Source organism: Rosa chinensis, chromosome 3 (genome assembly GCF_002994745.2).
Source record: "Rosa chinensis cultivar Old Blush chromosome 3, RchiOBHm-V2, whole genome shotgun sequence".
In the NCBI taxonomy this organism is placed as follows: domain Eukaryota; kingdom Viridiplantae; phylum Streptophyta; class Magnoliopsida; order Rosales; family Rosaceae; genus Rosa; species Rosa chinensis.
Genome location: NC_037090.1, coordinates 2,727,398 through 2,857,435, shown reverse-complemented (window position 1 = coordinate 2,857,435; position 130,038 = coordinate 2,727,398). Strand labels below are relative to the sequence as shown.

At 37.3% G+C, this 130,038-nt stretch overlaps 17 protein-coding genes, 1 long non-coding RNA gene, 3 other non-coding genes and 1 pseudogene across 27 annotated transcripts; 10 read left to right on the top strand and 12 right to left on the bottom strand.

Moving 5' to 3' along the window:
• The first annotated feature begins 17,437 nt into the window (after positions 1-17,437).
• On the top strand, positions 17,438-20,166 carry LOC112191635. 2 transcript variants are annotated; one of them, XM_024331018.2, is made up of 6 exons: positions 17,438-17,928; positions 18,460-18,562; positions 18,979-19,034; positions 19,163-19,324; positions 19,677-19,790; positions 19,882-20,166. In XM_024331018.2, exons 1-6 carry the CDS (start codon positions 17,536-17,538, stop codon positions 19,972-19,974), a joined length of 921 nt encoding a protein of 306 aa, XP_024186786.1. In that variant the 5' UTR covers positions 17,438-17,535; the 3' UTR covers positions 19,975-20,166. The 2 variants fall into 2 exon arrangements, with proteins under 2 accessions (XP_024186786.1, XP_040371743.1); XM_040515809.1 differs by having other exon boundaries at positions 19,702-19,790; positions 19,882-19,932.
• Positions 20,167-20,826: 660 nt separating this feature from the next.
• LOC112192564 (uncharacterized protein DDB_G0271670) lies at positions 20,827-24,167 on the top strand. Its single transcript, XM_024332357.2, has 6 exons — positions 20,827-21,741; positions 22,193-22,295; positions 23,268-23,323; positions 23,503-23,667; positions 23,823-23,936; positions 24,036-24,167. The coding sequence occupies exons 1-6, from the start codon at positions 20,827-20,829 to the stop codon at positions 24,126-24,128; spliced, it is 1,446 nt and encodes a 481-aa protein (XP_024188125.1). The 3' UTR covers positions 24,129-24,167.
• A 9,656-nt stretch (positions 24,168-33,823) lies between these two features.
• Positions 33,824-37,305, bottom strand: LOC112192711 (probable serine/threonine-protein kinase WNK9). Of its 3 annotated transcripts, none has more exons than XM_024332564.2 (7): positions 36,946-37,305; positions 36,802-36,839; positions 36,434-36,661; positions 36,104-36,327; positions 35,806-35,966; positions 35,243-35,687; positions 33,824-35,144 (listed from the first exon to the last, which is right to left on the bottom strand). In XM_024332564.2, exons 1-7 carry the CDS (start codon positions 37,018-37,020, stop codon positions 34,111-34,113), a joined length of 2,205 nt encoding a protein of 734 aa, XP_024188332.1. In that variant the 5' UTR covers positions 37,021-37,305; the 3' UTR covers positions 33,824-34,110. The 3 variants fall into 3 exon arrangements, with proteins under 3 accessions (XP_024188332.1, XP_024188333.1, XP_024188334.1); XM_024332565.2 differs by having other exon boundaries at positions 35,806-35,963; XM_024332566.1 differs by lacking the exons at positions 36,434-36,661; positions 36,802-36,839; positions 36,946-37,305 and having other exon boundaries at positions 35,806-35,990; positions 36,104-36,245.
• Positions 37,306-42,188: 4,883 nt separating this feature from the next.
• On the bottom strand, positions 42,189-42,261 carry TRNAK-UUU. Its single transcript has one exon. It is a non-coding gene; the product is annotated as a tRNA-Lys (tRNA).
• Positions 42,262-43,488: 1,227 nt separating this feature from the next.
• On the top strand, positions 43,489-44,241 carry LOC112194639. The gene has a single exon (XM_024334854.2). It carries the CDS (start codon positions 43,564-43,566, stop codon positions 43,972-43,974), a length of 411 nt encoding a protein of 136 aa, XP_024190622.1. The 5' UTR covers positions 43,489-43,563; the 3' UTR covers positions 43,975-44,241.
• Positions 44,242-44,594: 353 nt separating this feature from the next.
• On the bottom strand, positions 44,595-50,550 carry LOC112191675. 2 transcript variants are annotated; one of them, XR_005807869.1, is made up of 10 exons: positions 50,384-50,550; positions 50,146-50,291; positions 49,923-50,029; positions 49,524-49,589; positions 49,363-49,445; positions 48,917-48,963; positions 48,246-48,324; positions 48,024-48,145; positions 47,842-47,935; positions 44,595-44,952 (listed from the first exon to the last, which is right to left on the bottom strand). XR_005807869.1 is itself a non-coding variant. In XM_024331065.2 (9 exons), exons 1-8 carry the CDS (start codon positions 50,438-50,440, stop codon positions 48,059-48,061), a joined length of 693 nt encoding a protein of 230 aa, XP_024186833.1. In that variant the 5' UTR covers positions 50,441-50,550; the 3' UTR covers positions 46,965-47,935; positions 48,024-48,058. The 2 variants fall into 2 exon arrangements, 1 of the variants encoding a protein (XP_024186833.1); XM_024331065.2 differs by lacking the exon at positions 44,595-44,952 and having other exon boundaries at positions 46,965-47,935; positions 49,524-49,610.
• Positions 45,697-46,692, top strand: LOC112192563. Its single transcript, XM_024332356.1, has one exon. The coding sequence runs from the start codon at positions 45,697-45,699 to the stop codon at positions 46,690-46,692; it is 996 nt and encodes a 331-aa protein (XP_024188124.1).
• A 1,471-nt stretch (positions 50,551-52,021) lies between the features above and the next one.
• On the top strand, positions 52,022-53,272 carry LOC112192307 (DNA damage-repair/toleration protein DRT102). The gene has a single exon (XM_024331967.2). It carries the CDS (start codon positions 52,170-52,172, stop codon positions 53,103-53,105), a length of 936 nt encoding a protein of 311 aa, XP_024187735.1. The 5' UTR covers positions 52,022-52,169; the 3' UTR covers positions 53,106-53,272.
• A 219-nt stretch (positions 53,273-53,491) lies between these two features.
• LOC112192306 (zeta-carotene desaturase, chloroplastic/chromoplastic) lies at positions 53,492-58,126 on the bottom strand. The gene is made up of 14 exons (XM_024331966.2): positions 57,760-58,126; positions 57,114-57,238; positions 56,750-56,884; positions 56,537-56,609; positions 56,302-56,375; positions 55,922-56,026; positions 55,520-55,764; positions 55,332-55,419; positions 55,121-55,163; positions 54,874-55,030; positions 54,613-54,741; positions 54,220-54,292; positions 53,929-54,093; positions 53,492-53,853 (listed from the first exon to the last, which is right to left on the bottom strand). Exons 1-14 carry the CDS (start codon positions 57,893-57,895, stop codon positions 53,692-53,694), a joined length of 1,710 nt encoding a protein of 569 aa, XP_024187734.1. The 5' UTR covers positions 57,896-58,126; the 3' UTR covers positions 53,492-53,691.
• Positions 58,127-65,907: 7,781 nt separating this feature from the next.
• LOC112193423 lies at positions 65,908-68,107 on the top strand. 2 transcript variants are annotated; one of them, XM_024333571.2, is made up of 3 exons: positions 65,908-66,342; positions 66,634-66,741; positions 66,856-68,107. In XM_024333571.2, exon 3 carries the CDS (start codon positions 66,905-66,907, stop codon positions 67,811-67,813), a length of 909 nt encoding a protein of 302 aa, XP_024189339.1. In that variant the 5' UTR covers positions 65,908-66,342; positions 66,634-66,741; positions 66,856-66,904; the 3' UTR covers positions 67,814-68,107. The 2 variants fall into 2 exon arrangements, with proteins under 2 accessions (XP_024189339.1, XP_024189338.1); XM_024333570.2 differs by lacking the exon at positions 65,908-66,342 and having other exon boundaries at positions 66,406-66,741.
• A 3,033-nt stretch (positions 68,108-71,140) lies between these two features.
• On the top strand, positions 71,141-75,826 carry LOC112191717 (protein NDL2). The gene is made up of 11 exons (XM_024331118.2): positions 71,141-71,417; positions 71,615-71,714; positions 72,323-72,420; positions 72,553-72,641; positions 73,270-73,330; positions 73,412-73,498; positions 74,156-74,233; positions 74,328-74,384; positions 74,490-74,545; positions 74,915-75,050; positions 75,212-75,826. The coding sequence occupies exons 1-11, from the start codon at positions 71,358-71,360 to the stop codon at positions 75,449-75,451; spliced, it is 1,062 nt and encodes a 353-aa protein (XP_024186886.1). The 5' UTR covers positions 71,141-71,357; the 3' UTR covers positions 75,452-75,826.
• Positions 75,827-77,674: 1,848 nt separating this feature from the next.
• LOC112192561 (aspartic proteinase CDR1) lies at positions 77,675-78,520 on the bottom strand. The gene has a single exon (XM_024332354.1). It carries the CDS (start codon positions 78,518-78,520, stop codon positions 77,675-77,677), a length of 846 nt encoding a protein of 281 aa, XP_024188122.1.
• Positions 78,521-80,435: 1,915 nt separating this feature from the next.
• On the top strand, positions 80,436-81,831 carry LOC112192101 (protein NDL1-like). The gene is made up of 6 exons (XM_040516455.1): positions 80,436-80,446; positions 80,683-80,743; positions 80,825-80,911; positions 81,503-81,580; positions 81,662-81,718; positions 81,802-81,831. Exons 1-6 carry the CDS (start codon positions 80,436-80,438, stop codon positions 81,829-81,831), a joined length of 324 nt encoding a protein of 107 aa, XP_040372389.1.
• A 3,297-nt stretch (positions 81,832-85,128) lies between these two features.
• LOC112195263 (40S ribosomal protein S3a-2) lies at positions 85,129-89,992 on the bottom strand. Its single transcript, XM_024335635.2, has 7 exons — positions 89,913-89,992; positions 89,777-89,824; positions 89,567-89,672; positions 89,071-89,208; positions 88,785-88,970; positions 88,176-88,376; positions 85,129-88,045 (listed from the first exon to the last, which is right to left on the bottom strand). Exons 1-7 carry the CDS (start codon positions 89,921-89,923, stop codon positions 87,956-87,958), a joined length of 780 nt encoding a protein of 259 aa, XP_024191403.1. The 5' UTR covers positions 89,924-89,992; the 3' UTR covers positions 85,129-87,955.
• A 2,196-nt stretch (positions 89,993-92,188) lies between these two features.
• On the bottom strand, positions 92,189-93,690 carry LOC121052142. Its single transcript, XR_005808168.1, has 5 exons — positions 93,559-93,690; positions 93,300-93,377; positions 92,862-92,969; positions 92,488-92,576; positions 92,189-92,236 (listed from the first exon to the last, which is right to left on the bottom strand). It is a non-coding gene; the product is annotated as an uncharacterized LOC121052142 (long non-coding RNA).
• A 1,089-nt stretch (positions 93,691-94,779) lies between these two features.
• LOC112193004 (ER membrane protein complex subunit 2) lies at positions 94,780-97,876 on the bottom strand. 2 transcript variants are annotated; one of them, XM_024332997.2, is made up of 9 exons: positions 97,563-97,876; positions 96,994-97,058; positions 96,677-96,725; positions 96,431-96,529; positions 96,234-96,315; positions 96,084-96,143; positions 95,914-95,995; positions 95,543-95,656; positions 94,780-95,271 (listed from the first exon to the last, which is right to left on the bottom strand). In XM_024332997.2, the coding sequence occupies exons 1-9, from the start codon at positions 97,747-97,749 to the stop codon at positions 95,101-95,103; spliced, it is 909 nt and encodes a 302-aa protein (XP_024188765.1). In that variant the 5' UTR covers positions 97,750-97,876; the 3' UTR covers positions 94,780-95,100. The 2 variants fall into 2 exon arrangements, with proteins under 2 accessions (XP_024188765.1, XP_040372461.1); XM_040516527.1 differs by having other exon boundaries at positions 96,234-96,319; positions 96,435-96,529.
• A 3,960-nt stretch (positions 97,877-101,836) lies between these two features.
• Positions 101,837-110,019, top strand: LOC112192779 (multisubstrate pseudouridine synthase 7). The gene is made up of 20 exons (XM_024332648.2): positions 101,837-102,032; positions 102,242-102,320; positions 102,414-102,611; positions 102,711-102,925; positions 103,604-103,676; positions 104,156-104,212; positions 104,484-104,563; positions 104,649-104,711; positions 104,824-104,911; positions 105,835-105,937; positions 106,062-106,165; positions 106,678-106,751; positions 107,024-107,088; positions 107,332-107,525; positions 108,146-108,213; positions 108,301-108,361; positions 108,480-108,517; positions 108,601-108,669; positions 108,776-109,121; positions 109,633-110,019. Exons 1-20 carry the CDS (start codon positions 101,842-101,844, stop codon positions 109,657-109,659), a joined length of 2,193 nt encoding a protein of 730 aa, XP_024188416.1. The 5' UTR covers positions 101,837-101,841; the 3' UTR covers positions 109,660-110,019.
• A 259-nt stretch (positions 110,020-110,278) lies between these two features.
• On the bottom strand, positions 110,279-110,351 carry TRNAF-GAA. The gene has a single exon. It is a non-coding gene; the product is annotated as a tRNA-Phe (tRNA).
• Positions 110,352-110,429: 78 nt separating this feature from the next.
• On the bottom strand, positions 110,430-110,502 carry TRNAF-GAA. The gene has a single exon. It is a non-coding gene; the product is annotated as a tRNA-Phe (tRNA).
• A 1,254-nt stretch (positions 110,503-111,756) lies between these two features.
• On the bottom strand, positions 111,757-112,200 carry LOC112192560 (mitochondrial import inner membrane translocase subunit TIM23-3). The gene has a single exon (XM_024332353.1). The coding sequence runs from the start codon at positions 112,198-112,200 to the stop codon at positions 111,757-111,759; it is 444 nt and encodes a 147-aa protein (XP_024188121.1).
• A 4,967-nt stretch (positions 112,201-117,167) lies between these two features.
• Positions 117,168-119,696, top strand: LOC112193149 (trihelix transcription factor GTL2). The gene is made up of 2 exons (XM_024333201.2): positions 117,168-117,756; positions 118,145-119,696. The coding sequence occupies exons 1-2, from the start codon at positions 117,305-117,307 to the stop codon at positions 119,499-119,501; spliced, it is 1,809 nt and encodes a 602-aa protein (XP_024188969.1). The 5' UTR covers positions 117,168-117,304; the 3' UTR covers positions 119,502-119,696.
• Positions 119,697-126,072: 6,376 nt separating this feature from the next.
• LOC112192559 lies at positions 126,073-127,159 on the bottom strand (annotated as a pseudogene).
• Between the last annotated feature and the right edge of the window lie 2,879 nt (positions 127,160-130,038).

Below are 130,038 nucleotides of genomic sequence, written 5' to 3'. Positions count from 1 at the left end.
TTGGGAGCGACCTTTGTGAGGGTCAGAGAGATACCCTGCATCAGCAAAACCCATCAAAACATCATTATCATTTTGATGGAGGGGAGGAGGAGAACGTCGGCCACCATGGATGGTGTCGTCGACGTTCATATTATGGAAGGTGGCATTTTGCCTTGTGGGATCTAATCCCACACTTCCGTCCTTTGTTTTCTCCTTGTAGGGATAAAACAAGCCCATATCGATCGTACCTTTTAAGTATCGAAAGATTGTCTTTATACCAATCCAATGGCGGCGTGTTGGCGAGGAACTATGTCGAGCCAACAAGTTCACTGCGAATGAGATATCCGGTCTTGTGCATTGAGCTAAGTACAATAATGCACCTATTGCACTTAGATATGGCACTTCAGCCTCTAATAAGCCTTCGTCCTCATCCTTTGGATGAAATGGATCTTTTCTGGGCTCAAGACTACGGCTGATCATGGGAGTACTCACAGGCTTTGCTTTATCTTCATTAAAGCGCCTTAGTAATTTTTGAGTATATGCTGACTGATGGATCATAATCCCATCACTACGGTGCTCGAGTTCTATTCCGAGACAAAACCGTGTTTTCCCAAGATCTTTCATCTCAAACTCGGATTTCAAATATTTAGCAGTTTCTTTTAACTCATTTAGAGTTCCAATTAGATTCATGTCATCGACATATACTGCTATAATTGCAAATCCGGAACTTGTCCTTTTAATGAACACGCATGGGCATATTTCATTGTTAATATATCCCTTCCTAATCAAGTAATCACTTAGACGGTTATACCACATCCGTCCGGATTGTTTCAATCCATATAGTGAGCGTCTCAATCTTATTGAAAACGCGCTCCGTGGTTTAGAGCCATTTGATTTGGGTAATTGAAGTCCATCTGGAACCTTCATATATATCTCTGAATCTAGATCCCCATAGAGATATGCTGTAACCACATCCATAAGCTGCATGTCAAGTTTTTCGGAAACTACCAAACTGACAAGGTAGCGGAACGTTATAACGTCCATTACGGGAGAATATGTCTCCTCGTAGTCGATTCCAGGGCGTTGTGAGAAACCTTGTGCCACAAGGCGGGCTTTGTATCTAACAACCTCATTTTTCTCATTACGCTTTCTAACAAAGACCCATTTATGGCCAACAGGTTTTATATTTGGTGGTGTCAGCATTATAGACCCAAATACCTGTCTCTTTGTTAGTGAATCCAATTCAGTCTGGATCGCATCTTTCCATTTAGACCAATCTGCTCTTCGTTGACATTCTTCAACGGAGCGAGGTTCGATATCATCGTATTCTATAATTCCTTTTGCAATATGATATGCAAAAGCATCATTAATAGTCATAGAATTTCTATCCATCACCCCATGAATACTAGTGTAATTCATGGAGATCTCTCTATTATCTGGGATTGGTTCTGTTATTGGAGCGTCCTCCAATGATGTCTCTTTGACATAACCATAATCCGGAATATTTTCATGAGATGGATTAATTGTATCGATGATTAATGGATTATTCTGTGCCAAACTCGCTTTCTTTCTTGGGCGAGAATCCATCGAACCTATGGGCCTCCCGCGCTTTCTGGCGGGAGCCATGGGTCTAGCCACTACGTCACCCATATAGGGGACGTTGGTGCCATTCTCATGTACTCTTGAGATGGCATCATGTCCTCTAGTGTTAGGGACATCAATCCTTGCAGGCACATTTGCAGCAGGTATATGTGATCTTGTCACTTTAGCGATATCAGAAAACGCATCAGGCATTGATTCTGCTACGTTCTGAAGATCGAGAATCCTCCGCACTTCTATTTCAGATTGTGCTGTTCGGGGATCAAGATGAGACAGTGTGGGGACAAACCACGACAATTCCTGTCTTTTCTGTTGAACATTATTGTTCATGTCTCCCCCTAATGATGGGAAGACTGTCTCATCAAAGTGACAATCCGCAAATCTAGCGGTAAATAGATCACCTGTCAAGGGTTCTATATAGCGGATAATGGTGGGAGAGTCATATCCAGTATAAAGACCTAATCGTCTTTGAGGACCCATTTTGGTGCGCTGTGGCGGCGCAATTGGCACATAGACTGCACACCCGAATATTCGTAAGTGTGAGACATCAGGCTCATACCCAGTGACCATTTGGGAAGCAGAAAATGGTTGGGTGGCAGTGGGCCTCAGACGAATAAGCACAGCTGCGTGCAATATTGCATAGCCCCAAGCAGAAATAGGGAGATTGGTGCGCATAACCAATGCTCGAGCAACCATTTGAAGTCTTTTAATGGCAGCTTCTGCGAGACCATTTTGGGTGTGTACATGAGGTACAGGGTGTTCAACCTCGATCCCAATGGACATGCAATAATCATCAAAAGTTTTTGATGTAAACTCTCCAGCATTGTCAAGACGAATTGACTTAATAGGATGATCAGGGTGGTGAGCCCTTAATTTAATGATCTGTGCTAGGAGTTTAGCAAATGCAGCATTTCTCGTGGATAATAGCATGACATGTGACCAGCGTGTCGATGCATCAACCAACACCATAAAATATCTAAATGGTCCGCAAGTTGGTTGAATAGGTCCACAAATATCACCTTGTATTCTTTGCAAGAATGGTATATTTTCTTTAGAGTCCTTTGCATAGGATGGTCTTGATCCTACCTTGGCTAAAGAGCAAGCCTTGCAAAACGAATGATATGAAGTAGTTCTTTCGACCAATCTTTGGTTCGTACTTCTTTTCGTTTTGAAGAATGGATGTCCGTGTGAAGTTTTTAATATACGGAGCATCATATCACGACCTGGGTGACCCAAGCGGTCATGCCAAAGTCTATATGTGTCAGAATCCCATAAATTTTCATTCATGACATGGTTGGATTCAATTACTCTGATAGTGGTTGCATATAATCCACTAGAGCGACACATAAGTTTCTCTAATACTCGTGTATTTCCGTAGTTATTAGAGGTAATGCAAAGGAACTCTTGTCCATTCTCACAATGTGTTTCCACATGAAGGTCATTGGCTCTTATATCTTTAAAACTCAATAGGGTTCTTCCAGCCCTAGGAGCGTATAGAGCTTCGATGACATTAATATTCGTGCCATTTGGCAACAAAAATTGAGCTGGTCCTCGACCATGAATCAATTGTGATGATCCTGCCATCGTAGTTATTGAAGATCGACTAGGCTTCATCCATAAAAATAATTGCATATGTCGTAATATAGTATGTGTGGTGCCACTATCAAGAAGGCATTCCATTTCTCCGGAAAACATACTGAAAAAGGATAAAGTTCGGAATATTAACACATGTCCATGACATTGAATGCGATACTTTATTGATAAGGAAAATAACCAATGATTACATCAAGGTTTCCAAAGTCTATTCCAAAATACAATCAAACTTTATACAAATTGTAATTGCTCATTCCGTTTGGTAATTCCAATGAAATATGACCAGGGAAGTAGAGAGATGTTGGTGGAGCAAGGCTCGCTTAAATACCATGATCTCAATTACTTTCCTAGACATCATATTTCATTGGGTACGCCATATGAGAAAAAGTCAATACAATTGTTATTGATTAAGGCACATTTGCCCTTGGAAAATAGAAAAGGACTATTCTAATCAAAGTCTGCTACATCCTCGTGCATTTGTTCAGCTTTGAAGTCCTCTATTGTGAGATTGACATCTTCACTATCTTCATTTTCGGCAAGGTTGGATTCTCGCTCCCTGTTTTGCCTATACTCTTTGTAGCTTGCAGCTAGTTGAGTACTTGCACGGCATTGTTTGAGCCAATGCTCGATTGATCCGCATCTATGACATACGTCATTATGGTTGCCTCCTTTCATTGGAAGTGCAGTTTGTCCATGTTGTGGATATTCCCTAGGAGGGTTACTGCTACTACCACGCCTTATGATGCGACCTCCACGGCCCATATTGTTATTATATTCACCTCTCCCACGTGTGGAGTTGCCACCACGTGTGAAGTTGCCACGTGTGGAGTTACCACCACGTGTGAAGTTGCCACCACGAGTGTCCGCTTTAAAGTTGCGGTTTCTCTCTTTATTGGGGTGGTTATATGGGCCCGTACGCCTTTCTTGTCCCTTATTATTAGGGTATTGCTGCTTGCGCCCCTTTTTGGGTGCATTATAATTTGCCTCACGGACGCTCTTGGTTCCAATGGGCCTAGAATGATAATTCTTTACAAGGATGTTGTCGTGCTTTTCAGATACCGACAAAATATTAATAAGCTCATTAAACCTTGTAATTCGTCCAGCATTGACTTCTGTGCGATATTGCTTTGATATCACAATTGCTGAGACGGGAATGGTGGAGAGAGTCTTCTCAAGTAGCTCATCTTCTGTGAGAGGCTTTCCACAGAACTTCAACATGGCTTTGAGTCGAAGAGCTTCCGAATTATATTCTGCAACAGACTTAAAGTCGGAGAAGCGTATATTATTCCACTGAACCTTCAAGTCAGGGAGGAGGGTATCTTGGATATTACCAAAACGCTCTTCTAGCGCTACCCATAAGTCTCGAGCATCTTTCATTGACATATACTCTAGTCTGAGAGCTTTATCCATATGGCGCCGCATCAAGATAATAGCTTGTGCATGCTTTGTAGGTGTTCTTTGGAACACAAGGCCTGGATCAGGAGCTTGAATTATGGGCAATATCCCTCTTGAAGTGAGGTGGTTCTCAACGTCGGTTACCCAACTATAGTATTCCGAACCCGTTGAGTCAAGCATTTGAAAGTCGAGTCTAGGTTCATTCGACATCCTGAAGATAAGAGAAGATATATTAGTTTCGGAGTTCAAAACTTCCACGAAATCTAAAATCAATAATCTTTAGATCAAAACAATGATGTTTTGTGGACACTCTTAGTCCAAATATTATGAACACTCTTAGTTCATAATTACGAACGCTCTTAGTTCGTTTAGCGTGAATTTCTTCGAATTCCGCTTTTGATTGTAAGTTCCCGAGAAAAATAAAGAGAAGAAGAATAGAGTAAAAACTCAAAAGCGGGAACTTTTAGTAAATAATACCTTGGAATAATATTGCCGGAAGTTGTCCAAAAGTCGCCGGAAAAGTTGTCGGAAAGTCGCCGGAAAAGTTGTCGGAAAGTCGCCTGAAAGTTGTCCGAAAGTCGCCGGAAAAGTTGTCGGAAAGTCGCCGGAAAAGTTGTCGGAAAGTCGCCGGAAAAGTTGTCGGAAAGTCGCCGGAAAAGTTGTCCGAAAGTTGCCGGAAAAGTTGTCGACAGCTGCTCGGCAGATGCCCTGCAGGTGGCTCGGCAGCTGCTGCGCAGGACTCGGCAGGGGCTTTCGGCAGCACTTCGACAGCGGTTCAGCAGCGGTTCGATTTTTCCGGTGGCCGGTTCAGGCTGTTTCCGGCCGGTTCTGGGGGTTCTGAAACCGGTTCTGAGCTTCTTGAATCAAGGGCTTTGATATGAGCTAGGGTTTGGAGGTTTTTTGCAAGTGTGAAAAAATGACTTCGATCGGAATATGAACTACCTCTCCTCTTTTTAATTTCGATTCTAATTCTAGAGCAATTTCGTGCTGATAACGTGTTTGGGGACAAGTATGAAATGATAAACAGAGAGAGAGAGTAAAATTTCTGTGAGAATAGAGATTCAAGTGTGTTTATTCATCTCACACAAAGAGGTATTTATAGGAAAATATTACAAGTGTGAAAGCTCAAAGAGTAACTCAATTTGATAACCTCTACATTTACAGCTGCAGCCTTCTATGGTGGCTGTGATGATGATAAAATGCCATGCTTGTTGCCCTTTGGCATAAAGCTTGTCACACAAGTCATAATACCTACATTATACACTCAAGTACCTATTTGTATACATGATATAGACATTTATACTATGACTCATGTTTTGTACATGTGAATCATATATACTACAACAAAAACATTTTTTCAACTCACCTTGGGCAACTAAGGAAATCATTGCAGCTGTTATTTTCCTCTTGCTCACTTTCTCACAAGCTGTGTGCTCTGTTATTATGGTTCTTAGATCTTAGAGGTTAAGTAAAGTTCGATTGTTCACAGTCGTCACTTTGTTATTAATTAATAAGGAAAGTTGAACTTCAAGTTCTCCTTGCAACTGATATGGGAATATCTACCAATGAATTAATGTATCGAATATTAATGTACTAGTTGTTGCAACATACTCACAATCACATTGGACAACATATGGGAAGTCACTATAGCCTCCTCAAACAAGCTTGTGCTTTGCTCTCACTTCTTAGATGTCAATTAAAGTCTAGTCTTTGTGTTGCTTATATTGGTAATATTGTTGTTGTTTTTTTTTTTTTCGGTACATATATTGGTAATGTTCATAATCAAGGAAATCAATAAGTATTTTGGTTCTTCCTGCTTTGTGCACTTGATCTATCTGTGAAATCCTGATAGGGTAAGCATAATAAAACCAAATCCATCAATTAAGGAACTCATATATAAAATAATGTTTGGGTCTTGGGACGACCATCATTTTTTTTTTTTTTTTTTGGCTTGGATCGATAGTTAAAATTTTTGGAGACCTGAGTGTGAAGAAACAGAGCAGAAGAAAAGGAAAAGAAAAACTATAAAGTTACCCAAGAGGCAAGAGCTATCGTAGTGTGTGATTGATTGAAGCAATAACAAATCCAAACTTTTCATACGTAACCCTAAACTTTTGCATGGCAGTGCCAACTCCCGTAATGTTGTTCGGGTTGTTTCTGATTCACGGCCCGAACTTCTCATTTGCCTTCAACCGCGGGCCGGTCGGCGGTAGCTTGTTCCCGTCTTCCGGCAAGTCTCCATCGAAATCGTCGCAGTCTCCTTCGTCTTATTCCCACTCGCCGCCGCGATCTTACTCAGCTCAGCCTTCAGCACAATCGCCGCTGCCCACATTCGCACGCTCTCCTCTGTACTTGCCTCCGATTCCGCCGTCCAAAACGACGCCGTCTTCGTCTTCTCTGTTGACCTTTGTGCGCTTTCTTGACTTTCTTTGCAATTGCGGTTGGTTTAACATTCTACGGTTTCTACCGGTACTGGACTACGGCGTAAAAAAACAGCTACTGCTGTCGTCAAGCTTCAAGTAGGTTGAAACTTTCTGTGTTATTTGTGTCTTTGATTATGAATTATATACTGCTAATTTATCCATTCAACTTATATTTTGGGTAATATTTTTATCTCATCGTTACGAAGGGATTAGAAAGGGCATACTTTGCCATTCATATTTATATCTCATAATTCTATTCATACCTCCAAATACTTTTTTGAAGTTAACATTGACTTTTATCAACTTGTGTAAAATGACCGAAAAGGGCATAGAAGGAGCAAAAAACAAAAATCAATGCTAGCCTAAGAGATGCAAATCGATTGATAGTTTTTGAAAAAAAAAAAAGTAAAAAAAAAAGGAGGAAGTAGAAGAACCAGAGAGAATTTGATTAAGAAAGAAGATAACTATATTATATTCAAAATGCGACATATATAGCTTGTGAAGTCTTTTATAACTTGGATCAATCAAATTTTCTTTCTTTCTTTTGATCAAAGAGGTAGATCAATTCAGGTTTACATAAATTCTCTTTTTTCTTCTTCTGCTTTTGGAGTATCAACAGCAAACGGTATACCTCGATTGTCTACTTCATCTATGATGTATCTATGACTCTTTGGTTATACTTCATGTTGTCGTTTGCTTTTTGATCAAGAACTTCATGATGTCATTAATCCTTGAGAGTTATAAACTTATGAACCAACCTTATTATTACGAATGTAAACATAACATTGAATTCTCCACTTATCAAGATCAAAGGTACCATCAAGTTACAGACAACATAGCCTACAATTTTTTTTAACAATAAAATAAAATGATGAGTTAATAAGATTTGACAACTAGAGGAAAAGGGCGATACGCAGCATGATTGCAGCAACCTCTTTGCAGTCACTGCTCTTCTTGAGTTCTTTTTTGAAACCCTAAGTTTGGTTAGGTTTATGAGGTAAGGATATTTTGGGGATGTTAAGGAGGTCTAGTTAGCAAATTGGGTATTCAAAAAGTAAATTGGGGGTCTACTAAGTATAGGAGGTCCAAATATCAAATTTAGAGGTATGAATAGAAGCACACGATTACAAATATTTAGGATTGAATGTGGAAAAGTATGATAGGAATTCCATTAGAACTTCATTATTTAAGATTGGATAATAGACTACAATTATGCTACATTTAGTGTTTGGGATGGTGACATTGTTCTAGAAATGCAGGTGATTCTTTTCGAGAATCAGTTATACAAGCCTAGAATGTATCCGATCATATAATTGCATTTAGAAGTTCGTAGCAAAGAAATAAGGTGGTTGTAAGATAAGCATCATGCCATCATCAAGGATGAATTGAGTTTTATGCATGTGTATCAGTGTATATATTCTGAACTTGAAGGAGAAAATATATGTGAAGCTATAGCTACTACCTATATGTAAAACTTAGAAAAGTATAATCTATATATATGTTGTTTGTGATGCCCTTTTAATGACTTTTCAGGTCTATATGCTGGATTGGTGGGGGATGGACAAGTGTTCTCTATTAATGTTGTACTCTGTATTAGTCTGTAAGGTTGGTTTGTTAGGCAAGGCATGGTGCTAGCATTGAAGCCACCCTCAAGTGCAAGAGGTACAAGTTATAGAATAGGGGATTAAGTAAGGATGTCGAACCACGAGGATTGGTAAATCCTTTCCTAGCTAGGGAAAATCTAAGGAAAAAGTAGAAGAATATGCAAATGTACAATCACAAACAAAGGCTCACAAGTGAACCAAAGTTCATGGTGAGTATGTGCAAGATGGTGTGCAGATATTTGATTTTGATTTTGAGATTGGTTTCTATTCAAATTGAAACAATGAAAGCAAGTAATATAAACTAAGCTAAACTACACAAGTTGTTATCAAATGGATGGGAGTTAGGGCATCGGGTTTCACCTTTTGCCCCCCTTGCAAGCATTAAAGCAATTGAATATGAATGATGCAAAGCTAATTGTCCAACTACCCTCTTAGCATCTGGATAGGACTACTAAGGCTTAAACCCCTTTCATTTTATTAACTCTAACTGGATAAGTCTAGAACTAACTACCTAGAGACAAATTCAATTACCGGATAGGTCTCAATCCTTTGCCCCTAACTGCATAAAGCTTAGAGTTTAGGTAACCAAGCAAGCAAACCAATCCTATCTCTAGGTGATTTTAGCTCACTACCCTCACATGCACACATGGTGTGCTTTCATGCTCCCTTTTTGCCTAAAAGTAATCAATCTCTAGGAAAAACTTCATGTCATGGCAAACACATAACTCAAATTGATTAGGTCTAAGTAATGCATTCAACTATTGACTTAGCATGTGAGAATGACAATATGAATTTGCATCAATTTAGAAACAAAAGCATCAATACAAGCAAGTTTGGCTAGGGTTGAAGAGTAATGCATTCAACTATTGACTTAGCATGTGAGAATGACAACATGAATTTGCATCAATTTAGAAACAAAAGCATCAATACAAGCAAGTTTGGCTAGGGCTTTCAACCCTAGCCCCAACTAGTTCACTACTCACACATAGCTAGATACACAAGCTTCAACATTCTATTAAACATCAAATACATAAAGAGATAGAGAGTAAAGGGTGACTATTGATGATGCCGGAAGAGGTGGTGGAGATGGGTCTCCAAGAACATGATGTGGTGGTAGTCACCTCCTTCTCCTTGCTTCAAGCTCTTGATATTGGTAAGAATAGTAAAATTTGGAATCTCTAAGGTGAGTAGTGGTGTTGAGTGGTGGAGGAAATGGAGATTGTAGTGATGGAAATGGTGGTTTTTGTGGTGGAGATGGTGGTTTTAGTGGTGGAAATGGTGGTGTCTTCTCTAGAGAGAAAATGGATATTGGATAGGATGAAGATTATTGAATGGAGTCAAGAAGTGCTGAAATAATTGGTCTTTGGCATCTCTTTGATCAGCTATGTATGTCCTCTTTGGTCCCAAAGTGTGCAAGAGATGCTCTTACACCATTGTCCCCCAAATGGTCCCAAATTGGCAAGGTGACAAAAGGACAAAGTGTAGGAAGATATTTAAATTTCAAGTGATGGGATATTCTCACAACCATGGTCCTCCTTTGCTGGAGAAAAGGCCTCCATGAGTGGCGGCTCGCTGGAAAAGTCGCCGGAAAAGTTTGCCGAAAAAATCACCGGAAAAGTCAATTTGCAATTTTCTTCCAATCTCCGTGTCTTCTTCCCCTAGCTTCAAATCTTCACATTTCAAGCCTCAAATAGTCATTTTATTCTCAATGTAAGGTTTCCTACAAATAAAAGGAAATGGATTAAAAATGGTAAAATAGCATGGAAGACAAATCAATTTTCATAATTATGGGGCACAATTACATAAGTAATTTGTGACTTAACACATGGTCACTCCAAAAATATCTTAAATCAAATTACTGAAACTGCATATACATCTACGTCTACAGGTTTGAGCTATGTTTTGACTGGTGAACTACCTTATCTACCAGTTACCCTCTTCTCATTGGTTTTTGAACTTTTTTCCACATTATATATGCAAGATATATATCTATATATATATATATATATATATATATATATATGTATCATGCATATATAATGTGGAAAAACACAAACTATAACTTAATTTAGATATTACAAATGTTCAGGATATACATTATAACCTATTGCGTACATGCTTCTAGGCTGCTCAAAAGAATGAGACAGAAGATGCTAAGGAATTCTTCAGACAACTTTCTATGGAAGAGAAGGCTAAATTTGACGAAGAGACCCTTGTCAATATGAACAACATGAAAAAGCGCTCAACAAGCCAATCCACTGATGCGTTACACAGAGAGTATATGTGGTAATAAGGTCCAGATGAGATGACAACTTTCCTAATTTCATTGTAGATTCTTTCATTTATACTAAATGGCAAAACCCCTGCATGTTTTGATGTAGATGTGTGATAAAGTAATTTGGGGTTCACATTCAAAACCAATTGGTAATGGTTGGAGTGGCCCAAACCCTTATAAACTCATAGGTAAGGTCCTATTTTTCTCATGTGGGATGTATAATCTCAACACGCCCCCGCACATGTGGCGAATTTTCAAGCCATACACGTGGACAACATCGGGTGACGTGGAGCCTGAATGGAGTGGCCCAAACTCTTATAAGCTCATAAGGAAGGTTATTTTTTTCCAATTTGGGAGTTATATTTTTCACATTCTCAATACGCCCCCGCACATGTGGCGATTTCTCAAGCCATACACATGAGCAAGTTATATTGGGTAACGGTGAGCACATGTGGCCATCGCTGAAACCAAACACGTGGGTAACCCGCTCTGATACCATAATAAAGTAATCTGGGGTTCACATCCAAAACCAATTGACAATTGATTGAGTGGCCCAAACCCTTATAAACTCATAGGTAAAGTCTCATTTTTCCCGTGTGGAATGTATAATCTCAACGGTGAACATTATCCTGTTTAATTTGATTTCGATGACCAGGTTACAATTTTGGTGGCTGCTCAAGGAGTACCTAAGGTGCCCACCATCAATGGCCACTACAACAAAATAGGGTATTAGTGACCAAATGTCAGTGACCATTTCAATAATGGTCACAAATACTATTGAATTAATGACCAATACTATTGGCTGGTCACTAACACTTTTAGGACCAACTAAATTCATTTACCCACCCATTGTTCAAACTTTAATGACCAAAAATTTTAGTACTAGTGACCATTTATTTTGGATCACTAACGTTTTGAACTAATTAAAAGGTGGTTTCCCTTTAGTGACCTAAACTTTTGAGGTGGAAGGATTTTTTTCTCTTAAATCTTGAATAGGCGGGTTCTTAAAACACGCTTTTCAAAATGAAAAAATGGGGGTATTCTAAAGCGCTATTTTGAACTCACAGACCCAAAACATAAAATCCCTAGCTCACAGGCCCTCTTATCTTCTTCGACCTTTTCCCTCACTCCATTGTTCTGTTCTTAAGTCATGGTGGGTTGAGTCCTGAATTCCGATCACCTTGGACCACCCATTCGAGCACGTACGGGTGTCATTCTACCTCAATTTGCTGAAGAACGATTCCAAAGTTAACGGTCATGTTATGGGCTTCGAGCCCGAGCAAATTACGATTCGGTTTCGATATCCTGGATTACAGGTTTGTTTCTGGTAAGTAAGCTTTGAGATTTGATTTTTGTAGTGGGGATTTTTTGAGATTTTGAAATTATGGGTGCTTTATTGATTTTTGTTGCCCATAGAGAGCCTCGACTTCGACTCCATCGGCGGCCAGGGCGAAGCTCTCGTCCCTGTCTCCAGGAAGTCCCCGCCCTCTATTTCAAAGAGGACTTCGCATTGGAAGACGACGCCACCTTTCGCTCCACCTACCCCTTCTCCGGCGTCACCGAGAACCTCGTCCTCCAGTAGAAGCTCTCGCATTACTTGGACCCAGAACTGTGTTGTTGGAGACACCCAGAGCTAGAAAAGGGGGCCGACGATATCACTATCGGAGCAGTGCACAGACAACAAAAAGACAAGGTAAGAGCTGATTCTAATTCCAATAAACGAATTTGAGTTTCATAAATTGCCTTTTGCAGCTCAGCTGGCCCAGCTCAGCTGTAAGAGCTCTATGTATGTATTTATTTAGATGTGCACTGGAATTAGGACCTCTTATGAGTTTGCTTCCTATCTGGCTTTTCTCAAGTTTGCCTTGCTTGGACTGTTGAAAGGTGGAAACTTTCGATCATAAACCTTGGTAAAGATTTCTTCTTTTACCTCATGTAGGCCTGCAATACCTAAGTTTTCAGTGCCTTATCATCCTTGCCTTGGGAAAGGATAGGCTGAACAAACAAAGTTAGCCGCGAGCTTGCGAGCACCTCGCAAGTGCTATATCCACCTCCTTTATAGGAGCCTTGGGTATTTAAATTCATTCTTGTCACATGTTGAGATTTGGTTTTGTGATTTCGTGTTCAAATAGGTTGCAGTAGGAAAGTCATCAGTTGTCTTCTGTGTTTACGCTATCTTATATTAGTCACTCAACTTTGTTCCAATAATGGATACTAGCTTAACAATATAACTTGAAAGCCCAAGTCAGTACTTGGACTAATATCTACAACTTCAAGTCTCCATTGGTGACTTTTTCCTTCTCTATACTCCAAACCGCCACCAATGATTTCTAGAATGACAATACATTTGGAACTGGTGGAAATATGTGAAATTCGTAAGGGTTCTTTCAAGGATAGGCAACTAGTAGCAGTAAAGCTGCTGACTACCAGACAAGAGATGAGAAATCTGCAGGCTTTCAATCTGAACTTGGCATTATAGCTCATGTAGACCATCCTAATACTGCCAAGTTAATTGGCTGTTGAGTTGAATAAGGAATGCACCTTGTTTTCAGTTACCTCAACTTGGGAGTTTAGGTTCTCTCCTGCATGGTCCAAAGAATGATATTCTTGATTGGAATAAAAGGTGTAAAATTGTTTTTGGGGCGGTAGATGGTTTGCTGTATCTTCATGATAGTTGTCAGAGGGGATCATCCATAGAGATGTCAAGGCTGATAATATTCTACTGACACAAGATTTTGTGCCTCATATATGTGATTTTAGCAAAAGTGGCTACCGAAACAATGACTCATCACAATGTTTTTAATTTTAGGGTACATTTGGTTAGTTTACTCCTGAATATTTTATGCATGGAAAAATTTGATGTGTATTCTTTTGGGGCCCTACTTTTGGAACTTATAACTGGTCGTCCATCTTTGAATTATCCTCAACAAAGCCTTGTTATTTGGGCAAGGCCCTTGCTTAATGCAAACGACCTCAAAGAGCTTTTGGATACTTATTGGTATTGGTTACAACTATGACAGCACAGAGCTGGATCATATGGTGTTGACCTCATCTTTATGCATAGAACAGTCTGCTATTCTACATCCTCTCATGAGTCAGGTTGTGGTACTGGAGGTGATGATTATGTCACGAAGTGTGCCAAAGAAATGAAAAGGAGGTCCCTACAGAGAACATACTAAGAAGAATGTTGGATGCACAAACATATAACTCAACAAACTATCTGAGGGATCTCAACCGAACAAGCAAATTGCTTTTGGCTCTTGAAAACAGATTAATGGAATCTTCTAGAAACAAATGTTAGTTCATTCGTCTAGTGTGCTTGCAAAGACCACATGGTAATCTAAGTTGGTTTTTTTTTTTCCATGTTATTTGCAAGCAGTCTCATTACCTGAAACTGTGACTTTATTCATAGAGTGTCTGATAAGTTTTGTGACATGTATACTGCAACATGTTATGAAAATAGTTTACTAGAATTTTTATTTACCTTTTTGAATTAATTAAATTGTGCTAGCTATGTTTTAGTCTGAAACTATAAAGACTGAGTACTTCAATTTCTTGTACTCTCACAGGTGGAGCTTCACCTGGTGAAGGAGATCTAGGTCCGATCAAACTCCTTCTTTGAGGCTCAGAGCCAGTTGGAGGATTTGAATGTGAAGATCGTTGAGGTACGGAATCGGATTCGGGAGCTTAAGGAGACCATTTTGCTGTTGGATGTGGATTTGGTGGACTCTGCGAGGCAGATTCAGGAGCTCAATGTTACCAGGAGTAATTTGTTGGCTCTTCAACAGAAGCTGAGGCTGATTCTCTGTGTCAATCAAGCTCTTTTGGTTCTCAAACTGGTACTTCCATTGCACTTTATCTCTTCGGTTTAGTAATGCATATCGATTCTTGTATGTTTTCGACTTTACGACAATTGTTAGCTGTTTAGTGTAGAACTTTATCTCTTCGATTTAGTAATGCATATCGATTCTTGTATGTTTACGACAATTGTTAGCTGTGTAGTGTAGAATTCTAGAGTTGTAGTAGCTGTTTACGATTTTAGGGCCAGAACAGGTAGAACCTGGTGCTTCAGATATATAGATGGCAGTTGCACTATAAAATGGCAATTTGCAGTTGGTAATGTTTAGGTATATAAGACTTCATGCAACCTCATAGTTCAACCTCAGTAGCTTTGGTCTCGGTCACTCACTTCATGCAAAATTAGCTCCTAGTATAAGACTTCTTGCTAATTGGCACATATCAGTAACAACCGATTGACACAATGATATTTGATTACTGGTATTTTGAATAAATCTTACTAGGACTCAATCTAGGAAAGTCTGTAAGATTTATTAATGTTAAGATTTTTTTTTTTTCCTGGCATTTCTTCTCTTTTCTTGTTTTTGTACAAGTACGTAAAGTTGTATCCCATTCTCTATCTTCTGTTGTAATATTCTTAGTAGAACTAGAAATATGATTATATAAAAAATGTTTTTGATTAACCTGGCTGCATTGTAATTTGTACAGTTACATCTTATGACTATAGGCAACCACTTTGTTGATATAAATTGATATACTTTTTTCTGTCATACAGCTTGTTGCCTCTGCAGATTGTGCTGGAGCTTTGGATGTCACGGACGACCTACAACATTTGCTGGTATTTTTCTTTTACTGTTTCATTGTTTTGTTTTGTTGGAAAAGCTAGTGTTTTGCAATATACATTCCTATGGGCAATGTGCAAGTGTTATTATATTACTGATGTAGTAGTACCTCTTTTGAAGGTGGCAGGTGATCTGTTATATGTAATTTTAGATATTTTAATTTGTCAGTCATCTTCTGCTTGCATCCTTGATTTGATATTATCTGTCCTTGTATATCACCGATAGGTTGTGAGTCATACTGATCCTCAAATCTGATATTTTCGGTGGTAATGCGGGTGTTTGTGTTGAATATAGATACTAGAAGATTATTCTCACTATGTGTTTCTGATCCACCGTCTTCCCTGTCTTCCCTTAGTCCCAAAATCTTTTTGTACAATCTTTCAATTACTCAATTGAGTTTTCTTTTTTATCTAATGCCATATTGTTTGTGTTGAATAGAGATACCAGAAGATTATTCTCACTATGAGTTTCTGATCCACCTCCCAGGATATTGTCCAAGTATGTGGTTTTTGTACAACACGAAGACACCGTCTTCCCCGTCTTCCTTTAGTCCCAAAATCTTTTTGTATAGTCTTTCAATTACTCAATTGAGTTGTGTGTTCTCTGTTTATCTAATGCCATACTGTTTGTGTTGAATATGATTTATGATTGTGTCTTTCCATTGCTGGCGGGATTGTAGTTTCCAGTATGGTAACTTAGTTGATTTGGTAGATGGACATACATCAGTACTTTATCATAGGCGTCGGCCACTGGTTACCATTGTATACGTGAAGGTATGCATACACAACTCATTGGGCTTTTGGAATTATATTATATTATGGAAACATTATTATAGTGTATGTAGTGAATACTAGGCCTTTTTAGATGCAACTCTTACTACATTAGGATAAAGGTTATAACTTGCTATATATGTTTTGTTATATTGCAGATTTGGTCTAAGCTTCAAAAAGTACGTACATCTTGCAAACCCTCATTGAAGGCTCATTGAACTTCTAGAAAGACTTGAATGTATTTCTGTTTATTTTGAAATTGTTATCAAGGATGGATACTAACATCTCTATATTTTAGATTTGCGAATGTAGTATTTCAAGATGGAGATATTGATAACTAGTTTTAGAGTACATTTCACTTTCTGGTGTTGGACTACATACTGAATGCTACTTTTAGCAGGTTATTGTATGAAAAAATGTTTGAAAATGTAGCGACACACTTAGTGATCAAGTTTGTTAGTTATTAACATCAAACTTAACAACCTATAATAATTGCCAATTTAGTTACCAAATTATCAGTAATATGGTCACTAAAATTATTCAATTTAGTGACCATTGGTATCACAATTTAGTGATGAACTTGTAGGTCCCTAATGTCATTATCATTTGTGACCATATGATCATGGTCACTAAAGACGTTTTGAATTAGTGACCAAAAATTGTGGTCATTGAAGACATTTTGAATTAGTGACCCAACTTACAATTGTTGGTCACTAAATAGAATCAGTGAGGGACTTATAGTGACCACCTAGTGACCACCCGAATTTGGTCACTAGCCATATTTAGTGACCAAATTTGCTAGTTTTAATGACCAATGTAGTGGTCACTAATACCCAAATTTGTTGTAGTGGGCACTGGTGACTTGAAGAAGGCATTACAAAATCTTGGATCCATTCCCTTGAGCAAAATAGTTGTAAGAACAAAATTACTTCGTGTAGTAAGTTTCTCCTTTAAGATTTAATTTCTGTTCTTTTTTGTGCAGGCAGTAGATGTCATACGAAAATTTGTCGATATATTTATTTTATACACATTTTCTTATAAGAATAGGAAATGAAATAGAGATACCTTAAAATAGGGGTTAAGTATAATTTTCAAAAGTTATGTATAGGAAACCTCTTGATGCTCTAACACTCTAGGAATTACGTCCCCAAATAAATAACAGCTGCGTTGCTCGTAGCGACACCACAACAATCACCACCTCATTTCTTCTTCAATTCTTCTTGTCCTCCGAGAAAGCCACTGACGTGAAATCCGAACATGGCTCTCCGTCAACTTTTTATCCAAGGAACATACTTGAGGTTATCGCCTATAAGATTTTTAAAAGCTCTCAGGGTGTTTAGGAGACTCACAATGGCAGCCGTACTGTTGTGTTTTTTGTTGATGTATCATTTGAATCCAACATTGGCTGCCTCAGGTGGATCGGTCGGCGGAGATTCTTGGTCGGATTCCGATTCCGATTCCGATTCGGATTCGCATCTGTATTCCTCGGATTCGGATTCATGGTCGCACCCATCATCAAGTCCTTCGAAAACGAATTCGCCCGAGGAGCGTAAAGGTCAGGCAGTTTTTTGTTTGTTGATTATGGGGGCAATTGTGGTGTTGGCATTTACATGTTCATCAAGATCTACTGCCACTGTTGTCAAGCTTCAGGTATGTTTCAATTGACTCTGTCGTTTGAGTTTCTGATTGATTATCGTTTATCTAATTTTTTATTTTTAGATTTAGTTTTTTAGGGTTTAGGACGTGTATATATGAGAAAGAACAATTACTTCTTTGATAGTTTTAGGGTTTAGGGAATGTAAGGTTTTGTCGTTAGGATAACTTTGGCTTTACAATAGGAATTAGGGTATAAATGTTTAACTTTCTATGCTTTAAACGCAACCTAGGGTTATTGTTCCTGCAATGAGTGCAGTACGACATACTCATTGGCGAGGTCTAATATAATCGAATTTGTAAGTTAGCATCTCTTGTAAAGTATATGTAATACGGTAACAAACCCCACACAAATCGATTGGTGACGACCTAAAAGTTAGATAGATATGTTCTATGAGTGGGCCTTCTTGATGTTAATCGGGTAATCGGTGATGCACTTCATATATAGACTCTGGTACGTAGGATTTTACTTTTCACTGGACAAGTTTTACTCTTAATTTTCACCATCTCTCTATCACATCTTCTCAGGTTGGTCTGTTGAGCACAGCGCGAACACTCCTAAAGGATCTTGATCAGATAGCTGAAACTGCAGATACGTCTACTCGCAAGGATTTGAGCCGTGTTTTGACAGGTAAACCTTATAATCAGTTATTCTTTTCTAAGTTGGTGAATGGAGAAAATGGTAGTTTCCTAATGCCACGGTTGAACATATTTTTGTTTGAAAGAGTAAATTTTCAACAGTGGAAGTTGTTTGACTTTGAAAGAACTTATTATTCATTACTGGGTAGACAGCTAGGTTGATAGGTTATGATAGATATTGTAGTATTCGTAGTTCAACATATTATTACCATATGTTATTATGTTTATTGACATTCGGAACCCTAAAAGTACCTTTAATTTCCATTATAATTGAAGTTTTCTTAAGATGGCGAGACAGAGGTGGTTTGGTGCTATGAGCAAACTTTGACATGGAACTGATCTTTGATATTCCATAACTGTTTTAAATTTCTGATGTTTTTAGAGTTTTTCTTCTTCCTTTGGTTGCAGAGGCAACAGCAGCTTTGCTTCGCCATCCTCATCATTGTATCTCAGGCTATTCTTCTGTAAGTTAAAAATCATCCCCTGAAGTAGTACTTGGTTGATCTTCTAAAGTGATTAACGAATACAGAAAAAGCTAGCTTTAGGTTAGAAATTTTTAGACTGGGACTCATAACTTCTCACATGCTTTTAGGTGGCTCCCAAAGAAACTGTGAAGGATGCACAAAAATGCTTTAATCAAGTTTCATTGGAAGAGAGGGCTAAATTTGAAGAAGAGACACTTGTTAATGTGAACAACATAAAAAGGAAAAGTACAACAAAGAGACCTAAGGGATTGCACAATCAATATATAGTGGTAAGTTCAACTTGAGATAAACTGTTACTTTCAAAATGCATTTCCTAGTTTATAAGTAATCCTTGCTTCCGTTTCGATTAAACAGGTATGTTTTGTATTTGATTTAATCCTTGAGGCTAGGGATATCTTATTGGTATTTGCAGTACATCTTTGAAGTTATGTAAATCTTGTTTTCCTTAGTTTATATGTTTTTGGAAAATGTATCATGTAACATACGCATGTGTTGATGTATGAAGCTCTTACATTGTGAAGCTTTTAATCTTTTATGGTAAATCTGATTTGGTACAATATATGATAGACAATGTATAAGCTCTTTAGTTTTTCTTTTTCTTTGATTCAATTTAATGACTAGGTTACCATTCTCGTGGGTGTGAAAGGAATGCACAAATTTCCGGGCATCAATGATAATAGTGACTTAAACGAAGCCTTGCAAAATCTCAGATCCATTCCCTCACGTGACTTATTAGTAAGGATAAATTTCTTACTTCAGTAAATTATAAATTTCTCGTTTGGATATGTGCTTGTTAATGTACATTTACTTTATCTTTTCCCTCCAGGCAGTACGAGTGTTATGGACTCCTCAACAGGAAAATGATACTTTGTCGGAGCAAGAACTACTTAAAGATTACCCCCTTCTGAAACAATTTTGAAAGAGGATATATATATATATATATATATATATATATATATATATGTATATATGATGTACATACAAAGTTCGTAGGGTTTAAGAATTGGTAATCTATACACACATAGAGCTACACCCATTCTACCTTTACTGTATAGTTTTACATAGTCAAGTTACAACAAGGAAAGCTACAGTACTTGGATAATGAATATTAAACTTGAGGTTCTTGCTAATACATTCTATTTCTCATATTGACATTGTGGTTTTGGGGTTATGAAATGTCCAGTGCAAAATCAAAAGGGCAAAAGGTTATCTAGCCGTCATCTAAAAAAAAAAGTTATCTAGCCAACACCGAAAGTTACCTTCTACATTAGTTTTTGTATAGATAACCTTTTAGTGAAAGTGCATTCATTTACGGCATAGATTTGGTGTCAAGGGTTGGATTCAGCTCGAGTTACAACGCCGTCGTTAAGATGATTCTCAGCAGTAATGAGTAGAGTATGGGCTACAACTATAAACAGAACGCAAGTAATCATACGATATTTCCGCTATTATTTACACAGATTTCATACCATTCGATATTTCCATTTCCATGGATATTCAATAATAAGAGTCCTAGGAGGACTATCAAAAACGAAATATCAAAAACACCCTCGGGATGATAGTTGTACGTGGATAGCTATGCCAGGGGTGGTTTATGGGCCGACATTTTCTTTTCCTATTTAGTCGGGGTTAACCAGAAAAGGAAGAAGAAAAGAAGACAAAACCCTAATTAAGGGTCAGAAGCCACAAGGGTTAGAAACCTTAATAAACTACAAAACCCAGTGCCACAATAAAACCCTCCTCCGTCCTTGAAAATACTCCAACAACTTCCATGGCTGCATCTGCGTTGCTCGGAGCCAACTCCTTGATCTCATTGAAGCAAAACTCCCCAATCCCCTTCTCCCGTCTTCGTTCTCTCCCCACCAAACCACTCCAGTTCACCTACTTCACCACAGCTACCTTGAAAACGCAACCCTTCTCTTCTTCTTCTCCCAAATATGATCTGAAACTTAAATGCTCCTCGGAGAATAATCACTTCACATCAGACGATGCCTCTCAGTCAGAAGTCAACCCAACACAAGACCCACTTGAGACCATCGCCAATGAAATATTATCGAATGTTCTCAAGGGACTGAACACACCTGCAGTAGAGAACCCACCATTTGATGCTATCTTCAATGAAACATTCTCGAACGCTCTCAAGGGACTCAAAACACCAAAAGAGAATCCTAACCCACTTGAGGCTATCTTCAATGAAACATTAGCGAGTGCTCTCAAGGTACTCAAGACACCTGCCATGGCTGCCGTGTTGTTGAGTTTGTTATTGACGTTTAACTCGAACTCGTCGTGGGCCGCCTCGGGTGGTCGGGTCGGGGGAAGCTCGTTCTCCTCACGCTCTTCGTCATCATCCTCGTCAGGGTCGTCGTCTTATTCTTCTTCATCATCGTCGTATAGATCTTCAAGTTCTTCACCTTCGTATTCGGACACGTCTTCAAGTTCTTCACCTTCGTATTCGTACACGTCTTCAAGTTCTTCACCTTCGTATTCGTCATATTCAACGCCTTCATCATCGAGTTCTTCGTCTACTACCTCAATGTCCGAGGCCGTAATTTCGCTGTGCATAATCCTTCTGATTTTGGTTCTGTTGGCTATCTGTGTGTCCTCTGTGGGCGAGGGCGCGGGCGCGGGAGCTGGCCTGGCCGCATATTCTAGTGTTGCTGCGACCTTAAACGTTGTTAAGCTTCAGGTATTATGGTTGGACTGACATTCTCTATTGTTGATGTCTTGTTACTTTTCATTTCTCTGATGAATGGTTAGTGTACGGAGTAATTTGAAAGGTTATTACCTAAAAATAAACTTAAACCCTGAACCCTATGAAATGCTACTTGGTTAGAATGAGTAGAAAACTATTTGCTCTATTGTTCCCGTGAATTTGCTAATATAAACAAAATTGAAAAGTAAGTGCCCGACATTCAAATCTACAATCCAACCCCAGACTACTTGGGATATAGATTGGACGGGCAGTTAACCCCTCCCCCTTTTTAGTTATTGTTTCTCCCCGCTCATTGAATTTGACTCCAATCCATGGGTTCCTCAATTCCGGTAAGAGAACATATCATTAACCTAATATTTATTTTGACTTTTTATAAACGTACAACTTCCTCTTTCTAATATTTCACTCTCGTTTTGTGTCCAAGGTTGGTTTGTTGGGTACAGCTCGAGCACTCCAAAAAGATCTTGATCGTATCGCCGAAACTGCTAATACTTCTACCCGCAAGGGCTTAAGCTATGTCTTGACAGGTTTGAACTGTATATAATTGAAAATTTTATATTGTACCCTTAATGTATCGATACTCCATGTTCGCCATGTCATTACATTTCATATGTGCCTCCATGACACCTCCCAACATATCAAACCATGCAAAAGACCAATTTTCTATTCAAATTGTCATGTTTTTTAATTTCACCGGTGGAAAATGGTCTTTATAATATGTTCCAATTTTTTCTAACAATTTTTTCATAAAATAATCTCCTTTATAATCAGTTTTTCTCTTTCTCGTTTAGTTTTACATTTTCTTTTTATTTTTTTTGTCTTGATAAGTTGATATATAATGTCTTGACTTTTGGAATTGATACTCCCCTGTTTAAATTTATGGGACATAAGTTGAGACAAAAATAAGATCTAGATTCTGTGGATGAGCTTTCTGCATTGGGTTTTTGTACCAACATAAATATGCACATATGTATAAATATATATATATATATATATATATATATATATACTAGTCTGCAATCACATACTCTGCATGTGCAAAAAAAATTTCACTAAAAAATTAATATTTGTAAATAGTGTTAGATATATGCAGATAGTGGGTAGGGGAAGTAAGGGTAATGCAGATAGTGGGTCGGGGTAGTTATCTACATAAGAAATTTTTTTGTTTTTTGTTTTTTGTTTTTTTTTTTTACTTTTCTGTTATTTTGTTAATTACATTTATATCCCTAATTTATTAAATATTAATTTAATATAGCTTATGGTGTGAGGGTATTTGAGTATTTTTATGTCCACTTTGGCTAACAAACCCTCTTTTCTTAATAATAGTATAGATATATATATATATATATATATATATATTTAAACTCTTAGCCTACCTCACTCTTATATATGTCAGTGAGAATCGAACCCATCACCTTTACGATATATGTATATAATATACACGTTCATTTCCAGAAAAGTCTAGTTCTGAAATTTTATTTAATTTCATTTGATTGCAGAGGCAACTGTAGCTTTGCTTAGACATCCTGATTATTGGATCTCAAGTTATTCATCTGTAAGTTCAATATCTTCTCTTAGACGTACTTGGTTGTTCAGTGCAAGTCAAGGTGCACCAGTGTTGTGGCCAAAATATTAGAGACGGTGGGAATCCATCACTAATTAGGCGGTATAGACCACAAAAAGAAATACTGTATTAGATTGCTCAAATTTATAATGTTTTACATACTTGTATAGGTTACTCCAAATCATAACATGGAGGATGCGGAGAAATGCTTCAATAAAATTTCTATTGAAGAGAGGGCTAAATTTGATGAAGAGACGCTTGTCAACGTGAACAACCAAAAAAGAAAAAGCTCGACAAGCAAGGCTGATGATGGATTCCAAAACGAATATATAGTGGTATGGTAACTGCATTTCCCAATATTAACATTATCTCTTCTGGCCTTTTAGCATTATAACGTTAACAAAAGAATAATACGTTAAGTATTTAATTTCCGGAATTTTTTAAGATAAATGTTCATTTTTTTTGTTTCTAACTGAATGTTGATGCTCAGGTGACATTATTAGTTGCGATTGAAGGGAGGCATAAGTTGCCCACCATCAATGGCAGCGCTGACTTAAAGGAAGCATTGAAAAGTCTCGGATCCATTCCTTCAAAGAATATACTGGTGAGAATGAAATTATTACTTTGAGCAATGAACTGTGGATTTGTCCCTTTGACAGTTTGACCGATGGTTCACATATATTTTTTGTTCGTTCTCGTGTAGGCAGCAGAAGTGTTATGGACTCCACAGGAAGAAAATGACACACTGTCCGAGGAGGAACTAATAGAAGATTACCCACTTCTGAAGCGTTTATAGGAGAGAATATGGTTTGCAAATTTAAAAGTTGTGTTCAAGCAAATGATGTTCTTTTGAATTACAGAACTAGAAATTTTAATACTTAATCGTAGATTTTTAAATAAATTAATTCAATATGGCGAAGTCGATCTACAAATCAAACAACAGAACCTACTTGTGCCCTTTTTTGGATTGTAAGTGAACATGGCTTGAAACATCATATCTTGTTTTGTGTCTGTAGACACTAAAAATTTAATGAAAATAAAATTCATTAAATAATTCGATCAACACTTGAAATTATGATCGAACAAATTTAGTCGGCATGTGGGTCTTATAAAATGTGCACGTAGCTTATGAGTAAACAGAACCAAGCAGACTCAGGGAATGACACGTGGCGGCATACAAAAAGTCTGACAGCAATAAATAAATTTGTTCCAACTTAATTAGCTGATATTAAGGCGGATCAATTAAATTAAATAAATTGATTCCAAGTCAAATCAAGTATTAAATTTCACGCTGATTAGATGTCAATTTATTTAAATTGATAATCAAGATGAAAATCAACCATCAAATTAATTGGCTAATTCCTTAATAGTCGTGATTAAATCAATTAATTAAAGCTGATTGATTTGATTATACTATTAATGACATACAATTAAAATCAGCCATCAAATTAATTGGATAATTCCTTAATAATCGTGATTAAATTAGTTAATTAGGGCTGATTGATTTGATTATGTTATTAAGGAAAATACAATTAATTACGTGTCATCAAGGCATTCCAAATGAAGAGAGACGCCGACACTATAAATACCCTCTCTCAACTCGAGAGAATGACTTCAGCCAAAAATAGAGAAGAAGACACTCTCAAAATTTCTGAAGACTCCCAAGCTCGTGTGAAGAACCATCAAGCTGCTAAATAGCCGGTTCCTCACCAACATCAAGTTAAAACGTTCGTCACTTGTCAACCCTCGTGACCACCGTCCAACTCAAGATCAAGCATCAAGCCCTTGAGTGAAATTCATCGTCAGAGATCGAATCATAGGATTACCAAAGATTGTAACCCATACTTAAATTAATAAAATTATTATTTTTGTACACGTATCTGCATCTTGTTTGTTTTCAGATTTCCGTGTTTACAGTGTCTTTTGCTCCATTTCTGTTATATTTTTCTTTGGAGGACGTTTTATCTGAAGGGCTTTAGGACGTGCTCAATCTTCATCAAGCTAACGTGTTATATCTATCTTATTTTCATTTTTTAGTTACACTGATGGGGAGTCGAACCTCTAATTTAACATAATCCTGACTTCTGATCTTTAAGAAACTACTATTATTTGGTGATAAAGTTGACTGACAAAACCTAATGGAAAAAAAAAAATCCGCAAGTAACAAAAGAAATTCAAAACTCACTGTATTTATTATAAGCCCAAATAAACTCAATCTCTAGCCGACACTTCAGTTACATAATTTTTAGCAAGAGTAAAATCACATTCCAAGGGCATTACTTGTAAAGAGTTTCAATGGCAACCGCCGCCTTGCTCGGAGCTAATGCATTGACATGGAAGCATACCTTCCCAATACTCTTGTTTCGCCGTCTTCCTCCTCTGCTCACCAGACCAATTAACTTTAACAATCAAGAACTAGGGTTAGCTTCTCCGACTCAAAATCTGGCCATGTCACTCAATCGCCTCTTATCAAAGATTACCCAAGACGCCCACGAGAGGTTATATACTTATCTCCAATAAAATATTGTCAAATGCTCTCAAGGTACTGCGGATGCCTGCTATGGCCGCAGTGCTGTTAGGGTTGCTATTGATGTGTGGCCCCAATTCGGCTTTGGCAGCCTCCGGAGGGCGGTGCGGTGGAAGCCGATCTACGTCATCCTCCTCGAGGTTCAGGTCGTCCTCGTCAAGCTACAGGTGGCGGTCGTCATCAGGGTCAAAGTCAACGTCTTCCAATTCGGATTCGTCGGAGGCTCTAGCGGAGGATAAATATTTCTGTTGTTTTTTTTATCCTTCTGGTTCTGATTTTCTTAGGACTTGCTATCTTGTGTAGCCTTAATTCAAGGGCTACCTTGACCTCAAGTGTTCTGAAGATTCAGGTATGGTTGTCGATATTGTGAACCATTACTAGGAATACTAACAAATTAGCAATAAAGATATGGCCTGTGGACATTTCTTAGCCAAATCACTAGTCTCAGCTCGATTAATCTCTCTACTATTTAACTCTCTCTTGCATATCAATTTGCCAATATCAAAAATTAGAAAATGTCATTGCATTGATCTGCATCTTCCATAAGCCTCCTAATCTGGTCACTGACACCTTCTAGATGATATTCTTGGTGTTTCATTGTTTCAAGGCCTCGGAAAGTTGTAAAAGCCAATATGGCTTGTTAGTTCCCACCCCCTCCCCCCCCCCCCCCCCCGGGGGGTTTTTTGCCTCCATTATACCCAAAAAAAAAACCATAACTTGCATTGCCAGAGTTGAATTTTTAATACTAGTCTGCACTCTCTTTCCAGGTTGGCCTCTTGGGCACAGCAAGAGGACTCCAAAAGGATCTTGATTGAATTACTGAAACTGCAGATACATCTACCCCTGAGGGTTTACACTATGTTTTGAGGGGTACTGAACCTCAAGCATAGGTTATTCTTCTTCATCATTGGTTTTAATCTATTTTCTCTTCAGTACATGTTTTTTTTTTTTTTTGGAATGATCAAATAATATTCATTTCTGATATTAATTTATTGTTTTCTTTTTCTTCCATCAATTAGTGCTTACAAACATTTGAGATTTCTCTGTTTTATGGGACATTTTTGGCGGAAAACAAGCTATATATGTTGGCAATGAGCTTTTACTATAAGGTTTCTGAACTAACATTGTTTTTATTTGGTCAATTGCAGAGGCAAAAACAGCTTTGCTTCGAAATTCTGATTATTGGATATCAAGTTATTTATATGTAAGTTCAATATCTTCTCCTAAAGTACGTGCTTGGTTGAATTATATTAGAGATACCGGAACTTCCCTCTCTAATGTGTATACATAGATCAAATAGAAAACATAACTAGAGTTAGATATGAGGAATGCTATGGACTGGAATCAATAACTCCACCCATGCATGCAGGTGACTCCAAGTCAAAACATAGCAGATGCAGAGAAATGCTTCAATAAAATTTCAGTTGAAGAGAGGGCCAAATTTGATGAAGAAACTCTTGTTAATGTGAACAACAAAAAGAAGAAAAGCCCAACGAGCAAGAAAGACAACAAATTCCAAAATGAATATATAGTGGTATGTTTATACAACAATTGAACAATACAGATATGTATAATGTCTCACTCTTCTAGTGTTTTAGGAATATAATTTTCAAAAGAAAAAATTTCATGATGTTGTCTATTTCCAGGTTTACCTTGGGTAATAAAATGTATATTTGTAATTTTCTTTTGTCATTGAATTTCAATATCAGGTTACACTATTGGTCGCTACTGAAGGCGAGCATATGTTGCCCACCATGAATGGCAGGGCTGAGTTAAAGGCAGCATTAATGCAAAGCCTCAAATGCTTTACCTCAAAGAATATAATAGTAAGAAAAAGTTTTATCACATTGATCATAAACTTTAAACTTCTATCTGTTTTTGATGGTGCAATTCACCTAATTTTTTTCTGTTCTTTTTTGTACAGGCAACTGAAGGGTACGTTATGGACTCCACAGCAAGAAAATGACGTGCTATTGGAGCAGGAACTACTGGAAGATTACCCACTTCTGAAGCGCTTTTAAGGGGAACATATATGGTTTACATTATTTGGTGCATGCTAGGATCAGGATCCGGCCAGCTAATTATGTTTGTAAATGAAGCATGAGATACTATTTCTTCTTCTGAACCTCATGCCTTCCGGATTTGAATTAAAAGAGAATAGGCACATACAAGTCCAAGTCTTTGAATGCAAAGAGTTTGAGTACATATAGGAAACAAGGTTAAATAAAAGTTAAAACCCTAGCAAACTACAAAACCCACGTCCCAAACTGAGCCTCCCAGCCTCCTTCGAAACACCACTTTCATGGCAATAGCTTCATTGCTCGGACCCAACCCATTGAAATGGAAGAAAACCTCCCCAATTGTCTGGTCCCATGTTCGTCCTCCTTTGTCCACCAAACCAATTGGGTTCAGCGCAGCGAGATTTAACAACGAACAAGCTAAATTTAGTGTTAAACTCAAATGATTCCGCTCCTCCTCCGCAGAGGAGAAGAGCCACCTTTCTTGTTCTTCACCATCTTTCTCTTCTTTGTCATCGTTTTCTTCTTCTCCGCTGCTCGGGCGCGTGGGTGGAACCCTCCCGTGGCTGTCACCCGACCCACCACCAGAGATAATGTTCTTAATTATGTGCTTGTCGGCCACTATTCTTTTGTTCTTTGCTTGGTTTAGTACTGTACATGGCGCGCAAGTACAACTGGTTGGCTTTCCAGGTTTTGCTGGCAATTTGGTGGTTTATTTGGTGTACCATTGGGCCAAAACAAGCGTCGTCAAGCTTCAGGTATTATTGAATGATTGATATTATCTAAGGATAGCATAAGTTCCCTGTGGACTGTGGTTAACTCCTCGTCTCCTCCCTTGTTTGGGATAATGAGAGATTGATGGTGACTGGCAAGTGCGGGGGGGGGGGGGGGGGGGGGGTGGATACTTTTTCCCATCTGTGATGGATTTGCAAAATGAATACTTACTTTGTTGAGTTGCAGGATCATAACATGTTGATTTTCAACCTTTGATTGTGCATTGATGATAATCACAAGCTCACAACAGTGTCAGTTCTAGTTATAATAAAGATAGAAGGGTGGAATATCAATATATAATTATATAGAGACACTAATTGCCTTGAATCAGGAGCACCAGATCTCCTAGATTCTCAACACTCTCGTCGGAGAGTGAATTATGAAATCCCAACTGAATTGGTGAATGGCTTGATAAATCAATTTCTTGAGGAAATTACAACCAGCATTATGTTTGTATATGGGAATGCGTGACGATCAATTTCCACATTCTTAATCTTCCATGTAAACGAAAGTTTTTATAGGGACATAATAATTCTAAAATATGTAATTTTGTTTATTCTAAAGTGAGACAACATGGGAGTTGGACCAATTATTCTTAAGTAACCACTGTTCTGTTCTGTTACCTAACAATTTCCAATATTGTTATAATCCAGTTGAATTATTTTTCCTTACGTACCTGAAAAAAATTTATGTTCTATACTAATGTTCATATGTCCACGTTCTTTTCAAGGATAATCTGTTGGTAACGGGGCGAACTCCAAAGAAATCTTTAATCAGATTGCTGAAACAGCAGATACATCTACCTTCATGGGTTTGAGCTACGTTTTGAAAGGTAGTATGAACATAGCTTACCCATTCCCTTTTCAATCATTTTGTTTTCATATATATTGGCTTCCGAGTACGGATATTTCAATTCTTTTTGTGGCAATTATTAATGACATATATATATATATATATATATATTTTGTGCAGTTTGATAACTTGTTGCATATATTAGTTCTTCAAAGATTAGAATGTGAGATATATATGTATATAGGTTTCTATAAATTATAGCAAAAACTTAGATGGCAATTTGGCAATTAGCTGATAAAGTACATTCTCAAAAAGTCAGGCTCTTGTTGTATATCTTTATTTTTTCTTCATTAATCTAGCTATATGCAAATTGATGCAATTTTTTTTATAGAGACAACAATAGCTTTGCTTCGACATTCTGACCATTGTGTGGCAGGCTATATTCATCTGTAAGTTCAAAATTATCCCCTAATAAAATAGTATTTGGTTAGGCATGCATGCATGAGATCCAGCATGATGAGATATAACACACACACACATGCACACGTCAAAGTTAACTATTACATAAGGTGACTCCAAAGTTTGGCATACATGGTGGCAGAAGTTTACTTCAACCAACTTTCTTTCCAAGAGAGGCTTACATTTGAAGAAGAGACGTTTGTCAATGTAAACAACATCAAAACGCAGAATTTGGCAAGCCAAAGAGCTAATGGAATCCACAATCAATATATAGTGGTAAGGTCACTATACACATTGATTTCATGATGAAGGTGCTGGCTGGCTAGTTTGCTAATTTTTTCGTTTAATTTTTTATTTTTTTATGTAGAGTTTTTGATTGAATTTCAATGATTAGGTTACAATATTGTTGGCAATTGAAGGAAAATATATGTTACCCAGCATCAATAGCAGTCCTGAGTTGAAGGAAGCACTGCAGAAACTTTCATCTATTAATCGAAAGACTAGTAAGAACAGACTTGAACTAGTTGTTGATATTTGTGCTTGATATATACGTAGATCTATATATGTATGTTCTATGTATAGAAATCCTAATTTTGAGTTTATATATGTTCTCTTTTCAGCGGGCAGTTGAAGTGTTGTGGACTCCTCAGAATGAAACAAACACTCTGTTAGAGGAGCAACTGCTTAAAAGTTACCCACACTTGAAGCACTTTTAGAAGATGTGGTGTACAGAAATGACATGTCTGAGAAACTCCTCGATCTATATAGAAGTTTCCCGCTGCAATATATCAGATCCGTTATAAATGAGTTTCTTACTTTCTTATATCTCCTGGTAGTTTGTAAATTCGATCTGTTCTGAATATTTGTATTTTTATTTCCTCAAAAAGTCATACTTAGTACACTTGACTACGTACAACAACTACATCCTCTCATTCATTGCGTAGATTAGTAATCAGAGATCATGAACGTATGATTTGGGAACTAACCAAACTAGCAATTTGTTGAATAATTCTGCCTCCCCACGTACGATTAAGAATATCTGCAATCTATTCAAGCCTTTAGGCGGCTTAATTTAGCAAACTTTAATTTTTTTTTTTTAATCAAGAATCATACATCATTCCATAGCTTTAAAACAACTTAAGATCAATAAGTGTATAGTGGCCTCGTTAATCCTACCACAAAGTGGCGAAGGAAAGATTACCACACTCGATTACAAATAACTTAAACACTCAACTCTTTAGAAATGGTTGGAGCGAGCCAGTCAGATATCATTTTCCATCAAAGAGTTGCAAAATTAAGGTAAGAGAAGGGTGGTCTTAGCCACTCAATGCTTCACTGGCTCATGGGACATCAATATTTATAACGTCAAAGAATTTGTTGAAACGAAGGCCTAAGGTTGGATCTCCAACCGCTTCTCTTCTAGTTCCTCAGTTTCATTCACTGTAGAAATTGCCTTGGCTTCAACTGCATCAACCATTATGAGGCTTAACCCTTTCAGATTTGCATCCAAGCTGCAAGGGTCCGATTTCAGAGAAGAAACACAAATATTCTAGTTTTGTTTTTTTTTGGCATGCATTTTCAATGAGAGAGGTATATATCCATTGGTAGGAAAACGCCGGAATGACTTATTGGAAGAAACACAATTTTAATGAGAAGTATTTGATCAGTACCGCTATCTTTAACAGCTATAAACGAAAATGTAACATTAGTATGTAATAGAGAACTTAACATGTTGGTTGCGATGTATTAAAGTTCCGAAAACCTCTATCTCTAAATCAAGGATATGTTCATATCCAATTTGTGATGATGATCCCAAAAGAAAAGTCTTCATATTTAAATAGATATCTAAAACTTCACGCATTTATATTGCAATAGATTTCCCATAAAGTGGCAACTTTGAAACCTTTTGAGTTGGTCCAAATTCAACAGCTTGGCCAGGAAATACATAAACAAAGAAAGTATGGTAGGCTTCCACTTTGCTACCCCATGCCACTTTTACAAAACCAAAAGGCAAAGAAATTAAGAAAAGAAAAGAAAATGGTGTGCTTAGTCTCCTAGTAGAAGAGCAAGACATGGGTAGTCCAATAGCTGCAGCTCATCTCATATATATGTGATTTGGATCATCCTACATGTCACTGTCTAAGTCAGCTTAATCGAGTTTGATTAGTATGTCGACATTTCTTAAATAAAAAAATTGAGAAAAAGTTTTAAGTCAGATAGACATGTCATATGACGTAATTGATTCATCATTAGATAATAAATCAATACAAACCAAATTTATTATAAAATATTATAAATTTGTATACAACTATAAGCTAGACTTAATCACTTATTATGGTACGATATAACTCTGTTTCAAAAAAAAAAATGGAAAAAGAAGAACAAAAACTACTCTGTCCAAGTCTTACTCAGGTTTGGCCATATTGGGGATTATTGGCAACAAGATTGATTGTAAATAGATCAGCATGGAACATGGAATATGATTGTTTTGGGAAAACCCGCTCCATATTATTGACATCTCCCTCATGGGGGTCCCTTACAGATATCAATCCTGATTGATAAAACCTCTCATTGGCCAGCCAAGCAAGAACCGACTCTGCTTATGATCCCATGCCAATAATTCAATTCATCATCACTTTTCAGCAGTTCATCTCTCCCTCAATAATGTCTCACATTTTCAGAACACAGAATCAATAAAGCAGCAATAAAATATAAGCTTTTTAGATGCTCCATTATCCTTTTTTTTTATAATAGAAGTTGATTGTTATTCAATAACAAACAGCTAAAACGTCATAACTTACAAAACTTAAATAAGAATTCCTGCAAGAAATTCCGGTAAAACCTATCTAAGCTAAAGCAAACTAATTAACATCAATGGGTAGCTCACATTTAAGCAAGTCTATCAGAGAATGTCAAAGTTTCGCCTCCTACGGAAAAACATCATTCAACTAGCTTTCATTTGTTAATCACGCAATTGTGGTACAAGTAAGAAACTAGAAACGTCATAGAAGATTAATAGAAACTAAATCATACTCGCACAGGCTTAAACCCTAATCAAAACATTTAAATAATAAACAGCTCCTTCCCTGACGAGTTGGAGCTCTTATCCACACCTACATTATTACCTTCATCTCTTGCCAGAATACATTTGTGTGGACGACCCTTTTTCTTTGGAGCTAGCCTCATAGAAATCGAAACCTACACCAACTCGCCCAGCTGAAACTCCTGTGGTAATCGCCAAACTAGGTTTGAATTGCCTCTTTGGGACCTTGGAATGTTTGTCACCAGAAAAAGGCCCAACATAGCCCTCCATGTTTGCCCCATCATCATTAAAGCCCAGCCCAAATCCCTGCAACCTTGACCTAGTAACAGAACCCACCTTTGCCCCATCAGCATTAAGGCCCGGCCCAAAACCCTGCAGCTGTAGCCCTGGCCTAGTCAACATGGCGGTCAACCCTAATTCAAAATTAGGGTTTCCCGCTGGTTTTTTCGAAAGAACCATCGCAGCACTCCCAACAGACTCGATCAAATTGGACGGCTAGGCAAGAGAAACCCTAGCAGAGCAAAAAGCCGACTTTTTTTTTTGAAACTGGAAAGTTTGGTTTATCCAAGTTATTAAGGACTTAAATAGCCATGTAGGGAGTGAGTTATTTAGCAAACTATGATCATGTTAGTGGAAATTATTCTATGCACTTAATGTTCTCTTATGTTAGTTTTTCACTTTGAAGAAGTCTTTGAGCATACCATGTGGTCTCAATAAAAAATAAGTAAATTTTTTTTTTTACTTCTTTAAAGACAATTCGTCAAATATTTTGTCTTAACATTCTTTCAAGCATTTAGATAAACATCTTCCCCTATATTCCAACATATAAAGTTGCTAGAGCTTTTCAATGACGAGAGATAAAATTGAGACGACGAACATAGGAATTGCCTTCATTGGCACCTCTAGATCCATCAGTCACTACATGACTAATTGATCACACCTTTACTTTTCACTACTGATATCCAGAACAATATCAAATTGGACTTGAACAGAATGAATCTTATAGGCCTCAAAACTTGCATTTTCCCTCATAATTCATATAAATACTAATACATATTGTTACATTATCCCATTTCCTCAGAGAGCCACGTCCCTAGGTCAAGAAAGGTCAGCCCTTTTGGTATGGAACTTGGTGAAAGCATACAAATGTGGTACCTCTGCAAGTTTACGAATCAACAGCATCAACGGGGAGAGAAACTGTCCTGCAAAGAGAGTGTGGAAGCAGCTGTGATTGGGTGTAGAAACTGTTGGCAGTACCCACATCATCCTCTTCTGCATCTGGACACTCCAATATCGCCTCACATTTTCGGACCCTTTGGGTTTCCAAACTGGGGCAGCTCTTATTAGGACTAGGAAGGCAATTAAAAGTTGAATTTCTGTCATAGTTGTTCCCTTTCATGGTGTTTGATACCAGACATGATAAGCTCCCATTGTCTCTCCCGTGTTCTTTGTTTGAAGATTTTGAGACAAGTCCTAACTGCTGCTCTCTAAGCTCCCTCAACTCAATCTGGTGCTTTGCTTTGAGCCACCTCAATTCCTTCTGAATTTCATGCTCAGAATTGTCTGAGAGATCACAGTATATCGAAGGGACAGTGGAAAAGGGATGTGAACTGGATAAATCCCGGAGAGAATTTCTTGCATCGGAAGCAATGGTGTTGTCCAATTTAAGATCCTGCATGACTGTGACTAACTGATTCATTTTTTCATATTCTTCATCTGAATGGCTCTGTCCAGAGCCCACTGAACTAAGCTCACGACTCTCATGCTGTCCCCAGATTTCTTGGTAATGTAGGCAGTCTGATTGGCTTGATTCATTTGGTATATCCTCCGTCACACGATGCTTTGACTCGTCTTCTTGATATGTAATCTCCTCAAAACGACCATGCATTGAAGCACATCCATGCGTACAATCTTGAGTAGCTCCTGGGTTATTAGACAGAAACTCCATGAAGGAACCACTAGAGGTGTGGTTGGATACACAATTGTGACAAAATTTTTGATTGGAAAAACGCGGTGATTCCACTATTCCTGGCCCCGACTGCCAATCAGGTACCAAGGAAGCAATTTCCCCATCAATCATATCTGCTATTTCGGTTACATCATGATCAGTGATATCCAACTCTGCCACCATTTCAGTTGCAACACTTAGTGCTGTGTCTGTCTCAATGTCAAATGGGAAATAAATCTTCCTAATATGTCCTGCAAAGTAAAACAATTACAATGCTAATTTCCACAAGTAAAGAATGCATACATATTTATTTATAAACTTTGGGAAACAAATTAGAGACAAATCCAACCTTCTTTATCTGCAATTCTAAGTCTCAGAATGATGCTACCATCTTCTTCTTTTCTCTTCCCTCTAATACTTATGTCCACATCTTCACCATGTTCATCATCATCATGATGCTCAAAGAGTTCTATTCCACTTGATTCAACCTCAAAAGGATGATACCCCCATTCGTTTTGGGAATCGAAACCATAACCATTCGAGTATTCATTACTAAACGAACTGTTGCTTTGATGAACCTCGTAAAGAGGCTGCCTTACAAGAGGATCAATGTCATCAAGCTGCCTGCCGTAATTCACTGGTCTCAAATCATATTCACCTTCATCTATTCGGAGAAAATCATCGTTCAAAAGCTCAATTGCGGAGTGCCTCACAGATGCAGTTGCCAAGCATTTCTCAACAAACTTCCTTACTTCCGGATCTTTCACTTTGTACAAAGCATCTGGTTTTTTCCCCTAAAAAATGTCAAAAGGAATCTTTTACTCAACTTTTTCCTATAGAAAGTAAAGCATGGCACTAAATGGAGATAAAGAAAAAGTCTGAAAGAGATTTATAGAAAGAGAATCCTCTTACTGATACAACTTTCTTGTAGATCTGAGCAGGATGAGTGCATTCACTATAAGGATATTCAAAAGTCACCATTTCCAAAACGCACATCCCAAACGAATATATGTCAACTAACTCATTATATGCCTCTTCATACACTTCTGGTGCCATGAACTCTGGTGTCCCTACTTAACAACAAGGAAAAAAGGAATCTAAAACACATATCAACTTCCAATCTTAGAATTTTCCCTTTTTTCCAATCAACTTGCAAATTACCAAATCAACAAAATTTTGAATTTGCACAGTATGAATAGGTTGAACTTACCAACACAGTGGGCAGCATGTTGTGATTTCCTTAAGATCGCTGCTAAACCAAGATCACCAATCTTCACTTCCCCTTGATTTCCATTAACAAAGATGTTGTCACATTTGAGATCTCTATGAATCACAGGAGGGTCACGGCTATGCAGATACAAAAGCCCTCCCAAGATCTGCCTACACCAATGCTTCACAGCTCTGATGTTAACACTCTTGTGCTTTAGCCTGTACCTAAAAAATCCAAAACAGATCATCAAAAATTGACCCCAAAAAATGGATTTAGGGAGCAAAAAGGCATAATTTTTTTTTTTTTTGTACAAAGTCACACAGTACTTACTGTTTAAGAGTCCCAGAAGTGAACATTTCAGTGACAAAATTGATGTTTCTTTTTGAAGTATCAACCCAAGAAGTGTAGAACTTCATAATGTTCTTGTGCTTGAGTGTCTTGAGGAGGTGAATTTCACAGTACAGCCTCTCAAGATCTTCAGGACTTTGAAGAAAATCATAAAGCTTGACCTGGTTCCAAGCAACTTCAATCCCATCATACTCATCAAATGCTCTGTATCTGCACCAATCAAATCCAAACCCAAACACTCAGTTATTCCAAATTTCTCACACAAACACCCAAAATTAACTCCAAACTTTGGGAAATCCAAACTGGGTTTTCATCAAATTGTAAGAAACATAAGGGCTTTGAGTACATACACTGTCTTTGAAGCTCCTTTGCCTAGGATTTCATTGTACTGCAACCAATATAAACACCCATTAAGGACCAATTTCCAAGCAGAAGACAGAGTTTAAGACGCACAAAAATAGAAAAAGAAGAGAGAGAGAGAGTTATTTGCTTACTCTGCCATATCTGCCAGTTGGATCTACTTCAACAAACTCAGAGTAATCCGGTTCAAGATGTGAGAGACCATTCATTTCTCTAAAACCAATCTCAGTTTTTTTTTTTCCTTTGGCTCACTTTTTTCTGTGCTATGATTAGTTAAAGGCTAAAGCTTTTTCCCCTTATGGCTGGCTCTTCTTCTTGTATTCTGACACACAGATAACAAATGGAGAGAAAGGAAAGGAGATGATTATTAAACAAAAAATATTGCTTTTGAAGGAAGAGGTTTCAGGGCAAACAATCACTTGTTTAATACACATGAACAAAGGGAAGGAAATACAAAAACAGAGCAAAACCGCGACGGTACGTGACAAATAATAGAGCAAAGTCTTCTTCTTTATATATAAAAACGATGTTAGTTTCTTTTCTTTTTTCTTTCTTCTTTCTTTTTCTGCAGTAAACGGTGGACATGCAAAACTAGAAGTGTAACTGATGGGGAAAAACGAAGGGACCCACGAGATGAGTTTGATGCTTCAGCTAGCTCATACCTGGACACCATGGACCATGCTTGTTCTGTCATTCACCGGACTGGGAATCAATTTTTGGAGGAGACCCATCAAAATTTCAAAGTCGTCGAATGAAGCTTGAATGATAGCAATCTTTTTATTTTTCCTTCTTTTTTTTTTTTTTTCAAAGTAGGAAGAAATGTAAGAGAGATTTGATTATAAATAATCAAATAATCCATATCTTTGTAAAAAAGTTATTTATGAGTATCTTTGAAGTTTTAATTTAGACGTATTTACGGACAGATAGTGAGTAATTTTTATTCGGAAAGTGTGTTGAAGAAGTTTTCAAATAAGATTCATTATCACGAATGTTGCGCCCTGTTTCTGTGAGCATTCTATCAAACCCGTAGTCTTTTTAGATACAAATTTTGTTGGAGAAAGTCATGTGAAATATGAATATCTTTGAGCCGGGATGCATATCATAGTTCAAAGATTCAATTTCTACATGAAATTGAGATGAGGAAGTTTTCAACTAGAGTTTAATCTGTACGGATGTCATATTTTTTTGAGGCATTTTATCAAGCTAATTGTCTTTCCAAGAAATAAAATAAATATAAAGGGGACATATTCAAAAATTTATCAGACAACTTGGGATGCATGTACGGATAAGCAGAGCCGCAAATTAAAGTATTTTTCTACGTCAGAGTACGATGATGAAGTTTTCAAACAAAGTTCATCTGTACAGATGTCGTGCCATATTTCTTTGCGAGATTTTATCAGATTAATTGTTATTCTTTTTTTCTTTTTTTCTTTTGCATATATCAAGTTAATTCTCTTGAAAAGTTAATTAATGAAAGCATTTCATTGATCAGTAACTGTGGATATCAAAAGTTTCCTCCATGGTCAAAGCTATTATCCAAATTTTATCCAGTCCAGATGTTTTCATTGCAAATTGATTAGGGTAATTGAAAATGTGCAATGATGTTGATGATTTCACCAAATCAATAATGCAAGTTATTATTCAAAGCGCGCAACGCGTTTGGGGAAAGATTTTCCCAAACCTATCGTCAGTTGGCCTTAACCAGTCCATGATTGTTTGCCAAAAACTACTATTTTGCGTTGAAAATAGTCACAGTATTATCGATACGTAATGAATAGTTGTTGAAGATTTTTTTGCAGCTAACTGATCGAATAAGATAAGTGTCTTGTTCACTTGGTATTATTACTTTGACAAAAAAAAAAACTGATCGAACAAGATTAAATTGTCGCGGTTCTAGATGATAGTAACCATTAAGCCATTAAAAAAAAACTTCAGAACAGAAACAAACGGACATTGCATGAAGTTTGGACACATATATATCCATGTGATTTTGTCAGAAATACACAGTTTCTGTTGTAATAATATTCTTTTCAAAGTGACACTTGGTTTTAATCTGTTTAATTATTTACAATCCTACGTAGTTGTTGGTTTTGGCGCTTACTTCCTTCGGACTTGGAGGGTATGGATTAAATTAATTCAAAATTTCAAATGCATTAATTATTAAGACTGTATTACCAAGAAGCTAGCTAGGGTTTCCCCAACTGCTGCATTGATGAATATTATTTAAGCTTGTGAGGATATTCCAGTCATTTAGCTGCTCAAAGAAACCGACTATTCTTATGTTCAACCAGAGAGAGCAGTCAGAGCACATGAGTAGTTAGAAGATGAGTTTTCAGTTTGGTGACATGGTCCACCCAATTTGAAAGCTCATAGATAATAAGGTAGAAGGTACAAATCTGTGTTCATTGAGTTCTTCAACTCCAGAAATCATGAAAAAGAAGTTCCAACTAATCACTAATGCCTCTGTACAATTGTGCATTGAGACAATAAGAAATAGGATAAGATCATAAAGATCAGTTTGAACACCAACAGAACACATGAGTTTGTCTCGCCGAAAGTTCGAAAAGAAAACAGTGTGGTCACGGACGATGTTATAAGTCATACATCTTCAAGAAAAGATGGAATTCGGTAAACCTAATTTGATCGGTTCAGACCAGAGTTGTCGGTTGAGCTTTACCGGATTGTTATCATAGGCCGACATATAATTAGTTTAACTTATATTATAAATAAAAAGAAAACTAGCTGTTCTGTGTTGCAGAAGAAGCTAACAAATTGAACTACTGATTTGATAGAGCACATGGAGAGCTTGGGAGGTTAGGGTTCGGTATTTGATCTCGATGTACGATGACTATGATCCATGCATGAATGCACGTACAAGTGGTGTATCACTGCATTCAGACAACTCTAATGTCTGGTCCTTTCACAACTTTTAGTACTTAGTTTTTAGCCTAATTTAGTTAGTTGTCTATGCATATTTAGGTCTCTAAAAAGCTTAGGTAAGATCAAATTAACGTAAAGTCATGTCAATATGAACTACTTAATCATATCCTATAAATCTAGCGAGGCTAGCTCGGGGGTCCTATAACTGTGTAAAAATGTACAGTAGTACTTTAGGGTTTACTCTAGGGTTCAGATGTATAATCTAGCAAACATCTTGTATATTCTATATTATATGTTCCTCAATTGTGTCATTTGTGTGCCTTCGTACGGAAAAGTGTAATTTGATTGCTTGTTTCAAAAATGGGAAAATGACTCCATCGATCACTAGCCTACTTGTTAATTGTATGCTGGTAAAGGCCAAAGGGCAAAGAAAGATTCATAAACAATCAAAAGAATGAAGAATCACCATAAAGCCAGAATGGTTTATGCCAGAATACCTTTCAGAATTCCAATATCATTTTCAATAATTAGTTTACTAAGACATTACATCATGTTCAACTAGCAACTTATGATGACATCCACTTTATGAACCATTTAGTAAGTCTATCCTAATCTCTTACAAGTTTTATTGATCCCTACATTAAGTTGAATTTAAAAAGTTACGCAATACAATATACTTGATATCATTTTGATGCCAACCTGTAAAATGCATCAGGACAACTGGTCGCCAGTTTTGTTATTTTTAAGAAACGAATGGAATTGATGCACGATTAAATTTATTACATTAAAACAGTCAAAACTACTTTATCACTTTTGAGTTTTGACATAAAAACACCTTGATGCAATTGATTTTTACCAATATTGAATTTTTTAAAGTTATATAACAACGTACCACATGTTTTTTTAATCGTGTGATGCTTTCTGCATGGCATTTCTTGCTTTATTAATATTTAATAACACAGCAAAGGATTAACAATAAAGATTAATAATGTTATGAGGTACCATCAACAAATTCAATATTCCTAACTTGACAGGTTGATGTTGAACCCATGGATTCCGTACACACAAGGGTCAAAAATATACGAAAGGGTTTGTGACTGACTCCAAAAATGAAGCCAAAATCAAATAAGTACTTGGAATTGATGCTCCATATATATTTTATAGGGATTAATTACGACTTCTATATATAAAAATATACATTAATCTCTAGGTGATCGATCTTTTATTTATCATCTTCTTGACCAGTGACTAAAGTACAAGCCGCGAGTTTAGATTTGAACAAAAATTAAGAGATTTGCAAATTTAGATGGTTGAATATACTGAAGTATTAAACTAAATATTGTATTGCCACATATGAACCCAAAAACACGTGCATTGAGTCATGCATTTGACTCTTATAAACTAGAAACAAAAAATGAGAATAAATTTTAACCTAGTAAAATTATGGCTTATTACTAGCCAAAAATAAAAAATGCGGGTATTTAGTGGAATGAGTAACCATTCCACTATTTGGTTGAATAAGGAGCAATCCTGTATTTCCCCAAAACCATAGATTATAAGATTGTTTATCAACAAGTACTCTCCAACTTATAAAATTTGGATAATTTCGATTATCTCAATCTTCATTTTATTTTTATCAATTTAAAATTAAAATATTCCGATATTAATAAGAAAGAAATGTCAATGAATTAGATTAATTAATTTTTATGATCGAGAGACCTGATAACAAAATTAATACTGCCTCTGAAATCATCATTAAACAAGCATGCAGACGAAGATAAATCATTGCTTCATTCATCATTCAGTCACCCCCAACTTTCTCTGAGAACATTTATGTAAACACCTAATTTCTTTTTAATGATACTTTGAACAATTGTAGTAGCTCCTCTAGAACACTACCACAATTACAGGTCATCAAACATATCTCATGCAGAGCCATCAACTAGCTAGCCCACAGATTAAGCCATTAGATGTAATGAAAGGGTTCTCAAATTTGGTTGGCTACGTGATATGAATATCTGTAACACCTTTGTGTATATATATAAAACAATTGTAGAGGCTGCATGAAATTTTTGGAGTCATATATATATATATCACAATCTGTTGGTATGGATATTGGATAATCAGAATTTGCCACCAAGGCATATATGCATGTGTGATGTTTGGAGGTTAGGTGGCACATAAACAAAAACAGTCCACATGCAGACATATGTTCAAGTGGGGATCCTATGCTCGCTCCTTCATTGTCACTATTATAAGAGCCCTGCAGCAACCAATATTAAAGAAAAAAAAATTTCAGAAACATTTTTAAAATTTGGGACATGACGAGAAGCAAGCACAATATAACTATATAAGTCCAAAAAAAGCACCCTAACCCTGGATATTTTCATTAAAAAACAAAAGAAGAAGCACCCTAGCCCAATTCCTCAGGCCCGAAATGTTTTGGGCCTGATCCTTAAAATAGGGAAACTAGAGATACACAGATTGTGACCCAAAACGCCGTCTGTGGGAATCGAACCCACGACCACACGGTTAAAAGCCGTGCGCTCTACCGGCTGAGCTAAGACGGCTGTTGTTGATTTTTGTTGAATGATGAACATTTATATTTATATAAATAACTTACAAATCCACACCACTTTTGAGAAGAATTAAATATGGAACAAAATGTTAACAAAAGGAAGATCCCTTATAAGTTACTAGACCAAAACACACACACATTTTGTGTGTGGGTATTTTTAAAAGAAAAAAAAAAACAAAATAATCATTGGAGAAATGTGGGGAGTTTTGAAATTTGTATTTTTTTTTTCCTCATCTTTTGCTGTGGAACTGTGGAAGTGGGAAAGTTATAGAGAGAGATTTTATGGGGAAATAAATTAAAATTTTATTCTATTATTTTGTTTATTACGATTATGACCATCATTTATTAAAAAATATTTTTAGATAGTCTATGGTCTAAGGATTAAGTCGTCTTTTCACGCACACTTTGGCTAACAAAGTCGTTTCTCTTAATAATAAGTATAGATTTTTAGATAGTCTATAGTCTAAGGATTAAGTTGTCTTTTCACGCCCACTTTGGCTAACAAAGCCTCTTCTCTTAATAATAGTATAGATAACTGTGACATTTACATATATATATATATATATATATATTGTGGCAATTCATCGACAATGTTAGTAGTGTTGTTATTAATAGTCTCATATTGTCAATCTACGCTCTTTTTGTAATTTTTCTTGTAACAAAAAAGAAAATTCTAACATAATATTAGATGGTAATTAAAAAATAATATGTTGGTTGTACGTAGTTTTTGACTTCTACTATGCACTTTTTGTTGTTTTCTTTGTTTAAAGGGCAAGCTTATGAGCAACGCTGTTAGCTTGTCATTGTACATGGGATATACTCACTTAAACTCCAACACAAATAGTGATCGAAATCTTTCATTTCAAAGTAGAAAACAAAAGAAAACTGAGCGAACAATAATCTCCTATATTGTAAATTTGTAAGCTCAATTAGTTTTTTTTAACCCTTCTCCATTAACTATTTTACAGCAATAGTTACCAGGCAATTGCGCAACCATTTTCTGGTTGGGAATTTATATTTTTCTCTTTGATACATAAATGTGAAAATTTGGTGGAACGTAGGGTTCTTAATTAACTTCTTTTTTTGATAAGATCTTAATTACCTTGTTTGTAAAGCAATATTGTAATCACACGCCCCTCACTAGTGACCCAGTAGCTAAGCCTCTACAATGAAGGCTCATCAACCACGCGTATCCTAAAGTTAGGAACCAATCAACTTCTTCTATATATACCACCAAACTGACCGAAAAAAACTCCAGCTCAGAAAAACTCTTTGAATCTCCGATCACTTGAGAATGAAGATCACCAGCGTTGTTGTGCATGCCCTAAACGACTCCACGGTGGCCGGATTCGTGGACGACACGACGCCTTTCGAGCAATGCAGCAAGGAATGCTTCGACGAGCTCGACCTTAACGCCGACGGCGTGTTGTCGAAGGAGGAGCTTCGTTCGGGTTTTGGTAAGCTGCTGCCGGGCATAGGGTACGTGTCACAGCCCAAAGAGGAGTTGAACGGTTTGCATGATGAAATATTTGAGAGGTTCGATGCGGATCAAAACGGCGTCGTTGACCGGGGTGAGTTTAAAGAGCTGTTGAGGGAGATCATGCTCGGGGTGGCGCGTGGGATTGGGGGGTCGCCGGTGCTGGTGGCGCTTGAGCATGGGAGTCTGCTTATGAGGGCAGCTCAACACGAACAGAATAGGGGATAGGGAGGCTTTGAGGGTGGATGTGTTTGTTTTGAGAGGCATGTGAAATTTGTGTTATGATGTTTGCATTTCTCTAATTGGCTAAATACTTCCGAGATTGTATGAATTAGGGATTGATTTTGCGAATGACGAGTTAGCAAATAGGAAAAGAATTCATTTCTTATGTTTGGTAAGCAACTTGGAATTGTATGGGAGAATGAACGAGTTTTAAACTTTCCATCCTTGTGCTGATACTCTTGAGAAATGGAATCCTCTCGGCTGATCTAGCAACCACCTTGTTCTTGTTTTTTCCCTGTTAAGAGATTAAATCATTTCCATTTTGCCAAACTAATCAAATGAGACCTTATCATTTACCTTTTCCGAGGATCTCTTTCAACATTGTATAGATTTCTTTGCTAAAATCTGCTAATTCTTTGTTTTAGTACAGTAGGGTCCTGGCATATATGTTAATCGGGCTATTACCTTCTCTTGATTCCTAGTAGATTTCAGGTTTATAAGCAATTTTGGGCCTGACGATCACAAATCTTCTCAAAGTGTCGAGCAAAAAAAAACGTTTTGAATCTATTGATCTTGAGGTTAAAATCTGAAGTGGAAGTTATTTTGAACTTCTGATCATTAGTATGGTAGAATTTTCAAAGTGCAGAATGTCAAGCCTCTTAACTCAGTACTAATCTAGCATTGAGATTGTTTTACATCCTTGATCTCTTCCATTACTGTTTTTCAAAGAAAGAAAAATGGTTGTAGTAAGAACTCGAATTAGATACAAGAACTAACCCTTGTAGGTTGTGCAGATCAGATTAGTATACACAAAAGTTTACAAGGCTAGGTTAGTCGTACATGTACTATATCTTGATCAACAGGACCAAAGCCATTCACCAAAAGAAGAAAACATATTTTTAGGCTATGAAATAGGGATGTGCTGGGAATGTGCCCAGCAGCATTGAACCCAAGAGAGCTTGCCTCAAAAATCTGCCTCAAAATCTGCAAGCCACACTAGCTAGATCAGAAACTTGTATCCTCTACATTAGGCCAATGAACAGAATTATCCACAATCTAGAAGAAAAGAGTTATATGCATGGTTTTGTGTAACTGTCAATTTATAATGCAAGAAGTTACATGCCATGTATGCTTTGTCTTCTTCTTTAACTAAAGTGAAGCGAAGCGAAGCTAGCATACAAAAGTGGTTGGCCGGCCCTCTCCTCTTTTCCCAAGGCCCCATCTCCTAGACTCCTTTTGATATGGCATAGGAAGAAGAACAAATACATAAAGAAGAAGACTTGATTAGTGACTTACCCTTAAAGTAAAATAAAATAAAACCATGGTCACCTGCAACTGTGACCCAGAAGCCACAGTGCAACCCAGCTCATTACTCCCCCATTTGTATATGCGAAAGAGATAAATTTAAAACCCTTTCAAAGGCGCAAATTAAGGAGGAAATAACATGAAACAACTGTAGCTGTATGGCTTAGCTATTGGTGCTGATGATGGTGATGATGAGGGCCTTGTATTTTTCATCATCAAGATTCAAAGCATAAACACACCTTTTGCAGTTTTGCTTCACCATCTCACCAAAAACCAAAAGCCAAAAGCTCTTCTTATACTACCACTACTACTAGCAAAGCCCCAAAGACAAAGGCTCCACTTCTTCAGCTTACAAACTTCATTCCCACAATTCTTCAACTGCTTCATGGTTTGAGTAACAATTAAGCCCCAGAATTTGACACCATGATCCCAGCATGTTTCAGCCAACCCAACACAATCTCAAGCAGCTCTCAAGTGCCTCAAAACCTCATAACCTGCATATACCAAACTCAGCTTTGCAACTCGCCCACATATCTCACTCTCACTTGGTCCAAAGCCCTCTTCTCTCACTCCCTAACAATACATGCTCCAGACTCTTTTTCCATCACCATCTCTCTCAACCCAACAACCTTCTCATTTTTCCGAACTAAACCAGGTTCCAAGTCCATCCATCTAACCCACCACCATTACCAGAGAATCAAACTGTACTGGGACTTCACTCAGGCTAACTTTGCTCACAACTCGGCTGAGCCCGATTCTGGCTTCTATATTGCCATTTCTTGCAATGCCAAAGTTCAGTTCTTTCTAGGGGATCTTTTGGATGAGTTGACTCGACGATCAGGGTTGGTTGGAACTCACCAACTTGAACAACCGACCCTACTGTCAAGGCGAGAGCATGTGTTTGGGCATAGGAATTACATATCTCGAGCTCAGTTCTTGGGGTCTAAGCATGAAATTGGCATAGAGTGCAGTGAAGGTACTCTTAAAGTAAAGGTTGATGGAGAAACTAGCCTAATTGTGAAAAGGTTGGCTTGGAAGTTCAGAGGCAATGAGAGAATTTTCGTTGGTGGAGTCGAATTTGAATTCTATTGGGATGTGTTCAACTGGGTTAATAATCGTACAGGTACTACTAATGGCACTGGACATGGTGTATTTGTTTTCCAAGTTGGTGATGGTGGGGTGTGGCCAGAAATGGTAGGTACTGAGAAGAGGTTGATGAGGAAGAGCTTGTCCATGTCGGCTGCTTCAGCATCAATGCCTTCGATGGTCTCATTATCGCCATCCCCATCATGCTCAAGTGTGTTGCAATGGGCTGAGGAAAGCAGTGATGGTGGGAGGAGTTCATGTTCTTCATCCACTAGGTCCTGTGGTAGTAATGGAGGGTTTTCTTTGTTGCTCTATGCTTGGAGGAAGGATTGACAATGCAATATGCATTATGATCTGATACTCTCATTTATTAATTTCAATGTAAGGAACTGCTCGAAATCGGAAATAATTCCTTCTGGATGTAAATTTTCTTGTGATTTCTTGTGTGTATATTATCAGTATATCATTACTTTTAGCAAAATTTTCAAATTTTGAAGTCTATTTCCCATCACTAACTATTCAAAATAATTCAGGATCATGGGCATAAGCAATAAGCAACAATCAAAGTCCACAAGGCCACAGTACTTTTTAGTATTTTTCCAAAACTCAAACCAAAGGAACTCAGAACTATCATAAACATAAGCACATACACATTTGCATCTTTGGATTCTCTACTAGAGCACTGAACCAACTCAGCTGTGGTGCACATATATCTTTTGAAGATCCATTAGCCTTTTTTATTTCCCTTTAATGGAAAAGCCTGGACTTTCTGCAGTAAACCATGAGGAGCTTTCATTACTACTTTACTGTCCCTATAGTTTAGGTCTATAGTCTCTTCATGACTGTGTTCCCTATCATCATTGCAGACATATGCTTCTTAGTTCTCCCCAGTTGTAATAATCATAGCTCCTAAAAAGTTGATTTTTTTTTCTTAGTTTCTCTTGGAAAACAAATTAATATGCAGCAACTTTTCTGTGTAAATTTTATGATCTAGATCATAAATTTTGGACTGCATACTGTCTACAGTAACTAGAGGCAAAAGGTTTGAGGGAAATTTTGCCGGGTTTCTAAGAGCACATTGTCTGGCCTGATTGACGATACCAAATAGGGAATAGAATAGCGAAAATTCTAGTATGGACCAAGGTGCACGTGGACCACAGTGTAATTCGGAGCGTGAACAGTACAATGGGCATGAACGGTACGCAGAATTAACTCTTGGTGCAGGTGGACCTTGGTCCATCCAAGACTCTTTGAATAGCACCAAACCAGTACATATTAACAAGTGACGGTCTCAAATTAGCTAGAGACAAGTTGCTAACCTAAAATACAGATACAGAGATTCACCAAACAAATATTCAGCTATAAACTTCTATATCTGAAGCCCTCTACATAGAACAAAATGGTAGCTGAAAACAAGTCAAAGAAAAACCAGAAACAACATGCACCCTCTTAAAGTAAGATTTGGTAGAAAGCAACACTAACCGGAGTAGCGGACTGTAACATTTTTCTGAGATGTAGGATGTCATATAATATTGGTGTATGGCCCATTGAGAATGAAGAAAAGTAATGGCAATACCTGTTCCAAGAGTATACATGGAATAAATAGAATGCCAACCTTCCAGTGAACAGATCAGCAACTCATATGGATTTAATGTTATACAAACCTGAAGCTCGTTCTGATTTCTAAGACTTAACACATTCAGTCATCGGACCTTCCAGAAGGTCTGAATATCTGGCCAACTGCCTCAATTGCAGAAACATTCCAACTCTCAGCATGCCTTACAATCTGTAAAACCAAGAGTGGCAGGTGCCCATTAACAACTTGGAAATAAAGATCATACATGAAGTACCAATGCATAGCACTTAAAAATCTTTTTTACTCTTACTTTAAACTTATCATCCAAGTCATAGACTGTACTTCCATCAATAGAAATCAAAGGCCTCCATGGGAGCTTCAGGTAGGTCCTGCATATCAGATAAAAGAAGTTGGGATGAGCCAACAGCTAGGGGCAAAAAGAATGCAATAAGATGAATGCAATCTAAGATAACTGCTTTGAACAAGACATAAAAGAGCCATTTTTTGAAGACCCCTATACTTTTTTAAGGTGCAAGTAAGCACCTTGCTCTGCGTAAATTAGAAATATTTACCAAACATGGTCTACTATAATAGGTTGTTCTTACTCTTTACTTCCTCAATATCCTTGTCCATAGACATACACAATGGCTTTATAATGATCAGTTATCTAAGGAAGAGATACACTATGGCTTTATCATGTAGTAGTAAGTACAACTTCTCCATCACTGGTGTGTGATATTAGCTAAGTCTCCAACTAGCCAAATTCAGATGGAAGGGTATTCAAAATCTAAGAACATCACATTTATTCTAGTATCAGAATTGATATAAAAAAATTGTATGGCATTCTTTTCCATGCAAACCACTCTGCCAAGCATATACCATACATAAGAATGCAGTCAACCTCTGACACCAAATCAGCAGTATCTTTTCAGATTAGTAGTCAGTCTTTTACTTATAATAGCACTAGACCAAGTTAAGCACCTTAGTTTCCATGTTGCTAGAACAAAGTTTGCTTCAGAATCAATACCCTGCAGATTGAACAGAAGACCGAGTTAAGAACCTTTGTTTCCTTGTTGGTAGCACAGAGTTTGCTTCATACTGTCAATCATTTATGAACCTGTTCAACTAATCATTTATCAGTCATTACTGATCCTACTCAAATATAGAGATGAAGATTTTCACAATGAAAATAGTCACGACAAGGAAACCATAAACAACCCAGACTATCCAAGGAAGATTAAAAGATTAATTTCCAATTCACTCAAATTCCATCTCGTCTAGAGTCTAGACTACTCTACTGACCGACTTCGGTTAAACTAAAAGCATATTTACATTGCTACAACATAAATCTGTCTACCTCTGGCCTCAGATAAAGAAGAATGTATGTCTCAACTTATACTACTGAAATCAAACTAACAATTGACTACCTTCTTGATCTTTTCCAATCCAATTGATGGAGAGTCAAAGAAAGGAACAAGCAATTTCAAGTTGCGAGCATACAACTCCGTACCTAAACAATAAAAGCCATGTCAAACAAAAAGATGCACACACAAACAAAAACATGTACTAGGCTAATATTAAAACTAACCTTGAAATCTAATAGTTGGATCTTCAAAGATACAGTCTTCAGCATAGATTGCGGAGGTGAAAATGCCTATTCCAATGGAAACTATCACTACATATAGAGTAGCAGAGAAACCATACACCCCAAAAATCAACTTAAACACATTCAGTTGCACACATAGACAAGGAAGGTCTGTCTCAAACAATTTAACTCGAAAGTATGTAGCTATATAACGGAAAAGGTCCGACAAGTATAACATACACACAATATTAAAAAAAAAAAAAACAAAACCGAAAGTTTGAAACATTTTAAGAGCATAGTCAATAATCAACATATAATAACTAATGTGTCCGTAAAATGTAAATTATGTAATGATTAGAACGAGCAACTAAAGGGCAGTGTCACAGATGCAAAACAATGTACCTGTCACAAAATACGCATTCTTGTAATCCGCTTCGAGAATCATCAAAACATCATCTATTCCCACATCCGGAAACTCATCCCTTCGTTTATCAGTCGCTTTATCCAATCTGCAGGGTATTAATTGAATCAAACCCTAGCCGCGGAAGCGGAAAATGATTGAAGACAAACTAAAACACAAAATCTTATGCTTTTTTGAAATGGAGGGACAAAATCGGAAACTTACCTGGTTGTTGTTGTTGTGTTGAACGGAGATAGAAGCCTGAGGAACTCGGTGACTCCGGTCACTGCGAGTTTCAATATCTGGGGAGTTTCTTCTCTCTTGGGATTGTTATCGGGTGCTTTTGCGCAGCACCGGATTCCATGGTTTGTCTGAAAAACGAACGGTCGGAAGTGGATCAGAGAGAGCCAGAAGATAAAGGGAATTGAAAGTTGAAGATTGAGTGGTGGAATTCCAATGTTACCGTGGGGAGTGAGAGCAGAGGAATCTGTAGTCTCAGAGAGCAGCACACTCCCGCCATTGTTTTGGCGGGTTCGACTACAGGCGAGTCTGTTATGCGGTTGGACAGACGGTCGGGTCGGGTTTGAATTCGGGGTAAAGATTCGCAGGGTTTAGTTATTTTCAGGGTTGCACGCATGCATCCAAAAGAGTTTTTCTATCGAGACCCTACATTTATTTACCCATGCTTTATACACTTTCTATTTGAAAATGGAGGTGAATAATAGAAGTAATATAAATTTTGATTTTATTATTATAAAGCTTTGGAGAGAGAACAAAAAAATGTATATATTTATTAATATTTTGTAGTCTGTAACAGTCTTTTCATATAAGGGACATATAGGTCATTTAATAATTAAAAAATAGGAGAATCTACTTAAGAGGTCCCAATAGAAAGTCTCACCCAAAAAATATGGTAAAATCGATCACCCGATTGAACAACGAACAAACTACTTCAGTTCGGTTTGAAAATATCCACAAACACGATATGTACATGTTAGTATATTATTGTGTTAGTTCGGATAATTTTTGTATTGTTAAATATTTGAACAAATTTATAGACACAGATATGTCAAGTGTTGTATACTATCGTGCTGGTTTGAATAATTGTATATTTTGTTAGTAAAAGATGGTGAAACCACATAGGACCAAACTATTTGCCAGCTACGAGGCATACGGTTTTGGTCTCAGTGTGGGGATATAAGACATTGAACTCAATTGTATTAAATTTTTAGTTCAGTTTACAGAATATGCTCTTATGTTTATTTTAACTAATCTGCAATCACATGTAAAAGCATGTGTAAGAAAAATTTTAATTGTAAAAAAAAAAATTTAAAATCTGCAAAAGAAATAGATTCAGCGGGTAATTATTGCAGAGAGAAAATAGTGGGAGAGAAAAGTTGAGGTTGTGAGATCATTTCTTTTCAATTTTCTTAATAAAATATTTTATAATTATCTTATTTACCCTTGTGATTTAATTTATTCTCAAAATTTTTTAATTTTTCATAGTTAAATTTGTTAAAATTTTTAATTTTAACTAACAAAACATAATCTCTTAATAATAGTATAGATATTTAAAAAACTGATGCTTGTACTAAACATATACTAGGCTGCAATCACATGCTCTGCATGTGTAAGAAAAATTTTAATAGTAAGAAAAAAAAAAGTTATCTGCAAAAGAAAATAGATTTAGTGGGTAGTTACTGCAGAGAGAAAATAGTGGGAGAGAAAATGGGAGGTTGTGGGATAATTTCTTTTCAATTTTCTTAATAAAATCTATTTTATAATTGTCCTATTTACCCTTGTGATTTAATTTGTTGTCAAAGTTTTTTAATCTTTTAGGGTTAAATCTGTCAAAATTTTCAGTTTTGGCTAACCAAGCCTCTTCTCTTAATAATAGTATAGATATATATATATATATATATATATATATTTTAATAAAAAACAACTAGTCTGTTGTAAATCGAACTCACATTCTTACTCTTTAGTTGGAGGGTAGGAGGCAGGGGGAAAAAACAAACGACACTGGGTTGCTAACAACGTTTCCTAGTTAGAGTCAAATGGGTCCTACGGTAGGACTCCTACAGTCCTACCGTCTCCGTCAGCTGCAGCGCGAAGCGAACTCCAGAAACTTGTTTGGACTTGTAGTAAAGCCCCGTCCAGATTCATTTTATATATAGATTTATATAAACCCACACTCTTAATAATTATCACTCTCTGAAACTCAAAGGCTCAAGCTTTGAATCTCAACAATGGCGGAAACCACCACCACCACCACCGCACGGCCGCTCAAAATCATCGCCGGCGCCGACTCCTTCGGCTGTTCACTCAAAGACGCCTTGGTCTCCCACCTCCGCTCCCTCAACATCGACGTCGAGGACCTCGGCACCTCCTCCTACTACTCCATCGCCGCCGACGTCGGCCGCCGCGTCTCCTCCTCCTCCTCCGCCGCCGCCGACACCGAAACCCGCGGACTCGTCGCCTGCGGCACCGGCGTCGGCGTCGCGATCTTCGCCAACAAGTTCCCCGGAGTCTTCGCCGCCACGTGTCTCTCCCCCTCCGACGCCCTCAACGCCCGGTCCATCAACAACTCCAACGTCCTCGCCGTCTCCGGCAAGTCCACGGCGCCGGAATCCGCGATCGAGATCCTCGACACGTGGCTCAACACTCCCTTCAAGGCGCCGTGTCCGGCGTCGGAGTCGAAACCTTGGCCGGAAGAGATATCTTCTTTTCTTGATAACTCAATGAATGACATGCCACAAATTGGAGCTGATTCTGATTTGAAGGAGAGTTCTTGCTCTATCTGCTGTTTGGTGAAGAATCGGAATTTGAATCCGATTGATATAATTCCGGGCGGATCAATGAAGATATTGAGGGAGAGTCCCACATCGGCCATAGTTAGGTTCAAGGCCGGGAGCGTGGAGCCGGCGCACCACCACACTTTCGGGCACGATTTGGTTGTGATGGAGGGGAAGAAGAGTGTGTGGAATTTAACTAAGAAGGAGAGATTTGATCTAGTTGTTGGGGATTACTTGTTTACTCCAGCTGGGGATGTGCATAGAGTCAAGTACTATGAAGATACCGAGTTCTTTATCAAGTGGGATGGGAAATGGGATATGTTCTTCGATGAAGATCTCGAGACTGCGAAGAAGGCTGTTGATCAAGCACTGGAGAATGAGGGTAAGTGAGCGAATGGTGATTATGTTTATGGATTGTGTGTGTGATTAAGTATTTTGGGGCTTGTTTAACTTAATCTCGATGCAGTTGGTACTTGCTTGTATTATAGTGACTTTGTGTTTGATAAATAAAGATGTTTGCTTGATGTGTTCAAGCTGTTGTGTATGCTTTTCTCTGATCATGGAATTGTGTATGCTATATTGAGAATGAGAAGCATTCTGATTGCTGCATCGGCTACAGTTTCTTAGACTGTATATAGTGCTGGTAGTTTGAGTTTCTATGAATCAAAAGGAACTCCATCAGAAAGGAGAGCGGAAACATAAAATCTCGGAGTCATGACTCCGTTTCTTTTGGTAAAACAACTTGGGGTGGGTTGGTAATCTCCTGTGGCATTCAATGGTAAAAAGAAGCCATGCCCTCATCATTAAGATAAAAACTATGCATTACATTAACTATTATCTTTCTATACATATAAATGTGTAAAGCATTTGCAATGGCAACTGATAAAGTGCACTGTCTCTAAGTCACCAGCTGACTCCACATTTTTGAGGTTGTGACGGTTGGCTCTGTGCTGAGTAAATGAATGAAAATTTTGTATTAGACAAGACTCAGCTCATCAGTAGTATTAGCGGCTTTTGTATTCCCCTCTTGGGATGCAAGTTTCTTGCGCAATTCTACCAACTCTTCCCCAGCATTGCATATATAGGCAGAAGCTCGTCTGCCAGATAAAGTTGCCCCTTCCATGCTATCTATATAGTCCTGCAAACAAAAGGTACCATTGATGAAAATGTTTAAAACAATGTCTTTCCTTGTTTTTCTTTGGCGTAATCTTACTTGTTTTGTGTATGATCCCGCAAGGAAGAAATTTTTCACTGGTGTCTTCTGATCTGGTCTAAATGGATCTTTACCAGGTCCTTCACGATATAGAGATTGCCCAATTTTGACAACTGATGACCAAGTGACTTCTAAGCCTTGCGATGATGGGAATAAAGCCAAAACCTGGAATTGGAAAGAAAAATGTCCAAGACATGATATTAAGGGATGTTCAGAAACCATTTAGAATTGATGTTGTTATCGGTTGCTCCCGATTTCAAGAAGACTCCATTGTTGAATATAAGTTGATACCTGTTTCGTGACTTTTGCTATAATTTCTTCGTTTGGTAGAGGCATGTAAGGATCACCTGGTGTCAACACACATCTGCAAGATGATGCAGAAACAGTATTAAATTCAAAATTGTAAAAGAGAACATATGAAATACAATGACATGGTTCCTTATGGAATTTATTTCTGAATGACACAATAACAATGATTGTATACATTTTAAACAATTGATATCGAAGTCAAGTTTCAAAAAGTTTCAAAATTACACATTGACTTGGTTTCAGAACTTTCAAAGTGTTACCGCAGGCCAAATAAGGAGGATGTTTGTTTCCTTTTTCTTCTTTTATGAGTCTGATCCCCATTTATACAATCAAAAGATAAACAATGATGCAATAATAAAGGGCATGTTTTCTTACTGCAGGAGTGAACCTTGTCCTTCAATGTAGTAGTCTTCTGGAGAAGTAAGTGCTAGATCAGCAAAGCATGAAAAATCAGCATCGGGAGTATAGAGAAGATTATCCAATCCCAAAGCTTGCTTCAATTGCCTAACAACCACAAAGCAAACTGTTCCAATTAGTGTCAAAGAACTGAAAGAGAACTAGGTGTCTGCATGGTCATCAATGACAAAAAGCAACCCTTTAAAATGCCAAGTAGTTCAGTGCATAGGTGAGAATCACCTTGACCGTTCAAGATCCTGCATCTCTGTGACCCAGCCATCATATCTAAGTTGTACAGTGACAACAGGAACTCCAACTAGTTCATAGATATTATTGAAAAAATCCCATTCCCTCCACTGGGACGGAAGCAATCTCTTGATTCCAGGCACATCGCATGCTATCAACAATCAAAATATTTTGAGACACAAAAATTATTCACCTGAAATATAAAATAGTCTCTACATAAAGTGGAAAGAAGATTCCAAACCTGCAACATAGGCATCTGCTTTCACAGTTTGCTTATTAGTAGCCTGGGGTAAAAAGAAAACATTAGGTATTAACACTTAAAGAAGGCTACATTCACACCAGAATCATCTAAATGAAACAAAACAAAATTCCAAACCTCAAATAAATTGATTTCATTGAATTTAATTTATGGAATATGGGTATCTTAAAAAGCACCGTGGTAAGTAAATTACCTTAGACATGGCAAGGCCTGTGACATAAGTTTCCCCATCAGCAGATTTATCATACAATATCTCTCTACATCCCCACCTAAGATGAAACCTATCCAGCAGGAAAGGAGATACAAATATAGGAGAAATATAAGAATAAAAATAAGCCATTATCTCCAAAATGCCACATAAAGCTCTTATATTTAAAGTACCTTCCCCCCTTGTCAATGATATACTGTCTGATGGGTCCACTCAAGTAAACATCAGGAGAACCCTTGAGCATACGAAGCAGGGATGCCTCAGTCTTAGTGGCAAACAACGTGAATATAGTGAGCATACAACGAGCACTGATGTTGTCACAGTCAATGAACCCAAGAGCGTACGCAACAGGATCCCACATTCTCTGGATACTCGTGCGTGTGCCACCTTTGGACATGAACCAATCTGAGAAGCTTATCTGAAGAAAGAAGTATAACTTTAAATTTAAACAATTGTGCAAAAAATAATTATCTACATTGAACCAAGAACATAGAAAAAACAAACCCAAACAAAATCAGGCAAGTAAGATTCCCAGGTACACAATAATAACAGATTAAAGTAGCTTTCATTCTTACGCTATCCAAATTCCGCACATCACTCAATGCTCCATCTGGATCAACCAGAGCCCTGACGACAGGACTCAATGCAAGAGCCAATGCATTTCTTGCTTTATCATAAGTCTGCAGTTACAAAATATCACAAAGTAAAAGCATTAAAAGAAATTCGGACAAGCTCTAATTACCATATAAATCACATCCAACAAATACACTAAATGATAACACGGATCACACCACATGCAATGTCTTCCTGATTCAAGATGGAACCAGTGCTTCATTTTCTCTCGGCTTATCTAATTCCTAAATTTAAAAAAGTATTGGAAAGCATGTATGGAAATGAACCATGACAAAAATGATGCTTGCAGTGATGTCAGGACAGTGGCAATGCAAATATTTACCTTGATCTGATTTGTAGATAAAAAAGCAAGAATCCCATGTATGGGGGCTCCAATTGGAAATCGAAAATCAAGTTCTGTGATGGAGAAGTTAATTAAATATCAGATTTCTTTGAAAAAGACCACTCCATAAATATAAGGTGGCATACAAAATAGGCAGGAACGATTTAAACCAGAGAAGATTTATGATCTCTCAAGACAAAATTTGATCAACAAAAGATCAAGCACCAAAGCTTACCACCAATTTGACCCCCTCTATTTACGAAAGTGTGAGTATGATCCTTCACAAGTAGATTTTCTTCTGCACCCACCTGTTTAATTGGAGATCCAAGAAAAGTTGTTAGAGATAACATTATAAGAATAACACATTTATTAAATTATATAAGGACTTTCCGAGAATATCATGCATATCCAAATGTTATAGCATTGCAAGCACACAGAATTTGTTCACCTTTTTCATTAATCGGAAAAGGTTACTGTAACAACCAAAGAATACGTGGAGTCCCATTTCAATGTGGTTTCCACGCTTATCAACAAACGAGCCTACTTTTCCACCAATGAAAGGCCTTGACTCATAGATATCGACCTGAAGAATTTATAAAAAGAATACATGTGACTGGTTCCATGGAAGAGGCAATCAGTTATCATACAAGTTACTAACTTACAGAATAAGATGAAGCGAGCTTACTGAAACACTTCAGTCAAAAATTTCCCATTTTAACATTTAATTCATATGTTGAAGCGATTATCAAAGAATCGCACAAACCAGACATAACTGTAAGCAGACACAGGACTAGAAAATAAATTGACCAAACCTCATGGCCTTGATCCAAAAGCTCAACAGCTGTTGACATGCCTGCAAGTCCAGCTCCAATAATAGCCACTTTCAGCTTCGGCCCTCGATAGTGTTCAGGTTCAGGTGGAAACAACCCTTTTGGAGCTGGCAGATTAAACATACGTCTTAGTATGTTGAAGTAGAAGCTCAAACAGTAAACTTGTATACTCAATCGCTGAACATCATATATACTCCAATCCCTTTTGATCATTTCAACACTCTTTCATAGTATACAGAGTTGTATTCTGAAACTAAAAGAGTTCTGATCAACCCATTTGTCACTTCATTTGTTTTAATTGTTCATGAAAACGCTCTAACAAAACCCAATAGTTCACCATCCCTTAAAATTGTCAGAACCAAAATAAAACACACTGCTCTATATTGGTATTTCAAAAGCACTGAAAATGAATCCCAATAGGCAATAACCAAGTCTTCCATGTCAAACCAATCACAAATTCAACTTAGAAACTATAATCCCAACACAATTTTCATCACAATTCTCAGAAGAAAGATACCCAGAAATCAAAATACACTAATCATCATTAACAAGAAAGATAATTTTAACCATTGAAGTTCAGAAAGATCAAAACTTTACTGTAACCAAAAACTAAAGATGGGAACTTTACCTTTTACACTCATGTCAGACACATTTGTGTCGAGAGACGATCGAACACAGATGGAGGAGGACCTCTGGGACCTCACCGGAGCCACCAGGCATCGACTGGTTACCGGAGCAACCGGTAAGAGCACCCAAGAAGCCATAGAAGAAAGCTTTGAACTTCAAAGTTGAGCTCTCCTCTTCTCTTCTCTCTCTCTCTCTCTCTCTCTCAAAGCACTACTTAGTCTGTGGAGAGAGAAAGAGAGAGTTGAATGAAATGGGTCTTTTTTAACTAAGAGAAGTGGTATCAGAAGCTAAGGAGATGCTGAGGGTGAGAATTTGTCACGTAACTGAAACAATGTGAGAGTGAGGTTTGGAGGAAGTGAGAAACCCAACAAGATATAATTTGTATATAACTATATATAGAATTTCTTTCTCTACATTGTAGGGGTGGTACCCACTATTTGAGGTTTCGAGACCATTATTGTAATAATATTTTGGTGTTTGGTGGTTAATAGGATTGGTTTGGAATTTGTTGGGGGAAATTTGGGGGAGGAGGACAAAGCGAGAGAGACATGGGGAAGTGGAGGGGTGCTTCATTGCCGTGTGATTAGGCAGTTAGGCCGGTGACGATAATGCGCCACCAACGAACTGATGAAGCCTCAACTCAAAAGTTAATGATGAGTTTACTATAGTTTTTGCTAATATCCTGTTCTTAATCCAATCTTAAACATCGATGTTTAATTTAGCATAATTCTATCTTGAACAATTTACTGATTTCTCCATTATTTATTTAGAATTATAACGGTGAAAATTTATACTAATATATGTGCTTGATAGTCACCGTCCTATAGATGCAAACTACACAATATGAGTGAGTTGGGCAATTTAGAGAAATTTTTGGAGCATGTTTAGCTTCTAGTGTAATATTTCTTTTGGTAAAGAATCGAGTCTATTTGACCGTCTCATATTAGTAAATAATAATAAAGTTCATATACAAGTGGTGCCGATTTAAAAAATACTATAAATAATAGTTTAGGTAATTATGGTATTGAACACACATTGCTCTCGAATTGCCAATTCTTTTTGTTTAATTGAAGAAATCAAGTTCAAGTAGTGAGAAGAGGGAGATACAAAAGAGGGGGGAAAAACACAAGGATGGATCATAAAACAATTGTGGAGGAATTTTGATTATACAATTGTGACTTATGCCATAGAAATGATAATTAGGAAGTTGACTACATTTTTTTAGCATCTCGAACCGTATAAATTATTTTTTAGTTAAAATTGTGAAATATAGTTATTGATTTAACAATATTGCTCCAGCAGTGGTAGCTATTTGTAAATAATATATTTTATTTTATTGAATCATAAACTGACATGTGGACAAAAAAAGAGAGAGAAAAATAACTTTTGTTTTAGCTATGCATGATTCTTTAACTAAATATAGCTAGCCAATTTAGCTAAAGCTAAATTTAACTTAATTATAACTAGTCTGTTGGAGATGATAGGCGGTGATTGTTGAATTTCAAACACAATTTCCATTAATTGTGCCACTTCAATAGTGAGAAATAGGCTTAGTTTTTAGCCCACTTCAATTGTTTAGAAGCCCAATATGTTCACTACTATTTGAGGCCCAAGAAATCCTCTAGGTTTGCAATTGTCCCCCATATAGGTTTGCAATCCGAGAGCAAAAAGAATTGAACATACAATTATGGTATTGAACACGCATTGCTCTCGAATTGCCAATTCTTTTTGCAATCCTCTAGGCTACAGTTGATCATCAAAAGACGATTTCGCCTGCTGGTTGTTGGTTTCTGATTGTTGTTCAATAAAAGCCCATGAAAGTTCATCGCCATAAATTGCATTTTAGTCGTGTAATCTCTTAGTTGTGTTCTAATTTGAGATCTGATTTGTGTTCAAGTTCATTGTCATCAATTTTCAATTTCCATTTTAGTCCTATAATCTCTTATTAATGTTCTGAAATCTGATTAATATTTGTGTTCAAATTTGAAATTTAAGATATAAAGTTCATCGCTTCATAAAATGACAACCAATCGTATTCGTTAAGACCGTAATGTTTTAATGTTTTCAATTAGATTTAAAATTCTGATCTCAATGTTGTTAATTATATCAGTTCATGTTCTCCATAACATGGTGGAACTTCAAATATCTTGAGTCATTACCCTTCATATCACCATATATATTTCACCTGTTTGTTAGTCACACACCTTATTAATTCTTGCAAATTATTAATCTATGTGAAACTAGGAATGGTAGAATGAGAAATAGGGTTTCCCATATTGCAAATGAAACTTTTGAAGATTGAAGCTTTGATGGATTTGAAATGTGAGTTTCTCCTCAAATCCTTCCCTCTCATAATTATTGGCTAATTGCACATCCCTATGAACATGCAATTATACAAAGAACAAATGAAATACATGCACTAATTAGAATTGCAAACACAAAAGAATTTGCAATAGATAAGAGCAAATAGAAATATCATAAATACTTTTTATTCATCACAAGAACTGAATTAATTTCGTTAATTTAAAACTGATGAGTACGTAGTACAGGAAATATGATATCATTCATCTGGTTGATAGGGCATGCTATGGTGTTGCATAGTAAACTCATTTACTAACAATCGATCATTTTAATCTTCTGTCTCCAAGCCTGGCTAGCTTTTAAGGACTACAGCAACAAAGGAACTGGCCGCCTTGAGTCAAGCAGTGTCCAAACCTGAAGTGTTTTGTGCCGCACTCTGATTTGCACTGCGCCTCTCCAAAGCTGGATGTGCAGGGATCATAGCAAAAAGGGTCGACTGGTTTATCTGCATCAAAAAACCAAATCAATGTTCTTTTTTTTTTATATAACCTAATTGATCTGTTATCTGTGTAAAAAAAAAATCTCTCTCTCGATCATGAATTACTGAGACAAATGAAAGTGTTTGACCTAATCTTACAAAAAGAAAATTGCATGTTACATGTAGAAAAGAAACAAAGAAGAGAGAGAGAGAGAGAGAGAGAGAGAGAGAGAGAGAGAGAGAGAGAGAGAGAGAGAGAGTACCAGAGGTTGCTAGCATGGCAGATATAGCCATGGTAGCAAGAAAAAATAAAAGAAACTTTTGCATTTTCACCAATCTGCTTGTATTCCTTTGCTAATGACTTCGATGCAAGGTACGATATTGAAGCTCAATGAGTCAATGCATCGTAATTTATATAGCTGTAGCGAATCATCCATGTTTCTAATGAGTTGTCAATTTTGAGATTTATCACCAAATATATCCCGGGTGAAATCCTATATTTTTAGTAACTGATTTTTTTTTTTCCTGTTTTATTCTGTTCTCTAAATATCACGAACATTATCGTGGTCTTGCATGATTACAGGCAGAAGATAGTAGACCGAATTTTACTTGTGATAGAGAAGATGCATGTACCGATCCATCGGGTAATTTTTTATTAGGAAATTTGATAAATAGTTATTACACTTTTATGATTAGGATAAGGTCATTTGAAATTTGTGATGATTTACTAACCAGGGAAGCTCATGCATGGCCGGGCAGTACTCTCCTAGCTAATGAAAAAAGTTTAGGTTCAAAGTGTTTTATAATTTTAGTTCATTACCAATTAAAGTAATAATGATGGCAGTTTCTTGCCCAACAGTTGCAAGGGGGGCTGGGCGGCATCTTGAGAGATGATACGGGTCAGTTCCGTGCTGCATTTGCTGTACCAGTTTCAAACATGACATCTCCAAAACAAGTTGAGCTGCACGCAATTAAAGAAGGGGTGCAGATGCTCCAAGCATTGCAAGCTGGAAACGTGGTGATAGAATCAGCTTGCCTGCAAGCTAAGTGGGATATTGCTAATGCCTATTATGAAAATATGGAAATTATTCTATGCACCTCTGAATACTCTCTCATGAAAATATAGCTGAAGGTAGCCTCATTGATGACACCCCTGACATTTAAACCCGTAACCCTCAAACCCGCACGCTAAAAATCCGCACAAATCCGTCCGTTTATTAATCCGGGCTAAGAAAAACCTGCACGCAAAAATCCGCAAATTAACGGGCCTTGCGTGCTAAACTGATTGGAACCCGTTAACTCAAAACCCTTCACAAAAACCAATTTCTAGCAAACTTTTAGGATTTTTAATTTTTTAAAATTTGATTTACTCTCAAACTTTATCTTATTCTAGCAAGCATTACCAAACGAGACATTAATTGTAAAAATAAGCGATGCTATGGTCTACTCCCGCGTGTGTGTGTATGTAGATCTTCAACTTTGAATTAGTAATCTTCTTGGAGGACTGCTTTATACACAGCACCTTATGACTATGGCTTCAAATCTAATACTACTTTTACTATGACAAATAATTATTGCAGAGCCAATAGTTACCTTTTGAATGTTGGAATCTCCCTTTTCTGTTTGAATGGTAATTAATTGTATAATGTTGTTTCTTTCTTATAGGCAACTTGATTGCCTTTCAATGTCAAAAAAACTACTTGCAGTGCCCTGTGATATAGTAATTTTGTTGTCAAAAAAATTATATACATAAGTCTTAACTGGTTCTAGTTGCTTTGATAAAAAGTAAAAAATAAAAATAAAAAAATCTGTTTACGAGTTTTAACGGGTTCCAACGAATAACCCGTAAATCCGCCTAGTTTAGCCCGCAAAAAATTCTATTTTAGCTGTGCAAAAAAAAAATCATTCTTTTTTTTAATGTTTTTTTTTTCTGTATTTTTTGTACCACATGATTAATTTTTTAAATATTTTTATTTTTATTATGTTTTTTATTTTTTTTATTTTTTTACAAATATAATGGATTGACTTAGATTTAGGTCATAAATCATAAGAGAAATTATTTTGTTTTCCTTCACCAATATGCGTTCAACATATATATCATACATTTTTATGTCACATGATCTTAATGCATTTTTATATTTTTAATTCTTATTAAATATATATGAGTACTTTAATGAGTATGTTGTGAAATTGGAAAATGAAAATAGGTAAGGAAAATAATTAGGAATACAATCTAATATTATTGAATTGGAAAGTCTACATAAAATAAATGTAATATTTTTTTCGTATAATTATTGTCCTTAATAGTCATTTTATATTAGGTTATATATGTCATTTAATAATTCATAATAGAGTGAGGTCAATTGAGCAGATTTAGAGATCCCAATAGAAACTTACGAGAGAAAAAATCCAACAATATTTTTTTTCTTGGAATTTAACCCTACCCTTTAGACTTTTTTCGCCCCCCACTCTGTTCCTTCTCTTTTTCCGCTACAAACACCATCAAAATGTAAGCATTCCCTACATGATTTTTCTGTTAGGGGCCAATACAGGAAAAAGTGCATAAAAGATCACCGAAATGATAGATTTACTAGCAATGTTGTATGAATTAAAAAGTTCCCAGAGACAGACCCACACTACTGACCTTTATTATAGTTTCTCTGGTCCTTTTCGTATGAACCCTAATTATAGTTCATTGCACGCCGTATAACTATTATTTCCTACATCCAGAATTGCTCAAATTATGTAGAAGATTGACTAGCTTGTGTAATAAGGTATAAAGGTCAAATTGGTCATCAATGAATAACATCATGGGGTGAGTAGTGGCTTGGAATCTGCCTTTTTATGCACAATCTTAAACTCAAAATACAAACCGTGTAGCTAATATACATTTCAGCAACCCAACCCAAGTACACGAATGACTGTCTAGATGTTCGAAGACGATATAAAGATGTTTACGACTATATTTCCTTCTCAAAAAACACGTCGAATGATTGACTATACTGTCAAAGTCGACTGCAAGTGCATCAAGATCTCAATTTACAAATAAAAAAATTAGTTAAGAAAGATATGTTGAGCTGTATATATGCATGCATATCAGTTTACAAACAAAAAGCTACATGTAAATCGTAAAAACCAATATATAGGAAGAAAACCTCCAATACAATCTAAGCTTGTGCTTCACAACTTCGGAGACCAAAACACTTTGCTACTTGATGTACCATCAAAGTTTTTTGGATAGATTTGAAGTGCTTTTTCCCCCAAAGCTTTTTATGTGCTCACCTCTTATCTGTCCTTTTGAAGCATATAATACATTGTAACCCCATATATTCCTGCACCCACTCAATCCCTAGTCCCTACTCATGCACTTTTCTACTTCTATCCCTCATTACAGTGACAACTACTAAATGAGAAAGCCTATAAGGATGAGAAGCCTTTAGTTAATTAGCCAAAAACAAAAAGTTGAAAAAGGCTGTAGCAAGTAGAATATAGAAACAAAGAGAAATCTCCTCAAAAATACTTTCTCATTTGTAATTAGCAAATTTTTATCTTACATTTTCATAATCCAAACATTTTGATCAAAAAAAAAATCCAAACATTGTATTTAATAAATTACTTTTAAAGAGGAATTAATTTGCAAATGTGTTTAGTGATTCAACTGCATCAAATCACAGACAATCATGTCTAATACTATCTGATCTAGTGGCAATGATTTTTCCTTTATGAATAAGAGGCTGTGAGCAGGAATGAATAAATCTTATATTCTTTTTGGACATAAAATGGGCTTTCTAAGGTTTATTGTAATAATGTGAAATATTTTGGGCCGCAACGCCATGCTAACAACCAACCATGGCTTGGACAAAGTACACGTGAATGCCATGTCTCATACCATAAAGTATGGATTATCATAATCTCACTCCTATAATTCTCGCTGTCCTCATTATACCACCACGCGCTACTGTTTTATATATCTCCATCCCCACGCGCCGCCGAGCACGAATTTAAGTACCTCCATTTGTAACTGAAATACTTCTCCCTGAAACATGTTTTGTTTGTATTGGTTCAGTGTGTCACGGGTCAGGAGACTCAGGAGGACGAGTTTAACATGTTTTTGTTGAAAAGTATGATTATGTGAACCTCTAATAATAATTTGACCAAAGAAACAATTGATTATCATCTAAAACTTGGACTGATGTTATGGTTAATATAATTTTTTAATTTAATCATATCCATAATCCATGTTGCTCAAGTCTTAACTAACCTCTCACAATATGATACTGGCATGGAGGAATTCGTGTAGTAGCATTAGCAAGAAAAAAAAAATTCAATTAAGCCATCCCAATTTCCAATTTTATTGTTAGTTCCCTGATTTTATATTTGATTTTCAACATCAATAATATTAGAATGCTGTTGCAATCAAACTTCATATCACAATGACATATTATCAACCTTCTTCTTTTTTTGTACATGTGACATTAATGACCAACAATATTTTCGTATGAAAAGAGTGTAATGAATATAATATATACGGCAAACGTGAAAAGACTGTATGTATCATTTAATTCAGTTATATAGCTTGATATTTAATACAGTCATATTGTTAAGTTCTAACATACGCGATTTTTTAGTTTCAATACTTATTTGACTGATTTGTAACCAGTTATGTATCATTTAAAGATAAAATAGATACACTAACATTGATTATGATGATATTCTAATATTATTGATGTGGCCTCCCTTGTATGATCTATTAGTTAACTAACAAGATGAAACACGTTACACTGATGAGTCTATGATATGCCCTACACCAATGCAAGCAAATTCTCTCAAACGTGAAAACACACCGAATGTGATGTTAAAAGTGAGACATATCAAGCGGAGCGTGTTCACACGCGCCACCGATGCAAATAAGTGTGACGGCAAAACAAAGCAACATTCTCTGCTTAATCCATTTCTCCAACCACTCCTTAGTCCTTACAATCAAATCCACCTCCACAGTCCACAGCACCAACTCATACACAGTGATTCTGGTTCGAGAGAGGGAGAGAGAGGACATGCAAAATTACGAAAATGGGTCCGAGCAGTGAATCAGGTGATAAAGACTCTACTCTATGTTGTCTCGGTCAAAGGCCATTCCTCTTCTGCAACTGCTCTGTCAAAGCGTCCATGTATGTCCACTCTGCCCAGGTTTATCACGTCAAAAATCACAGCCCAAAAAAAAAAAAAAAAAACGTAAATCACATAAATTGAAATAATCCCAAACCTATTAATAATAGACGCATCGTGCCTGCACTTCCATGGCCGGTGATGGACCCATTTCCCCAAAACTGTTATTTTACTCTCTCTCTCTCTCTCTTCATTCCCTCATTCTCTTACTTAAATCGAAGAAAACCGCACAAATAGAGAAGGAGAGTAAAAGCCTTTCCATTTTCCTCATTCCCTTTTTTTCCGTTTATGTTTTCACACACCTGAATTTTCCATGAAACTGAGGGAGGTTTCAACCCAATCTAACATTTTGCACTAACAGTTCCCTCCATCTCTCTCTTCCAGTGAGATGTGAGAAGACAAAGCTTCTCTCAATTGGGTTCAGTTCAGTTGTGTTTCTTTTGGCTTCTCTGTATCTCATGTGGGTTATGTCAGCTAAGCTGCTAAAGCAAAGTCTAGAGGGGGAGGTAGAGAGAGAAAGTGAGAAGCTTTTTCCTCTTTTTTTTTTTCTTTCAAAGACCAAGCCTTTACAGCAATACCCAGTTGCTTTTTTTTGCTTCTCTCCTTCATTAGATTTACACAAGCTGTCACAATCTTGAGGTATGCATCTATTGCTTTTTCCTTCCCCCACTGCTTGTGTGTTTCTTCATATTCTGTTTGGTATGGTTTTTGTGATTCTTAATCTCTTTTGGTGGAAAAGATTGGATTTTTGCTATTAATTATTTGGTCTGGTTTTGATAGTGAAACCAGTCTCTGCTGTTTTTTTTTTGTCTGTTTCTCTTTGCGTGATGTGTTTTACAACCTGCATTTTCCCCAAGTTTGGATTTTTATTCTCAGATGTGGTCTCTCTCTTGCTCTCTGCTTCTGCTTAGATTGATGGGTTTTGTGCAGTGATGAATCAAGAGCTTGCATACCAGATCAAATCAAAGCTCTGGAGTCAGATTCTGGAGCATTTTTTGAGATAGATTTCTGGGTTTTGTCTGTAATCAGTCAATTGAGGTAAGAGTTTACTTGGCTCTCCTTCTCTGCTTTTTTTTTTTGTGATGTGTTCAAGTTTGAGTTTTTAGCTCAATTCTGAGTGCTGTTGTATTTTGTTTGCTTTGGTTGAATAAGGGGCTCAATCTCTTTGTGAAAATTCCTGAGAGAAAGTCTTGCCTTGAAAATGAGGGATTTCCCATCTTGTTTTGGTGAAAATGGGGTTCAAGTTGCTGATTCTTCTTCGTCGAATAATCATAATACTAGTAGGACTGCCCAGAATTTGGTTACTTGTATCTATCAATGCCGGTTGCGCAGCCGGACTTGCTTGATTACTGTCACATGGAGTAGGAATTTGATGGGTCAAGGCCTTAGTGTTGGGATAGATGATTCGTCAAATCAGTGTCTTTGTAAGGTCGATATTAAACCCTGGTTGTTCTCCAAGAGAAGAGGGTCCAAGAGTTTAGAAGCTTATTCTAGTAAAATTGATATATATTGGGACTTTTCTTCTGCAAAATTTGGATCTGGGCCTGAACCGGTAGACGGATATTATGTGGGAATTGTGGTGGACCGGCAGATGATTCTCCTTCTTGGAGATATGAGAAAGGAAGCTTTTAAAAAGACTAGTGCTAGCCCTGCATCTTCTAATGCTGTTTGCATTGCCAGGAGAGAGCACATTTTCGGGAAGAAGTTGTTCACCACGAAGGCTCGGTTTTGTAATGATGGTCAAGTTCATGATCTTGTGATTGAATGCGACACAGTTGGGGTCAATGATCCATGCCTTATTGTCCGTGTAGACAGCAAGACGGTGATGCAGGTGAAGAGGCTTCGGTGGAAGTTCCGGGGAAATCACACCATCTTGGTTGATGGGCTTGCAGTTGAAGTTTTCTGGGATGTGCACAATTGGCTCTTTGGTACATCACCTGGAAATGCTGTATTTATGTTCAAGACATGCCTCTCAGCCGAGAAGTTGTGGTCTGGCCAACCACAATCCGATCCAAGTGCCCTGCAGTGGTCGTTTTCACAGAGATTTTCAGACAGCAAGTCACAAGGGCTAGGATTCTCGCTCATGCTGTATGCTTGGAAGAACGAATAGAGGAAGTTGGAAGTTCTTCATTGATTGCTAACAGAAGACAACCTCTAGTGAGTGATGAATTTATCAGCTATTATGTGATTGCATTACCACAAAAGAAATTGTTAGATATGGTCATTTGTTCTTTCTTACCCTTGTTGCTTCTGTTTCTCCTAATGAGTAGCTTGAGCAATCAAATAGATCAGAGACAGTTTTGTTTTTACTGGTTGTATATCGTCCATACAGTGTTAATTTCATTCTTAATTTTTTTTACTTCTCAGAATTTTATGTCAATATCATTGCTCTGCAATTTTTTCACTTGATTAAGATTCACGTGCTACTCACCTTGTCTTTTCAGTGATTTCTGAGGTTGTTATATCTTTTCATGATTGAATGTTTGATCATAGAACTATGGCTATAATAAAAGATATAATAAAGCATGAACAACTCTGGTGCTTAAATGAATAATTAGGTAACCTAATTGTATTAAAACTTTTGAGCAGTATGGTGCTGTTCGGTAGTTAATAGAGGTCTAGAGACTGTTTTACTTTGTCATGTCAAGATTAAACTTTTGTGCGGCTTGTGCTGACAAGACTTTATTGTCCGGGACTGGTTCAAAGAGTTGAAATCTCACATTAGTTATAGAAAAAAAATGTAAAAGTAATCAAAGTCTTTGGTCTGGAAAAGTATTCTCTTTTGATGTTCGACTGCTTTTGCTATAAGGCGGAAAGGTGTATATGGTTGAAGAAATGCAAAAGGGGTAGATTAGGATATAAATCCCCTGCAGCCTTATGTTTGGGGTGTACTGAGCTTCCCTTTCTTGAAGCCTTGAAAACTGTCGTCTAAACCTAGAGCTTGCTACGATAGTACAAGGTATTTACAAGAACTGGGATTAGATGAGAGACTTCAACTATTGTTTCGAGTTTAATTACCTTGTAGAAGCACCTGTTTAATAGATGGGAGTCTGATTGAAACTAGCAACACATGATACTTCATTGCGTAACATGGTATTTGCTTGATTGCGATTTGTGATATAAATTTCTTTTTGGTTACTCCCCTTAACCATAGTTGAACTTATTACCTGCATTTATTTACATCCATGTCAGTAGATTTGATTGAGTTTAGGTCTAGCTTGTACTAAATTTCAGTGTTAAGAACAGATTCAAGATATGAATGTGGATGTAGACCAAGTTTTGTCTCAATCACGATTGTTGTGTTGAAGCATTCAAGCAGTTTGTTGTTCTGAACCTTTTACAGGCATTCAAGGGCTCTCCTTGTACCCGTTCTCTTATGAGCTTTGAACTGCATATTAGTTGACAACCCTTTATTCTGTACAGCTTGAACAGTTGTTGTACACCTAACCCAACTACTTAAGTTGCCCAAATGTACTCAAGGTTCTGTATACGTCTTTCAGTTTATTATGTAAGGTACATAATGGTTGTGAGCAATTAAAAGAAATTGGTGTAGGTATGTGTAGAGAAGCCTCGAAGGACTCCTAGAGAGGTAAGGTAGCTAACCGACTCTTTCCCTCTTTTGCACTACTCCTGTAGAAGTGCTTATTGTAAAAGCATTGGCCTGTTCCATTAAAGCATTAAGAATTGCTCAATAATACAGAAATGGACAACCAGAGAGGTTGCTAGTACCTCTCTTGTTTTAACTTTTTTAGAGCACTCTCTTATCAATTTAATCTTAAAATGTATTATACAGATGGTTTTATTAACAGTTTAGGGCAACCTCTTCACCGATAATAACTAGATGAGTGACCAACTTTTGATTTCGCTAATTTGTGTAGAAATGATCCAAGAATTAACAATTCGTAGAAGTCGATGCCCAGTGGAATACTACCAACCTCCCTCGTTCCAACTTCTCGAGAAGATCCTCTCCTCATTTTCATCTTGAAATGCATTACACACATACGGTTTTATTAACAGTTTAGTAACCACCTTTTCGCCGATAACAACTACATGAGTGAACAAACTTCTTATTTCGTTCGTTTTTATAAAAATGATCCAAGAATGAACGGTCCCGATCACAGAACTTCGTTGCAGGTTCAGAGAGTGAAAACACTACCTAATAGTGGATGTATTAGGCTGTAGGATAAAGGCTTATAATCCCACACCCAAAAAAAGTATCTATATATTAAACACAGTTTTGGATTTTGGGACTGAAATTCTTATTCAGACTGAAACGAATGCCAGAGCATTTCATTGCTGGAGATGAAAGCTACATCTTCTGGAATATTGCTACCACATTTGCAGACCACTAACTTATTGAAATGGGTCCAAAATGTGAAAACAATCCCCACATGTGCTTCCCAAATTTCCCGTACTAGACGGCGCGTCGTCTACGTGACCGACAAGCTCGCGTGACGCGACCTCCCTCTCTCTCTGCTACACGTGTGGATTTTCTATTGCTTAACATGGTTACACAGTATTAGTGACGTCCCCGCTAATCTCTCCCGTCAAATCAGGTTCACTTGGTGGCATTCCTGTAATTTATCCCGCTTCCAACGCGGTTTACTTTGGCAGTTGGCTTTTACATGTTTCCTCTACTTTCAACCCTAATTTAAGGCATCATACAAGATCATTTAAACTATGGATGATTTTAAAAGGGAGGTTCGTGATGATTTTAAAATCTTTTATACTAAGGAAATACTATTATTGCTAATGTAACATTAGTCGTTATGTACTAATTTTTTTTTGTTACATTAGAGAGGATCTTGAGCGGCTGATCTAACCTAATTCTAACTCAGTTCTCGACTCTCCATTACCACTCGGATTAACTCAAAAGCATAGTTAAAATTATTTTATAGTCCCAAACTATCACATGATATTATCATATGGTGGTCTGGACGAATAATATCACTCGAATTTGGTCGGACCTTACAAGCCATGTGAAAAAAATATTAAATTAAGAGATTAATAAGAAATAAGTACAAGTTATATGGATTAATTATCGAAAAGAGTTATTCAAGGCTATTACTTGAAGGGAAGGGCTTGTCTATGAATCCTAATATACTAGTATCCAATCTTAATCACCACGTGTGATATGGTCCAGTTTATATCTTTGGTACTAATGTCATTGCGAAATTCATGGAAACTAAGAATAAAAATGAAATTCCATTCCAATAAAAACAAAACTCTATCCATTTTGCAAAGAAAGAGGATGGTAAGGACTGGCTTGTGATGAGCTGGCGTGCCAGTGACAAATTAGGTCAGATATTCATTTCTACGGCCTCCAGGTGTCAGACAGCTGTAATATGCTTCACCCGAAATTACCTAACACCCCATGTGATTCCATTTAATAACCTATTCCACCGCCCCAAACCACTCCACCAACAATACGACGTCGTCTAAAGATCTCCCATTTCACCACTAAAATTCCCGAACTGACCGTTTTAGCCCCACTCCAACGGTCACTGGCCGCCCAAAACCAACGCCGAGACCACCGATCAGTAGGGCGAAAATCGTCATTTTCGTCCAAAACAAACAGACTTTAACTACTTTGGAGGGTGTTTTGTTCTTCAGAAACAAAATCACAGAGAAGAAGAAGAAGAAGAAGAAGAAGCATGGGCGAGTCGAGTGACTCAGTTTCTATTGACATTGATGTGATACCTTTAGGAGGGAAGGTAAAGCAAAAGGAATTAGAGTTCAAAAATTGCACCATGAAATTAAAAGCATCAATCTTTTTAGACTTCAATGCTGTACATTTATGCTGTTTCTATGAGTTTTCTTGCTCTGTTCTTGTGCTTTTCTTTGCTTTGCTGGGTTTTTGTTTTTACTGTAGTTTGGTTAATGGGTAACTTTTTTTTTGCTTTGAATGCAGGAATGTGTGGTGAAAACAAGCAGAGGTTCAGTGTCTGTGTTTGTTTGTGGGGATCAAGGAAAGCCTGCTTTGATAACGTACCCAGATGTTGCTCTTAATTGTATGTTTCTTGTTCTTGTTCTTATTGCTATTGGTGATGCTGGTTGTTTAGTTTTTGAGGGTGGTTGTGGAGTTGTAGAGTGTTTGTTTGATTGAAACTGAGCATATGCTGAGTTAAGAGGACTGTTTGACTTGTTTGGAATAGAAGATTTGGTGTAGTTGTGATGGGTTTTGAACTTTTGATGTTAGTTTTATCCAATTGTGGTGGAAAGGTTGAATTTTTTTTCAGTGTTGAGTGTTGTGCTTTCTTGCTAGCATTCAGGTTAACTTGAAATGAATTTGATCTTGCTTCTTAATCTGAAATTTTTTGAGAAGGTCTTACTTTTTATTAGTCAGAACCTTTTCAATGTTAAGAGTGTTTATGCTTTCTTGGGGTTTTTAGTGTTTTCTTGCTAAAGTTCAGCTTAACTGAAAATGAATGTGATCTTGCTGTTTGATCCAAACTTTATCGAAAAGATTACGCTAGCAACCATGTGGGCCTTGTATGCTTCATCATTTTATCTGAAAGAGGAAGGATCTTATTATTTAGTCCAAGACTTCAAATTGTTAATACGGCTTCTGAATTGTGCTTTTTCCTTCTACTGAAAAAAAAAAAAAAACCTTCAACAGACACGTCCTGCTTCCAAGGCCTCTTCTTTTGCTCAGATGCAGCTTCTTTGCTACTTCATAACTTTTGCATTTACCATATTGATGCGCCAGGACATGAGGTCAGTTATTTGTATCTCATATCTTTAGCCTTATGCCCTTAAAGTATTGTTTATACAATTCAGTGAGAGCTGCACAATGTTGTAAGGGTTTTAATATAGTTTTCTACCCCATTTGTTTAAGAGTGTTTGCAGTTGGGAGCTGATGTGATATCTTCAGATATTCCTCTTCTTAGTGTGGATGACCTCGCAGACCAGCTAGTTGAAGTGCTTGATTTCTTTGGGTAAGTTCTTATAATCTGTTGTTTGGGATATTTGGACTATTCAAGTAATTACACTTTCTATATTCTCATGAGTTGATTGCTTATATATGCATTTGGCATATCCTGCCTATTGTTATGCGTTATCTATTTCAATTGGAGTGATACAGTTATGTATAGTAATTTTTGAGAAGGAGTCAGGTCAATAAAATATTCTAACTAGTGCTTTGATGCCCCAAAAGATTGTAAGAGGTAGTTCAATAAAATCATCTGCCACATAGAATATGTATGTCATATGTAACCACATGTGTGTAGTCATAATTTTACTGGTTCTACTGGTAACTTATTAATGGAGATACATCTGCAAAGTTAGATAACTTGATGTCTTCTCCGAATTTGAATCTTAACTTAGCATGATAAGTAGAAACCAAGGGCGGGTTGCAAAACAATAGTGTAGCTAACTATGATTTTGATTCTGGATAAGTTGATGAATTCAATACAAATGTGAGGACATGCACTCTGCATCAGGGTTTATGAGGACTTGATCAGTCACCCTCATTTAATCCATAGAAGAAGTGAGAACTTGAAAAATCACATGTTGCTACAGTTTTCACTTGCAGTATTCCTAAGTTCTATATATTCTTAAAATCAGGTTGAAAGAGGTCCTGTGCTTGGGTGTGACAGCTGGTGCTTATATCCTTACACTGTTTGCAGTAAGTTGCTGATATTCAGCTACTGTTTGGCATATTTTGATATTCTGCTTTTGAAATCGTCTCATAACTTCCAATTGTCAGATGAAATATAAAGAACGGGTGCTTGGGTTAATTCTTGTATCTCCTATCTGCAAAGTGCCTTCTTGGACTGAATGGCTCTACAACAAGGTAATAATTAACACTATCAAATTGATATTGCTTGTGAAGGTGGAAAATTAATATGAGGCACTGCTTTCAATTTTGATCTGTAATTATAATAAGAATCTGCACTTACAGTGGGGAGCTTCTTCACAAGCATGTTTATGGTACATAGATGTTGACATGAAGAGCCACGAAACATTTTAGCAACTTTATTATGCATTAATTTGTACTGAACGAGGCAAAATGGGATAGCTGAATGTCTGTGTTATATTGCACTCCCTAGTTAAGATCCCAGCTGACTGGGGTACACTCTGACCTTCCACATGTAGCCCTCTTGGAAGTATGATCCTAGGGAGCGGTGGGTTTGATAATTTTTCTTTTTTCTTTTTATAGTACTGATGTTCTGCATACAGTTGGAATAGATTGAATCTTCTGTTTTATCGACCAAATGTTCTGCATACTGATGTTCTGCATACAGTTGGAATAGATTGAATCTTCTGTTTTATCGACCATTTTAAAGTATTTGAGTCCAAAATTGCACAATCCAAAATGGGTTGATCTGATACTGAATAGTTGTTTTTACTAAAGGAAAGTAACTGGCCAAGATAATGGAACACAAGTAACCGAAAATTAATTGCATTTTGACATGTTTGCCTAAGGTTTTCTTGACCTCTGAATTTGCAGGTGTTGCTGAACTTGTTATACTTTTATGGTATGTGTGGTGTATTAAAGGAATGCCTTCTCCAGCGTTACTTCAGTAAGGTACCGCAGTCTGCCTTTATTTAATTTTTTTTTTTTCATCAGGTCTTTTCTTTGTCTTGTTATTTATTAGAATCTCATACTCTTCCTATTGCAGGAGCTTAGGTGTGGCATACAAGGTGCAGAATCAGATGCAGTACAAGCTTGCCGAAGGGTGAGGAGTTGAGGACTTTTTAGTTTGAACTATTGGTAGTTTGTGTGGTCATGATGTCTGCATGTGTGAAATGGTAATGATTATTTTGAGGACGTGTGAATACAGTTATTGGATGAAAGACAAAGTTTGAACGTGATGCGATTTCTTCAAGCAATAAATGAGTAAGTTATTATACTTACTAAAGTAAACATGCATACAATTTGTCTTCTTATATTGTTCCTGGTCCATGGAATCTGTTATTTCCCAAATCTTTCATTAACATATTTAATATCTTGTACATTTGATCGGCTGATTTGTACTAGAGTATTCACATATACAGTTTTACCTCACTCTGTTCTCTAGGTTATAAATCATAACTCCTAACTCATACCTGAATGTAATATCATGTTATGTTCTGGTTGAGTTGATCGGAACAAAGAGATGAAAGTAAAAGCATACAAAGTTTTGCATATGGCCGTCACAACGGCAGAAGAAATTTTCTGCGCCGTTATATACATTTCCCAAGAATTCATTTGAGATTTTATTTGCAGGAGGCATGACCTTACAGAGAGCTTGAAGAGTTTGCAGTGCAAGACTCTTATTTTTGTGGGTGAAAATAGTCCATTCCATGCTGAATCTGTGTATATGAATGCGAGAATGGACGGAAAAAGTTGTGCTCTGGTTGAGGTAGGTTTTTGTTAATTCCCACCCCATTGGAGTATTCAAAGATGGGAAATTTTCCCCAGTTAATACATTACATTTGCATCCCTTGTTCCTTTTTTTCGCATCAGTCTCTACTACTAAGGAATAAAAATAAACAGGCTTATGCGGTGTGTACTTCTTGGCAGGTTCAGTCATGTGGCTCGCTGGTAACAGAAGAGCACCCAAATGCTATGCTTATTCCAATCGAGTTTTTCCTCATGGGATTTGGCTACTACAGGCAACCACATTTTGCGTCCTCGTCAAGTAATGACTCGAACCCTACAAGCCCCTCGAGCTGTTTATCCATAGCACCAGAACTCTTTTCTCCTGAGGGTCTGGGTATTAAGCTCAAACCCATCAAAACAAGGGTAAATACTAAGAGCTGATGCACAAGTATACTGCTTGATTGTTTGTTGTATTACATCTCTGAAGAGAAGGGGATTGAAAAGCTTGATTGCTTATGGGAGTAAATAGTAGCAAATTCTTTGACTGTAGCAGTGATAGTCGGTTTAGGTGGTATATAAGCTTTTGGTAGTTCTGTCTATAGAAGCAAATTCTTTGATTATTATTATTATTATTTTTTTTTTTGAAAGGGCAAGTTCTTTGATCATGGTGGTGAGGATTGATGTAGATCGTGGTATACGTATGATCTTTTGCTAAATAGGATTCAGAGACTAGATACGTATGCATTCAGGAGTATTTGAATTTTGTTATTTGTATCAATGAAATTTTTTTGAAAAAAATTCATTGAATTTTTGTACGATTGGAATGCTAGATTAGAATTCATTTTCTTTTTGGTCAGAGAATCGTTGAACTAATTTGTCTAAAAACAATTGTCCAAGCAAACTTACTGTATTGATGGAGTCTCATTATCTGATAAAATAGAAGGTATGAACCAGTTCGTAAGTACGAATTTTAACACTCTTAGTGCGTCACATTTATCAGTATTAGAAATGAAAAGGTCGTTAATATAACGTATTGCAAAACCTCAACTATAAATGTGTGTATGACTTGCACACATTGATCTAATGGTGTCTTAGCTTAATACTAAATTGCATGCTATCCTATTTTGATTCGAAGTTTCCATCCTTGAATCAAAATAGACGTTAATATAACATATGACAAAACTTCTACTATAAATGTGTGTATGACTTGCACACATTGATCTAATGGACTAATGGTGTCTCAGCTTAATACTAAATTGCATGCTATCCTATTTTGATTCGAAGTTTCCATCCTTGAATTAAAATAGAGATAAACTCACCATACGTCCCTCAACTCTTGTGCACCTGCCAGTTTGATACGCAAATAATGTGATACCTAAAGTCTTATATTGCTATGAATGGCATATTTTCGTCAATGTTCCGTCAATCGTCTGTTAAATATAATGATAAGGCATACATATGGGGCAAGAAGGTCTTTTTAACTAAAAAAAATAATTGTTCACATCATGAAATTTAATAGAAGTATGTCGTTCATAGCAATATAAAACTTTAAGTATCACATTAATAGTTTTGTGAGTCTGAGTATCAAACTGTTACGTGCACAAGAGTTGAGAACTTGTGATGAATTTATCTCATCAAAATAACAATGAATGCAATAGTATTTGTTTTCCACTAAATAAAGAAAGTTATAAAAGAAAATGATGGACCTTATTTTCATATTTTAATTCTTATATGGGTAATAAACCCAAGACTGAATTGGAGAATCACTTAGGAACATGAGAGTCACTTACGAATGTTAGCTCTTTGCCATCAAAATTTAATTTGATATATTGAATACTGGAGATTCACTGAGGAATGACACTCTTTCGATCTAGTCAATTTGCTATCAATTCGTTTAATATGATGTTGTTTTCCTTCTAATATCTGAGGGGCAATTGATCGATGGCTTTAGCAACTGTTGAAAAGATTTAGATAACAAAAGAGATACAATCATATTGCAATATTTAACCATAGCCTCATTAGCCTGGGGTTAGAATATTTGACTCGAGCATCTTCATCCTATCCTCCACTTTGCAATATTTAAGATCCATTCGACAATGGCAAACTCAAAAATCAATTTGCAACTTCCTTCGCTCTCTTAGTTTTTATTTACACTATTCTCATTTTTGAGGCTGCGGGCACACACCACGATTGGTGAGATGGATCATGGATGGAGATCGTAAATGGGAACAGCGCCTAGGTACCCCTTTGTACTAGGTACGCCACTAATGGATGATCAACATGTCTTCAAGATCCCAAAGATTAAACTTGGAATTCAATCAAGGGTTTGATATAATATATCAGCAAATGAATCACTTTCTTTGACATTGAGATGATAGGCATGTAGCTGATGATCATGCCTATGAAATTCTTACCACATTTTTCCATTATGGCTGCGGTTATCCATGGTTCTACAAGCTTCATATACTATAGAGGAGCATTTTTGACTTTAATTTAAGAATGAGAGAAGAAAGTCACAAATTTTTGGAAATTAATTACCACCCCTGTTGATCAAAAGAAAAGTACAAAAAGCCAAAGTGGAGAAAATAGAAAAAGCAAATACAAAATTTATAGTTTATACCACTCTCAGTACGTATTAGGGTACTAGTAGTTTAGTACTTTAGTTCAGGCAATGAGGCAATTAGTTGGCTTGAAGGATGCCACATTTCTATCGAGGTCATAACCAATCAACAAATTTCCCTGCAGATTGGCTCCAAAAACACCAAAATTCACTTCAGAAAAAATATCCATAGAGCCGATTCCAAAGAAGACTTTTTTCTCATCCTGTGGAGATTTGATGAAAATTTGTTCAGCCATTAACTCCAGTTTGCCACCACCCATGAAATGAAATGCCACTTTTGGTTCGTCTGGAATTGTCATCGAGTTAAAGCTTAAATAATGTGTTTTGTCTTGCGTGGCATCGTATACAATGGATGGCTCCAATTCTGGATCAAGCGTCTTATTCAGCTGAGTTATCACCCGGTCCCAAATATCTCGAGGTAGATGTCCAATACTTGCGCCCGAGTCGACAACCATCTTAAACTTTTTGAGCGGTTTCACTGTTGAGTTGAACGAAACAAATTCATTACCAATGGAAATTCCCTCTACCACCACCGTATAGCCATACTTGTCATCAGGCAATGGTGTTGAGACAACCCCTTCACCCAAAACTTCACTCCCATTCCCGAAATGGATCTTGCTTTCAAACTTGGGATCACTATGCGTAGGCACCAAGCAATAAGAAAATTTGTTCCCTCCAACATGTGGAGCAATTTGAGAAACAAATGACAAAGGCCCACGTCCAAGCCCAATTATTCCCATTTCATTTCCAGTTGAAACATGTTCATAGGTCAAATGCCCACACCCAAAGACAATATCTTCGAGGGTTACAACCTCACCTGTCCTGGATGTCAAGGTAACTGTTTCTTTTGCCAAAACGCCTATAGTGGATGTCGAGTCTGCATACGTCATATTGTAAGCACACATTCTTGTAGGATGCTTTCTACAAAAACTTGGTGACTGGCTCGATGGTTTGGAATCGTCGACAAATCTACACTCTTTTTCAGAACAAGTAATGTTCCTATAAGTTGAGGATTTTCTCGGGTCGAACATGGTATGGTTGGTGTTGGAGCAAGTGTTACACGGCTTGCATTGCGTCCACAGTAAATCGCTGCCTGTATCAGCAACTACATAAATATCTGAGGGCGGGGTTCCGACTGATAACTTCAAAATATGCATACCACTAATCGGATCGGTTTGTAGTGGGTATCCCAACATGTCTCCACCGATCAACCGTCGAAAAACTTTATTGTTTTTGTGCCTGTATAATGGTGAATTTGGGGAATTTCTTCTGATGAGATTTGCGCTGAAGCCACCATTATTATTGTTGATATTGGATGTTGCTGTAACAGAGCAATATACAAGATGAAAGAAAAAAATTGTGATGACTACTATAGTATAATGACAAAAGGTAGCCATAAGCCCGAGCTTAGATAGTTATAAGAAGAAAAGAAGTTGAATTTGAGGCAAGATCACGATGAATACTTGAAACTCTCTGATATTCAAAGACTAGTAATATTTAAATATCAAAAAATTACTTTAGGCCACAAATATTCATTTCATTATGAACCTTACCACATTTTCTTAAAAGATCATAAAAGTTTAAATAGAGGATGGTAAAGCTTGTGTTCACGGCTGAAAAGACACTAATGACACACAGAGATATGACCTTGAGTAGAGTTGGAATTATTGCTTAATTTAGAAATAACTTGGAAGAGAACCCACGCCATGTTTTTCTGAAAAATTTCTATACCAGTTGTTGTATTGGGCAAAGCCTCATTTCTTGGGTCCATTTTGCAAATTTTGAATTTTCCATTAATTTCAAACTACCCTAAAGTGAATCCACAAACTACTCTGGACCAGTAATTTTTTAGTGGTTATGCTTTCTTGCAATCACAGACTACCCTGAATACGTGTAATTTTAGACTTTGCTTAGGCATCAAATTCAATAATTCACGGAAGCCTAATACTTTAAATTACATGCCATCCCATTTTGATCCAATGTTTCCAATCAGAAAAACATTGGATTTGCGGTATTTGTTTTCCCCTGAACAGAGAAAATTATAAAAGAAATTGATGTTTATGTGCATGTACATGACCCAAACATGATTACTTCTTCTAGTTGTATTAGGGTAGAATATTCTAGATATCGACGAAGACTGATTATTGTCTATCGATGACTGTTTATACCACATGCATATCAAGAATAAACACTAGAAAAACACAGTCAATTGGGCACCGGAAGAGGTTCGAGTCCTAGCTCTATAAAGTAGTCCCAAAACCCAACGCGTATACTAGAAGTCTCACATTTTCAACTTTGATCGATAAGCCACATCTAGTGATACCGGATCAATAGATTGAGACAAACAGGAACTCACTTCCCCAGCTAACACTCTAGGATAGAAAGAATTCACCACCTAAGTGTTTGTCAAGGATTCAAAATGAAGTCACCACATAATTGACTGAAACCAAACTCACTACCAAGGAGATACAGAGTATGAGAGAAGCAATGTTTCTGATTTTTTTTTTTTTTCACCAAAACTGACTTCGATCCAGGACAGGACTCTCAAAATAAGAGGACTCTTGGAACAACCTTCCAAGCGTAGGTTACTCTTCTCAGGACTATTAATTAACTACTGTACCAAAACAACCGTGAGACTTTATGGAAGACCAAAGAACTCCAAGAAGCGAAATTTAAAGCCAACAACTGAAGACAGAGACTCAATTAATTCTCACACTTCCAGCACCAGCTTAATCTGACTAGATGATTATATTTAAGGGCCTTCAACTTGAGTGATTAATGTGAGTAGTTGGAAGCCCTTTGGTAATGCAGCCAAGGTAAAATCTTCAAACACTCCCGTGTCATCTAGGCTCATAAGGGAAAGGAAAGGGTGACAAGCTCAAACCTAACATTATATACAAGGCCGGCCCTCAGTTTTCCTAGGCTTTAAGCAAAATACAAAAATAGGGCTCCCCACCTTCAAATCCATAGAAGAAGTGAGAACTTGAAAAATCACATGTTGCTACGGTTTTCACTTGCAGTCCTCCTAAGTTCTATATATTCTTAAAATCAGGTTGAAAGGGGTCCTGTGCTTGGGTGTGACAGCTGGTGCTTATATCCTTAAACTGTTCGCAGTAAGTTGCTGATATTCAGCTACTGTTTGGCATATTTTGATATTCTGCTTTTGAAATTGACTCATAAATTCCAATTGTTAGATGCAATATAAAGAACGGGTGCTTGGGTTAATTCTTGTATCTCCTATCTGCAAAGTGCCTTCTTGGACAGAATGGCTCTACAACAAGGTAAGAATTAGCACTGTCAAATTGATATTGCTTGTGAAGGTGGAAAATTAATATGAGGCACTGCTTTCAATTTTGATCTGTAATTATAACAAGAATCTGCACTTACAGTGGGGAGCATCTTCACAAGCATGTCTAAATGGTACATAGATACTGACATGAAGAGCCACGAAACATTTTAGCAGCTTTACTATGCATTAATTTGTACTGAACGAGGGAAAATTGGATAGCTGAATGTCTGTGTTATATTGCACTCCATAGTTAAGATCCCAGCTGACTGGGGTACATTCTGACCTCCACATGTAGCCCTCTTGGAAGTATGTTCCTAGGGAGGGGTGGGTTTGATAATTTTTCTTTTTTCTATAGTACTGATGTTCTGCATACAGTTGGAATAGATTGAATCATCTGTTTTATCAATCATTTTTAAGTATTTAAGTCCAAAATTGCACAATCCAAAATGGGTTGATCTGATACTGAAAATAGTTGTTTTTACTAAAGGAATGTAATTGGCCAAGATAATGGAACAGGAGTAACAGAAAATTAATTGCATTTTGACATGTTTGCCTAAGGTTTTCTTGACTTCTGAATTTGCAGGTATTGCTGAACTTGTTATATTTTTATGGTATGTGTGGTGTATTAAAGGAATGCCTTCTCCAGCGTTACTTCAGTAAGGTACCAGAGTCTACCTTTATATCATCAGGTGTTTTCTTTGTCTTGTTATTTATTAGAATTCTCATACTCTTCCTATTGCAGGAGCTTAGATGTGGCATACAAGGTGCAGAATCAGATGTAATACAAGCTTGCCGAAGGGTGAGGACTTCCAATAGTTTGTGTGGTCATGATGTCTGCATGATTGAAATGGTAATGATTCTTTTGATGACGTGTGAATACATTTATTGGATGAAAGACAAGTTCGAACGTGATGCGATTACTTCAAGCAATAAATGAGTAAGTTATTATACTTTTTCATTAGCATAATTAATATCTTGAACATTTGATTGGCTTATTTGTACTGGAGTATTCATATACCAGTTTTACCCAACTCCGTTGTACAGGTTATAACTCATAACATCATACCTGAATGTATGTCATGTTATGTTCTGGTCGAGTTGATCGGAACAAAGAGATGAAAGTAAAGGCATACAAAGTTTTGCATATGGCCTTCACAAAGCCAGAAGAAATATTGCGTGCCGTTATATACATTTCCCAAGAATTCATTTGAGATTTTATTTGCAGGAGGCATGACCTGACAGAGAGCTAGCTTGAAGAGTTTGCAGTGCAATTACAGAGTATGAGAGAGGCAATGTTTATGTTTTTTTTTCACCAAAACTGACTTCTCCAGTACACTCTTGGAACAACCTTCCAAGCATAGGTTACTCTTCTCAAGACTATTAATTAACTACTGTATCAAAACAACTGTAAGACTCGATGGAAAACCAAAGGATCCTAAGAAGCAAAATTTAAAGCCAACAAAAGAAGACAAACCAATTAATTCTCACATTATCCAGCTCCAGCTCAACCTGATCGACTAGATGATTATGGTTTAGGGCCTTCAACTTAGTGATTAATGTGCTTGGAAGTCCTTTGGTAATGTAGCCAAGGTAAAAGCTTCAAACACTCCAGTGTTATCTAGGTCCATATAGGAAAGATAAGGGTGACTATCACGTCCCGAATTTCGAATAAAAAATTCAAATCAGAAACATGATAAATCATACTAACATGTTCACAACACTCAGAATTTATTTTTCAATAAACCAACACCCTCTCAAATCAAATTTCAATCTCAAGGAAACTATCTCTCGAGTTAATTATTACAACATCAACTTAAATAAAAGTTAAGCTCACAGGAGCATACAAAACACACTGAAATAAAACTTAGTGCCGCTCGTAACACCGCTGCACTACACCCAACTCGATCACCACCCTGATTCTCCTGACCTACAAGATTATACGCTACACCATTTGAATGGTGTATCGGGATTGCAAACAAAAAAATCCGGTAAGCCTTTTGCAAAGCTTGTATGAGTAAAACCCAAAATATAAACCATCTAACAATTTATGTCACAATTCATTTTAACTCAATAAACAAACTAACAACCTCAACATCCACAATTCAATCATTCAACCCAACTCCCAGAAAACAACCAAAGGAGACATCCCAACAATCCCCTAACTACATAACGTTGCCATTTTAACGTTATCCCACAACAGGTTAGAGCTCTAACTAGATCGTTACCTATCACCTCGGCCAAGGTTCAAGTAATCGATATATTTCACCCAAGTTATCTTAAAAACCTTCAAACTTTGGACCATTCTGCCCTCAGAACAATAAATACTTCGGTTATTACAATAGCTGTTGAACTTTGGACATTTCTGCCCTCAGAACAATTCCTATTTCGGTTATTACTATAATCATCGAACTTTGGACCATTCGGCCCTCAGAATCGAACATTCTCAAGATCCCATATAACCCACCAATGTCAGCCATGATTTCAAACACACATTCATCAATAATGATTATCGGATATAATTATGGCAATTACATATTCAATTCCATATTATAACTGAAAATTATCACAATTCCACACACCTCAATGTCACACCATTCCATATATATTCACGTATATATATATATATACACGTAATTATCCTCATAGGAATGACCACTAATACCAACTATAGCCCACACGTAGTAAAACCATGAAATTCATTTTTATATAGTTAAATATCATTTTACTTGCCTATGGACCGTAGTAGATCAAGCCCATAAAAACAAATATTTATTTCCATAAAATATTTTCACAACAATTACGATTTAAATAAAGTAATTAATAGCATTTGGTTCATAATATGAACCATGTGAGATTTACTCACCTCTAATACAGCTGCGTCTTCTTAACAGCTCAAAAATAACGATTCACAAATCGTCCGCCAAATCAAATCCGTCAATGACCTAAACAAATATGATCTCAACTTAGCCCACAAATCACAAAACACAGATATTCGATGATCCAACAGTCGGATCTTCCCAAATTGCCTCCATAAACATCTTCCAAAAATTATACGACGATCCAACAGTCGGATCCTCACGACTCTCCTTTTGAATCGTCATTTCTCAATTATACTGAGATCCAACGGTCAGATGCTCATCCCTGGCCACATAAAGTCATCGGAACAATACTACGATCATCATATCAGAATTTCAAGTCGATCGGACGTCTGATCCTCACAGATCGAAAACCAAAACAATCGAAACCTTAAAATTTCTAACAATTTCATGCGATAACCAAAATTAACGAATTGTATGTCGAAATGATCATATCGATACGTAGAACACTATTAGGGACAGAAACTGTCCTTGAGGTGACCAAAAGTGGCCGGAAACCACTGTTACAGACGGCAGCGCCGCCATCGACCGACGACAAAATTGGCCAACAATTCCTATGCCAAAATATTCCTCTCAACACACACAACAACTTTCCCAACTATGCTGAAGTCAAATTATAAGTCAATTGATCGAATTTTACCTTGGAACATAAGAGGGGCCTATTGAAACCCTAGAAATTCAATCATTTTATTCGAGCTCCACACGTGAAATCGTTGCAAGCCACCTTAGGAGAAACTTTCCTCAGCCTCTGGGCTACAAATCCCTCAAGAAACACCGGCTATGGTGGCCGGAGGAGGAAGAATCGAAGGAGGCAATTTCAGCTCCGCCGCGGCCTCTTCCTGTCAAGGTAGCTCCTTCCACAGCTAGAATTTCTCTTAGATTCTTCCACAGACTTGTAAAGGAGATCGAGGCGAAGAAAACTCACGTGGTTTGGCGTCCTATAATGGCCGGACGGCGAAGAAATCGGTAGGTGAAGGGGAGAGGGCGACTCGGGCTCGGGGAGAGAGAAAGAGGGGCGGGTTTCCGTTTTTGGAAATATGTCCTTCTTTGCAATTTTTGCAAAATTTCATCCTTTATACTAAAATGAAAATTCTTCCCGAATGCGATAGTTTCTTCATACAAACTTCGATTTTTGCGTTCCGTATATGCACGAACTCGTATCGACGAGCTATATGACTTTCGTGAATGAAGTTTTCCCAAATTCCGTACGTATAAAAAGTCAACTTTTAAATCGACGTTTCGAGCTTCTAAAACGTATGAACAATTTTGATTTTTCAATAACTCAATTCGAACAAGGCATCAACGCAAAAATTTGATCAAATGAGACTTTTATTAATTCTATGATTATTACATGAAACTAAAATGAAAATTGCAATTATTACAGTGACAGGCTCAAACCTAATACTATATATACATGTCTCCCCCTTCATTTAAGGTAGGCAACCATTATCCCCTTATTCCTACATTATCTACATTCTTACATGCATCTACATGCATCTGACTTAACTATTGGAGAGTCGTAGACCCGCGAACCGGTTCTACGCTCTGACATTTATTCGTGATTGACAGGTGACAGAATCTGACGATGGTCTACTGAATCTACTTTCTCGTAATTCTCGGTTCTCCCTCAGGAACCACACAAAAATATTTAGCGTTAGAAGAAGGGGGCTCTCAGTGATAAACACCCTCACAGCTCGCCGGAATTTTTTTTTCTCAGCTCACCGACTTCATCTCTCTCTCATCAATTAAATCTAAGATTCATTCCTTCATACTTCTCTCGACAAAAACATTAAAATCAAGCTTCTAGGTTTATGTTTACAGGAGATTGAAGGAGAGAGAAACTAGATCTGAGATTCTCTCTCTCTCCTCCACTGGTGAGTATCTATGCCCCACCTTGCCTCACCTCCAGCACCACCGTGTCCACTGACCTCCAACGAGTCAAGCCCGGCCTCTGCGATGCCGGGGACCGACTGAATTCATGCGCTAACGCAGCGACACCTAGATTACTCGGCCAATCAAATCTTCACCGGCCACACCAGATTTCGCTTTCTGGTCACTCGCAGGCTCGCAGCAGTCAAACCACCGATGGTCAAACCACTGGCTTGCCCAGCTACATCATACATCAACTGCGTTCAACGTCTGTCACCACCATATATGCTTTGGGCACCCATCCCTTGCTGCAATCCGGACGAGTCAAATACCGGCACCTTGCCCCACACTTCTTGACCTCTCGGCAGCCCTCATGGTGATTTCTTTACCTTACTGGCACCACCCATCCCGGAAGCTCTCGGCAGCTTCAGCTCTTCGCTCCTAAGTAACGTTCACAGCCAATCTCTCTCTCTCTCTCTCTTCCTATGCCCCTAAATATGAATGCCAAACTCAGCTACCCAAATCCGGAAATGGCAGTCCTTGAAACCATTGGAACACTCGAGCGGTATTTGCTGGTGACTCAGATAGAAGGCATTCGACAGATCGTCTGTGGACACCCTCTGGGTCCTCACCAGGTTGCTCCAATACCCGACATCACTCTCTCAAGCTCCAGCCACAACAATCAGATAAGTCCGTTGCTCTGTTCTCTCTCCCTGTTGTTACTTCTTTTTTCTTTCGTCGAAGCGTGTAGGCAAAAAAGCAGCTTTACTCCTCCTATGAAATATCAGCCCAAACGTGCTCTATTTATCCAATTAAGAATGACCCTTGATCATATCGTAGTACGTACCGAATAAAGTAATCCATGATTTGGTTAAATCTGTCCGCGAGACTAGTTCTATGACATGGATAAGAGCAAGTTCACCCGTTGGGTCAACAGGTCACTTATTATTCATTGTTTTTTAGTGTTTATGTCAATTCTCTGGTCACGGGTACAGTTTCCAATAAGATCTGAGTCACCAGGTCAGCTTGCAGGTCACCAGAAAGTGACCCAGGGTGACACATGGCCGCCCAAGACACGAAATACACTGTGCATGTGATCCAAAGAGTGAAAATACACATAAAAAGCAGTGAATAGTAAGTGACCTGATCACCCACGGGTAAACTTGCTCTAAGCCTTAAATTGGACACCTCACTAGTTCAATTCTTATGGTAACACATAGGCTTCTAATATAATTGCTTATTGCCCGCCGACCACAGTATTGGATATATGATCCACCATGTCTCATGTATGCCTACCAATTAAGTAGGTCTTATACATGATTGACAATCATATATAAAAATATAAAGATCGAAATGCCATTCCATTACCAAATTGGCATCTCGGGATCTAAGCCTTTTGTCATGCAAAATACTGAGCATGATTACATAATTTTTCAATTATATATAGAACACATAAATGCCATTTATAACTTATAAGTGTAGTCGATTGCACCATCCTAAGCGATTTAGCTAGTGCAACCATCATATTCCATATATACTGTGCAACTATAAAATGTACAATCGCATCGTACTCAGACTCCTGTCAAGTACACATGATCGTTATGTTCCTTATCATTCATCGCACTCCTTTTTTATATCATCAATTAAATCATGATCATGCTGCTCTAAGTACAACATTGTTCATACTCTTCTTCATTTAGCGGATACAAATAAATTGACTATTCGTAGTCATTTGAACAATATAAACAAACTGCTAATCACTTATTCATAAATAATTTCAATCTTGCATAGTTAGCCAAGCAAGGATGGCGATCAATTCAGAAACCAAACTCTTTGATTGCTCGTTTACTAAAGGCCAAATATTTTCCGCACTGCACTTTCATGGAAGCGGAACTCAAGAGTGGAGCATCTTATACCTGGAGGTAGAGCTGTGTTACAATGGGGTATTCGTTTCAAGTGGGTGACCGTTATATGTCTGTTTTTCAATCGGTTAGAATTCATATTTACCGATAGGCTTGTGCACCTAGCTAATTTATTTTCAATTGATAATGTTTGGTTAGAGGGGACTCCTGTAATTATTCATGATGTACTCTACGAGAATTACTGTAATTGTTCTCATATAGCTCGGGGTTTAGGTTTTATGTCCCCCCAAGTAATAACTCTATAATAATAAATGGAATTGAATGTGGAGCTCAGCCTTCTAGTTAGGCTGGTTTCAAAAAAAACCCTTTAAAAACTGTCAAAACTTTAGCCAGCAAAGCAAACAATGATTTTGTAAGTCAAAGATAACTTCATGCTCCAACAATGGTGGTCTCCTCGGGCACAATTTCTTCAGCTGGTCTATCAATTTTCACACCAACATCCTCTTTTTTCTCATGAACCTAGTCAGATAATATAAAGGAGTTCAGAAATGCTTTCATCCTGATAATTTGTAAATATTTCATGCATCACAGTATGTGTGGTGCATTCATGTTAATGATTGAAGACGAAAGCATCTCTGACAAAACATACCTCCATCAACTTGCCAAGATCGAACTTGGGAGCTTTCAATAGCTTGACTTTTCGAATGAAAACATTCTGCAGTGGGTAGATGCTGGATGTAGCCTTTTCAATCTCTCTGCCAATCATCTCGGGAATGAATTTTTGCACCAACTCCTTCAGATCACAGGCTGAAGCCTGGTTTACCATAATTTCTCTCATCTTGCGGCGAATCTGACATGAGACGAGCACAAAAATATCATTATTTGTAATTTAAAGAATAATCAACATGAAATTAATGAGACAAGCTATGGTACCTACCATTATGAGAACAAAAATTTGAACAAAAATTTACAAGTATTTGAACCAAAATTACAACATTGAGAACAAAAGTTATCATATTCATTTACACTATTTACAATATTGAGAACAAAAATTACAACATTGACAACGAATTTGTTCAAAACTTGTAAAAGTGTCGTAAGAGGTGTAATTACCATTATTAGAACAAAAGATTACACAAAGTAGGACTTAAATTACAATTTTGAGAACAAAATTGTTCTCACTTTGTAAGTGTGGGTATGGGATACATACCAGCACACTAGAATTTCCCGAAATTAATAATAGAGCACTAAAACAGACCTGACGAATCTGACTGGATTGAGCATAGCAGGTACGCTTGACCTGATTTGCGCGCCTCTTGGTAAACGCAATACAGAACATCCTAAGGGTATAGTTATCGGTAGTCTTTACATCCACATGAGCCTCAATCAGTGTCTGCCACTTTCGGACCAATGACCTCAGCTTGTCTGTGGCGAAATCTATCCCCTGGAATATATAGAGGATGATAAATTATGTCCATGAATCATATAATACATACAATCATATTTGCTATTGAAACATTGACAGCAGCAAAACGGTGCCACACCCAGAAGTTTGTGAGTACATCCTTCCCTTGCACATCCTCTGCTCTTAGACGGATCTTTCTGTAAGCATGATCCTCATCCTTCTGGAGATCAGCCAGAGAAATCTCGAACACTCGATGTTTGAGTCCTTCAGAAGCAATCTGTCCGGTAGGGAAACAAACAATTACCAATCAGAAATGACTTACAGTGCATCTATTTTCAACATAAGCAACAAATCTCGGTGAACAAAAATGATTAGAATTGTACATGCAGTGCACAATTTCTCTACTTTACAGCCTCAACCATTCCCTGATCAAAATCAAACACATCAAAAAGCCGCAATTCAGCAGGACATAATAGCCAGGCCAACATTAGTATGTCAAGTTCATACTAATGTACATGCTCATACACAAATCGATCAAGACATACATATCAAGATTATTAACACACTGGCATTCATATACATACATTGTATAAATACACAAATTAAGACACACTAGAAATCAGATACATACATACCTTAGTTCCCTGAGTTCTGGTGACGAGGGTTTTGCCGACCTGCCTCACATGGAAGAGATTAGGTGCCTTGATATCATACCAATCCTTCTTCGCAAAAGGGTCAGCTCTGCAAAATTTAACCTCAGAAAAAATCACAATTGAGAAAAAAGATGGTATCTTTGATATAAAATCGGATCAAACAAAATCAGGGCAATGCGAAATCCAACTCACGCCTTCTTCTTCCCAGTCTTCTTCCCCTTCGAAATGCGCTTGTTCTTGCTGCAAATTCACCACAATTTCCACCAAATCAGATCAAAAGATTCAAAATTTCACAGTAAATTCTCCAGAGAGAGAAGGAGAGAAGTACCCGACGGCCATGATTGTGAGAGGAGCGGTGGCTAGGGTTTTGGTAACGAGAAGAAGAAGAAGAAGTGACACTATTGAAATAGCAGCGCCTAGGGTTGGCGGGGTTTATATTATCTTCCATATCTCGTATATGCCCCTAGTTAATGCGTTTATTTACGATAATGGCATGATTGAGAAATAAGAGAGTCCACTTTCTGTTACGGGTAATCAGTTTGAGCTGGTCAAAAATTTGTTTAGGTAAATTGGTAATTAACTTTAGGTGAAGAATTTGAAGCCGGAAAACTTGTGGTTGTTCATTTAGGCTCAGTTGGTTTTACTTTTTAAGTTCAATATGGTTGTGCTTTCATTTGGTCACGACCAAGTTTGGAAATACTTGGTAAGCAAGTAATTGCGGGCATATCCGGGCATATCCAGTTTAAAGGGATTCAAGAGTTGCGTTCAGCTCAGATAGGCTTTAGCCGAAAAGGAGCTGAGGATGGTGAAGAGTAGCATAGTATAAGATCATTTTGAAACAGAAATTAACAAGCACCAAAAGCCGTGTGTAATTCAAACAGCTTGAAACTGGCTGTAACTGTATGTAAGATCACGATTTGTGTTTAATTTGGCACCAATGTACTCCTAATCCACAAAGAAGAGAGGTCGGAGCAAATATGAAAGCAACTGATAAATAGAAAAACGTGTACTCAAACATTCCTAGTTAGCCACTACGGCGTCCTAAAGGTCTCGGAAAAGGACGCAACAAACAGGGAAAATGATTCATTTAACACAACCATATTTTTGCAAACTTGTTCCTGCAACAAGTTGTGATGCAAAAACCAAATACAGAGTTCTACATTTTTTTTTTTTTTAGCCCTAGCTAGACACCTAAGAACACTATAAGAATCAACGAAGAAAGGAAAATAAGAAGCAGAGAGACTCTGCACTTCTGTGTTTAGGGAAGCGCCTGGAGATAGTGAGGACCTTAAGATCCGTGTCATCTTCAATATCCTCCATCTTCAACTTGTCAACGATGTCGTTCTGGTTCTCCGCCGTCATCGCTTCTGTGTTTTCCATTGTCGGTTTATCAAACGATTGAATTTTGATCAAATTTTAGAACTGGGAATCAACTTGAACCAGTAACTAACTAGAATAGGGTCGAAAGCAGCTGGTCAGAACGAACTGGCCCAAACCATTAATGGGGTCGGGTTTAATTCAATAGTATATTTTTATTTTTTTTAACATTGGTATTTGGACAGGAGAGGCAGCTTACCAGTCCAGGATCATTACTGAATTATCAATAGTATATTAAAATTATCAATTCTGATGAGATTTTAACCTAGAATTCTTGTACAACGAAAAAAAAAAAAAAAACCTATATTTTCTTCTTCTTCTTCTTGATTTGTTTTGCATCAAATGAGGCAGAGAATGGGAAGGAAGAGGCGAGATTCAGTTAAGAAAGGAAAACCCAATTCTGATGGCGCAGCAGCATGCCAGAAATAGCAACGATATCAAATCTAAATTAAATGAACTACGTTCAAATTGATCATGGCAAAGATAGCATCCAACCTTAGATACAACCACAACCGTTCTATAGTAACTCCGGTTCAGCTCAATCTATTTCATCCAGAAAGCTACCTCAACCGAGCCAAAATACTTACTTCAAAATCTAAATTCTTCAATGGCTCCTTCACTACTCTAAATAGTTAAACTAGAACTCAGAGGGGTTTGTTCCCTGATGTAGGCAGATTACCTAGAAACCAAGGTACCCTAATTGTATAATTAGTTTCTAAGTAATTGGATCAGCTTTTTGCTACATCAAACTTCATAGCAGCAAATCCTCCAGACGCTTCATCGTTTGAACCCGCACTTTAGCGTCCTTGACTTTTTTGACACGAGAAGCAGGAGAAATTCCACGAACGATGCAATCTTTAACAATTATCCGGATCCCCTTTACTGAAATGACTGGACCCAGAGCGACAAGAATGTCTCCCTATAAATATATTGGGAAGTTGAAAAGTATTAGTTTCAGAACTCTCACTTCACCTTTAGGTTGGAAGACTGGAAATAGAAATGCACCATACAACTCATATATACTATACATATATAAATATATTACTTACTAACAGATCTCCAATTTCCTGCACACCAACTCACCAAGAGTGAAAAATTAGAGAAATAGCAGGCAAAACAAATTGTGAAGCTATAGATATTTGCCTTAACTTTATGTTTGGTATTACTATTAATGACACTTCATTAACTTGGAACATGAGTAAAATATGATCAAGATAATGCACCCACCTTTAAGGAAGGGTGGCAGAGAAGTTTCAGCCGTTCATGAAATTTCTCCTGCACACAACATTAGAGATTAGAAAATCAGTAAGTGTTGTTTCCTAACATCAAACAAGCTAGATCCCCAACCACCAAGTTAATTACAGTTCTCCAGAAACTAAAAGGTCGTGCATCACAACTAAATAAAGTGCTTCCAAAAGTAGGTAAAGCATGGGTGAACGGTTAAATAACTTGAAATCCATTTTAAGAAAAATTGAATGAAACCTGTAGCCAAATAAAAAGTGGCAGAAAGAATAGGCAACACCTACCTTGTTGATTCCAAATCTGAGCAAAGCCCATCTTTTTGATACCCCAACTTCATGACGTCCCAGTGCCTTCCCTTCAGTATTGTTATGGCCTGAAATCAGAACGTTGCGCACTCCATTAAGAGCATTAACCGAAAAGTAACTTTCAAAATAAGTTGGAAATAGTAATTAAATTTTAAACTCAAAGTCAAGAAAATCAGCATAAATCGATACCAAATTTACTAAATGCTAACGTGGCTACTTTTCACCCAAAAAAAACCAATATTATTGACATCTAAAGAGAAAAAAAAAAAAACTAGTTCAGATAATTTGAATTTATAATTTGCCCAAAGGTCACAGATAAGAAACAATAAGAAGCTAGTAAATGGTTTTTGTACCTGAGATACAGGAACAGCTAATGTCAAAAGCTGAAGAAGATCCCTAGCTTTTTCAATAAGATCCGCGTCCCTAGTCCTGGTTGTGGAGAACGTCATGGAACATTTCACCTAACCACATTAAGTTTATATGCATGAAATTATACACAATATGAACCAAACAGCTAATCTAGATTCATGAAGAAGTGAAGATATTTTGCCACTTGTTCCAGTTGGTTTATAAGTTTGTTTTTGGGGCTGTTGCAGGCAGCCGGCCTTGTTTGTAGGTAACGGCCTATGTCTTGGCTTTCACCCTAGGTTGTATGTACTTATGTTCCTTTGTATTATCCCTTGAACTTAATATATGTTCAATCCAATTCTAAAAAAACATAAATAAATAAATAAATAAAATAAATCTCAAGACCCTGAAATTCACATTTTGCATTCACAAATGACACATACCAGATTTCAATTGGCATGCAATGCCATAATCCTTCAGTTTAGATTTCACCATCGGCCAATCTTTCTGCAACTGTGATTCTGCATGAAACAATAATCCCAACAATGAAATAAAGACCTAAATTTCACCATGAGATATACCACATACAGGGAAATTGAAATTCGGTCTAGGGTTTCAGTTGATAACAAGAGAGAACAAAGTGCCATCGCTTTTTTTTTTTTTGGTTACAACAAAGTGCCATCGTTTTGAGAGAGAAGGTACCGATGCGTTTGGGTAAGCGCCTAGAGAAAGTAATGACTTCAAAAGTGTCGTCATCTTCATCCATCGAAATAGGGCCACAATTCTCAGTAGATTCGCAAACGACGTCGTTGCGCTTCTTCTCCACTGCCTCCGTTGAGTTCTTCGTCTCCTCCATCTGTCCACCCCGGCGTCGAATTTTCGTGGATTTTATATCTGACGACGTCGTCTAAGTTGTCACTGTTAGATCAAAATTACTCGTGTTTATTTATTATTATTATTAATTTTTTTTTTTTATGAGTTTACTTAACGATCGATCAGCCTGCAAACTAGGGCTTGTTCTTGCTATAAATTCACCACAATTTCCCCCAAATCAGATCAAAATTATTCAAAATTTCAACCACATCAGATCAAAAGAATCTAACCCGACGGCCATGATTGTGAGAGGAGCGGTGGCCAGGGTTTTGGTAATGGGAAGAAAAAGTAGCAGTAACACTGGCGGGGGTTTATATTGTCTTGCATATCTCGTACAAGCCCCTAGTTAATGCGTTTACTTACGATAATGGCGTGATTGAGAAATAAGAGAGTTTCTAATAATTTTATGCTCGAGGTCAAGGTTTTATGTCCCTCTCTCTTCTAATTTTATGGAAGCTTCTCCTTTTTTCATGCGAGGTATTGCAAGTTTTTCAAATATGATATACTATATTGATTATCTTATCCTCATATAGAAATAATTTATTCATTAATATTTATATTATGTAAGGGCATATATGGTAGTTCAAAAATTTATCCATTCTATGAAGAATTGACTTAATTATATAAGATATAATAAGTCAGGCCACTTGGTTGGTTCCAAACCCTTTAAAAAAAAAAATTCCATTTTCTGTTACGGATAATCCGTTTGAAGTTGAAACTGCAAACAAAAATTTGTTTAGGTAAATTGGTAATTAACTTTGGGTGAAGAATTTGTAGCCGGAAAACACGTGGTTGTTCATATAGGCTTGATTTAGTTTGATGGTTTTACTTTTTAAGATCACTATGTGCTTGCATGAAGATCGTGACGCAGTTTGGAAAAACTTGGTAAGCAAGTAAATTGCGGGCAAATCCAATTTAAATGGATGCAAGTTGAACCTCCGTGTTGCGTTCACCCCAGATAGGCTTTAGCCGAAAAGGGGCTGAGGATGGTGGAGTAGCATAGTCTAAGATCATATTGAAATGGAAATTAACAAGCACCAAAGCTGTGTGTAATTTGAACAGCTTGAAACAGGCTTCAACTGTATATAAAGTCACGATTTGAGTTTAATTTGGCACCAATGTACTCCTAATCCACGAAGAAGAAAGGTTGGAGCAAATATGAAAGCAACTGATGAAGGAAAAGCGTGCACTCATACATTCCTAGTTAGCCACTACCGCGTCCTAAGGGTCTGAGAAAAGAACACAACAAATAGGGAAAACAATTCATTTAACACAACTATGATATGAAATCCCAAGCCATTTGGCACCAAGTCGCCACCTTTGCTGTTGGAGTGGGGGCACTTAACTGAAGATGCTTCAATGACCGAGTTGTTATGATGAAACTTTCAAGTTTTTTAAGGCTATAGTAAGCAGAGAAAGCTTGTCCGGAGCTCTTTGCTTGTAGTCTTTCTCCAAGGCTGTTGCTACCAGTGACTGTAGCTCTGAGGTCTCCTTGTCTTCCTTGTTCCTTCCTTTCGCAAGCTGTGCAATGGCAGAAGTACACTGCAAGCAGGAGTTAAAACTTTCTTTCAGTCATTCCAGTTTGTCACAAGATAGAGACAACAGGGATCAAAACAATTCAGTGGCAGATGTCTGATCTAGAATTGGAAGAATAAAAGTTTTCAAGAGAAAAAGGAGAAATGTAACTAGAGATGAGTTTCAGTACAAGCAGGATCAGCAATGATCTATAATATGAAGCCATCCAATATAGATGAGCATTTCTGAATTAATGCACCTCACGAGAGAGAGAGAGAGAGAGAGAGAGAGAACTCACCAAGCTAATACCAAATAATGCTCTGATATTCTTGCCCCCAGTCAAGTCTATAACTGATGCGTAGTATTTCTTTGCTGTCTGTATGTTTTCTAATCCACCAAGAGTGTAAAGAATCTGTTAAACACAGAAAGGAAATTATCAGAGATTTGATTTAACTTATTTACACCTGTTTAGTACATTAGGCAATGCAATCATGGTCATTTTGGATTACACTATTTCAAGTCTTCAACCCATCATAACATTTCAAACAGATAATAGTAGGGCAACAATAATTAAGGACATCGATTGCAATTCGGTTACTGGTTGTTCATATACAAAAGTGTCACAGAGCAACAGTAATTATTGACCAGAAAGGGGGGAAAGCAACATACATCAGCATAAGCTAAGTGGTAGAGGGGAACAGTAGGTTGTGCTAATATCAGCTCCTCATAGCAGAACGCAGCTTGCTTGTACCTAGTTTACAGAGAAACTCACTTATCAATTCAGAACAAAGCATGGACAATTGAAGCCACTAAACTTCCCTAAATCTGTAGAAATGTACATTTGCAACGAGACATAGATTTCTGCCAGCTCTCTCCAAGCATCATTATCGGCCATAAATCTGTAAACAGAAGGAAAAGACATGTCAACAACTTTTTTCTTTTTCAGACATCAAACATATTTTTGTCAAGGCATTCAATATAGGCCTTACATTTCAAGATATTTATTAAGCCATTCAATGGCCCCTGAAGTATCGCCTTGAGCCTTTGCCATAGCTACCCTTCTCTTATGTACTACCTGCAAAAGAAGAATAGATTGAAATTCACATATTAAATACAAAGATCACACAACAAAAGAAGCCATCTTCAAAAATTACATTGATCCTTCTACGAAGAATCTGTTCAGAACTTACTTGATCAAGTGGACTATCTTCCAAAAGGCTTGAATAAGCCTTCTCTGCCTCTGCCCAGGATCCCTTTGCCTCAAGCAACATTGCCTCTAGCTTGCCTGTTGTATATGTAAAAACAAATAACTTATCCACCACATAGCAACAGCTAACAACAACATTAAGGTTGGCCAGTTATTTTGACATTACCGAAGAATGTAATACTAGCCTCTCTCTACACATGATTTCAATGAATTATTTCGACTTACCAACTCTTTTACTCTCTGGAAATGCCTTTCGTAAAAGCTTGATGAGGTCCTGCAAAATTCAAGTGAAGGCGCATAAGATAACCCTTTTACTATTTGTGAGTATGAACACTTGCACAAAATTTTAACAGTAAAACAAACCATATATGACTTACACACATATGCCATCTCAATCCAGAGTATATGAAGCCTAAAGTTACCATCAGATACAATATGATTGACTTGGCCGAACGAAAGAGAACAACACATCATCATCGAAGCCTAAAGTTGCTAGTTCAAAGTACTTTAGAAGTATAAGCTAAAGGAAATAAGTATTATACCTTTGCTACATCAAGACACTGGCAGTCCATGGCTGCAAGTGCAACCTGCTCATATAGAGTCCATTCTGCATCGAGAAATACAAAAAGGATCTTTAAATTGCAGACATGCTAATGACAGCTTATATGCTTTCATGATTATATATAGGTAGGACTCGAATGGATTTGTTTACTTTTCCCCCTTCATTACCAATTTCATCGTGTGAAAATCCTTTCATTCACTAGTTAAAACACCAAACAAACCTCTTACTCGCCGAAAATATAAGTTGCATCACTAGGCTAATTTTAAGTATAGTCGAATACTTGGATGTCGAAACACCACAGTTTTCGAAAAACACATCAATTTGACAAAACCAACCGCAATCAACAACAACTCAATAGAATAAACACACAAAATTGCACATAACCTATCCCGATTCACCATCAAGTAATTCCATTCCATTCCCTACACTACCGTGATCCATAATCAAACAGCCTAAATTGAACTAACACAAATTCAAATTGCAAATGCTTCACCTAATCAGGCAATTCCAATCCAAACTCAAATTTCAAATCCGGAGCTCAAAACTCACCTTCCGGTCCAAGACTGGATCGTTTACTGAGGTCGTTCAAGATCGACATGCCGTACTTCAAAACCTTCTCGGAACGCCGCACCTTGAGCTTTCGGACCAGGCAGAGGTACTCCCACGCTCCTCCTCCTCCATTATCGACCTGGCTCTCGAGCCTGTTCAATTGCGCCTCCTCCGTTTTGCTCACCATAGCTCGCCGTTTCTCTCTCCTCGCCGGCCGGTTTTGGATCTCTTCAGAATTTCAGAGAGAGAGAGAGAGAACTGACTCAGAATGCACTGTCACACAGTTTCACTCGTCTTCTTCCTCCTCCAACCATCTTCGAAAGCCTCACTGTCACGGGGTCAGAACCGTAATTTCACCACCCCATCTGATCCTAACCGTCAGTGCGCTTTCTCTGTATTTCCACCGTTGGATGGGACGTCAAGGTTTTAACAAGAGCTGCCATTTGGTTTGATAAACATCGAAATGATCGAGTTCTAAGCCTATAATATTAGTCGGTAAACCGATATTTAGGTAATGGATACCAATATAATTGAAATTGAAAATTACTGAAGTAAATACTGAATTTTGAATATTAGCTATATATCTTATACTTTTTAGGCAAAATAGTCAAATTGCCTCCTAATTTTTCCCATAACTACCAATTTACCCCCAAATATTTTAATTTTGATTATTTACATCTCAACTTTTCTAATTCTTGCCGATTCACACCCTAACATTCGTCTCGTTTGGTTCACAGAAATGAAAGTAATTTCTTTGTCTTTCTCATGGGAAGGGAAATCAATAATTTTCCATTCCAATATTTGGTAACGTAAGAAAAGTTATCCGGAAAATTGTTAAAAAGTTTGTAAATAATATAATAAAATAATATATTGTGAGTAATAAATGCAACGAAATAATAAGAAAAAGTGATTTATTTGAAGTTTAGAATGAACCACTTTCCCTCTAATTTTTCTTTCAGTCAGGAACATATTTCATTTCTTTTCATATCTCAAACATAAGAAAGGAACAAGTTTCCTTTCCTGATGCTTACTTTCCACAAATCAAACGTGGCCTAATTTTTAGAGTTTCCATCTAATTCTCCGCTAACTTGCTGGGCGTTTTCGTATTTCCTAAAAAAAATAAAAATAAACACTTAACAAACCAATTGTTCAAGAATATCAGTACATACAAAAATAATTTTTTGTTTTTTGTTTTACTCTTAACACTAACAAAAAAGACATCAACCTTAAAACTATAAATGATACTCCCTTTCACCCAATCCATAATTGTTGGTTCCTCAACGCAATTAAATAATAAATCATTCAATAGTTCATTAAAAAGCTAGATCTGTGATGAACGCTTCATTTCTTCGCTTTGTCCTTTGATTTCTCTCGAAAAGAAAAGAAAAAAAAATGGAGCCTCATTCTCTTCCATAACGTATGCTTAAGGGTAGTGTTTGGGGAAAAGTTTCAATTGGAAAAACGAAAACGCCGAGCAAGTTAACGAAGGAATTGGATGGAAAATCTAAAAGTTAACAGTATGGTGTGAATCGGCAAGAGTTAGAGAAGTTAGGGTGTAAATAATCAAAATTGAAATGTTAGGGGTAAATTTACAGTTATGGAAAAAGTTAGGAGATAATTTGGCTATTTTGCCTACTTTTTAATACACACATGTATATTAAGAAGTATAAGCATAACAATTTTTATGATAGTATTAACATTATTACTAATACTAAATTAATCGTCTGTATTTTCAATGAATTTAGAAAAATAGCTCATATATTTGGTAATGACTGTTAGATGACTAGTTTGTTTAAAAATGGATAAAACTCAATCTCATACTTGCAAAGAAAATTTAAAAATAAGAAGATGAACACCAAGTTTATGAAAATTTATAAAATAGGCAAAAAACTACTACTAGTCATTGAGTTTTGACATGTTCGACACTTAACTTATGACATTTCAAAAATATCACTTAATACTCATATTTAACATTATCTTGCCCTTGACTCACTCTCGTTAAATTTTTCATTAGAAGGACTTAAAATTGAGGGTATATTTATCAAAACATTTAAAAATACATTTCCAACTTAAAAAAAAAATTCTAAGTTTATGAGATCTTTTAAATTTTTTTTTAAAATTTTGAAATTTATAATAGAAAATGATATTTTTAAAAATTTGAAAAAAATATTTGTCACTTTTTATTCAGAAAAAAAAATTCAAATTTGAAATGCATTTTTTAAATGTTTACACAAATTTACCCTTAATTTTAACTACTTCGGTAGAATTAACGAAGTGAATTAAGTGAAAGACGAATATAAAGGTGAGTGAGTTACGTGATATTGTTGAAAATATAGTGAGTTAGGTGTCGAACGTGTCATAACTCAGTGACCATTTGTGATATTTCCCCTTTTATTTTATAATAAAAATAGGGTCGTTCTATTCATCAGTCCAAATTTGTTTTTACACCTCCTTCTTTATTTTTGTCCATCAAATTTCTTAATTTACCGTTATTTTTATTTTACACATTACGATTTCTTTTTATGAAGCTCTCATTCCATCCATATATCTTCAGAGCTGGAGTTGATTAGTCGATACCAAAGTTCGCCGCAGAGCTTCGACAGTCATAGTGTTTCTGGTTTCAATTGGCCCATAAACAAATGGGTGCGGTTATTGCTACCATACTAACTACTTTATTCACCCTCATTCTCTCTCACTAGTGTTTTAAAACTTGTAGGCGGCGCTTAGGCTCTGGGCGGCAGCTCTCCGACTCGCCTAGAAGTCCTTATGAATGGCATTCCTCCTGCTCTCCATGTGCATGTCCTGGAAAACTTGGTAGTGACCAATGATTTTCAGAATAAGGAACCTGTTAGTAATCATGAATTGTCCAAATGAATGTCCAGGAAGTTGTTATAATAGGTTTTCCTCTAGTTGCTGCTGTCCTGGAACTCCTTGAGGTTAATAACCCTGCTGCTGAAGTCCCTAAACTGGTCCTCGAAGTCCTCATTGAGATTAGTAACCCTGTTGTTGTCCTTGAACCGGTCCCTGAAGTCCTTGTGGTTAACAACCCTGTTGCTGAAGTCCCTAAGTCGGTCCTTGAAGTCATCCTTGAGATTAATAACCTTGCTTCTGTCCTTGAACTGGTCCATGAATTCCTTGACGTCAGCCCTAGTTTAATCCGTTGGGGTAGCAGAAGAACAGCTACTATCCTTCAACTGGTCCCTGAAGTCCTTGACACCGACCCTGGTCTAATCACCGACCCTGGTCTAATCCATTGAGATCACAAAAGAAGAAGAACCGCTGTTATCCTTGAATCAGTCCCTGAAGTCCTGATGTCAGCTCTGGTCTAATCCATTGTGTACTAAATTTCCAATTTTTGTGTGCTTTTAATTCTTGGAGATCCTTTATGATTCACCATATCATGTCTTTCCAAAATTAGGTGCATCCTCAAAGTCTCAGCCATTTTTACCTTGTGTTTGGAATGGTGATAAGCCTGCATTCAAAAACTGTCTAATTTGAGCTTTGTCTACATATTCATCAATTTGGCATCCAAAATCTTATGTGATATGAAACATGAACAATATATATATATACACACATATATATATATATATATATATGTATTTCTGTATAAAGAAATGTGAGCAGCATGCACATGAGTTCTCTAAATAACTTGATTTACATTTCCAAATCGGTATCAGAAAAATTCCTAAACATGAACTTTAGAGTATCCTTTAGTAGTTCTACTTAAAGACTCTTAATTATTTATTTGCACATGGTTGTGTACTTGAGAAGTAGGTACCAAATATTTTTGATATCTATTCACACTATGATAAACGTGATTCTTGTTGATCTTTAAATATTGTATTACCCAAATCAATTAAGAAACGATTCACAAGATGTATACATTTTATTCGTGCGAAATAAATCGAGCAAGGGTGATTATGTTCATATAGCATTATTCGTTCTAACTTTTATTTTAAAGAAATACATGTTATAAAGTTGATAATATCGAAAAACAAAATAGCGAACTTACATGAAATTGTTAAATACCGAAACTTTTGGTTAGTAAGTGGTAACTCAACTTGAGAAAAAAAAACTGAAATATTTGGTTTTAGTATTGTTTACAAACGATTTGAACAAACGGAGTGGCTGCCCTAAACCTTAATTTCGCCACCCAATCTGATCCTAACCGTCAGTACGCGTGCTGTTTTCTGACCGTCGGATCGACTCACGCGACAAGGATTTAACAAAACGAGACGTACAGGATTTAAATTACCAAAACGGTGCGTTGAATAAAATGTGGCTTAACCCTGTATCGTCGTGCTTCCCGAATCTAAAACCCTACTCCTACTCCCCTGCAACTCCTCCACCACCACCAACCACCACCGTGAAAGCTCTGATGGCCATGAAGACTACGGAGGAATCCGACGTCGGAATATTCTGTTACATCTCTCAGCTCCCTGGCTTTCGCGGCATTCTTAAGCAAAGGTTTTTTTCCTTTTTTTTTTTTTTTTGGATTAATTTAAAAGCAAAGGTCTGGATATAGAAGCAAATGTAGTCTCTGGCTACTCTATTTACTCAGAAATGTAGTCTTTGATTATTTAATTTTTTTTTAATTTTTGCTAATTATGTTCATGCATGTTGATAAGATAAAGCTATTGAGGCTTTCTGAGTTTTATGTTGGTTTAATTATCCAGGTATTCTGATTTTATGGTGAATGAAGTCGATACCGAAGGAAATGTGGTTCATTTGACCAACTTGGAAGCTCCACCAGAGGTAGATAAGATTTTTTGTTTGTTTTGATTTGTTTCGAATGCGTTTCGAGTGTGTAATGTTGTTATGGGAGTGTGATTGTTGTGATGGATTCAGGTAGTGAAGGAAAATGGAGCGAAGATGCAGGATAGTGCAAGTAAAGATTATAGTGCTGAAATCAAAAAGTTTAGGTCTCTTGCTGGTGGTGAGGATGTTGAGCGATTGGAAGCTTTGATCAGCCAGATTAATTCTGGAAGTGAAGATGGTGTTATGCCTATTGTTCTTTTGCCAGACTATGATAAAGCTCATCGAACGGTTAGTTTGTCAATGATATAAACCTACCGCTTATAAAAAAATGAAACCCTGGTGTCTCTCTCTTGGTTTTATTTATGCTTTAAATCCTTGGTATTTCAGGCAGTGCATAATTTTTTTAAGGAGAACTTAAAGTTCCTTGTCACCGATGCAGTGGATGGACCGGATGCTTCGTCAAAATGCATCCGTGTAAGACTAAATTCAGGAGGGCAGAATGGCAGAGGCAGGAATTCGAAAAAGCGAAAAGAAAGGGGTGATAAACCATTTGATAGCAGAGGTACTGATGACTGGTCAGAGCATGTTGCCAAGTTCCTAAGGTAAAAGGGGAATGAGGTTCTGGCTTTTAAAGATACCTCATTATATAAAGAGGCCTGCCTCATTTAAAAATATCTTTATTTGCTATTTTGTGGTATTGGCCCAATGGAGCCACCTAATAAAATGGAGATAGTAATGAAAGATGAAGCCAATGCACAAATCATTCTGAAAATGAAAAGAAGAAATTTCGATATATGTGCTCCTCTTGTTTAGTATCTTGGTAACACTTGTGCTAACTAAAGTGGGAACATAGTAACTGTATGCAGACTTCTGCTAACTCATAATAAAGCCAGATCTGCACTATTCACTAATTGCTTGAATATCACATTCATGTGAATTGTACAGATTTTCTTCTCAAAAAAGAAAAAAAAGTGGCTTGTACTGTTGTACAGCACTATTCATAAATCTTTAGCATGATTGGGTTATAAAACTACATTGTACTCCCGTATTCCTTAGAACTACATTGTACTTCATGCTGCGTGAAGTACCAATGTCTAATGAGAGTAATTGATGCATGTTTGGCCATCAGCTTCGTATGGCTTTCTACTTCCAGTGTCTGTTTGTACACAAAGATAATTCTTTTTGTGTAACTCATGTATTCCTTATTGCTTCTATTATGTGTTTTGCTATTCTAGTTCTTCTTCAGCTTACTCAAAGATTCTTCCAATGTCAATGTTCAGGTTTCATCTTTACAAGGAGAACAAGGATACACAGGAAGCTTTAGGAATTATAGGAAAGATGCTTGGAATACAGGTACATTTTGTAATTTTTGCATTATGCCTCTGCCATGATAAAGCAGTTTATATAGTCATTGTCATGGTTTAGATTACTTGTAAGAAACAGAAAAGGAGAATCATGAGTGTTTGTATAAGGAAACTCATGATGGAGTTAATGTTTTTTGCTCTCTGCTTTCCATTGCATGAATGGACAGAGTTAACACGTTTGAATGATATGATAATATGCCTTTTGGTTATCTTTACATGTCTTTGACTTTTGTTAAGTAGCCACATTCAATATCATGTGTCCATATTAGTATTTTCCTAGGGTTAATAAATATGTTAGCAGTCACCTGTGGTGTGGTGGTGAAAGATAATTTTAAATTTCACCACTATCACACAGAGCAAAACATTGATGTCTTTTTTCTTTTCTTTTTTTGGTGGGTTAGATATGTTAAACTATGTAATTCTTGTTTGTCATTTTTGTCTTAATAGAATGATTTTATTTTTCCATAGCCAAGGGCATTTGGGTTTGCGGGTACAAAGGATAAGCGTGCTGTTTCAAGTCAAAGGGTAAGTCATACTCCCCCTCATCTTGCTGCATCATCCTCTAAACGCTGTATATTTGCTCTTGAGTTGAATTGCTTCTCATTTGCCTTAATATATTAGACTTTCAACCAACATATAAGAACTCTTCTGATATACATATTTTACTGCATTCAATCCTCTCAATGTCAGTTTTCTAGTTCTAGTATTTTGGTTGCTCAGTGACTAAATGAACTTGCTGAAACTTGGATTTCATACTTGCATAATGGTGCTTCATTAGTTCTTTTTGTGTTTCCAGGTAACCGTCTTTAAGCAGTTTGCAAGTAGATTAGCTGCTCTTAATGATAGGTTGATTGGTATCAAAGTAGGCGACTTTTGGTAGGGCTGAGGAACTTTGAGTTCATGACTTTCCCACTCGTTTGGCTTGGATTGCGTGCTAATATTATAATTGCATTTGTCCCAGCTATGTGAAAGAAGGACTTTCTCTTGGCCAACTCCTGGGGAACCGCTTTACAATTACATTGAGGTAGAGCATATTTCTCTACTCTATGTTTGCTCTTCCATAAAACATCAAATCATGACTACATTTATTTATTAACACCTCATTCGCTTATTGTATGCACTCACATATCTTTCAGAGGAGTTGTTGCAGATTCTGAAGATACGATCCACGCATCTGCAAATGCCTTAGGAAAACAGGGATTTGTTAACTACTTTGGTTTACAAGTACTCTCTCTCTCTTTCTCTCTCTCAGCTTTGAGTTGTTTTAGAATTTTCTTTTCCCAGTTTAAACTCCTTATTTGCAATAATGAGGGACGTAAAAAGGCAACAGGATCTGCTGATCTGTTTGTGCCGAAGGATGTCTTGTCAACTGCTTAATTGATTGATGGCTAAAACAATAGTTGACCCTACAGATACTACTTCGAATGTGCAGGAGACATCTTTTAGCTAAATAAATTGAGTGGCTATTTAGCACATGCCACATAAATCAAGTGATCACTTTGATTGGAAGAATGGCCATTTTGTTAATTTTGCTCGATTCAAAGAAGTATATGGCATTTGGTAACTGTCCATAGCATTTATTCGATTTTCATTTGCATCACAGCCCAGATGCCTCAGTCTGATAGATATTTTATACTTTAAATAATTGAATATTTTCAAGCCAGCATGTACTTCTCCTGTGTTTTGCATGAAAAGCTATTGTAGACTATAGAAGGTTCATAACCTAATGTCTCACTAAGTGTCTTGATTCCAATAGTAATACATGTCAGGACTATGTTAGAGATACACCTTAGGTCTTTGGGGGAATTACTATAGATTTAGCTCTTTTTCACAAGTGTCTGAACACTTCAAAGGGTAGCATGTAAAGATTGGTTGTTTTAGAAGTCTATAATTGTTCTTCCTGAATTTATTTGTATTTGGAATGGTCTTTGTATCATTCAAAGTGAAAGACTAAAACTTATTTGCAAGTGGAAATTTAAAATATTATAATAACACTAGTTTATAGTTAATTTCATCAAGATGAAGCATTTATTTGTTGACTGCAGAAAAGTTGATTACTTGAGTTAACGGTGTTAGATTCTTATGTTATGCACATAACATTTTGTTTTATGGTTAGTAACTTATCACATTCATGCTATTGAATTCAGAGGTTTGGAAGTGGTTCAGTTCCAACACACCTTATTGGAGCTTCACTACTGAGAGGAGAGTGGAAATCTACTGTAAGCATGATGCTTGAACCGAGAGAAGGGGATATCCTTTACTGTTTGTTGGGTTGATACCGTCTCTTTCATTTATAGTATTTACTTCTAGTTAGTTAAAGTGGTTTATTGCATGCTGTGGGTTTTCACTTTTCCCTAACCTAATATTTGATTACAAAGAGATGTGATTACGGAAGCACGGAAGTACTACAAGGAAACTAATGATATTGACGGGACCTTGAGGAAATTACCTCGACATCTTGTTGCTGAAAGAGCTATTGTAAGTCTCTGCATATATATTTCTTTCTATCTTGTAATGTTCTAGTGTCCACACCCATGCAAGTATGGATAAGCACACCAAAATATATCCTAGTACTCAAGGCCTTTATTTCTTCAAATTTTCCCTGTGCCGTAATCTCACTGTTGGTAAAAGCATGATTTTTAGGAGCTGTTCCAACTGAGGGCTTGCAAAAATATCGAACTTTACATGTACGATTTTCCATCTATAATTTAATATTACAAGATCAAATTTTACCCACACACTATCTTTTATACATATATATATGTGTATATATATATATATATATTCTCTTCTTACTGTGTGATATATATGGAACTCTTTTTACTATGGAGAGTAATCCAACAACTTCCTTGGCTGATTTGTGCAGTCCTTTTCTGTAATTTATATGCATCTAGCATGGTGATCCTATTATGTGCATATATGTTTGACCTGGATTACTTTTGTACTTCATGATTGATCATGAATATTTCGTTGGCTTATTTCTCATACAGCTGCAGTGTCTGAAGAAATGTCCTGGAAACTACTCTCAGGCTCTGAAAGCTATTCCCAGAACTTTGAGGATGATGTAAGTAATTTTCCAGCAGATATCAGTTTCCTTTATTTAAGTTTGTAAACAGACGTTATCTTAGGTTTAGTGTTGATGCATGTACTTTTCTGTTTACTTCTCTATTCATCTCAGTCCTCACCTTCTCATACAGTATTTCTGAGTAATAATTTGGATGTTAACTGAAAATAGAATAAACCAAATGTGGATGTTGATGTATGTGTTGACCTCAATAGTACTTTCTTTAAGTTTGCCTGTTTTTTTTGTTCTCCGTTGTTACCACCCCTTTTCAGGTATGTACATAGTTACCAGAGCTATTTGTGGAACCATGCAGCAAGTATGAGAGTGCAAAAATATGGTATGCTCTCATTTGTTATTTCTAATCCTAAAGGATGGTGGAACAAACCAGAGACCAATTTATTTATTCACTGAGGTCATGCCATAGGTTATCAGAATATCTTACCAATGAGTTCCCTTCTCTTGCTCCCTCCATGTGTACATAAATTGTACCTTTGACACTGTTTTGCTATCTCCATGTGAGACTATTGTAAAAAAGAAAAATGCCAAGTATTTAACCCAGTGTTATTCTACCATGTCACAGGAACTGACCGAGTTGTGGTGGGAGACTTGGTATATTGTAAAGGAAATGAAACTGAGAAGGTGACAGGAATTGTTAGTTCTGAGTGTGTGGATGAAAATGTTAATGATGAAAACTGTGATGATACATTTGATCCTAGTCATTTGGATGACGTATCAGAAACAAATATTCCTGAGGCGAGGGTTAATCTTGTAAAGGTCAGTTGTTTCCTACATTCTACTAGTACTTATAGTGATGTCCCTGGGTGATGGGCTGATGGGAGCTTTTGGGGCAGTTTCTGTGTTCAGTTGTTGCACGTCTTTTTCCTAATTTCCAAAATAATATTTCTTTGATTAAAGAAGCCCAATGCCTGGATTTTTTATTTGCATTAACTTTTTGGATGTAAAAAGAATTCCGTGAATGCTTTCTTGGCTCCATTTTATTATCTGACATTTCCCATGTGATATGTGTCACATTAGGCTTTTTTGTTAAAAAATATGAGAGAAATTGTTTAATAAAACTGGGGATGCTAGTGATGATGGGGTGGACCAACTTTTACTTGGACAAATCCCCTGGTCCTTGTTTGAGGACAATCAATGGAAAGGGATAAGTAGAACTACAGAAAATCAGGTAGGGCAAGAGAGAGTTAGCTTCATGTGACTAAAAGATTTGGATATTTCTTTTTCACAAACATGATTGGCTGTCCATGTAGTTATGTAGTATTTAAACTAGTTTGACTTGATCCACTAGATGCAATCCACCTTTGAGTTTTGATTTTATTTTTCTATTTTCAACATAAAATATAGAAAATATTAAGGTGCTTCCTATCATCTGCCAGGCTGTAACTGCAGAAGATATCGACAATGGGAATTACACGATTGATGATATTGTCCTTCCTCTGCCAGGGTAAGGAAGGATTAAGTCTCCCCTGCTTTGGTATTTCTGATGCATCTTGAGTCTGATAAAGTTTCTAATGCATTGTTGTTTTGGCAGATCGAGGGTCATCTTTCCAGAAAATGATATAGCTGCTGTTTTTCATGATCTAGCAAAGAAGGTACTTCTTCTCATACAAATTCAAGCTTTCCCCCTTGTTATTTATTTGATCAGCTAATTTTAATTCTTTTGAAGTTATAATCTGACTTATCCCTGAATTGTTTACTTCCATAAACCAGGATGCGATCAGCTTGACAGAGAGCGTGCATAATGTCAAGTATGCTGCCAATTTTTCCCCCTCACTCATGCCTTCCCTCTTTCACAGGTTTTTATTCTAATTAATCTTGTTGCTCCTTTTAGGGAATTCTCAATAACGAATGTGACTGGAAGTTACAGGCGGGTCTTCCAAAAACCAATGGACTTTGAATGGTATAGTTCGTCTTCTTTTATCAGCTTTCATTATTTCAATTCATATATTTCAATTTTCAATTATCAACTAATATGGCACAATAATCATTGATTTTCATTGTTCCAGGGAATTACTAAAGTATATTGATGGCAATATACCATTGGTGGAGACAGACTTTGAAAAAATTGACAAAACCAAGCCTGTGAATGTACACAAAGAGGACCCAACAAGTGTAAATGGAGATGGAAGTTTACATGATAGCATCAAACAGTCAGAGTGCTCTGCCAATGATATAGAACTGCAGAAAAGAGGTATTGAGGTGGAAGACAAGGGAGAAAAGTTGCCACAAGTTGAATCTCTCGGTGGCACTAATCCTCAGGGAACTCAGATTGCTCTGAAGTTGAGCTTTACTCTCCCATCATCTTGTTATGCAACAATGGCCATCAGAGAGCTTCTGAAGACTTCGACATCCGTATGTGCCTCCTTCTGTTCTTACTTTTTCTGTATGCTTGCTTACGTATTTCAATTATTATCTCATTACTAGGAAAAGAATAAATATAAGCTCTGTTCAACTATCTTCCAGTATGGACATCTACTAGATATGCCTTCTTTCGTGATATGGCTTCAACTAGTTAGGTGAATATGCATGGCTTCAACCTATTTCTATCTCTTAGCTGTATGTATCTCTACTGAAAAGAAGATGGATGTGCAAAAATGGACTGAATTTATCAAGCAGTCCTTGGAAGTAATGTCAGATTTTAGCTTTAAGACCTGAAACTTCTTATGACCAAATATAATCTGAAACTATTGTGTAAATCTAAAACTTTGTGGTCAAGGTAGAAATCCGACCTAAAGAACAGAGGAGTTGTGGGAGCCAACTTCTGCAGAGGCTAATATTTCCTGCATTATTATATAACATGGTCAAAATGTATGAAATAAAGAATGCATATCAATCCATTTATGTTTGCCAATCGTTGCTGCAGGTTGCTTTTCACAAAACCTTGAACTAGAGAGTGCGTAGCTATGAGTGCAAGGCATTCAAGAAGGATAAATGGGTTTCCTGCTGGTGACGAACAAATTTGCAGAAGTCGATATGACACAGGAGTAAACAAATTTCACACCTCTTCCATACAATGAGATCATGCTTTTATCTGCTTTACAGAGTCAATGGTAGAACCGCGAATTGTTTTTGGTTTAAAGTCTGCCTCGGCTACAAACATGTCTGACATGCTACATATCCAGAATGCAATGAAATCCTGTATTGACATAGAAAAATTGGTATCCCAGTTTACCTTTTTATCTTGTTTGGTGGGATTTGAGGTATTCTTGCAACTAATATAATATAAATAATTGGAATCGTGTACCAAAAACTGGACCATCAACGCTTCGTGCATGGTAATTGGAATGCAAATGAACTGATTTCAAAAACAAGAGACCGATTGAGTGCCACGAGGAACACAACAAGAGTTGGACCATCATGAAATGATATATGAACATCGGAAGATCATATTTGGACTCAAAAAAATATATATTGAGGCGATCATAATCTGGACGGACGTATACGCCCGGCATGTTAAACAGACCGACCTGTAGAGTACTTGGAGTTTATTGAAGAAAAAAATTAAAGTATGCGGTGAAGGTGGATCGAACACCTGACCTTCAGATCTTCAGTCTGACGCTCTCCCAACTGAGCTATCCCCGCAACTATAATCGCATTGAACGATAGTCTAATTTAATGGTTAAAATTTTTAATTTAATAAATTAAAAATTTCAAAATGCTTGCGGTGAAGGTGGATCGAACACCTGACCTTCAGATCTTCAGTCTGACGCTCTCCCAACTGAGCTATCCCCGCAGTTGTTGATACAGTGTAGATACTTAAACCAATATTAAACTCTACTGAATAACTAAACCTCAGGCAGAAGATGGAAAACAATAAGCTGTCAATAAAACAAAATAAATTATCCTGACTCCATTTTATAGAATCAAAAGAAACCTTCAGGCTCCTCCAAAACATACAAAAAAAAAAAATTCAATTCAATTCCAGATTTCCACCAAATGTAACTTGTTTGAATTAAATAATAGAAAAAGAAATTTCAACACAACAATACCTTAGCATAATCTCTCTCTCTTCATTGAGATGTGATTAGAAGAAAAAAACACAACACTGTCTATTATATAACTTCACCTAACTTAAGATATATCATTCATTTTCTACACATAAGCATGTAATTACATCACACAAGGACTTCACCCTGCACTGGGATTTGCAAAGCATAAACAACTCACTCATTTAGCACAAGAACAATTACCTGAATGACTCCATTTTCGACAATCCTAGTTTCAATCTTCATTACAAACTCCATTTCCGTTTAACTTGATCACCAACAACAAAGGGTTAACCAAATAGTACTATACATACCAATAAACCAACGCCATCTCTACTTAGTCCAAGTTCTAATCAGTAGAACAATCCTTTTTTACTTTTACTACAAGATATACTAAATGCAATGCTACTCATTCCATAAAGGCTAAAGCAATGAGTTTCTACTTCTAAATACCTTTCTCACTCAAGAAAAAGAAATGCACCTTCTACAAACAAAATGATGACACAAAAGGGCAATTGGCGCCTCAATCAGGATTTGCAAAGCACAAACAACCCAACAAAAGAACTCATTGTCATAAAAAAAACAAAAGAACTCATTTAGCACAAAAACAGCTCCATTCAATTCAACAATTAGATTTCACAACTTCATTACAACCCCAAATCTCCATTTTAGTTTGATCATCATCATCATCATCATTATCAATAACAACAAGAGTTAACCAAACAGATTGGATTACATATACCAAAATCCTCTACTAAATCTCAATTCTAATCACTAAAACTTTCCCAATGTGCATATCATAAACCCCACCAAAAACCCTTTTCTCCACCAATTTCATTCACTAAAACTAACCATTCCAACTTAACCAACATCTCAAAACCCCCAAATACCCAATTCTCCCACATACTTCTTCACAGCCATTTTCCCCGAAACCGCCGCCACAGCCGCAGCACCACCGATCACCCCCGCAAGCGCCGCCGCCCTCGGCCCACGCGCCGCCTTTACACCACCCCAGCCCCAAATCCAGCAACACCAGTGTTCAAGATCCCATCTTTACCCCTGTAACAGTTAATCCAACCCTCAATCACAGAGAAATACAACCCAACAATCCCCATAGCGTTCGAGTACCTCCGACCCAACTCGCCACCGGAGCTCAAAGCCCTGCTCATTCTGACCCTCCGAGGCTCGCCGGCGCCGGCGGCATTGAGTCCCCTAACACCGCCGTGGACGATTCCGGCGGTCCGGCCGGAGAGGTAGCAAATGCCGGTGCAGCTCACGAGGTTCTCTCCAAAGGGACGGTAGGGTTTTGGAGCTTTTTCGGGATAGAGGTGCTCCGGTGAGGTTGGGAGGTAGTAGAGCTTCTTGATGGGAGCGTCGAGGTCTTGGTAGGGGTTGTAGGGATTCGCGGCGGCGACGGCGGTGGTGGGTTGGGTTGAATCGGCCATGATCGAGTTGCAGAGAGAAGGGAACGTGGGTTCCGAGAGAGAGTGAAGATTAGGGGAATGTGGGTCGTCTCAGATTTGAGAGAGAGAGAATGGGATTTGGGATTTGGGGATTTGGGAGAGGAGAAGGTTCTGGGTTTGTAGCACAAGATCTGTGCGTGACGTTTGGGGTTTTAGCGCCAAAGAGTGGGAGGGTTTTGGCTTGCTGGGAGGGAATGTTGACTTTTGACTTCAACTGTCTATGCATTTTTATTTATTTTTCGGACAAGACCAGTAATAAATAGAAAGTTTTTACCTTTTGTCCTTGTTTTCATCTTGAGAAATCTTACGTCGTAAGAAAAGTTAACTATAGTTTAGTTTAATGTCGGTCGTACAGATAATCGGTCGTTAACTGTGAAATTAATATGTTAGTAAGATCGTACCAGGAGCGGAACCAGAATTTTATGGTGGGGGAGGGTCCGATCGAATTAAAACTTTTGTTCAATAACAAATTTTCTTTTTCTTCTCAAGAACAAACATAAAAATATAGCATATGAAACTCGCCATAAAAGAAAAAGTAAATACTATGAAGCTCATTAAGGAATGCTAAACAGAAACAGGAAAAAAAGACCATTTCAAATATGATTTATGATAAGATAACGCAAAAGGAAACAATTAAAAACCCTACAAATTATCAAACAACAAAATTTGAACAAAGTCATTGCTTATATTACAGAGAGTTGGGAGGGTCCATTAATAAAATTGAAGACAAATAGGGTATAATTAAGGAAAATTATAAGCTAATTGAGATTGTTTAGGAAATAGTGGGGGGAGGGGGTCCGGACCCTCACAGACCTGGACGTAATTCTGCCCCTGGATCATACAATTTTATGTTCGCACTACAATAAAACTAGAATTTAGAAAAGAAATAAACATATATTAATGTGTAAGAATAATGTGTAATGGATTTAAGTGGAGTTAAAGCATCGCCTTTCTCTAATACGTTCTACCGAGTAAAGTGTATCAATTTGAGAATTTTGTTGCAAGAATTTTTTTAGTGCTGCAAAACAAAGTCTTTGCCAAGCTTCAGTAGTTAAAACTCAAGAAAGCTACCTGATAAACACCCACACCAATTTGTAAGAAACAATTTATTTTGTAAGTACCTTCTTGGGCCCATCAATTATGGGCTTCCGGTCTTCTTGGGTTTGGGTCTAGTTATGGGCTGAATAGGCAATGCTCCCAAACACCCCTAATGCCTTTTGTAGTCGAGTCTTTTTTTTTTTCGGTAAATTTTGTGGTCGAGTCTACTTAGTGATCTAAAGCTTAGAAGTTAACGACTTAACGTATATAGTTGTCTCCATATTGATTGTTGAACTTTACGAGACTGTTAAGGCGTAATGTGGTTCTCATATCTTATTTACACAACTCCCTCATGTTCTTAGGATCGAGTTAAAACTTACGAAAACAGAGATCAGTAACAGAAGTGAAATTATGGAATTAATATTATAAATTTAGTAAACATTAGGCTACAGAGTAATTCTATAACATTTTAACACATGAGAATAACATACATATAATTACAAATTTTAAGATTTCGAAACCTGCCATAACAGCTATCCGCTGCTTTACCAAGACATTATGAGGAATTAAATGACCATGCAAAGAAAAAGCACAAAGAAGAACTATACATTCCCGACCACAGACTCGTCCATAAATAATACATTGAAGCAGAGAGCATATTTCATCGAATTAGCAGAACTTCATTGAAATTTTGACGTACCACTTGGTTCTCACATCTTATTTACGAGTCCAAGAAGAATGAGCAATGGCGTCAAATCATAGAACTAATATTAAATATAATAACAATTAAATTACAAGAGGATTTTTACTGACTACATACTTGTGTATAAATAACAATTTCCTTAGTTACGGGGGTGTCTTTAGTTTTTACCAATGACTCGTTGTCTTGTTCATCAAAAATAGATCGTTGTCCCTATACTTTTCTACTTTACAAAATTAGATAAAATAAATCATTTTTTTTATGCTTAAAGTGCTGTGAGAATGGATATCTAGCTCGGTATGTCCTCACTTAGACTCCAGACAAAATATATCTATTATTTTCCAAATTTTCAATTTTTGAAAGAAAAAAAAAATTAATCGTGTGCCATATCACACCGTTTTTAAAACCTAAAATCATGTTTCACCCGATTGGAACTTTGTTAAAATTTAGACTAACCACGTGGTCTTAAGACGCCAACTAGAACGAGCAATTCATGATATGAGCTATACAATCTTCAACACCATTGTGATACGGTATAGATAATTGAAAATTTGTTTTTGTCCACAGTACTCGTCTGATGAGTAGCCATTTGACACAGTCACATGCCTACAGTGTCACACCCAATAATGGATCTGAAAAATCTAAAATATATGTCTAATTTTATGAACAATTTTGAATATTGTATGCTAAATTCATGAGTAGGGATTCAATTAAAAAATCCCTAATTGGGATAGCTTGATTCTCCTCCTAACCTAACTAGTTGAGTGAGTATGGCTTTAAACCAGCAGGCAAATTGAACACCTGCATGTTCTGGTTTGTCATTCTGTATATATTTGGTTGCAAAAATGGGTAAAGGAGGACAAACTTTTTACATTGCTCCCTTGTAACAACCAGAGCTATGATACATCTCTTTCAATATCTCATAACAAGTTGGTGAATAATGTGCTGATTCATAAAGACTCTTTGCCCCCACTAGATCTTAATTCACTAAAAGCTGCTTTTAAAAGTCGACCAAGCAGATTGATGGAAGGAAAAATCTCAATCATCTTTTTAGCTTTGACTGCAAGGCAAAATGGAATTCTCTTGCAATTCTTTCTGGAGAATCCATAACACAACACATATCATAGTTCCAAAAGACCAATTATGAGGAAAAGTTTACTTGTATAGTACATGTTAGCAATATATTAAGATAAATCATGTAGCAATAGGAGTTCTATTTCCTTAATATATGTTGTATTGTAATATTTAAGTAAATAACACACTATGTCAATTGTTTATTCAATACATAATATGTTGTAACAATTTTTATATACAAAAATTTGTTGTGAATTTTATCGATAAAGTCTACACTCCCACAGTGATGTTGAAATCATAATAATATATTAACTTTAAGATTAATCCTTGACTAGAGTATTACTTCTTATACATTTACATACCCCTCCATGTAAATGAGTGGTGTTGGGGAAGCAAAATGCCATAGGGTTGAGGGTTTGAAGTCTTTGTATCATGAAGAGTTTTTTAGTTAAGTCTTTAGAATGTAATAAGGTGACTCTTTGTTTGATACGCAAAACTTCATGAAGCTTGAATAATGTATTAGTTTCTTGATTAAAAATAGGTTAAGAAATAGTCCTTGCAGTATTACTCTTGCTTAGAGAAAATTTGAATTTTTCCATTCTAGTAAACTTTTTACATTGGAAAGATTCAATTAATATTACCTAATTTAACCTAATTGTAACTCCATTTCGCTTTCTCACTACTTGAGCTAACAGCAAAGACCCTTAACAAATAACAACCCATGCATATATAATCTCTAAGTAAAGAAAAAATATGAGATCGTATTGTTCAAAAGTTGCAAAACTCAGAAGCACCCGACACAAGAAACCAAGTTCAATGATGCTGGCATATGAATTATTCCCAAATGGTTCAAACTTGGAAGGACAGCTAGCTAAGGTAAGCTCAACTAAGGTAGTGACTAGTGAGTGTTGATGGATGAGGTCGTAGAATAGTTAGGGTAGTCCCTCTTGTACCATTTGAAAGACCCACCTTCCTTAAATAAATTGGTCCCAGTCTCTGCATGTTTTCACGTGTCCTGCCACCCCCCCCTTGCCGTTTATTACACCATCATGAGCATCAGCTACTGCATAGGATTCTAAAGGACCCCCAAATACTCCCAAATTTTCAAAATATAAAGCTAGTCACTTCCAGCATGTTTAAGTATCATTTTCCAGGAATCATATAGTTATATACCTACCTGCACCATTCTCATCCTCACCTCCGTGGATCGCACTCCCCAATTGATCCATTTGGGATATGTGTTTCTGATTTTGTTAGAGGCCTTAGAGGTGATCCATCATTTTTTTTTTTCGACATAGGAAAAATTACAACTGAAAACCATGAATACAACTAACACCCAAATTTATCCAGCAGAAAAACCGAAGAAAGAGAGAGAGGAAGGGATTGAGTCCAACTCTGAGCTTGGCGAGGTGATCCATCATTGTTAAGCTATAGGTGATTAATAGTTGTTATCTAAGATGGTTTCAAAGCTTTGGATCAATGTTGATTTGTAACGTAAAAACTAAGTGTGGATTCAAGGAGAGATTATAGGTAATTGACTTTGGACGACGATCTGTTAATAAACTAGAAAGTTTCACCATCTATCTGATGTACAAAATCACGAATAAAAGATCCATGGAAACGTGTAAAAGATGTTCAATAGATAATAAAAAACAGACGCACATATTTTGTCTCGATGGTATTTCTTTTTTGAGAAAAGTTTCTAAATCCACTATTAATCATTGAATAAAACCACCATCCCGCCATTGTATGTTTTGCTTATACTGTCTTTCTCCATAGAAGATGAAGCAGCAAAAACACTAATTGTTTGCTATTCGTTGTTTGTAGTTCGTTGACGTTCTAAACCTACTCAAATTAAGATATGTTAATTAACCTTGCTTCCACAGCTTGGAAAATCACTGGTTAAGACTTAAGACTAGCTAGTCTTAGCAAAACAAAGGATAAAATTAGTGCAATATGTACACATTACGTCAACATTATATATATGGTGAAATTACGATGCCACCTTTTGTTGAGCTAAATAATTTCCTCCCCAATTGAGGGTGACTTCACTTTCTTCGATCTAAAACGGTGTGGTGGGCTATCTCTTCCCTTCCATGATAGGAGCATAGGACAAAAGTCCTTGATAGAAGAGAGAGAGAGAGCGAGAAAGAGAGAGAAAGATGGTTTGGTGTTTTTGTAGTCTTGCCTTTCTAACATTTTAGCCATCTTAATTTACAGTGAGTGAGCAAAACGGAGAGAGAAAGAGAGGTAAAGAAACTCAAAAAAGCAACTATGTTCGATGGAGTCCCAGCTGAGCAATTGCACCAATTCATAGCAGCCTCAAGAACTTCACTCCCTCTCCCTCTTCCCAATATTCCTCTCTCTTCCTTCCCTAATCTCCAACCCTTCGATCATCATCATCATCATCATCATAGCTACAACATCATCAACCCTCCTCCCCCAACACCTCAAGAACTTGTGCAGCTTCAGCCACCACCTCACAATCAGCTTCTGCTTCCGTCCGTAGTACTTCACCGCCGCGCAAATGATCAAGAGAAGCAAGAAAACAGCACTACCTTGGTCTTGCCTTCATCGAATTTGGAGATCGAACGAGAACGAACAGCATCGATGCCACCTGAATTGCCTAGCGATCCCTGGAGTAACGATGAGCTGCTTGCACTGCTCCGGATCAGATCTACCATGGAGAATTGGTTCCCTGAGTTCACTTGGGAACATGTCTCAAGGTACTACCTACATAACTATAGCTACCTATTCATTCAGTTAAAGTTTCCATCCAGCTAGATTCTTGTTCTAAATTAGCTAGGGTTAAGCTAGATTTGATTAGTATGAAGTAGGATTGATGCTAATGGAATTTTAGTTACTGTTTATTCATGTGTTTGTGAGAGAGAGAGAGAGAGAGAGAGAGAGAGAGAGAGAGAGAGATAGAGAGGGAAAGAGGACCAAATGACCATTTTGTACATATTCACTAAATAACACAAAGATCGCCCCGTACAGTTTCTTTATTTATTTAGGGGATCGAGATCGAATGCTTAAGAGTCGTGAAATAAATGCTTTGCTCAATAATATTCTGCTCTTGCTGAACGAGTTTGTGATGGGATGGATGAGCTGCAGAAAGCTTGCAGAGGTTGGCTTTAAAAGGAGTGCAGAGAAGTGCAAGGAGAAGTTTGAAGAGGAAAGCAGGTACTTCAACAACATCAACTTCAACAAGAACTTCAGGTTTCTTAGTGAGCTTGAGCAGCTCTATCAACCACCAGTTGAGCCACCTCAAAACGTAGCTGAAGATCAACCAGAAAAGAATACCGAAAAAGTAGTAGAAGTTGAAAAGCCAAGTGAAGAACTAGGAAACCAAGATAAAGGCCAAACAGCTTTGGATCCTCAAGAGTCACCAAGCAATGATCAAACAGTTAGTGAGACACAGGTAGAGATTGTTAGAGCAAAGAGCAACAACAAGAAGAGGAAGAGGCAGAGGAGATTTGAAATGCTGAAAGGTTTCTGTGAAGACATAGTGAACAAGTTGATGGCTCAGCAAGAAGAGACTCACAGTCAGCTACTTGAAGACATGGTGAGGAGAGATGAAGAGAAGCTTGCAAAGGAAGAAGCTTGGAAGAAGCAAGAGATGGATAGGATGAACAAGGAGCTTGAAACCATGGCACATGAACAAGCTGTTGCAGGTGATAGACAAGCTACAATTATTCAGTTCTTGAAGAAATTCACATCATCAGCTAGTACTAGTAGTAGTACTAACCCTAGTAATGGCCAAAAGGAAAATGATCAAGAACCAATTACATCATCCACAATGGTCCCATCTGCAAGCAATGTTCACAAGTCTACTACTACTACTTCTTTCCACACCCAAAATAATCCAAGCACACCCACTTCACTGACCGAAGCCATTGCACCCCAAAGCCCTAGTTCAAGCACTCTAAGCATCAATCCAAAACTGCCCATTTCATCTCCGCCTCCTGAAAACCCTAGCTCCGATCATCTCAAAACCCAAAACCCTAGCTCGGACGACAAAGCGCAAGACCTCGGAAAGAGGTGGCCGAGGGACGAAGTCTTGGCTCTGATCAACCTCCGGTGCAGTCTCTTCAACAATGGCGATCAACAAGACAAGGATAAAGATGGAGGAGCCGTCAAGGCTCCACTGTGGGAGAGAATCTCACAAGGGATGTCGGAGTTGGGTTACAAGAGAAACGCCAAGAGGTGTAAAGAGAAATGGGAGAATATCAATAAGTACTTTAGGAAAACAAAGGATGTGAACAAGAAGAGGTCGCTTGACTCGAGGACTTGCCCTTATTTTCATCAACTAAGCACTTTGTACAACCAAGGCATACTCGTACCGCCTTCCGATCACCAAGCGGCGGCGCCGGAAAACCGCTCACCGGAGAACCAATCATCTCTAGCTGAAGGTGAGAAAAACAATATGGTACTGCAAGCTGTACCGGCAGCTTTTGATTTTGAATTCTGATGTTTTGCATATTTGTGTGTGCAATATTTTCAGTGATAATAATATGTGATACCTTTTTCTTTTTATTTATTTTTTCTTGTCTTAGCATGGTAAACATGTGGTAGCTAGCACTCGATTTAAAGTTGACATGAAATTTTATTTTCTACTCGAATATATAATATTTCATGGCAGCAGGAAAATATGTATGTTTGAAAATTTGTTTTGTAGTGAGCACCGACAGAAAAACAAATGAGGACCAGATTTTAAATGAGCTCTGCTGTCATTTTAAAATTTTCCACATTTGCTCTCGACTACTATAATAATAAGTAATAGTTAACACAACTCATCTAAGAATATATAATTTACACTGAAACATAGGAAGTAGTATTACCATAAAATATGCCCCATATATATTGTACAAATAGAGAATAATGGTGCCTATGCAATATAAAATACCAGAATTCTGATCTGATCGAGTTACATAAACAAGCATGTGTTTAGGATCCCGATAAGAGCACTCTAGTTTCTGCATCAGATTTTAGATCGAGAGAAAAACATAAATCTACATATGATCCCTCATAAGATTACATTAACATAACCTAGTATATATTTTTTATAATCGCTTTAGCGATTAATGCGGTGTGATGATTTTTTGAGTATGTGCCTCATTTTTTTTTTAATGAAGATAATAGTTTCATTTATAGGAAGCTCATGCCAGAATGGCACAATATATAGGTACCATTACACTTACAAAAATTTCGCTCCTTTTCCGGAGCCTAGCAGAACAACATAATTCTATACTAAAATAATAGCAGACAAAGTTTCATGTGCCAATGCGCTAGCTCAATTGCGGTACACCAAAGAATTTTGCACCTAGATGTGTAGAATCACCGATCATTCTGTAAGCTGAGTACAAATCATTGGTCCCTAAAAACTTAGGGAATTATTGAAAGTAAACTAGCTACTAACATACAATCCCGAAAAAAACAAGAATAATATGGCCTAGGGCACAAAACCCCAGCCCCAGTACCTAAGTCCAAGAAGCAGCCCGAAGAAAAAACAGTGGGCTCAAAACCTAGCAGATCGGCCCAACAGGCCCCGCCCCAATCCTTTGTACAGCAGCCATACGTGCACAACCAAGCGCCGCCGCCGCAGAACTAGAACTGCCAGAAACACGTCGCACCACCCGAAACACGTCATTGCCGATCTCAGATGTCGTTAATGGAGCGTCACCACCCATCAAGAGCCCCAAAACTGGAAACCCAGCAAACCCGACAAGGGTTCACCAAAACAACCAGATCGAAGCCATCGAGAAGAGGTCGGCACCACCGCTTAGAAGGAAAGAAGATGGGGATCCAACTGCCTCCCCTCCCAATCCATCGCCCACATCACCAAATCGGAACACTGGCCACGGTATGTGAAAGGAAGCTAGAGGGACAGAAAACCACCGAACCATCTGCCAAGCCTTAAGTAGCCATAGCCCCTAGGAAGCTGCCCCAAGCCTTAATCTCATCACCCGTCCAACAGCGGAACAGACGACAGGAAGGCCAAAGGCCAGTCCAGCCTCCGCCCGCCACCGGATGAGCACGATAGAAACAAAAAAAAAACTTTTTGTAGTTAGGGGCGCGTGTAGCGCGTACTAGAACAATTCATAGAAAAATGACTTATATGTACCTCATTTTTATGAAACTACAAAACATTGCTTTATTTTGTCGAACTTGGTTCTCTACCATACGTTTGAACCCTAGATCTAACTCCGAAAATAATTAACAAAATTTCCCTTTTCGATTAATATAAACAAGGATGTGTTCAAGATCCTTATAGGCGCACTCTAGTTTCTGGATTAATTCTAGACCATGAGAAAAAAAACATAAATCTACATATGATCCCCCACATACGATTACACTAACATAAACTAGTTTATATTTCTATTTTGAAAAAAAAAAGAAAAAAAATTCATATTTGTTACAATTGCCAAAAAAAATGCGTTGTAGTGAATTTTTAAGATCCTGCTTAATTTTTTCTGAAATTACAAAATTGGTTTTTTTTTTGTTTGCTTTTAACTTTATCATGTATTATACGTGTGAAATCTAAATCTAACCCTCAAAATTTCTCCGATCAATTACCGATATGAAAACCTTACTCTAATAATTTTATTAATTGTAAAGAAAATTCAGATATTTTCGTGTTTCTTTGGGTTTTGGGTTTTGGCATTTTACTTCTTCGAACGACGAAAGTAATAGTGTATCCAAATAGACAATACATGCAAGTGCATGTCTGCATGACATAATGTTTCTGTTTCGGGGTGGGGCCCGCCTCCCGAATGACTCCAGCTGGCAGTGGCAGTGGGAGAGAGAGCAAAAGCCTTAGAGCTTAGCCAAATACGTTGTCGTTTCCGCGGCCCTTTTTTTCTCGATAAGTCAAAAGTCCTCCCTGAGTGAGGCGGGTCCGACCTAAGCGTTAAGGAGCAGCACAGACCGACAACTGAGGCAGTGACACGTGTCAGGAGCGCATGTGATGGATTTGTTTGTACGCACACTCTATCTCGGCCCCTCTGCCGCTCTGAGTCGGGCAGTGTGGCAATTGTGCATTGCAGCAGCGATAATGTACACGCACCCCCACATGTGTGTCAGTGGAGGGACCAGTAATCGGACGGCTTGGACTCCGCAGATTAGAAAATGGTCAAAAGTCAACACTGATGAGGTTTTTGGTATATGTAAGTGACTTGTAGGAGACTCCTTTGACCTTTCTTTTTACTTTTTCACAAATGGGGTAACTAAAAGAGGTTTGACCACGAAATGTTACTTTTGACTAACCAAATCAAGCACGGGTCGAAATTACCATAAGGTTGAATGTCGGACCAACTAAAGTAATTCTTTCAAGGGACCAAAATTGGTTCCTCCAAATCCATTGTCACTTTGGTTGGGCCCAATATTAGCTCAAAACCACCAAGTGAAAGGATGTTCTATTTAGTGCCATTTTTCTCATGAAACTAGATGTGCTTATCTTGTGAGAAGAGAAGACTAGCTATTTGTGTGTGAGGAAATGATTTAAATAGGTGATGACCAAAAATAAATCAATAAATCTTGAAATTGCAACATCGTTACTAAGGAACTATGTGTTTACAAATTAGTTCAAGATAATGGAGGAAACTAAAATGTAAACTTTTGTATATTATAGTCAGATCTCACCGATATAAAGTTCCTGATTTTTGTGTGAACACCCTTAACAAAAGAGAAATTTAGTTTATGAAATTATGGTGTAGCAGTGTAGAACTATGTAAACTAATTTGATAGAATAAGGATCGTATTCTTTGTTTGCCACTATAGATAATTTATTTAAACAGTTAATTTTCTATCCATATATTGTCAAAATCTCACAGATAAAAAGAAAATGATGAATAAAAAATTACCTAGTTATGTAAAATGTACAAAAAAATGTTTTATGTTCGTTAAACGAAATGGAAATGGGAAAGAGAAATCGAACTGAAATGATATATGTGTAAAGGAATACAATATCCACATGTTGTTGGAGAGGAAAGATCTCACATTGGAAAAGTGACAAATAAATTATAACTTATAAGTGAGTTGATCACATCCAATTGTACCGAGGCTTTTTGTGATTAAAATCCAACACGGCAACACCTAACAGATGGTTAAGTTGAGACAATATTAATATAATGGTGGACCATGAGCTATGCTTGTCACTGTTTAACGTGGTATCAGAGCGGGTTTCTCTCCAATTGCATCTCCAATGTCATGGGCACAAATTTGAGTTCCTTGTATTGCCATCGAAATATTCCAATTGGATTGTTACCAAGTGTCCGATGTGGGCTTTGGATTGTTATATTGACCAAGTCTCTAATATGAGACTTGTGTCCTAATTTTCAATGTGGAAATTGGATTGTTAATTAATTTCACAAGCAGACCTAGAGTTAGGTTGCACGTGAAGGGGCGCGTTGGAAAGGAAATATCACACATTGTAAAATTGACAAATAAATTATATCTTATGAATGGGTGGATCACATCCAATTTTACCGAGGTCTTTTGTGATTAAAACCTAACACCTAACTAGTGGTTAAGTTGAGACAATATTGGTACAATAATGGGCCACGAGCCACGCTTGTCACTGTTTAACACATGTAACATAAAAACTGTACTAATCATTTCATTACACGGTGAAGAATGATAGTCCGCATAATTAACTTGTTTTATTTGAAAATTGAGCTATGTATACATAGTGAGCTTCGAGATAAGATATTTTACTTTTATGCAAAGTGAGAGGGTATACTCACCCCAGCCAATAATCCAATGATCATTGATATTTATACCTAGACAAAGATACAACTCAGAGAGAGCAGGAAGGACTAGACTAGTTCAGTCCATCAACAACTAAGGCCATCTCATATCGTCAAGGTTTAAAATAGACCATGGTCTAAATTTGTCTAAATAGTAAGATCTATAATTTTTCCAACTCCAATTATTTGAGGTCTAAATTATATATTCTAATATATTTTATTCAAGTTTGAATCAATTGATCAATTAATCATCCAAAGGTGGGCCAGCAGCTTGCCATCCATGGTCTAAAAGTTGGTCTATTTGTGTTTTTTGTAATAGACTCAATTCATGATTGGAGATGAGTTTTGAACATCCATGGTCTATAATTTAGACTATACACCTTCGATTGGAGATGGCTTAAGAGACCAAAAAATGTTCTAGGACCTACCAGTCCTAAACACCTCTTCTGAAAAGCTCTAAGATCTTTGAAGCCTTCTATTCTCTTGGTACGGCCTAGGTGGACAAAAAGTTCACTTCCTATCAAAGCTCAAATCTCCGGACTTGAAGAAGATAAAACGATGCCTACGAGACGGCATATGGTCTTATAGGCCTACAAGAGTCATTCTTATTAAAAAATAGTCAAATTAATTAGAAATTATTTGGCTATAAGTTCGATTACCAAAATCATTATCTCAGTTTCATAACTTTTATTTGATAGACTATTTTGTGTCCGGATACTCTAAAAAAATTAGATGATGATATGATTTCCAATTAAGCTGATTTCTTAGCATGTAAAGTAACCTAAGTGGTCTACAATTTGGATGATAAAATCCTCCACGCATTTCATAAAAGAGATGTCCATATACATGCATCATGAAATTGAAGATCTTTTCCTAGCAACAACTTTAAAATTGATACCATAAAATTCTTTATATAAAAAAGGACATGGAGATCGATCAAAAGTAAAATAATTAGTCTCAATAATCTCCAAGTAAAAAGCGCTCTTCTAATGGCATTTTTCTCATGAAACATTGAAACTACATGTACTGATCTTGTGAGAAAGACAAGCTATATCTTTGTGACTCGTGAGGAGATGAGGAGTGAAAATACATCAATAAACCAGATAATAACAACCTTTTTACTACATCGATCATTGTTAACATAAGATAATCGAGGAAATTAAAATGCAAACTTAAGTATACCAATGTCAAATAATCTCATTGAAACTGTGTTTACTTTGTTATTAATTTTACGGTTAACTAATTTGGAAACATATCCATCTAGTTTCTTAAGTTTGATACGGGACACGTTTGATATGAGACAATATCAGTTGATCAAATACAGATAACGTTGGACTATAATTAGTTTCTATCTTCTTTATTTGCTACAATATACATTTAATTATTGAGATTGTTCATTCTCTGTCCTATGCAAGATGAAGTTAAAAGTTAATAAATACTATACTAATTATTCTATTAAATTGTGAAGAATAGTAGTCGATCTGCATATATAATTTATTTCCATATTGCCTATTTTCTTTTGAAAATTGATGTAATGAGATTATGAGAATATAAATCTCACGTTGAGAGAGTATGACCATTTATTAATAATATAATTCTTTCATTTCTTATAAGGCTGCATGTCTTTGTTCTCAATTTTTTCACATGCATCATGAAATTGAAAATCATGCCCTAGCAACAATTCAGAAATTTATACCATGAAATACATTACATGAAAAAGGACATGGAGATCCACTATTATAACTTCTATTCATAAGTGCAATATAAATGTACATACATTGACAATTGAGACATATACAGCAGAAGCTTTCCCATTACTTGACCAACAACCCTCGTGGCTACAACAACGTCTCGAGCCCTCAAATTTTGGAGGTTTCACTTTCATGCAAATGCAATTACCAAAAGAACAAAATTGGCTCGCCAGTCACAAAGAGTCCGAGGATTCTTCATCATCCTGTTCATAATTTCTTACTTCAGGAGCTTTTTTTTTAGAAGAGAACTTTTATTGATAATAAATCAGATAGATATGTTAGTGTGAGTCATCGTTCCCTATTAGGAATCACTACTACAATTATTGGCAATGGCCACATACATATTCGTGACATTTTTGGGCCAAAGGACACACATGTGCGTGGCAATTACCTATTGACACGTTGCAGCCACTTTTTTTTGGGTCAGTGCCCTGTAGAGGGGTTGCTTTCCCCTTAATTGTCTCAGTTTTGCTGAGCGTGGCTTCTTTGCAATTCTGACATGGTGGGACCAACGGGTAGGAATCAGAGTCAGAGTTTCAATTGCTTTTTTTTTTTTTTCCAGTCAACAATTGCTTCTATTCATGGTCCAGTATTCAGTCCTATTGCTTCTTTGCAGTTCCGAAATTGAAATTGAAATTGATCAGATTCTTGATATTATTCATTTTATTTCAACTTTCTGGGGATCGATTGCTGAAATCAACTTAGGTTCAATCACTGCCATGGTTTCAACCTCCTACTCAGTGCTGAAATGAAATTGGGGATCTTGGATTAGAGATGATAGGCATAGACCCATACAAAATTCAATCAATAAGCCATAACCAGAAAACCATAGACAACAAAAATCATCCAATTTTTCTCCAGCATATATATCGAATAGAGCCATCAAAGAAAATAAAATAACAAACACTAAAATGGTACCTGATTGTGTTGTCGCTGGAGCGTCTCCATGGACTCGGGTTGAAGCACGAGGAACGAGTTTTGATGGTCGATGGCTTCTTTCATCCGAGGTGATTCACAACCTCGCTCTCTACAAACTCAGTATGAAATCTCTTCAATCCTTTGCTGCAAAGAAAAACCACAATCGCATAAGAAATAAATAAATCACAATCCCTAATTCAAAAATAGAGGGAAGGTTATACATACTAACACACCCCGACGGAGGTGAGGAGGACGACGAAGACGCTGAAGCTGACGAGGCCCATTAGGGTTTGGGTGTCGGAGAAAGTCCGGCCGAAGATAACGAGAGGCTAATCGGAGGGGCGGAAGAGGTAGAGGAAGAGCCAGGCGGCGAGGAGGCCGAGGGAGAAGGGGTGGGTGAAGAGGGAGACGGCGACGATGAGGGCGACGACGGCGAGGTAGTTGACGAGGACGCGGAGGGTGGCGTCGGAGAAGGACTCGGGCTTGGCGAAGGCGGAGAGGTCGGCAAGCTCGGCCCAGGGGCGGCGCTAGGAGAGGCCGTTGCGGACAGTGTCGGTGATGTGGTTGATGAAGGCGCGGAAGGCCAGGGTGGCGATCCGAGGCTGGGAGGCCTGGCACTCGATGGATCCGGCGGCGGCGACAGAGGTGGTGGAGATCGGGAGGACGGGGGGACGGTGGTTGACATTGTCGGTGGATCGGGATCTGAAATTGTATCAAGTATTTTTGTGAAGATCTGGAGAGAGCTTTTTGGGTTTATAAGGGAATTTGTGATTGAAGAATCGGAGGAAGGATGGAAATAGATGCAGTAAGACGAGAGAGAGAGAGAGATGGTTTATTTTTCCAGAAGAAGAGAAAGAGGAGAGAGAGAGAGAGAGATGGTTCCAGAAGAAGAGAAAGAGATAAGAGTCTGAGAGAGAAAAGAAAGAGATAAGGGGTACAGAAAAGAAGACCCAAAAAAATATTAAATAATTGGTTTAAATAAAAAAAAATAAAAAAAATATTAAATAATTAGGCACAATGTTTTGTGTTTGTCGGTTAAGGATACAGTTGAATATAAAGGTGGGTATGAGTTCTATATCCACAATTTTGTAATTGTGTGGCAATATGTGTGTGGCCTTTGCCCACATGTGTTGTGGTGAATAGACTACAAGGGAATATATTGTTGTAATTACTTACCTTGTATATGTTGTGTAGTACGGTTGTAGTACGATTGTAATCTGTTTATATACACCACAGAATGGGTGTAATAATATATCAGAAATATTCATTCTCTCTATCTTGTCTAGTTTGACTTGGTATCAGAGCAAAGATCCGGAAAAAGGACTTTGTCTCTTTATTTTTCTTTATTTTTCTCTTATTTAGAGGAAAATCTTTTTTAGAACCCCGTTTGTTAGGGTTTTGTCTCCAACTGACAGCAGCCTTCATCCTTCCAGATCGGTTTCTTGTCTGTTTGTTTCACTCCAAAATGACGTCGTCCTTCATCTGTCCCAAGATCGGACTCGTCCTCTGTTCCAGATTTCCACACCAGCACCAGTCCGTGCGTCCATCGAGCCGGGTTAAATCCGGTTGCTTCTTCAGTCTCACCTTCGATCGACTTCGATCGACTTCGCCTCCTCTTCGATCGACTTCACCTCGTTGTCGATCGTCTTCATCTCATCTCCAGTCAGTCCAGATCAGCTTCGCCTTCGCCGGCCCTCACCTTCGATTGGCTTCTCAGTCCAAATCATCGCAACCCAGTCCGGTTGCGGTCCAGCCAACATTCGCCCAGACTCGCCGGTGCCCTCTATTCAGTCAGCGTCCTTTCCAACCCATCTCAAACTCAGTCAACTCGCTCAACTCGCTCACTCGGTCAAACTCAGCCAACTCACTCGGTCAAACTCAGCAAACTCACTCAGCCAACACTCACTCGGTCAAACTCAGTCAGGTTCCAAAAAAAAAAAAAAAAAAACTGTTATTTTTGTTTATTTCCGCTGCGTACTTTGGGATTTGTATATTTTCTATTGTATTATTGCAATGGGTGGTGATGACAGTGAAAGTCAGGGTTCTAAGGCCAATGAGGTACAGAAGGTTGAGGTTTATGTCAAGAGCTCAGAAGGTGGTTCTTTCGGAGGTACCAAACTCACTGGTACCAATTTCCGAACATGGAAGAAGATTATGTCAGTTTATCTCCGTGGAATACACAAAATGGGGTATGTGACTGGAACGATCAAGGCTCCCAGTGAAGATGATGTGGATGCCTATGCTAAGTGGGCAGATGATGATGGGCTTGTAATGTCAATTCTATTTCGAGCCATGACTGATGATGTGCTACAGACGGTGGAGGAATGTGAGACTGCTGAGGCGATATGGAAGACATTGGGGGATTTGTATACCAACGACTCTGATTTTATTCAGGTTCATGAATTGATGTGTAAAGCTGCTAGTATGCAACAGAGTGGGTAACCAATAGCTGTGTATTTCACCAAGCTGAAAAATGTATGGGCTGAAATTGATCAGAAGCGTCCTTGCAAGATCAAGAATCAGGAAGATCTGGTGTGGTACCAGAAGGAGAAGGAGCTAGAAAGGGTTCATGTATTCCTGAGAGGGCTTGATGAGAAGCATAGCAGTGCCAAGGGAGAATTGCTCAGAATGACAGACCCTCCTAGTTTGACCACAGCCTTTACATACATCCGCAAGGATGAGTCTCAACAGGAAAGTGTCAAACATGCACAGGTTGAAGTATCTAGCCTAGCCATTCAGGCCAAGTCACCTGCACCTTTCCTCCAGCAGCAGAGTTCAGCCCCACTTCATCAGCAAGGTTTCCCACAAGGCTTCACCAACCGCCCTCGTCCTCAATGTTCTTATTGCAATGACCTTGGGCATGTTCGGGAGACTTGTTGGAAGTTGAACCCACACCTTAAACCTAAAAGGCAAGGTTATCGTCCTAAGGCGAAAGCAGCTGCTGTTCAATTGGTTCAAGATCCGGATTTCTATGGAGTAGTTGGCCAGGATCATCATACAGCAGGTGGAGTAACTCCTACAGCCTCTATAGCTGGTCGAGGTAAAATTGGTATGGCTTTAAAGGTTTCTACTTTTGTTGGTTCTGATACATGGATTATTGATTCTGGTGCCTCCGATCATATGACTTATGACAAATCATATTTTACTGAATTGTTTTCCCCACCAGTGTCATATGTCACCAATGCCAATGGTGAGGCATTTCCTGTGTTAGGGTCAGGGTCAGTTCGTATTACTCCTACCTTAGAACTTCATAATGTGTTATATGTGCCTGACTTGTCCCACCATTTGATCTTTGTTCCCCAGTTGAATACTGAGTCTAAATGCTCTGTAACCTTTTTTCCTATGTATGTGATTTTTCAGGATCTTCTCACCAGGGAGATAATTGGTCGGGGGTATCTGAGGGGCCGGTTGTTCCATCTGGATCAGACATACGCAGGAGAGAAACCAGGAGCACAGTCCCGCGCCGCTTTGACTTCGAGTTCTGATAAGCTAAGTGAAATTTGGTTGTGGCATCGCCGTTTAGGGCATCCCTCTTTTAGTCTTATGAGAAAAACCATGCCTACTTTGTTTATTGGTGTGGATGAGTCGAGTT

What these genes read in the sequence shown, in the direction of transcription:
- LOC112191635 (XM_024331018.2), top strand. Translation starts at nt 17,536, where the DNA reads ATGGCTCTCCGTCAACTTTTTATCCAAGGAACATACTTGAGGTTATCG. An exon ending in TGCACAATCAATATATAGTG is followed by an intron (nt 19,325 to 19,676) that starts GTAAGTTCAACT and finishes TTTAATGACTAG; the next exon opens with GTTACCATTCTCGTGGGTGT. An exon ending in TTCCCTCACGTGACTTATTA is followed by an intron (nt 19,791 to 19,881) that starts GTAAGGATAAAT and finishes TTTTCCCTCCAG; the next exon opens with GCAGTACGAGTGTTATGGAC.
- LOC112192564 (XM_024332357.2), top strand. Translation starts at nt 20,827, where the DNA reads ATGGCTGCATCTGCGTTGCTCGGAGCCAACTCCTTGATCTCATTGAAG. An exon ending in GGATCTCAAGTTATTCATCT is followed by an intron (nt 23,324 to 23,502) that starts GTAAGTTCAATA and finishes ATACTTGTATAG; the next exon opens with GTTACTCCAAATCATAACAT. An exon ending in TCCAAAACGAATATATAGTG is followed by an intron (nt 23,668 to 23,822) that starts GTATGGTAACTG and finishes GTTGATGCTCAG; the next exon opens with GTGACATTATTAGTTGCGAT.
- LOC112192711 (XM_024332564.2), bottom strand. Translation starts at nt 37,020, where the DNA reads ATGAATGGTCTCTCACATCTTGAACCGGATTACTCTGAGTTTGTTGAA. An exon ending in ACTTCTGGGACTCTTAAACA is followed by an intron (nt 36,328 to 36,433) that starts GTAAGTACTGTG and finishes TGGATTTTTTAG; the next exon opens with GTACAGGCTAAAGCACAAGA. An exon ending in ACATGCTGCCCACTGTGTTG is followed by an intron (nt 35,967 to 36,103) that starts GTAAGTTCAACC and finishes CTTGTTGTTAAG; the next exon opens with TAGGGACACCAGAGTTCATG.
- LOC112194639 (XM_024334854.2), top strand. Translation starts at nt 43,564, where the DNA reads ATGAAGATCACCAGCGTTGTTGTGCATGCCCTAAACGACTCCACGGTG.
- LOC112192563 (XM_024332356.1), top strand. Translation starts at nt 45,697, where the DNA reads ATGATCCCAGCATGTTTCAGCCAACCCAACACAATCTCAAGCAGCTCT.
- LOC112191675 (XM_024331065.2), bottom strand. Translation starts at nt 50,440, where the DNA reads ATGGCGGGAGTGTGCTGCTCTCTGAGACTACAGATTCCTCTGCTCTCA. An exon ending in GAATGCGTATTTTGTGACAG is followed by an intron (nt 49,611 to 49,922) that starts GTACATTGTTTT and finishes CTCTATATGTAG; the next exon opens with TGATAGTTTCCATTGGAATA. An exon ending in CTAGCAACATGGAAACTAAG is followed by an intron (nt 48,325 to 48,916) that starts GTGCTTAACTTG and finishes TCTGATATGCAG; the next exon opens with GACCTACCTGAAGCTCCCAT.
- LOC112192307 (XM_024331967.2), top strand. Translation starts at nt 52,170, where the DNA reads ATGGCGGAAACCACCACCACCACCACCGCACGGCCGCTCAAAATCATC.
- LOC112192306 (XM_024331966.2), bottom strand. Translation starts at nt 57,895, where the DNA reads ATGGCTTCTTGGGTGCTCTTACCGGTTGCTCCGGTAACCAGTCGATGC. An exon ending in CAGGATCTTGAACGGTCAAG is followed by an intron (nt 54,742 to 54,873) that starts GTGATTCTCACC and finishes TGTGGTTGTTAG; the next exon opens with GCAATTGAAGCAAGCTTTGG. An exon ending in CGGGATCATACACAAAACAA is followed by an intron (nt 53,854 to 53,928) that starts GTAAGATTACGC and finishes TTTTGTTTGCAG; the next exon opens with GACTATATAGATAGCATGGA.
- LOC112193423 (XM_024333571.2), top strand. Translation starts at nt 66,905, where the DNA reads ATGAGGGATTTCCCATCTTGTTTTGGTGAAAATGGGGTTCAAGTTGCT.
- LOC112191717 (XM_024331118.2), top strand. Translation starts at nt 71,358, where the DNA reads ATGGGCGAGTCGAGTGACTCAGTTTCTATTGACATTGATGTGATACCT. An exon ending in GAAGTGCTTGATTTCTTTGG is followed by an intron (nt 72,642 to 73,269) that starts GTAAGTTCTTAT and finishes TCTTAAAATCAG; the next exon opens with GTTGAAAGAGGTCCTGTGCT. An exon ending in CAGTACAAGCTTGCCGAAGG is followed by an intron (nt 74,385 to 74,489) that starts GTGAGGAGTTGA and finishes GTGTGAATACAG; the next exon opens with TTATTGGATGAAAGACAAAG.
- LOC112192561 (XM_024332354.1), bottom strand. Translation starts at nt 78,520, where the DNA reads ATGACGTATGCAGACTCGACATCCACTATAGGCGTTTTGGCAAAAGAA.
- LOC112192101 (XM_040516455.1), top strand. An exon ending in TCCAGCGTTACTTCAGTAAG is followed by an intron (nt 81,581 to 81,661) that starts GTACCAGAGTCT and finishes TTCCTATTGCAG; the next exon opens with GAGCTTAGATGTGGCATACA. An exon ending in TAATACAAGCTTGCCGAAGG is followed by an intron (nt 81,719 to 81,801) that starts GTGAGGACTTCC and finishes GTGTGAATACAT; the next exon opens with TTATTGGATGAAAGACAAGT.
- LOC112195263 (XM_024335635.2), bottom strand. An exon ending in AAGACTGGGAAGAAGAAGGC is followed by an intron (nt 89,673 to 89,776) that starts GTGAGTTGGATT and finishes TAAATTTTGCAG; the next exon opens with AGCTGACCCTTTTGCGAAGA. An exon ending in CCAGAACTCAGGGAACTAAG is followed by an intron (nt 89,209 to 89,566) that starts GTATGTATGTAT and finishes CCTACCGGACAG; the next exon opens with ATTGCTTCTGAAGGACTCAA.
- LOC112193004 (XM_024332997.2), bottom strand. Translation starts at nt 97,749, where the DNA reads ATGGTGAGCAAAACGGAGGAGGCGCAATTGAACAGGCTCGAGAGCCAG. An exon ending in ATCTATGTCTCGTTGCAAAT is followed by an intron (nt 95,996 to 96,083) that starts GTACATTTCTAC and finishes TCTGTAAACTAG; the next exon opens with GTACAAGCAAGCTGCGTTCT. An exon ending in ACCACTTAGCTTATGCTGAT is followed by an intron (nt 95,657 to 95,913) that starts GTATGTTGCTTT and finishes TGTGTTTAACAG; the next exon opens with ATTCTTTACACTCTTGGTGG.
- LOC112192779 (XM_024332648.2), top strand. Translation starts at nt 101,842, where the DNA reads ATGTGGCTTAACCCTGTATCGTCGTGCTTCCCGAATCTAAAACCCTAC. An exon ending in ACTTGGAAGCTCCACCAGAG is followed by an intron (nt 102,321 to 102,413) that starts GTAGATAAGATT and finishes TGATGGATTCAG; the next exon opens with GTAGTGAAGGAAAATGGAGC. An exon ending in CGAGGGTTAATCTTGTAAAG is followed by an intron (nt 107,526 to 108,145) that starts GTCAGTTGTTTC and finishes ATCATCTGCCAG; the next exon opens with GCTGTAACTGCAGAAGATAT.
- LOC112192560 (XM_024332353.1), bottom strand. Translation starts at nt 112,200, where the DNA reads ATGGCCGATTCAACCCAACCCACCACCGCCGTCGCCGCCGCGAATCCC.
- LOC112193149 (XM_024333201.2), top strand. Translation starts at nt 117,305, where the DNA reads ATGTTCGATGGAGTCCCAGCTGAGCAATTGCACCAATTCATAGCAGCC. An exon ending in ACTTGGGAACATGTCTCAAG is followed by an intron (nt 117,757 to 118,144) that starts GTACTACCTACA and finishes GATGAGCTGCAG; the next exon opens with AAAGCTTGCAGAGGTTGGCT.